We start from the raw sequence: 140196 nt of genomic DNA, 5'->3' as shown, positions 1-140196 counted from the left end.
TTCCTGATGCCAGTTCCCTCAATTATACAATGGGAGTCATATCACTTGCCTCATTGGCTTGTCATGTGGAATGTATGAGTTAATGTGTAAAGGGCGTGACATGGAGTCTGGCCCACAGTATACAGTAAGCGCTCATTCAGTGTCACTTTCTGTCTTTGTCATGAGCACCGGTGTGTTTCAAGAGCTGAGCCTCCAGGGCTCTGCGCACCATCACCCCACCACTCCCGCCTCTGCTCGGCGACCAGCCCGAATTGTAACCGCCACCCCCACTGCTGCAACCCTAGAAACAACCAGAATCAAGATTAGGGAGGGACCCCACCCTCTGGGATCTGGCCAAGCCAGGAGGAGGCAGAGCAGCCTGCAAGGAAACCACAGGGGATTCAGAAGACCCACCACGCGGTTAACCTTTTCCTGCTCTCTGCTATACGGAGGAGCCACCGTGAAAAGTCCTCAGCATCCTTTAACGGCCTCTCTGCTCCCCCCCATCCCCTACCCCATTACAACGCTTTGCTTGTAATGCACTTCATGGGCGGAGGGGGCTGACCAGCCACTTCTAGGTGTAATTTTAACAGTTTTAACAATGCTCCTAAACCCACCTGCTCCCCCCACCGTGCTTCCCATTGACTCCTGACCAAGCTTCCACCAGCAGCAAGTACCCCCAGGGTGAAGGGGAGCCAGAGACTCTTATCGGGCATTTACACTTTAATGACTGAGTTCCTAAAATTTTCTGTAGTAGGTTTTCTTTGAAAGAGGAGGATAGGGACTTCCCTGGTGGCGCAGTGGTTAAGAATCCGCCTGCCAATGCAGGCGAAGCGGGTTTGATCCCCGGTCTGGGAAGATCCCACATGCCGCGGAGCAACTAAGCCCGTGCGCCACAACTACTGAGCCTGCGTGCTGCAACTACTGAAGCCCGTGCGCCTAGAGCCCGTGCTCCGCAACAAGAGAAGCCACCGCAATGAGAAGTCACCACAATGAGAAGCCTGCGCACCGCAACAAAGAGTAGCCTCCGCTTGCCGCAACTAGAGAAAGCCCGCGCACTGCAACGAAGACCCAACGCAGCCAAAAATAAATAAATAAAATAAATTAATTTATTAAAAAAACAAAAAAGAAAGAGGAGGATAGGCCTTTAGTTCCTATTATCAAGATGACGATAACCAGCACAGAATCAGAGTGAAGCCCTGAATCGTAGAGATGCTCCCTGCAGGGGCAGAACTAAGACACATGTCTTCAGACAGCATGTCAAGGTGCCCATCTTGAGACTCTGAACCCTGGGATCTGCTAAAGCAGGAAACAGGGAAGCCTATGTACTTACAGTATTTCAAGAACCCCCTCCCCCACAAAGGATAGAGGTCCCCAGGAGAAAGCTTCAGGATCTGACTGAGCAGGAGGTATGAGGATGATGGGCCTGGGCCTGGGTTCAAATTGGGCTTTACCCTCTGTATGACCTCGGGCAAGTCACTTCATTCCCGTGTGCTTCTATCTCCTCGTCTGTAAAAGAGAGACCTGAGAATAGCACCACCTTCCCCTCCTCATTGTGAGGAGTAACTGAGTTTACATGCAAAGCCCAGTGCTTGGCACACAGCAAGCCATTGTCATTAAGGTAAAGTCCCCCCTACCCTGCGATCCCCCTCTTGCCCATATATTCAAGGCGGGCAGGTCGGGCTCTAAAAGGCTTTTCCTATGTCCTCTTGCCACAGAACCTTTGAGAGTCACTTTTGAAATGTTAAGCCAGGCATGCCCTTCCTGTTGATGTATATTCTATCAGTCGGTCTTTTCCCCCATAAATCCATCAGTTGTGTCTACTTCGAGAATCTTGAAGAAGGTAGCCCTCCCTGAGGATTTTCACAAGTGTAACAGAACTCCTTCAACCAATTCACCGGACAAATATTCCTTGAGCAGCTGCCATGGGCCAGGCAGCGTTCTAGGCCCCTGAGATGCAGCAGGGAACAAAACAGACAATGAGCCCCGGATCTCTTGGAGCTGACCTGTCAATGCCCTGGCAGCTAATGGTGGTGCTGGAGGCCCTGGTTAGAGGAAATGGTCCAAGGAGGAAAGGAGAAAAGGAGGAAAAGGAGACCAGGGAAGAGACTGTTGCCCAGAGTGTGAGAAAGACCCCCATCCCCCTCCATCCAGGCCGGCCTGCCTTCCATGGACTGAGTCTGGCACCAGCCGTAGCAGAGCAGCCTGGCTTTGGGTTTTGATTCTGCCACCTACAAGCTGTGTGACCCTGGGCAAATCCATTCAGCTGAACCTCACTTTCCTGATCTCTAAGATAGTGAGAATAAAACATTTCTATCTGCAAGGACAGTTTGCAGGATAAAGGAGAGAGTGCAGGTAAAATGCCTCCTTGTAGTGCCCGCCACAAAGGAAGCACAGGAGACAGTGCAAAATTCATTTTCCTCATACGCTTTAACCACAACGACACATTACAACAGACTGAATGCAGAAGCAGAGATGAGAATCCAGCTGCCTGACAATAAAGATAACTGCCTCCCCAAATTATTTTCATTAAAAACATGTTATTTCTATTAACATGTAACAGCTTTATTAAATATTGTTTCTAAGTTGTCAGTTTTAGTTTCTACCCAGTAGGTGTTGAAAGATGTAACCTGCAAGGAAAGCCCTTTAGAATCTGGGTAACTTTTGAGATGGTAAAGGGGTGCTGAGCCCACGAAGTCTGAGAACTGCTGCTCCAGGCGTTCTCACTGTTAGCTCTTTTGCAACCTGACAGATCCCTGCACCCAGTCCCCGCCTCTGCCCTGCCCCAGCCCTGCCGCAGCCCTGCCCCAGCCCGCCCCAGTTGTGTGTGGTTAATTGCACAACTCACAAAATGGAAGGACCAAGTTGGGTTTTGAGATCTCACCTGGTGCAGATGGACATTCTGAGAAGGGGACCGTTTTGCCTGAGGTTCCCAGGCATCAGTTCCACCCAAAATTGGAACTGGAATCCAGACTCCTATCTCCTTGGCCCAGGGCTCTCATGATTGCAGGCTGTCGGGTACTGACTTCTTTACCGCAGCCTGGTTAATAATCCATCAGGCTCCCAGGCACGTTCTCACCTTCCTGTTCACTCAGCTCCAGAAATCCTGATTGGAAACAGGATCTTCTCCCTCTGCTCAACCCCTCTCTTCTGCCTTTTGCCTCCCTCCTTGACCACGCCCCTGCCCTCACACCAGCCCAGGGGCATAGCAGACATGGCATTGTCACTCTCATTTATTGCCAACTAACAAAGAACTTGAGAAAGTGAGGAGAGGGACTTCCCTGGCAGTCCAGTGGTTAAGACTCTGCGCTTCCACTGCAGAGGGAGCGGGTTCCATCCCCAGTCAGGGAATCAAGATCCTGCATGCCACATGGCATAGCAAAAAAAAAAAAAAAAGTTTTTGAGGAGAAAGCTACAGTATGTGTACATATTATATATACATATATAATCTGCCACCAGTGGCGGGCTAACTGTGTGCCAGGCACTATACTAAGCATGATGCTATCCCAACTAGTCCTCGTGCTTCACCACCGATGAAATGTGTACTATATGTTATTCCCATTTTACAGATGAGGAAACTGAGGAAAAGAAGTGAATGAAGTAAGTGACTTTATCCAAGGGCACAAAGCTAATACTTGGCTGAGCCAGGACTGGAAATCAGCCTGACTGGCAAATCCATGGGCATTGGGACTTCACCAGGCTGATGGGGGCAGGACTAAAATCTACACCAGCTAATGGTAGCAATGGAGGCATGACTGAGTGAAACTGGTCAGAAGAGGAAAAAGACAAAAAGAGAAAAGAGATGTGATTTGCCCCTGGGACTAAAGACAAAAGATTGCCTGTGTCTGGTGTCACCTGGGCAGGGTCATGCATTAGATCCTGTCCCTTTATCAACTTGACTTTGTCATAACACAAAGGCTCAAGTCCTGGCTTGGCCTGCCACTTGCTGTGAACTGGGGGCAAGTGACTTGCCCTCTCTAAACCTGTTTGCTCAAGGAATACTACCTGCTTCATATAATAGCCATGAGCCCTTCCCTGCTGTGCAAACTGTCAAGTATGATCTGAATGTGGGCCTTATGAGTCTATTCTCTGAAAGGGAAGTTGCTGGAGTATAAGGTAGTTGAAAAGAGGAAGAAGATATTTGAAAAGACTCAACAAAACTGTCCTGTGGGCAGATTTCAGGTTTGTTAATTTACCGTGTAATGGTTTGGAGGAGGTAAAGAATGTAAAGCAATAGGATGGGACCCTGGGTCTTCAGAGGAATGAACAAGAGCACAGGTTCCTCACGCCCCCAGCCAGTCTCTTAGCAACCCTGTAACCCAATTTCCTCATTTATGAAATATTGAAAATAATAAGATCAGGTTTAAATGAGATACTGAAGAGAAAGTGCTAGTGCAATGCCAAGTGCCCATCACCACTATCCTCCAATCTTCTTTTCAGATGGCAGTATGGAGGCAACAGAGAGTAAGTGACTTCTCCATAGAATTTAACCAGTGCCAGAGCCGGGTTCAAACCCTGAGTATCTGCTTCCTAACTTGGGGCGCTTTTCTTTCTACTACATCGCACACACGCTATGTCGTTCAATTAGGCGGCCAAGCTACTGCTTAATTGTTTTAAATAATTATTTCATCTGCACATCAAGAATGCTGGTATTACAGGGAAAATATTTTTTCAACTCAGAAGTAAACTTGCGAACAGTTTAAAAAAAAAAAAAAGAATTCAGGTATTAATTTCCCCAGATACAGATGAAGAAACTGAGGCTCAGAGAGTTTGAGTAACTTGCCCCAAGGTCACACAGCCCATCAGTGGCAGAGCTGGGATTTGAACCCTACAATGCTTCATTCCGAAGATGTGGCATTTAACCTTCGCTACAGTGGAAAGAGGATTCAGGCATCATTTAGCTCAATTCCTCCTGGGAGAGAGGCTGGAGATGATACAGATTAATGAGGAAGGAAGGTCCAGGGAGAACGAGTGTCCAGACAGCAGGTGGTGACCCCACAGAGCCCTGAGCGGGAATGATGAATGGTGAGTAGACAGCAGACTTGGGACAGAATCCTTCAGCCCCACAACGCAGATTCATGGGGACTGGGTTTCTTTGACGACCAATAGACATTTGAGAAAGGAATTGTGGAGGAGACCTCAATGATGATCTTTTGCCCCAATTCTGTAAAATACAAACTCTTTCCTAAAAGGACTGGAGGTGGCCTATGTTATGAATTAGGGCAGTGGAAATAAAAGTGAAGCACTAGAGAGACTTCCCTGGTGGCCCAGTGGCTAAGACTGCATGCTCCCAATGCAGGGGGCCCGTGTTCGATTCCTTGTCAGGGAATTAGATCCCACATGCCGCAACGAGATCCCGAGTGCCAAAACTAAGATCCGAAGCAGCCAAATAAATATAGATATATATATATATTTTTTTTTTAATTAAAAAAAAAAGAAAAAGCAAAACACTAGAAACTACTAAAAGGAGCAATAAATGAATGAGGAACCAACCTTGAATGACCCAGCACTGCTGGCTTGTACTGCATTTAGCTCTGAGCTTCCTGGCAGCTGAGGGAAAAGGAAACACGAAAGTCTGTCTGAAGAAACCTGCTTTTTTTCCTAATAGACATTTGTTCATTTATTCAATAAGTTGATTTGAAGAGATTTAAGAGCCTACTTTTTGCCAGGCCCTGTGCCCAAGGGCTGGAAATCCAGGAGGAAATTACTAGAGAAATCAGTTTGGGAAATAACCCCTTTGGCAGCCCTTTGCATCTCTCCTCTAAGGCAATTTCTATACTCCGCCTCGCATCGATAACCTTCTCCTGCGACTCATATCACTGGAGAAATTTTAAGTTCCTTCTTCCACATGCTGTCCCACCTCCCCTGCCAAATCCATTTTAGGAATGACTATCCTGGTGCTCTGTTTATAAGGTTAAGGAGCCTGGACAGTTGCCAACCTTCTAGTTAACTCTCTGCTTTCGACCTGCTGCTTGTGGGTTCTGCCTCTTTGCGGAAGTCTGGATCTGTGGGCCAGGAACACTATGGTGAGAAGCTCACAGTGAGGCTTAGGGCGCGGGAGGACTGGGACAGATGGACAATGTCTGCCATGACTTGGGAATGGGGAGTGGTGGCTTGGGGGCCATCAAATTGCCTTGCTTATGTGGGCTGAGTTCCATCTCCATAGGGCTGCTTAGCTTAGCTCGGGCCCTTCATCAAAAGATCTCCACCAAGAGTCTACTGTGGGCTCTTTTTGGTGTGAGGGGGAGTAGAATACAAAGATGCCACCACTCCCTGACCAAGATTCTACGCTCAAAATTAGAAGCTCACGGTCCAGGGAGCAATATGAGGAAAACACACAAATAATGGAAGGTAGACAGTGATCCATGCATTAGGACTCAATGAGTTTCATCCTCGTGGACAGGTAAGGAGAAACCAGAGAATGCTTCCTGGAGGAGGTGGCTTTTGATATAGGGCCTGAAAAAATAAATAAGATTTGGGCAAAGGAACATAGCCCACAGCCCAGAACTCCAGAAAAATTTATTGCAACTGCAACCAAGTGCTACCAAGCACGGAGGGGAACTAAGAGAAGAAAGATGGAAGGAAGGCCCCACGACACCCTTCCTATGGCTGAACATAGCACCAAGAGCCCTGCTGGGAAGCAAGTCAAGAGCCTCAACTTGGTCTATTACTAATGGATCATTCATGCAGGTCAAACAGGGTTTTTTTGGTTTTGTTTTTGTTTTTTTAATGTGATGGTCTGGACTTCATGGTAGTAAAGTGTCCACTGAGGATGAGTGAAGAGCTTTCTATATGCCTAAGTTCTCAGACGACAGTTGGACAAGACAAGCACAGAAACCTGTAAGAATCCTATAAACTAATTCTACTGAGTATGTCCTGCCGTTCATTAGACACATACTGTAAGCCACCATACATTTCATAAATTTCTATCACTTGATTGAACAACAGTGTGATATGGGTAGTATTCCTCCTAGTTTACAGATGAATGAAACAGAGGCTCAGATAGGTGAAGTAACTTGCCCAAGATCACACAGCCCACAAGGTACAGAGCTGGATTTGAATCCAGGGCTGGTTGAATCCAAGGAGGTCTGGTTGCCAAGCCTGTGACACTGGGATCCAACATGGTGAGTTTCCCAGAGGAGACCTAAGAAGGGACCCAGGCAACCCACTTGCTTTAAAGATGAGAAAAGAAAGACCCAGACAGGAGAAAGGACCTGCCCAAAGTCACTCAGTGGCAGAACAGGGACCGGAACCCAGGCCTCCCCACTCCCAGTAAGAGATAAATATGATGGCTCCCGGCCTCCAGTCTCAGCTTCTCACTGCACTTGTAGCGGCCACAATCAAAGGGCCAGCTCCTTCTCACTCACACATGGTCCCCAGTGCCTCTGGGCTTTCAACGCAGCAGTACAGAGGAGCCAGCTGGGACCATGGCATGCTTTCACTTCACACTTTCAGTTCGGGTCAGTAAAACCCCCAGGCGCACCTTTTCCTGAGCAGCTTCCCGGCACTCGGTGTGCCCTACGCAGACGCTCAGCAGGAGTCAGGGCTCCAGGTCCTGGACACCCACTGCAGCATGGGCATGCTCTCTGGGGAAAGAGTGTCATGTAGTTTGGGGGTTTGGCATTTTTCTTAGATGGGAAAAGCACTTGGTTGTTTGTTTCTCTTTTAATATTACATTTGTACGATGTCAAGTCACAAAATGTTTTTGCACGCATCAGTGGTTCCTAATATTTGGAACTCCACTGACACACTGATTTAAAAAAAAAATGAAACCTTTCCTCCTAACAAACGCACAGACGTGAAGTCTTACCTATACTTTGAAAGGATTGGTACCCCATCACAGCCTCCCCATGGACCTGGTTAAAGAGCCATGGGGGAGATTGCCAGCCAATTTGGTTTTCCCAAGGAGAATCGGACAGGTCTTGTCATTGTCATTTCGCAATGAGAAGAGGGGCTCAGAAAGCTGAAGGGACTTGCCCAAAGTCACATGACAAGCCACACAGAGGTGGAACTGGAACAGTTGTGCAGCACAGCAAGCACCGAGTCTCTCTCTGCGCCGGGCATTCAGACCAGTCCTTGCCCGGGAGGAAGGCTCATCTAGAAGCCAGAAGCTCTGACTCCAAAAGGGATTTCTATCTGCTCAGAGGGAAGGCAGACAGGGAGCTGGGTTTCCTGTTGCTCTGTGCATCCTGTTGTCGGATGTTTTCTTGTTAGGACCTCCACCCAAATGCCTGCATTTCCTGGCCTTACTTAATTTGGACAATAACCATAGGTTGGTGGCCACGCCAGGCCTGGGTGAGGCGCAAATACCAGCCACCACCACCCTGGCGCCCCTCTTCTCGGCTGGACTCGGCGTGGGGTAAGCCATTCTCTGATGATGGGGGGCTGTTTTCTAAGGGAAATATGGCAAGAGAGTTGGAGGGGGATGGGACTGGGGCTGCAGGGGTGCAGGGAGGAAGCTTCCAGAAGTGGGAGGGTGGATATGGGAGCTGAGAAAGGCTTACACTGTCTCTTATTCACGTCCAGGGCTGAGAACTCGGCTGGCACCATTTCCTGTCTCACTCTCACTCTGGGGTGGCCTTGGCAACATTCAGCAAAGGGCATCCATCTCAGGGAAACACCTCTTTTCAGCTTTTCGAAGAAGGGTCACTTCTATGCTTACAGCACGAGGTTTTTTTTTTTTAATAATTTAAATGTATTTATTTATTTATTTATTTATTTTTGGCTGTGTTGGGTCTTCGTTTCTGTGCGAGGGCTTACTCTAGTTGCGGCGAGCGGGGGCCCCTCTTCATCGCGGTGCGCGGGCCTCTCACTATCGTGGCCTCTCTTGTTGCGGAGCACAGGCTCCAGACGCGCAGGCTCAGTAGTTGTGGCTCACGGGCCTAGTTGCTCCGCGGCATGTGGGATCTTCCCAGACCAGGGCTCGAACCCGTGTCCCCTGCATTGGCAGGCAGATTCTCAACCACTGCGCCACCAGGGAAGCCCAGCACGAGGGTTTTGATTGTGGTTTGGGGGATGTGAAATCTAGTTCCAGCTCTGCTGCTGATTTGTTGGGTGATCTTAGAAAATTACATCCCCACCCTTAGACTGTTTCCTTGATGGTAAAATGACAGAGGTGGATTAGATGAGAAGTTTTCAATCTGTTCTTGGAGCCTGAGGGCTCCACAGAGGAATCTGGGCTGCCTGGAAGAGAGGACATAGGTGACATGAATTCAGATTTTTACCTGATTTATGAATAGGTGTTCCATTGACGGTAAAAAGCATTCTGCTCTCTTAAAATTTAAAAAACACTGGATTATAAGAGCTGACACTTACTAAGCTCTTACAATGCTCCAGGCACATTATTCTCAACAACCTCACCAAGCAGGTTGAATTATCCCATTTGAAGATGCTCCTAATAATAATAACAATAATAAGCACTTCCATATGTTACATTAATTTACTGAAATCCTTACAAAAACCCATTTTACAGATGAGAAATGGAAAAACAGGGGCATTAGGTATCTTGAACAAGGTCACCAGGCTAGGATCTGAACCTACCCTATGTGCACCCTTCCCCCTCGCACTCTTACTTGGGATCTACACTTTGGCAACAGCCCCTTTCCATCCAAATGGGTTTCATTCATTAAGCAGTTTTTGTTTGTTTGTTTGTTTGTTTTGGCCCCCCGCTGCGGCTTGTGGGATCTTAGTTCCCCAACCAGGGATCGAACCTGGGCCCTCAGTAGTGAAAATGCAGAGTCCTAACCACTGGAATTCCCCATTAAGCAGTTTTTTAGCACCGACTAGGTAGCAGGCATTGTGCAAGGCACAGAAGACCCAGAAATAATGAAGGCTCAGTCCCTGACCTTGACAAGCTGTGTGCCTTCCTCCAAGTAGTTTAACGTCTCTGAGCCTCCATTATCTATGAAATAACAATAACCACAATTCTTATATCAGAGATTGTGTGGATTACTTTAGATTGTGGCTGAGAAAAAATATTGTGTAGAAGTTAAATTGCATACAAATGTTGGTTGGTGCAGTTATCAACCTGGTTGGAGAAAAGACTAATCAGAACTGGTTATAATATATACAGAGTAAGTCTAGGAACTTGGTGTGTGACTGCGGGGTTGTGGAAGCTTTCACTGGGCGAAAGACGAGTCCAGAAAAAAGATGAGCCAGGGAGAGGAACCCCTGGGGCAAAGGTGCAAGAAAGCAGAACTGTCTGAGGAATGGTGAGGCAACCAGTTGAGCCCAACTGGGGCTGCCTACAGCAGCGGCAAAGGAATACTTCTGACCTTGCTGTCACCAGACAGTACAGCACGTTGGGGTGGGCTAGCGCTGTCCCATGAGCCCCTTGTCATTTAAAATGTTCCAGTAGCCACAATAAAAAATAAATAAATAGTGGGATAGGGAGGGTTGGAGGGAGACGCAAGAGGGAGGAGATATGGGGATATATGTATATGTATAGCTGATTCACTTTGTTATAAAGTAGAAACTAACACACCATTGTAAAGCAATTATACCCCAATAAAGATGTTAAAATAAATAAATAAATAAATAAAAAGAAACGGGAGAAATAAATGTTTTTATTTAGCCCAATATATCATTTCGACTGGTAATTAATATAAAAACATTACTAATGAGCTATGTTACCTTCTTTTTTCCATACTGTCTTTGAAATCTGGTGTGTATTTTACACTCAAGGCATATCTCCATTCAGACTAACCACATTTATGGTGCAGGTATAGACAGAACTGGAGTTGAACCCCAGTTCTCAACTCTTAAATAACTAGGTCATCCTGAGCGGGTTCCAAATTAAGAACAGTTCAGTGAAGTGTCGAGCTCTCTTCTAAATATATTTTATGTATTAATTCACTTACTCCTTATAACGTGAATTATCTATAATGGTGGGTTACCGTCATTATCCCCATTTTATAGATAAGGAAATTGAGTACAGGGAGCCCAGAGAGCTTATCGTTCCTAAACCTTCTTCCACTCTAAAATGAGCTTAAGCACACCCACCCTGGAAGTTACGGCGAGGGGGAGACTTGAAAATGCCGTGAAGGTCTTCTCACCCAGACACACCAGGAAACCACTGCTCGGGAACCACAGACCTCTCTTGTCCCAATTCCCACTCCCTGATAACCTCTAGCAAGACCAGAAGTAGGGTGAGGAGAGTGAGGCCCTCACCATGGGCACAAAATTTAAATGGGTGCCAAAAAATTATAATAAATTCTGTTTTGAGTGTAAATAAAATATTTAAACCTTATAAAATACTGCTGTGAGTTTTAATGACCTACTTTTCCATTTTTCAATAATAACTACTTTTTAGTGTTTTAATGTTTAATGTTTTGAGGGGGAAAAAAAAAGCCAGTAAAGAATACAGGGAAATGTCTACATAGAGGAACACATTTTTTCCCTTTGCCTCAGGCAAGACGTTGCTTTCTAGTCTAGTCCGGGAAAAAACCTGCACTCCCTCCTGCTTCTCTAGTTCCTCTGCCACTGTCCGCGAGCTCTCTTCTCTTTATCTACTCTATAAATCCTCTACATTCTCCTAAGGGATTGGACTTTTGGCTCAATGGTGTGATGTTAACATTTATCCTTGTTGACACATATAGCTCTAGTTCATTTTTTACTGTTTCATTTATTTCTGTGTATGGATGTACTATAATTTATCTATGCATTTTGCAATTGATGGACTTTTGCTGGTGGTGGTGATGGTGGTTTTCTTTGGCTATTTCAAAAATGCTGATTGTACGTGTCTCCTTGGGCACGTTTTCAGGAGCGGAATTGGTGCCTCTCAGGGCAGCGGCTCATCTTCAACTTCACTAGATTTTGCCAAACTGCTCTCCACAGTGTTTGCCCCAACTTACACCCCCGTCACAGTGCTGACCGTTCGCACTCCACATCCTCTCCAGTACCCGATATTGTCAGATTCATCTTTTTGCTGATCTGATGGGAGTGAAACTTGCCTTTCTGTGGATGCTATTGAGGTTAAACATCTTTTTAAAGGATTATTGACCATTTCTCTTTCATGCCTGATATTTTTCTTATTTGTAGGTTCTCTCCTTCATCTTAAGTAATCTCGCCTGAGGTTTGTCTGTTTTATGATCTTTTCAAAGAACTAGTTTCGGTCTCTGTCAGGGCTTCTTATTCTCTGTTGTTTTACCATGTCATCAATTTCTGCTCTTATTATTTCTGCCTTCTGCCTTCTTTGTATTTTTGCTGTTGCTCTTTTTCTAATTTCATGAGTTGGATGTTTAGCTCATGAGTCTTTTTTCTTTTCTAATATGAGCATGTAGGTCTATAAATTTCCCTTTCAGTACTACTCACATGCATCCCACTCATTTTAATATGTTATAATTCTAAGAATTTTCTAATTTCCTTTATGATTTTTTGGCTCAGGAATTATTCAGGTGCTTCAAACCTGTGAAGTTTGTTAGTTATATTTTTTAAGTTCTTGATTTCTAAATAAATTGCACTGTGGTCAGAGAACATGGTTTGTATGTTACAGATTATTTAAAGTTTGTTGCAATTTACTTTTCACCTAAGACAAGACCAGTTTTGGTAAATGTCCACATTTGCTTGAAAACAATGGGTATTCTCTAATTATTGGGTGCTGAGTTCCGTATATGACTATTAGATCAAACTTGTTAATTGCATGTTCAAATCTTATATATCATATTAATTAGTATATTGTCTGCTTAATTTATTAACTTCTGAGAGAGGAATGCTAAAAATCACTGACTATTCAATTTCACTTCAATTCCACAAATATTTATTGAGTATCTACTATGTACCAAAAACTATTCTAAACCCTTACATCAGTGAACAAAATAGTCAGTTCCTTGACCTTATGGAACTTAAATTCTAGTGGAACAGATAATAAACAATAAAGATTATGTAGGGTAAATTATATGTTAGAAGGTGATTAGTGATATGGAAAAAATAAAATATAGAGCAGAGTAAGGGGGACCAGAAGAGCGGGAGGGTGGGGTGAGCTACAGTTTTAAATAGGATGATAGGGTAGATGTCTTTGAAAAGGCAAAATTTGAGCCACAACTTGAAGGTGAGATTGACCCATGCATAGAAAAGAGTGTTCTGGAAGAGGGAACAACGAATGCAAAGGCCCCGTGGTGGGGCGGGGGGGAGTACCCATTAGTAAGCCAGTGTGGCTAAAGCTAGTTGACCAAGGGAAGCATGGTTAGTAGGGAGGTCAGAGAGTCAATGGGGCCAGAACACACACAGCCTTCTAGGCCACTGTTAGTACTTTAGCTTTTACACTGAATGGAATGGGTGCTGTGTGGGGTTTGGGACAGAGGAGTGACATATTTGAAAAGGATCTGACATTTTTTAAAAGGATCACCTTGGCTGTTATATTGAAATTAGACAGGCCTGGTTAAAAGCAGGGAGTCAGTTAGGAAGCTATTGTAGTAAACCAAGTAAGAGATTATGCCTGATTTTTAAAATCCTAAATTAGATCAATACCTTTACTCACTTCCTAAATAAAGCTTCAACTCTATTCATCTCTCTTGGCTTGTGTTACTGTCATTCACAATTTTACTTCCACTTTGTTTTTATACCCTCCAAATCAGTCTCAGTCATCATTATTATTATTATTGTTGCTTTATACATATTTTTTTATTTACTCATACATTTATCAATTTATTTGTTCACAATTCCTGCTTGCCTTTCTGTTCTTCCCTCTGTGAAGAATTTCCTTCTTCTAATGGCATATGCTTTAGACTTCCTTCAGTGAGAGTTTGTTAGTGGACAATTCTATTTTTATTTCTTTATTTTGAGTGATAGTGTAGCTTTTTTCCCTCTATCTTCTGGCTATTATTACTGCTATTGGAAAATCTGCTTTTAAATTTAATTGTGATTCCTTTGTCTTTTCTCTCTGATTGTTTTAAATTTTTTCTTTGTCTTTGGTATTCTGAAGTTTTATTATGCTATATGTGAATATGGAATTCTTTTTCTGTTTGTTTGGTTTTTGTTGGTTGGTTGGTTTTGTTTTTGGCCCCGCCGTGTGGCTTGTGGGATCTTAGTTCCCCGACCAGGGATCGAACGCCGGCCCTGGCAGTGCAAGTGCCAAGTCCTAACCACTGGACCACCAGGGAATTCCCATTGGTTTGTTTTTAAAATTCTGTTCAACACACGACTATATATAAAATAGATAAATAACAAAGTCCTACTGTATAGCACAGGGAACTATATTCAATATCTTGTAATAACCTATAATGGAAAAGAATCTGAAAAAGTATATATATATATATATATATATATATATATACTGAATCACTTTGCTGTACACCTGAAACTAACACAACATTGTAAATCAACTATATTCAGTTTAAAAACAAAATTCTGCTCGAAGTTCACTGTGATTTCTAAATCTGAGGAGTCATGTCCAGGAGAGAATTCTGGGCAATTCTCCACTAGCATCTCTTTGAATATGGCCTCCCCAATGCCCACCACCAATTCTATTCTTCCCTTCTGAAACTCCAGTTAGATATATTTTAAACCTTCTCTTTCAATCCTTCCTGTCTCTTAACCTCTCTTTCATATTTCCCATCTCTCTATCTCCTTGTGCTGCATTTTGAGAAGTTTCTTCAGATCCACCTTCTAGATCAAAGCTTTTCAGCTAGTCTCTTCTGCCCTTTAACCTACCCTTAAGGGTTTCTGTTTTCAATGACTTCATTTTTCACTTCCAGAAACTCTACTTGATTCTTTTTCAAATCTGCCTAGTCTCTCATTAGGTAATCATGGTTTTGATACCTTACTGTTTAATCATATTAAACATATTCGGACTTCCCTGGAGGTCCAGTGGTTAAGGCTCCGTGCTTCCAATGCAGGGGGCGTGGGTTCAATCCCTGGTCAGAACTAAGATTCCACATGCCGTGCAGCCAAAACAAACAAACAAACAAACGAAAGCATATAAACATATTCTATAACATAAACCCAAGAATTATATGAATTCTTGGAAGTCTAATTCTACTGTCTGACATTTCTGCTAACTCTTGTTCATGTTTCCTTGTGCATTTTGTAATTTTGCATCGTGAGCTCAAATTCCATGGGCCTTTATATGTGGAAATCTTGTGTGACCTGGATATGAGAGTATATCCCTCTAGAGAAACTCAGAGTTTGCTTTCTAATAATGTCCCATACAATATTTGGGTGCCCTGTTTGTTTTTCTCAATATTTAGGACATTCTTATACTAAGAATGATTCATTATCTGACATTCAAATTTATCTGGCCTCCTATAGTTTATCTGGCAAATCTACTGGTGTGAAACCCAAGTCTTGTCTCCCATCCCTAAAGAGTTGTTAAAACTTCAGCATCTTACATACCAAAACTGGCAAACAAAACAAAATAAAACATCAATGCAAAAACCCTCCACCATATCACTCTGGATTCCATTTTTTCTTGGTTTTGATTTCCTCTCGGTTTTTGACCCTTGGAGATTTCCTTACTTTCAAAGGGAAGTCTTAGGTGTAGTTTTCTGGTTTTTTTAAAAAGACCAAAAAAGGCAGGTCACTTTTATTTTATTTCTTATTTTATTTTATTGAGGTATAATTGACATGTAACATTATATTAGTTTCAGGTATACAACATAATGATTTGATATTTGTATATACTGTGAAATGATCACCACAATAAGTCATTAACATTCGTTACCACACATAGCTGCAAATTTATTTTCTTATGATGAGAACTTGTAAGATCTATTCTCTTAGCAACTTTCAAATACAATATTAGTAACTATAGTCACCATGTTGTACGTGCATTCCCAAGACTTATTTGTTTTATAATTGGAAGCTTGTACCTTTGACTACCTTTACCCATTTCACCCCCCGACCCCAACCCCTGCATCTGGCAGCCACCAATCTCTTCTCTGTATCTATGAATTAGATTTTTTTTTTTCAGTTCCACATGTAAGTGAGATCATATGGTTTGCAGGTCACTTCTGCTTCTTGAATTCCCACATGCCTCTCCTAAGGCAACCAGTACAGACCTAGCACCCCACTAGGATGAAGAAAGGGTAAAATAGAGAGAAACCGATATAAATCGCTGTTTCAACATATGATCCATCGCACAGGTAAAGTGTTTGGTTAGAGTCAGTGATGGTATGAGGTCATTATTGCACTGATTGAAAAAGAACTCATTTCTTCTTCTCATTGTACTACAGCAAAGGCTTCTTGGTAAGCCCGGCAGAAGCCGAGGGACCCAACCCATGGAGATATGCTGGAAGATACAGGCAGCCAATGGCTCCATTGATGGCTTGGATTTCAACCCCATGAAGGATTACATGATCCTGAGCAGTTCCCAAAAGATAGCTATCGCGGTGCTGTGCACCCCTCTGGGCCTACTAAGCGCCCTGGAGAATCTGGTGGTGCTCTACCTGATCCTGTCCTCACACCGGCTCCGCAGGAAGCCCTCGTACCTGTTCATTGGCAGCTTGGCTGGGGCTGACTTTCTGGCCAGTGTGGTCTTTGCCTTCAACTTTGTAAATTTCCACGTCTTCCATGGCGTTGATTCCAAAGCTGTCTTCCTGCTGAAGATTGGCAGCGTGACTATGACCTTCACGGCCTCTGTAGGCAGCCTGCTGCTGACGGCCATTGACCGCTACCTCTGTCTGCGCTACCCGCCTACATACAAAGCCCTACTCACCCGTGGGAGGGCACTGGTGACCCTGGGCATCGTGTGGGTCCTCTCAGCATTGGTTTCCTCTCTGCCTCTCATGGGATGGACTTGCTGTCCCAAGCCCTGCTCTGAGCTTTTCCCCCTGATCCCCAATGACTATCTCCTGGGCTGGCTCCTGTTCATTGCTGTCCTCTTCTCTGGCATCATATATACCTATGCGCATGTCCTCTGGAAGGCCCATCAGCATGTAGCCAGCTTGGCTGAGCACCGGGACAGGCAAGTGCTCGGAACGGCCCGGATGAGGCTGGATGTGCTGTTGGCCAAGACCTTGGGGGTGCTGCTGGCTGTGCTCTTCACGTGCTGGGTCCCGGTACTGACCCTCATGGTCTACAGCCTGGCCACCACTCCAAGCAAACAGGTCAAGAAGGTCTTCGCCTTCTGCTCCTTGCTCTGCCTTGTCAACTCCATGGTCAACCCCATCATCTACGCCCTGCGGAGTGGGGAGATCCGCTCCTCCGCGCACCACCGCCTGGCCCACTGGAAGAAGTGCCTGAGGGGCCTCGGGCCTGAAGGAAAAGAAGAGGTCCCGAGGTCCTCAGTCACTGAGACAGAGGCTGATGTGAAAATCACCCTGGGGCCAGATTCCAGAGAGCTGTACTGCTCTGATCACTAATGAGGCCACTTTCACAATTTTAAATAAGCCAAGTCAGAAATCATTTCAATCCCTGGAGGAGAGTGTCTTTGATCCTCTCACCTTACTTGAACCAGCCCCAGAGGCCTGGACACTTACCCCTTTTCACTGAGTGTTGGCACTGACCCCTGGAGGGTAACCTGGCCACGCCTGTCTGCACACAGTCTGTTGGGTAGCCAGGCCCTGTGAAGGGCGGCAAGGTGGGCAGGAGGCAGGAGGCCTGGGACAGGCTCATTGCAGGTCAGGACAACCTTCCCAACAAGACGGCTTAGTGCCTGCATTCTCTAGAGACCACGGGGGCCAAGCGGAGCGTTCAGGCTCAGCAGTAAAGGACCTGGAGGAAATCTGGGAAGAATGGATCACTCTTCTGGGATCTCAGGATGGCTGGCTAGCCCTTCTTCCGTTTAATTGTTGGGTCCACCTTGGTTCTAGAGCTACGAAAGGCCCTACCTGCAGGTCACCCTTTCCCACAGAGGACCAGGAACTGCAACGCAATGAGGACCAAGGACGCTGATCCACCTCTTGCAGAGATAACTGACAAGCCTCCAGTTCAGGGCGTCTTATTGTTATGGCACCGGCCCTCTCTGACACCCTGATAATCCCCACTCACAACCATTGTGCCCTCCTAGGTATGTGGGGAATACAGAGGAGACTGGGATCGCTTGAGATGCAGATTGGTTTTGTGAAGACCTATTTGATGGTACCACTGGAAGCAGGCAGTGTCCCAGTCTAACCCAACTCCAAAAAAAAAGGAAGATATTCACAGAGATTTTATAAATCCCCGAATTGTTCCCGGTCATCCCTCAATTCAGCCCCTTTGTCTCCTCCACCCCCATGCCCTATACTGAATAATAAACAGAGCAAGTGGGAGGAGGGGGAAATTCCCTTACTATGTGCCAGGTATGGTGCTGACATCCCACAGTCCATCATCTCCAGCAAGGATTCAGCCCCATACTTTTGAAAATCCCAGGACACCCATATCTTACATATCAGGGAGGCTAGGTTCCTACCAAAGGGGCTTAAAGCAGTAGGCAAGAGAAACTGTTGATGGTGAGGAGGACTGCAGACGAATCCTAATGCAATTATTTGGAAGTACAGATGGAATAAAAGGAAAGATATTGATTAAACGTGTCTTCATTTAATACTTACAAGACAAGGTGTTCACTATTCATTCATTCATCCACCCATCTCACAAATATGTGCCAGGCTCTGTGCTAGGTCCTGGATGTCCAGCCATAAATGAGACTCTGTCCCTGTCTAATGGGGCTCACATTCTACATTCTGGTGGGAAGAGAGCCAATAAAGAAAGAAAGAAGATGATTACTGGTGGTACAATGAAGGAAATCGTCAGGGTGGTGGGTTAGAGATTAACTGAGGTAACATTAGGTAAGGTAGAACTAATATGTGCTCTGGTCATAAGAGTCAACTGGCTTTTACTGAGGTTTTACTATGTGCCAGGCTCTGGGCTATGTGGGTTTAAATGAGGGATCTCACTTAGCCTTCACAGTAACCTGATGAAGAGGGTTTGGTATCCTCATTTTACAGATGAGGAAATCTCTGAGAGGCAAAATCACTTGCCTGAGGTCACACTGCTAACATGTACCCAAAGCTGGGGTTTTCAACCCCGTTCTGTTTGACTCCTAAGCCTCTTTACCACTAACCTCTTGGCCTAGTTCAGTCAAATTCTGCTCGATTAGGATAGTAATAATAAATAAGTCTATAAATAATAATGACTTCAATAATAATGTCTAACAGTGATAAATATGTATAAAGTATAAGTGATAATATGACTTAATAGGTCCAATAATAATATTAGACTTTTGTAACATCAGATTGCTGCAAACTTATGATAATAACTCATCATTATTTCTCAACATACTTCATTTTATGCCCTGTATTAAACTTCCTGCAACAATTTTCCACAAACTGAGTGGCTTATAACAGCAGAAATTTATTCTTTCACAGGGCTGGACTCTAGAAAATCAAGGTGTCAGCAAGGCCATGCTCTCTCCAAAGTTGCAAGGGGAGGATCCTTCCTTGCTTTTTCCAACTTCTGGCAGCTCCTGGTGTTCCTTGGCTTGTGGCAACATAACTCCTATCTCTGCCTCCATCTTCACATGGCCTTTCCCCACCCTTTATCTCCAGGTGTCTTTTTTTTTTTTTAATTGAGGTATAGCTGATTTACAATGTTATATTAGTTTCAGGTATAAAACATAGTGATTCAACATTTTTATAGATTATACTCCATTTACTTATTATAAATATTGGCTATATTCCCTGTGCTGTACAATATATCCTTGTAGCTTATTTATTTGATGCATAGTAGTTTGTACCTCTTAACACCCACCCGTATCTTGCCCCTCCCCCCTTCTCTCTCCCCACCGGTAACCACTAGTTTGTTCTCTATATCTGTGAGTCTGTTTTTGTTTTGTTATGTTCATTCTTTTGTTTTATTTTTTTAGATTCCACATATAAATGATAACATACACTATTTGTGTTTCTCTGTCTGACTTATTTCACTTAGCATAATACCCTCCAGGTCCATCCATATTGTTGTACATGGCAGGAATTTACTCTTTTTTAATGACTGAGTAGTATTCCATTTCATATATATATATATATATATCTCACATCCTCTTTATCCATTCATCCCTTGATGGGCGCTTACATTGCTTCCGTATCTTGGCTGTTATAAATAATGCTGCTATGAACATTGGGATTCATGTATCTTTTCGAATTAGTGTTTTCATTTTCTTCAGATATATACCCAGGAGTGGAATTGCTGTATCATATGGTAGCTCTATTTTTAGTTTTCTGAGGAACCTCCATACTGTTTTCCATAGTGGTTGCACCAATTTACATTCCCACCATCAGTGTACAAGGGTTCCTTCTCCACATCCTTGCCAACATTTGTTGTTTGTGTTCTTTTTGATGATGGTCATCCTGACTGGTGTGAGGCGATATCTCATTGTGGTTTTGATTTGCATTTCTCTAATAATTAGCAATGTTGAGCATCTTTTCATGTGCCTGATGGCCATGTGTATGTCTTCTTTGGAAAAATGTCTATTCAGGTCTTCTGACCATTTTTAATCAGGTTGTTTTCCTTTTTTTATATTGAGTTGTATGAGCTGTTTATATATTTTGGATATTAACCCCTTATCAGTCATATCATTTGTAAATATTTTCTCCCATTCAGTAGGTTTTCTTTTCATTTTGTTGATGGTTTCCTTTGCTGTGCAAAAGCTTTTAAGTTTAATTAGACCCCATTTATTTTTGCTTTTATTTCCTTTGCCTTAGGAGACAAATTCCAAAAAATATTGCTACGATTTATGTCAGAGAGTGTTCTGCCTATGTTTTCTTCTAGGAGCTTTATGGTTTCCCATCTTACATTTAGGTCTTCTCTCTTGGTGTCTTCTTCTTTTTTTTTTTTTTATAGTTGCCCTTTTACTCCCACAGAAGTTATCCTTTAAGGTGGTCACGAACCCCTAACCATTAGTTGCCCTCTTCTGGGTTTATTCCAGTTTGTCATAATTTCTCTTAAATTTTCTCTTGGCCCCTTACCAAGTGCAGAGCAATGAACAAGGCAGTGCATGAATTTGTCCATTTAAAAGTTTCCAACAGACTTAACATACTCAGGTCTAGAAAGCATTTACTTTGTAGAGTTACTATAATGGACAACTCAGCTCTAGATAGGATAAAAGGGTCGTGTTTTCAACCACACATACCTGTCCAAGCTGTGATGTCTGTCCCTGAAGAGAGATTTGTGAACATGATTCCTTAGATCCTCCTGGCTGTATGATTGAAACTCAAGCTCTCACTTTCATCTGTAGTGATGTGCCCTCCCTTATTTTCAGTTACTATTAGTCTGCCTTAAACTGCCATTCTGAACTTGGCAAAAACAGAGCCTACTCTCCCTTTGATCCCAATTTCCTAATCGCTGCCCTCACTGCCCATATGCTAGTGAAAAGGCGAGAGAAGTTTACACTGCTTTTGTGTACATCTCATGAAATTAGGAATACCTACAACAATAGACATTTGGTAATCTAGCCTTTGTACAGGCCTGGCCTCTCAGTTACACTAATAAAACTTTACAGATTCCTCACGTCCAGTGACTTAAAGCATTTTCTATAGCCAGGCACAGTGTTGGATAATATCATTTGCCTTCCTCTACTCAACTTCCCTCACCCTTCTAAGACCAGCTTAGCTGACACAAATACAAATTTCAGGCAGCAAAGATGTGGCCATTTTAATCTCATTTTAAAAACTACAACAACTAATCTTAAGTAAGGCAGTCGCTGATCAGTTGCAAGCTGATGAAATACTGAGGTCTTCTTCAACCACCCCCTCGGCAACCTGAAAGTAGTTCTCTGCAATACTACTGTCAAATGACCAGAGATGTCTGTCACAGAGGGATATTGAAAATAAAACTTAAACTGTCTTTTCCAATTTTTTTTTCACGAGCTAGAAACACCTACTTCCAAAATACCCACTATTTTAAAATCTTCTGTATTCAAACTTGGTTCACATCTGCTGGCAACGATTTTTAAATCCTTATTTTGTCCTGTACATAGTAAAGGTGTCTGTTAACCAAATGTCTAATCTCTTCCCTAATGAGAATGTTCAATTCTCGAAGTCTAGAAGGCCCTCTCTTCCTTCATGAGTACACAGGACAGATGTACATATAGACTTTAAAACAACTGAATCCCAAATTCTTTCACAAGATGTTAACATGATTATAATCACATAACCCAAACTTTTTCAGGGAACATTTTTCAGAATTAATCTTCCAAATTATCCAAGACCAAGTCCTGGGTTCCATGAATATGTTTATTGAAGTGACGACTTGTAAATTTCAACCATTACACATTTGTGGGAAACAAGCTCACGTTTGTGATGTCTTAAAACTGTGCAAGTGCTTTGACACCTGCCCTTTCCCCCATACCCCATATTTAGTCTCTTTAAAATGACAGGAAAATACCAACCAATCACAGGTTTAATGGGTTTAATAAGTTTACCCCTTCAGTTCCTATTTGCAGCACCCAATATTCCTTTGAAATACCAGACAGACCCAGCAGTGGCCAACAGTAAAGTTCAGACCTCCAGAGTTTAAAAGTTTAGGTTCTCTGAGCATTCTGTGTTGCAGTGGCACTTGTCCAAAATTGGTACCTCCCTATAGCTGGGGGAGCTTTAAATGTACCAGTGAAAAAAGCTTTTTCCCCTTCAAGGGGAAGAAAGAAAACCACTCCTCAAAACCCAGCAGATCTGGCTGTGAGGTCTTTCCTCCTGTCCCATCTCTTCAGGCTTGTTTTTTTTGCAGTGGAGCAAGAGACCAAATCTAGCCTGAGTTACAAGAAACAAGACAGTGATGGCTATAACGGGAGTGACCAGGAGCAGCAGAGTCTCCTTTACTTCCCACGTCCAATATATGTGCTTCACAGAAAAACCAAAACAACAGGTCCACAAAATACAACAACTAGAATTACAAAAATCCATTCATCCAGGGGTGGTGGAAGGCAGGAAGGGGAGGTGGGAGGATAGATGGCACAGGGAGAAGAAGTATTCAAATCAGTCCAGGCACGGGGCTGGCAAATGCTAGAAAAGAGCTGCAGAAAAACCTGTGGTCCTTTCAGACTCACCGGTGTTTAAAATCCATACTGGTGTCAGGACGATTCTGCCTTACGTGCACCAGAGAAAAAAATCCCGATTCATCAGAGAGAAGGGAATATGCACAGGGCCCTTGGCAGAGTGGGTCCTGCCTTCCCTGGTCGGTGAGGTGAACGAGAAAAAGAGCTGACGTGGCATCCTTCCAATCCCACCCAACCCCTCTAGGTGGCAGGCGACTCAGGGGCCCTCAGCAGCCTTCAGTTTGGCAGGAGATGGGTGCGGTGAGGGGAACTTCTCTGCAGAAGCTGAACTACTCAGGGCAGACTGCAGGTAGACCGTCTTGTGGAAGAGTCTGTTGCTTAAGAAAACCACCAAGGAGAAGAGGCGCAATTGGAAAAGGTATGCTTTGCCAGGGGTCTTTGCTTCATTGGCGCTGATAATGAATAAAGGAAAGAGGATAGAGACTAGGCAGCCACTGACAATGTAGGAGGACTGCATTGCTGTGAGGAAAGCCAAGGGCAGACCAAAGGTAGTAAGGGGTTCTATGTTTGACAATCGCTGGTGCATTTCAATTCCTGTAATTCCTTCAATTCCTTTATTGAACCAACGATATTCGAAGCAGTATAGTGAGCAGAGAAGAGACATATGCAGGAGACTAACCAGCTGACCAACAAGGTGGGTGGGAAAGAGACTCACAAACACCCCCTGGAGGAGGAAAAGATCCTGCAGCAAAAGGTTGAAGAGCTTTTCAGCAATTATTTTGCTGACACTGGGGAATGGGTGAGGCTTCCTCCCTGATACCTGGAAGGCCAGGGCAGCTGTATCCTGAAACCAAATTGCATTCACAGCTTTGCTAAGCACAAACAGGCGGAGCACCCACAGAGCACTGAAAACTGACGTGAGGAAAACCTCGAGCCACGACCCAACATCCCCATGTAGTGACGGATCACCAATAATTTGGGCCGTTACTGACTGAAGCACGGGAATAAACACTCGATAAAACAAAAGGAGACTGAACCAGAATACTCCACCATTCCAAGCGCAGCACTGCAAAATTCTACTAACAGTACGTGGTTCACTCTCTTGCTTCCTCTCTATACTCTGGGCTCTCCTCTGAGCCAGGACCCTGCTTGCCCTTCTTCGACGCTGCTCCTCTCTCTTTTGTTGAATTCGAGCATCTAGCTTTGAGATGGTACAAATTCCCCAGATGGAGTCTTTGATTCCCCTGGCAAGGTCCTGCAGAAAGGTTTTGACGCTGTCAGCCATCTCTTCACCGCCCAAACTATCAACTACACAAAGGAGAGAGAGGTGTCCCCAGATGTCTCATCACGAAGCACCTTATTGACCCAACTGGACTACTGCCACCCAGAACAGGAAGAGCAGGGACTACAGCAGAGGGAAGGCAACTTGCACAACACTGTATGTACCATCTTCTCCTTGGGTCAAATCCTACACAGATGCACTCACTTCAGGTAGAGAAGTTTCCGGCAGCTTCCTCCCCCCACCCCCCACGCGGCTCTGGCTCCAGCCCGGCCCCTGGCCCACCGCTGGCCCGCTCGGCTCCTCCACACCCCTCCGCACCCCTCCGCGCCCGGCCACCGGCTCCCGCCCGGGCGCTCCCAGGGCCGGGGCCGCTGCGCCCACACTGGGCATGCCCGGGCCGCACGGGGCTGCCTTGGTGTCTTCTTTTAAGGACACCAATCATTGCATGAAGGCACACTGTAATCCAGTATGACCTCATCTTAATTTAACAGATTACATCTCCAAAGACGCTACTTCCAAAGAAGGTAACATTCACAGGATTCAGGCAGACATGAAGTTTTGGGGGACACGCTTCAACCCAGTACAGCCCCCAAGGACAAATTTCAACCGTCTCTTACAGCCCATATCATGGACTGTGTTAAGTGAGAGTCACTGGCTTGTCTTCCCCCACAAGATGAGCTCCATGTTTATCTCTCAGTTCCCAGTGTTATGTGAAGACCCAGCATAGAGTCTTAAAGGGACTGGTCAATATCTGTGGCACTGAACTGCTTCTGAAAAGCTTTAGATTACATTTTGGGAAATCGAATTTTATTTTAACCCAAATACCTATCTTTTTGTAAGGCAAAGAAATGGGATGATTTTTTAAAGGTGGATATGTGGCTCCTTAAATTTGGGGCATGCCTTTCTTTATTCGTTGGTGGGGTCCTATCTCATTTCAGCAAAGAAAATGCCCAAGTGCCTGGCATAAATTGATACTCAGTAAACATCTGTTTAATGAATAAAACTAGAGTTTTAAACTAGAGTTTAAAAATCATTGAATTAAATGCACTTCCACACTTTCTTCCTCTCTCCTTTCACAATCACACTCTATTTCTGCTTAGAGTTTATGGAGGGGGAGAGCAAGGGAGAAAGGGGACCTCAGGTATCACAGAGAACTGCTCTCATTGTTTAGATAAGGAAATGGGACCAGAGAGTGGATAAGACTTGCCCAAGGAGACCCAACAAGGTGGTGTCCAATGCAAGAAACCTAGGTTTCCCAACTTCCAGTTTTTCCACCCTATTGCAATGCCTCTCACCTGCCCCTGCAGAGTTACATTTTGGTTATGAGGCTAAGGAGAAATGAAGGTCATGGTGTCCTATTTTATCTCCCCCAAGATGAGTTCTGTAACATCAAAGACCATTACTCACCCTGATCACTAGAAGATGTGTACGAATGCTTTTTGTTGTTGTTGTTTTGTTTGTTTGCTTGTGTTAGGTGTCTGGGCTTGCTGTTGTGGACAATATTACAACATAATCTTGCAGAGAAAGTAACGGAAAATAAAGAAAATGGCTGTTCATTCAGCAACAGCCACTGTGTTTCTTTATCACTCCTAGAATGAGGAAGTGCTTGCTTCTGTCGACACAGTCTTTGACAGGTTCTCTTGCACCTCCTGGGGTGCAAGAGAGAAGCAGCGTTTGAGGGACATAGATTCTGCATCTGGAGACCTGGGTTCTGGTCCCACCTCTGATGCAAACTAGTTGCATGATGTTGGGCAACTCCAATCCCCTCTCTGGGTCTCAGTTTCCTCTTCCATAAAATGGTAAGAGTAAAGAAGGGGATAGTGTCGAGGGTCTCCAAAGTTCCTTCCAACTCTTACCTGCAGCAGTTCTCACTGATATGTAGGTACCAGCTGTGCCACGGGTGAGTCATTAGACTTCCCACACCTGACAGCCTCACCGCCTGTTTGCGCAGGCACAGCATCTACCAACTGTAGAGGAATTTGGTGACCTCCCTGCCAGACAAGGTTCACACAGGCACTCCTTGGGCCTGAGGCTCTCAATTTTCTCACGCTGTTACTCTAAAAATATTCCTTCTTGGTAGCCTGTGCATGGGTCTTGTTTTTCCAACTAGATGTTAAGCTCTTTGAATTGCCTCAAAATTCCCAAAGCAAGTTCAAAAAATATTTATTAGACAGGCAAAATGGTCACACCTGTTCTTCCTCTTTCAGCACCCACTTTCCTCCCACCTCTCCCCTTATAGTGCTTCTTCCCATCGTCCTTCTGCCCCGTCATTTCTGCCAGGGCTGTTACAATGCCCTTCCATCTGGTATTCCTGCCTCCTGACTTGTTCTTCCATACTACAGCTCAAAAAGTCCCCCATAGCTGCCAGCGGCAAAATGGACCACTCCCAGTTCTCTGCACACACCATGCCTTCCACACCCCCTCGATTTCACCCCGCAGTGAATTCTAAAGTTTGCAATCATCGGTCACACCACCATCCTCCTTGCACCTTTCTCCCTTTGAGAGCCAGAGTGGTGGTAGGGACCGCCCACCAGGAGGGGAAGACGCTCGGTAGCCAAGCAGCCTGGGTTGCCCCACCCCTTTTTCCTTCCGAGCCAATCATTAGCTAGGGTGGGCGGGGTCACGCGCCCCGCACTTGCGCGTTCAGTGGCGGTGGGGGGGCTCCAAGACGGCTGTGCCAAATCCCGAGATGAAGTCGCGGGTGGTGGGCGCCGAGCTATTGCTGCTGCTGCTACTGCTGCAGCTGCAGCTGCATCTGCTGCTGGTGCTCGGCGCGGTGCGGGCTCCGCGCTGCACCCACCCTGCGCGCTGCACCGACCCTCCGCGCCGCTACACCGCGGACTGGCCGAGTCTGGACTCCCGGCCGCTGCCGGCCTGGTTCGACGAGGCCAAATTCGGAGTGTTTGTGCACTGGGGCGTGTTTTCGGTGCCGGCCTGGGGCAGTGAGTGGTTCTGGTGGCACTGGAAGGGCGAAAAGCTGCCACAGTACGAGAGTTTCATGAATGAGAACTACCCGCCCAATTTCACCTATGGCGACTTCGGGCCAAGATTCACTGCGCGCTTCTTCCACCCGGACAGCTGGGCCAACCTGTTCGAGGCCGCCGGGGCCAAGTGAGTGCCGCCGCGGGGGGCGGGCAGGGCCCCCCTTCCCCGGCTAGGGCCGACCCGAGCGCCAGGAGGGGGCTTAGGCAGGTGAAAACCGAGCTGGGGGGAGGCTAGGCGACTTGCCGGGTCACACAGGTGTCCGTCTGACTTCAGATACCGGGGGTACTCTGTTTTGCCTCCTGAAGGATGCAGTATTGAATATGGCACGCCTGATCCTAAAAAGGTGCGTCTGGTTGAGGATTAGAAGGAAATAAAGGTTTCCGGTTGGTGGTTGACTGCAAAGCCCTCAGTGCCTGCACCTGAATATTGAGAGGACTGAGCTAAGTGATACCTCATGTCCCTTCCGGGTCAACAAGGCAATCAGGATTCCAGGATTTTAAGCCGGTGGTATGGAGTCTGATGCAAGTTCAGCTGCGAACTTGAACAAGGCATTTTACCTCCCTACCGCCTCCTTCCATGGTTGTAGACAGGGATTGTGTTCTTCCTTTCAGCTTTAATGTGTCCCGGAGGGAAGGGAGTTCTGGTGTGCAGTGTATTTGGGCAACAATACAGATTCTCTTTCAGCTGCTCTTCTCAATGCCTTGCACGTAGAGAGTGCTCAAGAAATGTCAGAATTGTTTTGAGAACTGTTGCAACTTGCTTGTGGATGGTTCAGAGAACTGAAAGTGCAGAGCACTGGGGCTGGGAAGAGAGAGGCAAGGACTCACAAGGCTGTTGAAGGCTGGGGCTAGTCCTGAAGGAATCATCCTTGAAGACAGGATGTTGCAGGTATTAAGTCAAGGAATGGTGACCCTGAGGCTGCTGGGCGGGAAGTGGGTTGGAGGAGAGTAAGAATGAAGGCAGGTAGGTTTCCCGGCTCCTGGCTTAGGGCAGTCTTCCACCCTTACTTTGTCTCCTCACCCATCTTCCGGGTTTTAGTTTCTCTTGGACTTTAAGTTCTCTTGTACTAAATAGAAATTACAACTGATATTTAGTGTTTGCAATTAAGTGTGTGGGAATATTAAGCCTTGAATAAACAAAGGAGGAGTTCACTATCTTCCAGAAGCCTTAGAAATCCATAATTTTCAAATGAAGAAGTTAAAATCTGGGAGACATACTTTGTCCAGGACAAGATGCCCTTGCTATGGACAAGATGACTGGCCCAGACAGAAGAAGGGAACTAATGTCCTAGACTCCAAATCCCGTGACTCTAAGGTGAAGGTTCTTTCCACCACACCAGGGGTCTGCAACCATGGCCAGAGGGATTGGTCCTCTGCCTATTTTGGTAAGCTTCTTGAGATGAGAAGGATTTTTACATTTTAAGAGGTTGCTTTAAAAAAGTAGAAGAAGAATATGCCACAGAGAGGACTTTGATCCACAGAGCCTGAAATACTGTCTAGACCTTAAAGTCTTGAGCTCTCCACATCGGCCAGTGATTAAATTGTCACATGTGAGCACCAGCTATTTTTCTGCCATAAAAGTAAATGAAATGGTGAGTGATTTGGTTGTTATTTCAACACTTGCCTTTTCTCCCCTTTTCTTTTGGCCTTTTGTCACCTCTGTGAATGAGAGGCAATTCATATGGGCTTGGTAAAACAGCTTACTTTGTTATCATCCGCTATTTCCAGTAGAGATTTCTTTCTCCTTTAGGGCAGAGGGTTTTTTAAAAGAAACTAATCATCGATACACAGAAGGGTTGAAGAACTGGAAAGCCAAGGTGTACATATTTTCCCTTACCTATTCCTTCCTTCTTTCCAAGTCTCCTGCTTGTTTGGGAACTAAGGACTGTGGCTTCCCTGAGTTTGCTTTCATTCCTGGAGCAATACCCAAGGGGTGTTGTGACTGAAGCAACTCCCTGGGTGTCACTAATATAGTCACTCATACAAGTACAGTTGACCCTTGAGCAACATGGGTTTAAACTGCATGGATCCACTTATATGCGGATTTTTTCCAATAAATATACTGGAAAAATTTTTGGAGATTTGCGACAATTTGAAAAACTCACAGAAATATCGAAAATTAAGAAAAAGTTAGGTATGTCACAAATGCATAAAATATATAGACACTAGTCTATTTTATCATTTACTACCATAAAATATATACAAATCTATTGTAAAAAGTTAAAATTTATCAAAAGTTACACACACACTTTCAGACCGTACATGGTGCCACTCACAGAAATGTAAAGAAACGTAAAGATGCAGTATTAAATCATATTGACATTTTACGCCACAACTACTGAGCCCGTGTGCTACAACTACTGAAGCCCGCGCACCTGGAGCCCGTGCTCTACAACAAGAGAAGCCACCGCGATGAGAAGCCTGTGCGCCACAACGAAGAGTAGCCCCCGCTCGCCGCGACTAGAGAAAGCCTGCGCGCAGCAACAAAGACCCAATGCAGCCAAAAAAAAAAAAAAAAAAAAAGGTGCGGGGTGAAGGGTTTCAAGATTTGGATCTTGGAGAAATTCAGGAACTAATTAACATCACACCTGAGGAATTAACAGAGGACAGCTTGATGGAGATGAGTGCTTCTGAACAAGTGCAGAGGAAGGAGATGTAGAAGAAGCAGTGCCGGAAGACAGATTGACGTTAGACAATCTGGCAGAAGGATTCTGATTACTCAAGACAGCTTTTGACTTCTTTTACCACATGGACCCTTCTATGATATGAGCACTGAAACTAAAGCAAACAGTGAGGACTTCCCTGGTGGTCCCGTGGTTAAGACTCCGCACTTCCAGTGCAGGGAGCACAGGTTTGATCCCTGGTCTGAGAACTAAGATCCCACATGTCAAGCAGTGCAGCCAAAAAATAAAAACAGACAAACAAACAAAGCAAATAGTGGAAGAAGGATTGGTATCATGTAGAAGCATTTTTAGAGAAATGTAAAAGCAGAAAAGGCAGACAGAAATTGCGATGTATTTGCATAATGTTACACTGAATGCCTGCCTCTCCTGCCTCCCTGTCCACCTCTTCTGCCTCTGCCACCCCGAGACAGCAAGACCCACCCCTCCTCTTCCTCTTCTTCTTCAACCTACTCACCATGAAGACCTTTATGATGATCCACTTCCACTTAATGAACAGTGAGTAATCATTATGCCATACAGTTAATAAACGTATCTGCTGTGTATGTGTGTAAGTGTCTTCATGTGAAAACCTAAGAACTGGACGGCAAGAACTGTATGAAACGTTTTTGTGTCATCATCATCGTCATCATTGCCTGAGTATTCAGCACATAGAACATCATATGCAAGATTGGTATGGAAGTGAATAGCCAATCCTTACATAAGCATAAGGTAAGTGACACAATAAAAAATTACTAATGTATCCGTTTTCTTACTGTTTTAAAACTTTGCTTTCAAAGAATTACATTACCATACAGTATGCCCTCCCCTCAACCCCCTCATAATTGGATAAACTGTGTATCAGCCTATCATCACAGGCAAGTAGTTTTTTTTTTTTAATGTGACAATGTTTCCAATACTGTGTTATGAATAGGATTATAATACCATACGCCATAAAAATTTTATAATGATTCATTCATTAGTGTATCGGCTAGGCTACCATGAAGCAACCATATTGATTACACTAGGCTACTGTAAAGCAATCATATTGCTGCTTCTTTATTGTCAATGCACGAATCGTTATACCTGCAAATAAATATGAATTTCTTTTACACATTAGCTTTTCACTTTTTTTTTTTTTTTTTTTTAAACTAGGATCAGTGAGAAGATTTTGAAATTTTATCTGGTAGACCTCCGGCTGTTTGCTGGTACTACAGCCATCTTTTTATTTTTTTTAAGTATTTTTAAAATTTATTTATTTATTTATTTATTTATGGCTGTGTTGGGTCTTCGTTTCTGTGCGAGGGCTTTCTCTAGTTGTGGCAAGCAGGGGCCACTCTTCATTGCGGTGCGCGGGCCTCTGACTATCGCAGCCTCTCTTGTTGCGGAGCACAGGCTCCAGACGCACAGGCTCAGTAATTGTGGCTCACGGGCCCAGTTGCTCCGCAGCATGTGGGATCTTCCCAGATCAGGGCTCGAACCCATGTCCCCTGCATTGGCAGGCAGACTCTCAACCATTGCGCCACCAGGGAAGCCCCAGCTTTTCACTTTTTTTTTTTTTTAAATGGAACTGTCATTTTCAGGTTATCTTTTCTTTTTTTAAAAAAATTTTTATTTATTTATTTATTTATTTATTTATGTATTTATTTATGGCTGTGTTGGGTCTTCGTTTCTGTGCGAGGGCTTTCTCTATTTGCGGCAAGTGGGGGCCACTCTTCATCGCGGTGCGCGGGCCTCTCACTATCGCGGCCCCTCTTGTTGCGGAGCACAGGCTCCAGACGCGCAGGCTCAGTAGTTGTGGAGCACGGGCCTAGTTGCTCCGCGGCATGTGGGATCTTCCCAGACCAGGGCTCGAACCCATGTCCCCTGCATTGGCAGGCAGATTCTCAACCACTGCGCCACCAGGGAAGCCCCCTTTTCACTTTTTATATCTAGTTTTAGTAATAATTATAACATCTGCAGTGTTTTCTATCATGTAAGACAATATTGATGTAGGTACTGACAGGTGGTTCATCTTGTAAACAGACAATGTAAACTTATGGTATCAATAAATACAATACAGTACTATAAATGTATTTTCTCTTATGATTTTCTTAAAAACATTTTCTTTTCTCTAGCTTACATTATTGTATTAATACAGTACATAATACATATAACCTACAAAATGGGTGGGGTTTTTTGTTTGTTTGTTTGTTTTTGTCCACGCTGCATGGCATGCAGGATCTTAGTTCCCCGACCAGGGATCGAACCTGTGCCCCCTGCACTGGAAGCGTAGAGTCTTAACCACCGGACTGCCAGGGAAGTCCCCCAAAATGGGCATTAATCAATCATTTATGTTATTGGTAAGGCTTCCAGTCAAGAGTAGGCTATTAGTAGTTAATTTTTCGGGGAGTCAAGAGTTATACATGGATTTTCTTCTGCACAGGGGGTTGACACCCTTCACCCCCACGTGTTCAAGGGTCAACCATACGTTTCCTGTAGTCAAGTTCTCCCAACCATTTTAAAAGCCTCAGGCATACCAGGTAAGTTTGTGCCGGTGGCCCACTGCCCACTTCCTTTGTTCATATGGTTTCAATGTCCACAGGTATGTAGTCCTGACAACAAAGCATCACGAAGGCTTCACAAACTGGCCAAGTCCTGTGTCTTGGAACTGGAACTCTAAGGATCTGGGGCCCCATCGTGATTTGGTTGGTGAGTTGGGAACAGCCATCCGAAATAGGTGTGTGTCCGCAGATGATTGTTCCATCATCACTTTTGATCTAGCCATCCAATGTGCCGTGCCTTCTCTACTCTTGTGTGTTTTCTAAGTTTGCATTTAACCAGTACCTTGAAGGGCTTCTGGCCTTGAATTAGCAGTGTTTGATGCTTGGCAGTTTTCATATGACCAAAGGTGACACCATCAGAGAAGTTCATAGCCCTGTCTGCTTAGGTGAAGGATACCCAGCGTAGACCCCAATGCTTCATTTGCATTCTGCAAAGGATTTTTTCTGGAAAGCCTACCAACCCCAGGCCTTTTCCAGTATCTGATGGAGGCCAGGGTTGGGCCTCTCATCTTTGTGTCCTCCTTAGCTGTCAACACAGAGCTTTGCAGGCATTCAGGGAAGGTTTAGATGAATAGTAGATCAAGAGAGAACTGAAAAGGGCAGTTAAAGCAGCAAAAAGTGAGATAAGGAGCCACCCTGTTGATTCTAATTAATATTTTCTAATATTTGCCACTTAATAAAAAGTAACTTCCCAAGATCAAAATGCTGGGAAGTGGCAGAGGTGGGATTTGAACCCAGGTATTCTGGTTTTGGATCCTATATTTCTGGGTATGTTTGCCTCTAAGGAGGAAAAGTGGTGTTTGTGTCATGCCCAATCTCAGCTGTATTGTGATTTGGCAAACTTGATGTCCTATTTAAGGGGTAGACCAGCTGCCTGTTTGTATAAGTAAAGTTTGACTGGAACACAGTTGTGCCCATTCATTTATGCATTGTCTCTGGCTGCTTTCAAGCTACAATTGCAGAGTTGGGATAGAGATCGCAAGGCCTGCAAACCCTCAAATATTATCTGGTCCATTGAGAAAGCATTTGCTGACTTATGTCACCGGTTAAATATTCAGTTTCCCAATGCTGTGCTCTGCTAATAGTCCTGCTGGAAGACTCTGAGGTGTTGATTAGATCTGGACTCTAAGATCCTTGATTTTTACCTTCTTTATATTTATTAGTCCCTGAATCACGTGATGAAATACTTAACATCAATTGTTTCTGTCTTATCTGTGCCATTGCAATGTTACATTTACTTCTTACTTGTATTATAGCGTTTCCAAAACACTCACTATTCTTAACTCAAAACAAGCTTTATTGTGTATGAAAATAGGTCACTTTAACCATAGTTCGTTTGGGGAACGTTAAGAACTATTTTTTTTTTTTTAGAATTTTATTTTTTTATATGGCAGGTTCTCATTAGTTATCCATTTTATACATATTAGTGTATATATGTCAATCCCAGTCTCCCAATTCATCACACCATCCCCCCGCCACTTTCCCCCCTTGGTGTCCATACGTTTGTTCTCTACATCTGTGTCTCTATTTCTGCCCTGCAAACCAGTTCATCTGTACCATTTTTCTAGGTTCCACATATATGCGTTAATATACGATATCTGTTTTCTCTTTCTGACATACTTCACTGTGTATGACAGTCTCTAGATCCATCCACGTCTCTACAAATGACCCAATTTCGTTCCTTTTTATGGCTGAGTAATATTCCATTGTATATATGTACCACATCTTCTTTATCCATTCGTCTGTCTATGGGCATTTAGGTTGCTTCCATGACCTGGGTATTGTAAATAGTGCTGCAATGAACATTGGGGTGCATGTGTCTTTTTGAATTATGGTTTTCTCTGGGTATATGCCCAGTAGTGGGATTGCTGGGTCATATGGTAATTCTATTTTTAGTTTTTTAAGGAACCTCCATACTGTTCTCCATAGTGGCTGTATCAATTTACATTCCCACCAAGAGTGCAAGAGGGTTCCCTTTTCTCCACACCCTCTCCAGCATTTATTGTTTCTAGATTTTTTGATGATGGCCATTCTGACTGGTGTGAGGTGATACCTCATTGTAGTTTTGATTTGCATTTCTCTAATAATTAGTGATGTTGAGCAGCTTTTCATGTGCTTCTTGGCCATTTGTATCTCTTCCTTGGAGAAATGTCTATGTAGGTCTTCTGCCCATTTTGGATTGGGTTGTTTGTTTTTTTAATATTGAGCTGCATGAGCTGTTTATATATTTTGGAGATTAATCCTTTGTCTGTTGATTCGTTTGCAAATATTTTCTCCCATTCTGAGGGTTGTCTTTTCGTCTTGTTTATGGTTTCCTTTGCTGTGCAAAAGCTTTTAAGTTTCATTAGGTCCCATTTGTTTATTTTTGTTTTTATTTCCATTACTCTAGGAGGTAGATCAAAAAAGATCTTGCTGTGATATATGTCAAAGAGTGTTCTTCCTATGTTTTCCTCTAAGAGTTTTATAGTGTCCAGTCTTACATTTAGGTCTCTAATCCATTTTGAATTTATTTTTGTGTATGGTGTTAGGGAGTGTTCTAATTTCATTCTTTTACATGTAGCTGTCCAGTTTTCCCAGCACCACTTATTGAAGAGACTGTCTTTTCTCCATTGTATAGCCTTGCCTCCTTTGTCATAGATTAGTTGACCATAGGTGTGTGGGTTTATCTCTGGGCTTTCTCTCCTGTTCCATTGATCTATATTTCTGTTATTGTGCCAGTACCATACTGTCTTGATTACTGTAGCTTTGTAGTATAGTCTGAAGTCAGGGAGTTTGATTCCTCCAGCTCCATTTTTTTCTCTCAAGACTGCTTTGGCTATTCGGGGTCTTTTGTGTCTCCATACAAATTTTAAGATTTTTTGTTCTAGTTCCGTAAAAAATGCCATTGGTAATTTGATAGGGATTGCATTGAATCTGTAGATTGCTTTGGGTAGTATAGTCATTTTCACAATATTGATTCTTCCAGTCCAAGAACATGGTATATCTCTCCATCTGTTGGTATCATCTTTAATTTCTTTCAACAGTGTCTTATAGTTTTCTGCATACAGGTCTTTTGTCTCCCTAGGTAGGTTTATTCCTAGGTATTTTATTCTTTTTGTTGCAATGGTAAATGGGAGTGTTTCCTTAATTTCTCTTTCAGATTTTTCATCATTAGTGATAGGAATGCAAGAGATTTCTGTGCATTAATTTTGTATCCTACAACTTTACCAAGTTCATTGATTAGCTCTAGTAGTTTTCTGGTGGCATCTTTAGGATTCTCTATGTATAGTATCATGTCATCTGCAAACAGTGACAGTTTTACTTCTTCTTTTCCAATTTGTATTCCTTTTATTTCTTTTTCTTCTCTGATTGCTGTGGCTAGGACTTCCAAAACTATGTTGAATAAGAGTGGCGAGAGTGGACATCCTTGTCTTGTTCCTGATCTTAGAGGAAATGCTTTCAGTTTTTCACCATTGAGAATGATGTTTGCTGTGGGTTTGTCATATATGGCCTTTATTATGTTGAGGTAGGTTCCCTCTATGCCCACATTCTTGAGAGTTTTTATCATAAATTGGTGTTGAATTTTGTCAAAAGCTTTTTCTGCATCTACTGAGATGATCATATGGTTTTTATTCTTCAGTTTGTTAATATGGTGTATCACCTTGATTGATTTGCATATATTGAAGAATGCTTGCATCCTTGGGATAAATCCCACTTGATCATGGTGTATGATCCTTTTAATGTGTTGTTGGATTCTGTTTGCTAGTATTTTGTTGAGGATTTTTGCATCTATCTTCATCAGTGATATTGGTCTGTAATTTTCTCTTTTTGTCGTATCTTTGTCTGGTTTTGGTATCAGGGTGATGGTGGCCTCAGAGAATGTGTTTGGGAGTGTTCCTTCCTCTGCAATTTTTTGGAAGAGTTTGAGAAGGATGGGTGTTAGCTCTTCTCTAAATGTTTGATAGAATTCACCTGTGAAGCCATCTGGTCCTGGACTTTTGTTTGTTGGAAGATTTTTTTTAAAAATTTATTTATTTATTTATTTATTTATTTATGGCTGTGTTGGGTCTTCGTTTCTGTGTGAGGGCTTTCTCTAGTTGTGGCAAGCGGGGGCCACTCTTCATTGCAGTGCGCGGGCCTCTCGCTATTGTGGCCTCTCTTGTTGCGGAGCACAGGCTCCCGACGCGCAGGCTCAGTAATTGTGGCTCACGGGCCCAGCTGCTCTGCAGCATGTGGGATCTTCCCAGACCAGGGCTCGAACCCGTGTCCCCTGCATTAGCAGGCAGATTCTCAACCACTACGCACCAGGGAAGCCCTGTTGGAAGATATTTAATCACAGTTTCAATTTCATTACTTGTGATGGGTCTGTTCATATTTTCTATTTCTTCCTGGTTCAGTCTTGGAAGGTTATACCTTTCTAAGAATTTGTCCATTTCTTCCAGGTTGTCCATTTTATTGGCATAGAGTTGCTTGTAGTAGTCTCTTAGGATGCTTTGTATTTCTGTGGTGTCTGTTGTAACTTCTCCTTTTTCGTTTCTAATTTTATTGATTTGAGTCCTCTCCCTCTTTTTCTTAATGAGTCTGGCTAATGGTTTATCAATTTTGTTTATCTTCTCAAAGAACCAGCTTTTAGTTTTATTGATCTTTGCTATTATTTTCTTTGTTTCTATTTCATGTATTTCTTCTCTGATCTTTATGATTTCTTTCCTTCTACTAACTCTGGGTTTTGTTTGTTCTTCTTTCTCTAGGTCCTTTAGGTGTAAGTGTAGATTGTTTATATGAGATTTTTCTTGTTTCTTGAGGTAGGCTTGTATTGCTATAAACTTCCCTCTTAGAACTGCTTTTGCTGTACCCCATAGGTTTTGGATCATCATGTTTTCATTGTTATTTGTCTCTATGTATTTTTTTATTTCCTCTTTGATTTCTTCAGTGATCTCTTGGTTATTTAGTAACGTATTGTTTAGCCTCCAGGTGTTTGTGTTTTTTACGTGTTTTTCCCTGTAATTTATTTCTAATCTCATAGCGTTCTGGTCAGAAAAGATGTTTGATATGATTTCAGTTTTCTTAAATTTACTGAGGCTTGATTTGTGACCCAAGATGTGATTTATCCTGGAGAATGTTCCGTGCGCACTTGAGAAGAAAGTGTAATATGCTGTTTTTGGATGGAATGTCCTATAAATATCAATTAAATCTGTCTGGTCTATTGTGTCATTTAAAGCTTGTGTTTCCTTATTAATTTTCTGTTTGGATGATCTGTCCATTGATGTAAGTGAGGTGTTAAAGTCCCCCACTATTATTGTGTTACTGTCGATTTCCTCTTTTAGAGCTGTTAGCAGTTGCCTTATGTATTGAGGTGCTCCTATGTTGGGTGCATATATAGTTATAATTGTTATATCTTCTCCTTGGATTGATCCCTTGATCATTATGTAGTGTCCTTCCTTGTCTCTTGTAACATTCTTTATTTTAAAGTCTATTTTATCTGATATGAGTATAGCTACTCCAGCTTTCTTTTGATTTCCATTTGCATGGAATATCTTTTTCCATCCCCTCACTTTCAGTCTGTATGTGTCCCTAGGTCTGAAGTGGGTCTCTTGTAGACAGCATATATATGGGTCTTGTTTTTGTATCCATTCAGCAAGCCTGTGTCTTTTGGTTGGAGCATTTAATCCATTCACGTTTAAGGTAATTATCGATATGTATGTATGTATTACCATTTTCTTAATTGTTTTGGGTGTGTTTTTGTAGGTCCTTTTCTTCTCTTGTGTTTCCCAGTTAGAGAAGTTCCTTTAGCATTTGTTGTAGAGCTGGTTTGGTGGTGCTGAATTCTCTCAGCTTTTGCTTGTCTGTAAAGCTTTTGATTTCTCCATAGAATCTGAATGAGATCCTTGCTGGGTAGAGTAATCTTGGTTGTAGGTTCTTCCCTTTCATCACTTTAAATATATCATGTCACTCCCTTCTGGCTTGTAGAGTTTCTACTGAGAAATCAGCTGTTAACCTTATGGGAGTTCCCTTGTATGTTATTTGTCGTTTTTCCCTTGCTGCTTTCAATAATTTTTCTTTGTCTTTAATTTTTGTCAGTTTGATTACTGTGTGTCTCCACGTGTTTCTCCTTGGGTTTATCCTGCCTGGGACTCTCTGCACTTCCTGGACTTGGGTGGCTATTTCCTTTCCCATGTTAGGGAAGTTTTCGACTATAATCTCTTGAAATATTTTCTCAGGTCCTTTCTCTCTCTCTTCTCCTTCTGGGACCCCTATAATGCGAATGTTGTTGCGTTTAATGTTGTCTCAGAGGTCTCTTAGGCTGTCTTCATTTCTTTTCATCCTCTCTTCTTTATTCTGTTCCGCGGCATTGAATTCCACCATTCTGTCTTCCAGGTCACTTATCCGTTCTTCTGCCTCAGTTATTCTGCTATTGATTCCTTCTAGTGTATTTTTCATTTCAGTTATTGTATTGTTCATCTCTGTTTATTTGTTCTTTAATTCTTCTAGGTGTTTATTCTTTAATTCTTCTAGGTCTTTTTTAAACATTTCTTGCATCTTCTCGATCTTTGCCTCCATTCTTTTTCCGAGGTCCTGAATCATCTTCACTGTCATTATTCTGAATTCTTTTTCTGGAAGGTTTCCTATCTCCACTTCATTTAGTTGTTTTTCTGGGGTTTTATCTTGTTCCTTCATCTGGTACATAGCCCTCTGCCTTTTCATCTTGTCTGTCTTTCTGTGAATGTGGTTTTTGTTCCACAGGCTGCAGGATTGTAGTTCTTCTTGCTTCTGCTCACGTTAAGAACTATTAATAAATCTTATATGAAACAATAAACCTATATTAATTAATTGAGCTACACAGAAAATGTTACTAATGATTATTTGAGTGGTAAGATTTTAGATATTTTATTCTTTATACTTGTCTCTATTTTCTAGTATCTCTTCCATATGTATTCTTACGATTGACAGAAAACATTTTTTAATAGGACTACATGTTATTGAGATAATTGACTTAAAAGACAAAAGATGGTTTAAATGACATTTGGTGTTAAGATATTTATGTATAAAAATAATTTGTTATGTGTATTATCAAAAACATAGTAAGCCCAATCATTTTGCTTAAGTGAATGATGATATAATTTAAGGAAATGGTTGTGGATCCTCCCCCTCTGCATGCCCTATGGATAAGTTTCACTGAGATGTAAAAATGCTGCAACTGATTTTTCTTAAAATAAATTATTTTTTCTTTGCTTAATGACAGTTGCTGTCCTGTTTTTCTGTTTAAGGAACATACGCTATGGACTCTATCACTCACTCTTAGAATGGTTCCATCCTCTCTACCTACGTGATAAGAAAAATGGCTTCAAAACACAGCATTTTGTCCATGCAAAAACAATGCCAGAGCTATATGACCTCGTTAGCAGGTACAAAAAAAAATTTTTTTGGCCTTATGACCTTCAGCAATGACACCTGAGCTTCTTATAGGATACTGTTAAGTTGAGGGGAAGGGGAAAAGGGGTAGGACATCAAAATAGTAAAAGTAGTGGTTGTGTTAAGACAAAATATATTTTTTCATCCTACTTTTCAGAACTTTCATAATATGGTCATATTGCCTCTATAAATTGAAACCAGCAAAACTGAGGATGGTAGTAAGTCAAAACTTCAGTTCCCTCCTTACATGCTATTTTCTTTGTCAGGACCTTGAAGAAGGGCAACATGGTCTAACGGACACTGAAGAGGATTTGGCATCTGGCAGATTTGTATTTGAATCCTGGCTCTTGTTACTTACAGGCCTTAAACAGGTCACCCTTCTGAGCCTCAGATTCTTACTCTGTGAAGTGGGGATAATAATGCCTTCTGTATAGGGCTCAGCATAGTATGTGAAAAGTATCTGTCACTATGCCTGGTACAGAATAATGGTGTTGTTTTTACCATTATTCTTAAAATGATGACTTTCACTTTGGCATTTGTCCCTAGTCTTCACCACGTTTTTTTTTTTTTTTTTTTTTTAATTTTTTTATAGACTTTTACTTTTTTTTTTTTTAAGTATTTGTTTATTTATTTATTTATGGCTGTGTTGGGTCTTCGTTTCTGTGCGAGGGCTTTCTCCAGTTGCGGCAAGTGGGGGCCGTTCTTCATCGCAGTGCGCGGGCCTCTCACCGTCGCGGCCTCTCTTGTTGCGGAGCACAGGCTCCAGACGCGCAGGCTCAGTAGTTGTGGATCACGGGCCCAGCTGCTCCGCGGCACGTGGGATCCTCCCAGACCAGGGCTCAAACCCGTGTCCCCTGCATTGGCAGGCAAACTCTCAACCACTGCGCCACCAGGGAAGCCCTTCACCACGTTTTATTCTGAGTTTACCCTTCTTGCTTCTGGGGGCTCCTAGAGGATGGTGGACCTTTAAAGATTAAGAGGCAGCCATCTCTGCCTGGACTCTCATTGTAGACCAGAAGACAAAAAAAACTCCTTGCATCCAGATGACTTCTCTAAGGAAATAGTACAGTTGTAAGAGGTCAGCACAGGCTTTAAGTCAGAAGTCCAGTTCTTTTTTCTTACTGACTGTATAGCCTTGAACAAACTACTTCATCTTCCGAGAACTCAGTTTCTTTATCTGTTTATACATCACAGGGTTGTCGTGAGAATGAATGAGGTAATGAGTATAAAGTGCCTAGTACAGTTTCTCGTACACAGTGGAACACAGACCAACAGTGCTTCTCTCACCTCTCAGACAGGCAGTCATTTTCCTGGAATCAACCTGCTGTTCTAAGTAGTTACGGAGTACAGCACAAGATTAGGCATCAGGCAGATTTGCATGTGGGTTCCAGCTCCTGTTACTTACCAGCTTTGTCACCTAAAACAAAGTACCCTACTGAGCATTAGGTTCTTGCTTTCTAAAGTGAGAACAATAATGCTTACCTTATAGTTATAAATACACACACACACTCACACCTCATAGGGCTCAGAGTACTAATATGTGAAAGATGCAACTGTGGCTCAAGTGAATTCAATAGATTTTTATAGTCAAAGTTTTGGGTAGTTGTCCCCAAAAATGCATTTGGCAGAACAGTTCAAGCTCTTAATACATCTTAAAAGCAGAAACATTAATCCTATAGTTCTGGAGCACCACTCTTTTCATTGGAATTAGTTGCTGGAAGGAAACCAGATAGTATGCACACTGATTACAACTCTACTTTTTAAGTTAAGACATTAAAAAGAAAAAGATTAGGAAATACACCAAAGTGCTGTGTATTAAACAGTGGTTGTGTTAGCTAAGGGGTTTGTGTGTGTGTCTGTGTTGTCGTTTTTGTCTCTTTAGTTTTCCACCTTCTCTGCACTGCGGTAGTTTTTTGGTACTTTCCAAATAGGAGAAAATTAATTTTTAAATATTTGTTGCAAAGATAGATCCATAAGACTTTACTATGAATGGATTCAGATAATAAACATTGTTCTCATTGCTTGTCTCTCAGGTACAAACCTGACCTGATTTGGTCTGATGGAGAGTGGGAATGTCCTGATACTTATTGGAACTCGACAAATTTTCTTGCTTGGCTCTACAATGATAGCCCAGTTAAGGTACATGATTATATGACTTATCTCTTATTTTTCTGTTTTGATAAAAGAAAATGTGAGGAACCAAGATCCGGAGTAATGACAACAGCAACAATAATAAATAGTAATATCAACGTGGGTGTGGTGGGGATCAGGGAACTTAGTGGATGTTAAAGGTTTCTCCGTTAATTCTTTTTTGGCCCCTTACTTGGAGTATAATCTTTCTTCTTCTCCTTTAATTATTGATTTTTACAAGATAGTTTTAAATCTTCTTAAATTTAAGTAGGCTAGAAATAGTATGTAGAAGTCCCAGACCACCATAGAGAAAATAAACTATTAAGTAAACAGACATTATAAATGAGAAAACCACCCCAAAAATTAATATATAAAACATGTAAAATTAAATGATAAGAATAAAATGTGAATATCTATGACTTCACCTACTCTATGTTGATTATGTAGTTTAACTCTTAAGGGGAAATTTCATTTCCCTTATATTCCAAATTCTTTTTTTTTTAATTAATTAACTTATTTTATTTTTTTGGCTGTGTTGGGTCTTCGTTGCTGCACGCCAGCTTTCTCTAATTGAGACAAGCAGGGGCTACTCTTCGTTGTGGTGCACAGGCTTCTCATTGCAGTGGCTTCTGTTGTTGCAGAGCGCAGGCTCTAGGCGCATGGGCTTCAGTAGTTGTGGCACACGGGCTCAGTAGCTGTGGCTCACGGGCTCTAGAACGCAGGCTCTGTAGTTGTGGCGCACGGGCTTAGTTGCCGTGGATGGCATGTGGAATTTTCCCGGACCAGGGCTCGAACCTGTGTCCCCTGCGTTGGCAGGTGGATTCTTTTTTTTTTTTTTTTTTTTTAATTATTTATTTATTTATTTATTTTTGGCTGTGTTGGGTCCTCGTTTCTGTGCGAGGGCTTTCTCCAGTTGCGGCGAGCGGGGGCCACCCTTCATTGCGGTGCGTGGGCCTCTCACCGTCGCAGCCTCTCAGGCAGCGGAACACAAGCTCCAGACGCGCAGGCTCAGTAGTTGTGGCTCACGGGCCTAGTTGCTCCGCGGCATGTGGGATCTTCCCAGACCAGGGCCCGAACCCGTGTCCCCTGCATTGGCAGGCAGACTCTCAACCACTGCGCCACCAGGGAAGCCCTGGCAGGCGGATTCTTAACCACTGTGCCACCAGGGGAGTCCCTCCAAATTCCTGAGGGAACTTTGCCTACCTTGTCCTCTCCCCCATAATCAACACTATTACGCTGCACAATAGCTGCCCATTTAAAGTTTGTATTTCAGTACACTTACAAAGCAGCAGACATCTTAATCTTCACTATAGAAAATTTCAGAAATTTTACATAGTCTAGATTTGTTGTGGATTTTAAAGAAAAATCTAAGTATAAGACCAGTTTGAACTGAGCTTTCTTGGTAGATTCATAAACCTCTAAGGATCTCATTGGGTAAATATTACTAAATTCAGAAAATGGGGAGAAAGAAAAAAGGAAAGATCCTATGTGACAAACTGAAGCAAATTCAGATTGGTTTTCTGGGACTTGCGAGATGTGTGGGGACCTCTAGTGGCGCAGCATTGTAGTTCTTCCCCGATGGTCCTCAGGCTGGGGTGGCTCCGTTGTGGATCCTTGGGTGGGACACCACAGACCCTATTCTACCCACTCTTGTTCTGAATGCTTTCTCACACATTGGGAAAGAGGGTTGTTTTGGAGATATACTCATGTTAGGAAAGTACTTATAGGAGAAATAGTCCCTTCTCCTTATTCTCCATTCTCTCTAGTTCCCACGTGGCTCACTCCTGAGCTCTCCGCAGGTCTTCCCTGGGAGGTCACCTTCCCCGTCACCCTATCTAAAATTGCAGCATGCCCCTGTCACACTGTATGTCTTTCTTTGCTTTATCTTTCTCTTACCACTAAGATATTGATATTGGCCTAACATATTTCAGATATCATTTACCTCATTACTATCTGTCTCCCTCACTAAAGTGTCAGCTTTGTGAGGGCAAGCGTTTGGGTCTGTTCACTGCTATGTCCCCAACCCCACGAACAGTACTTGGCCCAGTTAGGCGCATAGTAAGTATTGGTGCAATGTAAACTAAATCTGGCTCCTGGCCATTTATATTCTTTCCTGGAAGAAGCAAGAAACACTCCTGGATCGGTGTTCCCTGTTTATGTTCATCCCTAACTCTGCTGTGATGTCACATTATAATTTTCCACATATCTGTCTCCTCAGCTAGTCTCTGCTGGATTTCTGAGGGTAAGAACTGTGTTTTATTTACCCTATATAACCCAGTATGAGCCTCATAGTAGTATTTTTTTAAAAACACTTATTTATTTATTTGGCTACGTCAGGTCTTAGTTGCGGTGCGCGGGCTCAGTAGTTGTGGCACACGGGCTCTCTAGTTGTGGCGCACGAGCTCTAGGGCACACGGGCTTAGTTGCCCCACAGCATGTGGGATCTTAGTTCCCCGACCAGGGATCGAACCTGCATCCCCTGCACTGGAAGGTGGCTTGTTAACCACTGGACGGCCAGGGAAGTCCCTTATAGTAGTAGTAAACATTTACATTAAGTTATTCCATGTAAGGATTTCTCAAAGTTCAGCAAAACCTTGAGGGAAGGAAAAGAATGTCTGATTTTTTCTTACCTAAGTAAAGAAAGTCAGGGTTGTATCGTGGAAAGCATCCTGAGCTGGGTTCAAATACCTGATTCACAGGCCCAGCTTTCTGAAACTCTGCCTGGGGATGTGACCTCGGGCAAGTCTCCTCCTCTCCATTTCTCCTCTGATAGAATAAGTGGTTTACTAGACGATTTAAACAGGCCATTCCAGCTCTGACATTACACATTGCTAAGCCAGGGTTTCTCAGCCTCGGTACTATTGACACTCGGGGCTGGGTTTTTCTTTGTTGTGAGGGGACTATCCTGTATGTTGTAAGATGTTTAGAAGCATCCCTGGTCTCCACCCACTAGGTGGCAGTAGCACCATCCCCAGTTGTGACAACCAAAAGAACTGTCTCTAGATTTTGCTAAAAGTCTCGCCCAGGGCAAAATGGCCCACAGTTAAGAAACACTGCTCTCGGGCTTCCCTGGTGGCGCAGTGGTTAAGAATCCGCCTGCCAATGCAGGGGACACGGGTTCAAGCCTTGGTCCGGGAAGATCCCACATGCTGCGGAGCAGCTAAGCCTGTGCGCCACAACCACTGAGCCTGTGCTCTAGAGCCCATGAGCCACAACTACTGAGCCTGCTCACCACAGCTACTGAATCCCGCGCGCCTAGAGCCTGCGCACCACAACGAAGAGTAGCCCCCGCTCTCCGCAACTAGAGAAAGCCCACGCACAGCAATGAAGATCCAACACAGCCAAAAATAAAATAAAATTAAAAAAAAAAGAAACACTGCGCTCGACTAAGTCTGCTTCTTGCTTGCAAGTAGGCACCTAATATATCAAACTGTGTTACGTAAGGAAGCTAAATGATTTTACCCCCGATGACCCCGGTACTCCTTCCTCCTTTAGGATGTTGTTGTAGTAAATGACCGATGGGGTCAGAACTGTTCCTGTCGCCATGGAGGATACTACAACTGTCAAGATAAATTCAAGCCAGAGACCTTGCCAGATCACAAGTGGGAGATGTGCACCTCAATAGACAAGCTGTCCTGGGGCTATCGTCGCGACATGGCAATGGCTGACATCACAAGTGAATCTCGAATCATTTCGGTAAGAGCACCTGTGAGGTAGTGATTTGTTAACTACCTTCTGACTAGAGTGGTGGAAGCACTGTGGATGGAAGTGCAGGCTGATAGATCCCTTTAGGGTTATTGAACAGACTCATAAAACCTGTCCTAAGGAACTAGGTATAATTAAGATGAGTTCTGTACAGAGACGTTTTTCCCAGGATTATTTTCAGTTTGACATTTGGGTTGTTTCAGTTTCTTGCAACCATAAAGGAATAATTACGTAGATTTAGGGATTTTCCTTAACCATTAAAATGTTTCTGAATGTAATATGGATTAATGCTTCGAGGGTTGATGTAGTATCACAACTATATAGAAGTAACTGCATAGGAAAAACACCAAAAGGAAACATCAAAAGTTAATGGTGTGATGTCTTTGGGGTACTATAACAAAACCTCCTTTTTAAAATATTCTGTATGTAGCCTTAATTTTTCTGGGCTGCCTTGAAGTGCTACCGTTTGAGGTCACACTAAACACACACGCATCCCACTCCAAAAATCTTAAAGAATATGTCTCTTTACAGCATGTTTTCCTGAAGGGGCAACATACACATTTATATAGCCCACCACATACAAAGTGTCCTGAAATTCATCAGATCTTTTCTACCTCCCCAGAGTCTCCACAGCACCTGCTCTAAATCTCTCCTCTCTGATCCCTGTATTCTCTCTGGATGGCTCCATGGGATTCCTTCATGGCCAAGTGCTCTGTTTTCAGTTCCCCTGCTCACACTCTGTGCTTCTGAAACACGACCCTTCCCACTGCGTATGGCACCACAGCAGGTGCCGGTTCACGGGGAAGTGCCTGTGATTACTCCCTGGAATTCGAGTTAATATATTTCTCCACCTTGTAGCAGGATTTAAAAATTTCTCATATAAGCCTATCCTGCTTTTATAATGACAAAAATATATAGTATTTTCCAAAGGGTAAAGGATATTCACAAAACAGAGGGAGAATGTAGCCTAGATTCTTTTTCTTCCCTTCATCTGTGTGTTCTAAGCATTTCTCCAGTCTTGGCATTCAGAGCTGGGATTTTCCTTGTTTCTGTTCTCTCCAGGAACTGATTCAGACAGTAAGTTTGGGAGGCAACTATCTTCTCAACATTGGACCAACTAAAGATGGACTGATTGTTCCCATCTTCCAAGAAAGGCTTCTTGCTGTTGGGAAGTGGCTGAGCATCAATGGGGAGGCTATCTATGCCTCCAAACCATGGAGGGTACAATCTGAAAAAAACACGACCTCTGTGTGGTGAGTCTAGTCTTCTGTTACGTGCAGGAATGGGATGTGGCCCATCCTGAGCTGGCATCTCCTTGGGTCCACAATGGCACAAGCCAGGCTGGGAGTCATCTTGAGGAAATGCAGAAGCGGTCCTTTTGCTATTCAATTTGTGCCCAGGTTTATGTTTTAGGCCCCAGGGTATCTTTGACTAGTAAGGGAGGCCGAAGGCTTGGTGAAAAAAGAAAGAGCTACAAAGTATCAGTCAATTTGCTTGACAATGTTACCCCACCTCCTGAAAATACTAACAGCTGATATTTGTACAACATCCACAATATGCAGGCTTCATTCTAAATTCTTTCCCCTCATTTAATCCCCTCAACAATCCCACCAAGTTGATACTATCATTATCAGGTTACAAGCGAGAAAGCAGACTCAGGGCAGTAATATCACTTGCCTAGAATTACAGAGCTACTAAATGGAGAAGTCACGATTCATACTTGGATTGTGGATCTAGTTATTTGATCTTGCGCTTCAGTTTTTTTCAACTGCAAAATGGGGTGATGATATGTAACTTCCTAGAGTGTTTGTGAGGGTTAAATGAGATAACATATGTAAAGTATCAGCAGAGTGCCAGGCACAAACTAACTGCTCAGTGAAAGACCTCTGTAAGTGTTATACCAGAGAGCAGGGGTCTTTGGATCAGGGGAAACACATTCATCCTTCTGTTTCGGATGAGTTTCTATTTAGTGATTTTCACCCTCTTCTCTAAGCATGATGAAATCTCAGAACAACAAACTTGTCTTGGGAATTCCCTGGCGGTCCAGTGGTTAGGACTCTGCGCTTTCACTGCCATGGGCCAGGGTTCGATCCCTGGTCGGGGAACTAAGATTCCGCAAGCTGTGTTGGGTGGCCAAAAATTTAAAAATAAAAAAAAAATTTTTAATTAAAAACAAAAACCCAAATTTGTCTTCATTGCACACCTTGCCCTTGTTATATCCTTGGCTGTTTTCATATGGATTTGGAGTCAAAGAATGATTTGAATAATGAGGCAAATGGCTTCAGTGTGAGATAACTAGTATAAGAGTTAAAAATTTTTTTAAGAAAACTTAGAACCCCATCCAGAGAGAAAATGGAAGATATCACCAGAAAGAATCTTCCAGGGCTGCTTTCTTCCCACGGACCTTAATTGGTATCGAGTTATTAGTGCTTCCTCGTAGCAGTGACAGACTGAAGGTCTTGGAATTGGTAGATAATTGAAAGGGGAACATGTAAGGTCATGTGGCAGGGTAATAAGCCAGGTATCTTTGACACTGATGTTTCTTTTTTCCCAGGTATACCTCAAAAGGATCAGCTGTTTATGCCATTTTCCTGCACTGGCCAGAAGATGGAATCTTAAGCCTTAAATCCCCTATAACTACTTCGACTACAGAGGTAAAGAGCCTCAGTCAGTCTTGTCAGAGATGTAACTTTTTGTAAAGGAATTGGCAAGCCTTCTCTAATTCTTCCTTCCTTCCCCAGGTTTCTCCCGTATTTATTCCCCTTTTGGACTGTCTTCCCTGCCATGGCCCAGCATAGTTGTTTCCCACCATGTTCAGGCCACAGTCTGTGCTCATCAGTGCATTAATGTTTTTTCCATTACCTTTTGCTTTCTACAGGTAACAATGCTGGGAATCGAAAAGCATCTGAAGTGGTCCCCAAATCCAGGTAAAGGTCTCCTCGTGTACCTGCCCCAGTTACCACCCTCTGCTCTTCCGACTGAGTTTGCTTGGACTGTAAAGCTGACAGGAGTGGAGTGATCATTGGAGTTCAACAAGAAAGGGACACTGCCTGCACTTTGATTTTCCTCTTATAGTACCATCACTGTAATAAACTGCTCTTGTCTACTCACACATCTCTTTTCCAACGCATTTTAATAAAAGGAATGAATTACGTTACGCTGATGTCTCACAGGATCAAAGATCTGAGATCGATTGCTAGCATCTCTCTCTCTGATCAGCAGAAGGGATTGAACAGTTAAGCTCATCCTAACTTTGGGAATTATCTACGATGGAAACTTCACTCTATTCTGTGTTTCATAACCTGCTTGTTTACTCAAATGACTTCAGATCAAGAATAAGCCAAGTCATCCCGTTGCCTATGGGAGGAGCTGAAAAGGATTTGGCAAAATCCACCACATGCTATTTATTTAGCATCAAATGTGACCAATTACCCCCACCTACCCCCGGGAGCAGGAGATCCTGGAGGGGAAGGAAAATGCTTCCTAGTCTGCTAATAGTCAGCTTTTTAGAAGTTTCCAAACCAAACTAAGAGCTCTGAAATTCAGTCTATATACAGTGATACTATGAAGAAAATGAATGTGATTCTGCCCTGCTTTCTTGAATACAATCAAATAAATAAATTTGTACATCAAATTATTTTCTACCAAAAAGCATGTTGTAGCTTTCTTCTTCCAGTTTCTATATGGATTGCTTATAGCCTTACGTTTATGTTTTATAAAAAAGTAGAAGGGGGGTAACCTGCCAAGTCTCTTTAATGCAGAGCAAAGAAAGTAATTCCTTTGGTTCTTCTACTCCTCACTTCTAGTACCATTCTTTTGAGGTGACTATCAGTTCACCCTCTTTAATTGTTATAGATCTAATAAAGTTTTCTGTTTCTTTTTTATTTACTACATGTATTTGGAAATCCTTACCCTACATTTACAGAAAATTTGTTTTTCTCAGGCACATATGAAACATTTACAAATGTAAATACCAAAGACGCAATATCATGCAGACTATATAGTATGTCTGCAACATATTTAAAGGACCATAAGAACTTGGAGGAAAAAAACTGTCATGTTTGGAAATTTTAAAACACACGTCTAAATACTTATTGATCAAAGAAAGCACCATATGGGGAGTTAGAAAATACTTAGAATGATAATGAAAACTCTATGCATTGAAACTTGTGAAATGTAGGTTTAAAAAAAAGTCTTTAGAGAGGGTTCTGGGAAGATGGCAGAGAGGAATCACCAAGAATCTGTCTCCTCACCTAGACAACAATTGCACTGGCAGAATCTGATGTAACTGGTGTAACTATTTTAACGTAACTATTTTGAAACTCTGGAGTCTAAGGAAGGCTTGCAACTTCCAGAGGAAGACTTGGATGGTAAAATCTGGTTAATTCTGTTCAATTTCAGCTACCCATCCCTCATCCCTAGTCGTGGAGTAGGCAGCTGTGCATGTGTTCTTGGAGCAACTTAACACACAGCTTGTGAGAGCCAAGCTGGGTAAAAGGACCCTGTCCTCCAAATGTCAGGGATTTGTGCTCTGATTGCTGCTTTTGACCACAGAGTTACAGGCAGAGAGGTGGGCAAGCCACTGTTGTACCTTCCCCATTGTTGCAAGCCCCTCTTCCAACAGCTAAAGTAACTTCCAGAGGATTTAAAAGGCTGGTGCTCTTTTTCCCCCCTTTTGTATTTTCCCCCTTTTGGGAGCTAGACATTAAAGGTTAGGAAATTCAAGAACAACTGCTTATGTGGGGAATATTAGAAAGTGACCATGCATGCCCAGGGAAAGAGTCAGAAAAGGCCTGAGAAGATCTTAAGTTTACACCTCTAGCTTATCCTTGGCACAGAGACAGCCTACAACAATCAAAAAGGAAAAAAAAGCAATGAACAAAAACTACAAAAAACAGCAAACCCTGGGGAAGGGGGAGGGTCTGATTTCCAGAGTTGCCATATTATTAGATTCAAATGTCCAGTTTTCAACAACAAGAACAACAACACAATCACAAGACATACAAAGAAACATGAAAATATGGCCCATTCAAAAGAAAATAGTAAATCAACAGAAACTGTTCCTGGAAAAGAACTGATGGCAGATATACTAGACAAAAACTTTAACTGTTTTTTAAAATGTGCAAATAACTAAAGGAAGATGTGGAGAAATTCAAGAAAATGATGTATGAGTGAAATGAATATATCAATAAAGAGACAAAAAACCTAAAAATAAAAATTCTGGAGTTGAAAAGTATAATAACTGAAATGAAAATTTCACTAAAGGGATTCAAAGGCAGAGTTGAGTAGGCAGAAGAAAGAACAGTGAACTTGATGATAGGACAATGGAAATTATTGAGTCTGAGGAGCAGAAAGAAAAAAGATTGAAGAAAAGATCATATATTTGGCCATGAATTAGTCTCAGTAGATTTTTTTTAAATAGGTATTTTTCATAGTATCTTCTATGACCACAACTAGATGAAGTTAGATATCAATAACAGAGGGAAAACTGGAAAATTCACCAAATTGTGGAAATTAAACAATGCACTCTTAAACAACCAATGTATCAAAAAAGAGATCACAAGGAAAATTAGAAAATACTTAGAGATGAATGAAAACAAAAACACAACACACCAAAGCCAGCAAAAGCAGTGCTAAGGGGGAAATTTATTGGTATAAACACATCCAAAAAAAAAAGAAGGTGAAGAAGAAGAAGGGAAATTTCAAATCAACAACCTAAATCTAGAGCTTAAGGAACTAGAAAAAGAAGAACAAACTATAACTAGCAGAAGGAAGGAAACAATAAAGATTAGAGCAAGATAAACAAAATAATATAAAAACAATAGAGAAAATCAATGGAACCAAAAGTTGATTCTTAAAAAAGTCAACAAAATGGCAAGCCTGTAGATAAATGGGCTAAGAAATAAAGAGAAAAGACTCAAATTACTAAAATTAGAAATGAAGGTGGGGACATTACTACCAATTCCACAGAAATAAAAAGAATTATAAGAAAGAAATATGAACAATTGTATGCCAGCAAAAAGGATAACCTAGATGAAAGTGGACAAATTCCTAGAAACACAAAACCTACCAAGACTAAATCATGAAGAAATAGAAAAATCTGAATAGATCTATAACTAGTAAGGAGATTGAATCAGTAAAAAGAAATCCCCTGACAAAGAAAAGCCCTGGACCTGATGGCTCCTTTGGTGAATTCTACCAACATTTAAAGAGAACTAAAAAGAGCTAACACCAATTCTTCTCAAACTTTTCCCAAAAATTGAAGAGGAGGGAACACTTCTTAACTCATTCTGTACTACCCTGATACCAAAGCCAGACAAAGACACTACAAGAAAACAAAACTACAGGCCAATATCCCTTATGAACATTAGTACAAAAATCCTCAACAAAATACTATCAAACTGAATTCAACAGTATAGTAAAGGGATTATATGTCATGACCAACTGGGATTTATTCCTGGAATGCAAGTATGGTTCAACATACAGAAATCAATCAGTGTAACACACCACATTAACAGGATGAAAAAAAAAAACCACATGAGCATCTCAATTGGTGATGAACAAGCATTTGACAAAATTTAACACCTTTGCATGACAAAAACACTGAACAAACTAGGAACAGAAGAAAACTACCTACTGAATACAAGCCATATATGAAAAAACTACATCAGACATCATACTCAAGGGTGAAAGACTGAAAGCTTTTCTTCCAAGATCAAGAACAGGACAAGAATTCCCACTTTCACCATATTAAACATAGTACTTAGAGTTTTAGCCAGAGCAACTAGACAAGAAAAATAAAAGACATCCAAATTGGAAATGAATTAAAAGTATCTCTGTTTGCAGATGATATGATCTTATATATAGAAAACCCTAAAGATTCCACACAAAAAAATCTGTTAGTTACAACAGTAATCAAAACAACATGGTACTTGCATAAAGCAGACATGTAGACCAATGGAATAAAAGAGAAACCAGAAATAAATTCTCACATATATGGACAAATTATTTTTGACAAGTGTGCCAAGACCACTCAATGGGGAAAGGACAATCTTTTCAAAAAATGATGCTGGGAAAACTGGATATCCATATGCAAAGAATGAAGTTAGACCCTAACCTGACACCATACAAAAGTTAACTCAAAAATCAAATATCTACATGTAAGACCTAAAACAATACAACTCTTCAAAGAAAACATAAGACAAAACCTTCATGATATGGATTTGGCAGTGCTTTATTGGCTATGCCACCAAAGGCACAGACAACAAAAGAAAAAATAGACAAAAAGACTTCATGAAAATTTAAAAATCTTGTGCATTAAAAGGCACTCTCAAGAGAGTTTTAAAAAAAAGCAACCCCCAGAATGACAGATAATATTTGCAAATCATATATCTGATACGGGATTAATATCCAGAATACATAGTGAACTACTAAAATTCAATTAACAACAACAACAACAAAAAAGTAATTCAAAAATGGGCAAAGGGGCTTCCCTGGTGGCGCAGTGGTTGAGAATCTGCCTGCCGATGCAGGGGACATGGGTTCGCGCCCTGGTCTGAGAAGATCCCACATGCCGCGGAGCAGCTGGGCCCGTGAGCCACAACTACTGAGCCTGCGCGTCTGGAGCCTGTGCTCCGCAACAAGGGAGGCCACGATAGTGAGAGGCCCGCGCACTGCGATGAAGAGTGGCCCCTGCTTGCCACAATTGGAAAAAGCCTTCGCACAGAAACGAAGATCCAATACAGCCATAAATAAATAAATAAATAAATAATAATTAAAAAAAAAAGTCAAGCACGGATGGCTTCTTTAAAAAAAAAAAAAAATGGGCAAAGGACTTGAATAGACATTTTTCCGAAGAAGATATACAAATGACCAATAAGACATGAAAGATATTCAAAATTACTAAGCACTAGGGCAATGCAAATTAAAACCGCAGTGAGATACCACTTCATAATCATTAGGATGGCTATTATCAAAAAACAAAAGCCAGAAAATAACAAGTGTTGGCAAAAATATGGAGAAATTGGAACTGTTGTGCATTACTGGTGGGAATGTAAAATGGTGCAGCTGGTTGCAGAAAACAGTATAGCAGTTTCTGAAAAAATTAAACAGAAAACTACCACATGGTCCAGCAATTCCACTTTTTGGATATATACCCCAAAGAACTGAAAACAGAATCTCAAAGAGATTATTTGTAGACCCATGTTCATAGCAGCATTATTCACAATAGCTAAAACATGGAAGCATATATATATGTAGCTGATTCTTAAACAATATGGGTTTGAACTGTGCAAGTCCATTTATATGCAGATTTTTAAAATAAATACTACAGTACTAACCCAATCAAAAATGGGCAGAAGACCTAAGTAGACATTTCTCCAAAGAAGACATACAGATGACCAAAAGGCACATGAAAAGATGCTCATCATTGCTAATTATTAGAAAAATGCAAATCAAAACTACAATGAGGTACCACCTCACACCAGTCAGAATGGCCATCATTAAAGTCTACAAATAACAAACGCTGGAAACGGTGTGGAGAAAAAGGAACCCTCCTACAGTGTTGGTGGGAATGTAAACTGGCACAGCCACTATGGAAGACAGTATGGAGGTTCCTCCGAAAACTAAAACTAGAGCTGCCATATGATCCAGCAATCCTACTCCTTGGCATATATCTGGAAAAAAACTATAATTTAAAAAGATACATGCACCCCTATGTTCATAGCAACACTATTTACAATAGCCAAGACACAGAAACAGCCTGAATGTCCGTCGACAGATGAATGGATAAAGAAGATGTGGTATATATAGTTGGGAATTCCCTGGTGGTCCAGTGGTTAGGACTCTGCCCTGTCACTGCCAAGGGCCGGGGTTCAATCCCTGTTTGAGCCAAAAAAAAAAAAAAAAAGATGTGATATATATATATGTAAAGATACATGTATCTATATCTATATCCACCATGGACTACTACTTAGCCATAAAAAAGAATGAAATAATGCCATTTGCGGCAACATGGATGGACCTAGAGGTTATCATACTAAGTGAAGTAAGTCAGACAGAGAAAGACAAATACCATATGATATCACTTATATGTAGAATCTAAAATATGACACAAATGAACTTATCTACAAAACAGAAACAGACTCACAGACATATAGGACAGACTTGTGCTTGCCAAGAGGGAGGGAGGGTGGGGAGGATGGGGAGGGACGGTCTGGGAGTTTGGGATTAGCAGGTGCAAACTATTATGTATAGAATGGATAAACAACAAGGTCCTACTGTATAGCACAGGGAACTATATTCAATATCCTGTAATAAACCATAATGGAAAAGAATATGGGGAAGAAGGGTGGCCATTGGGGCCGTTGAGGCAGCAGCAGCTCCGGGCACCGTGGCTCCAGATGGAAGCAGTGCCGCGTCCCGGGCCGGGGCTCTGCTGCAAGCCTGGCGGGGGGCCGGACAGGAGCCACAGCTTCGTGCACCACATCCGGCGGAGCCAGCTCGCCCTGTGCTGCACTGCCCCGCGCACCGCCACTGCCCCCAGCCTGGCCTGGCCACCCATGACTCCTGCTCAGCTCCCCGCGGGGATGACTACGACAGGAGGGTGAAGCAGGCGGCCGGGGAGAAGGCGAGGAGGCAGCACAGGCCTGTGCCCACTCGGCCTCGAGAGCCTGACCTGCAGGTGTATCTGCCAGTGCAATGGGGGCGGGCAGGTGCGTAACTGCTGGCAAGTGCCCAGTGGCGCACGACCATTAGCGCGAGACCGTTGTCGTGCAGCAGTTGGAGATCCGCCAGTGGTCACGGCAAAGAGCACAGTGAGAGGTGGATCGGCCTTCCCCCTCCCGGCCTCAGGCTGGCGGGTGAGCTGGGAGGCCCGGGGGGGCTGGCTGAGGGCTGTGTCCTGCAGAGCTCCAGAGCCCTTGCCCCGCCGCCCACTGGCTGCGCCCAGCCCTCGACCTAATGGTGGCCGCAGTCTCCATGGGTCGCAGCCCATGGAGGCCTCAGCAACCGAAATATACGGACACTGCCATTCAGGCGACAGCTTCACCAGCTCCGGTCTCTCCGTTCAAGTATCTGATTGGTATTTGCTAACATTTGTTTTAGTGGAGGTTTATAGGAACATCGTGACCTGACCTCAAGAACAAAGGATCTGACCCCAGAAGTCTGCAACAGCTAACCACGCCCCTCCCTCACCCTTCCCATAAAAGGGCTTTGCTGAAAGCTTTCAGGGAGTTCAGGGTTTTTAAGGCATGAGCCAGCTGTCTCCTTACATGGCCCTGCAATAAACCTTTCTCTGTTCCAAACTCTGATGTTTCGGTATTGTTTGGCCTCGCTGTGCATCCGGCACACGACTTGCTTTTGGTAACACTAACAATCTACAGCAAACATTATACTTAAAGGCATGATGTTTAGAAAAAAGCTCTTCCAACCAGGAGTGAGATGGGGCGCCAGCCATCACTGCTACTATTCAGTGTTGTTTGGGAGGTCCTAACCAATGCAGTAAAACAAGTAAAAAAATCAGGGGCGTAAGAATCAGAAAGGAAGAAACCACGCAGTCATTGTTCTTGGATGATGGGATTGTTCACATAGAAAACTTCAAAGAATATATACAAATAAAGTATTAGAATTAGGGGAATTCCCTGGCGGTCTAGCTGTTAGGACTCGGGACTTTCACTGCCGGGGCCTGGTTCAATCCCTGGTCGGGGAACTGAGATCCAGCAAGCCTCAGAGCATGGCCAAAAAAAAAGTTATTAGAATTAATAAGATACTTCAGCAGGTTTTTGGATCCATCAATAAAAAGCAATTGCATACCTACAGTCCAGAAACTAGAAAACGATGAAAAATTTCCATTTACCTTAACAAAAGATATAAAATACCTAAAACAAAATTAGCAAAAGTTGTGCAAGAGACTCAACAGCCGAAGTTCCAACTTCTCTAAGTTTCCAACCGCCATTTCCCACCGGAAGGAGATGGCGGGGCAACAAGATGGCTCCAGGCAGCATCTCAGACCTTTTGGACGCTTTGGCACCCCAGTCTCCCTGATTGTATGGAAGGTTCCCAGTAAATCCTGTTGGGTGAATCCTCAAATAGATCCAACTCCTGGCAAAATCACGGCCCCAGGTGTGTCCTCAACTTGTAAATTTTCCAGTAGATACTGAATGTCTGGAATGCTTTGGGGTGTGATTCCAGGATGATTCTAATGAGAAGAGTAGATCCAAATCCTTAAAAATTTCATCCCAAAGAATGGTCCCAACTCTGTCTTCAGGATTGCATGCAATGTGTTGAGTAAATCCGCGCTGTTGGGCTTGATTCCAGGATCGTTCCATTGGAGACAGGGAGATCCAACTCCTTACAAACTCAAGTCCCAGACTATGTCTCCAACCCTAAGACTTCTAGATTGCATCTTAAAGTCTGGAGTAAATCCACACTGTAGGACAGGATTCCAGATTCCAGAATGGTTACAATGGAGATTAGTAGATCTGACTTTTCACAAAATCGAGATCTGAGGTGTGTTGTTTCTTTCAGTGGAATAGCTCAGTGGAGGGTTGCAGACCAGGATGGTTTGCTGTGCAACCACGTGGATGGACCCCCTTACAAAATGGAGGCTCAGGGTGTGTCCCCAACTCTTAAACTTTCTAGATTATATCAAATATCCTTAGTAAGTCTACTATGGAGGATCTTTCTCAGTGGAGAGGAGTAAGTTGAACTCCTTGGGTTTGCCTTCAATTCAAATGTCTCAAATAATTCAGTGCCGGGATTACCAGGCCAGGACTGGATAGTTTGCAGTGAAGAGTGGATTGAACCCCTTACAAAACTGTGGCCTAAGGCATGTCTGGACTTTTCAGCTGGGGACTTTGGGAGGCCACATCCTCCCATCTGCCATCAAAATATTTTTTCACTGTGCTTATCTTAGAAAACTGATAAAAGTGACTCCCATAGTCTGTTAATGGGCTGAGAATTTTCTGAAGGTAGGCAATCCTGCCCAGTGGCCACCAGGGGACGTGTGGTGCAGCTGAGGAGAACTTTTCCAGGCCCAGGACACCGCACTTGGGGGGACTTTCTTGGGCCATAGACCCAGCCGGTCAACCTCGAGCTGGTGGAAAGGTGGGACTGGGCCTCTGAGGCCCAATGGACTCTACCGTCAGTCGTCTCAGGGACTTTCCCTCAATTTATTTATTAATTATGTTTTTGCCATGTAAAAAACAGCTTTATTGAGATATAATTCACATTATACAATTCACTCATTTAAAATGTACAATTCAGTGGCTTTTAGTATATTCACAGTGGTGTCAACCATCGACACAATCAATTTTAGAATACTTCTATCATCCCCAAAAGAAACCCCGTACCTTTTAGCAGTCACTCTCATCTCCCCTCAACACCCTCCCAGCCCTAGCTAACCACAAATCTACTTCCTATCTCTGGGAATTTGCCTGTTCTAGGTACCTTACACAAGTGGAGCCATACAATATGTGGTCTTTTGTGTCTGGCTTCTTTCAGTTAGTATAATTTTTTCAAGGTCGATGCATGTCATAACACATATCAGTACTTTATTTCTTTTTTATGGCTGAATAATATTCCATTGTGTGGGCACACCACCACATTTTATTTACTTATTCATCACTTAATGGACATTTGGGTTGCTTCCACTTTCCAGCTAATTGTAAAAAGGCTGCTATGAACATCCGTGTACAAGTTTTTTGTGGACATATGTTTTTATTTCTCTTGAGTATATAGAGTGGGATTACTGGGTCAAATGGATTTTTTAAGGCTAATATTCCATTGTACATATATATCACGTTTTGTTTATCCATTCATAAGCTGATGAACACCTGAATTGTTTACACCTTTGGGATATGAGAAATGCTGCTATGAACATTGATGAATAAGTTATTTCTTTGAGTTCCTCCTTTTCAGCTTTCTTGGGTATATACCTAGGAGTGGAATTGCTGGATCGTATGGTAATTTTAAGTTTAGCTTTTTGAGGAATCACCAAACTGTTTTCCACAGCAGCTGCACCATTTGTATTCACCATTTATATAGTCATGTATAAAGATTCCAATTTCTCCACATCCTCACCAACACTTATTTTCTGTCTTTTTGACTATAGCCATCCTAGTGGATGTGGGGAGATTCTTTTATTTTCAAACCACTTTTTAAAGTTATAATATTCCAGGAAATCCATTTCAACAAAGTTTTCAGATTTATTGTCCATAAATTTGTATATTAAACAGTGCAGTGTCTTTAATTCTGTCCTCTTCTTTTATTCATGGCTTTTTTGTGTGTGATCAATGTGCTTATACAATGTTGTCAATTTTATTAGGCTCAAAAAGCCAGTTTTCTTTTTTTTTTTAATTGGATGATTCCCTCTCTATTGTAACATTTTTCCCTATATCATTTAATTTTCTACCTTTTATTTTGGCCTTCATTATACTTACTTGGAGTTTTCCAGTTGTTCTTTTTCTCACATCTTGAATTAAAATAAGATTCCAACTGCAGGTGACCCTAGGCCGACTCTCATACCTTTGCTAGTATTACTCTTACAGTAAATACTTACTTAGTGCCAGCCATGTACCTGGCTTGTGGGCACCACAGTGAACAGCCAGTTAAAGTCTTTGATCCATTTTGAGTTAACTTTTGTATGTGGCATCGGGTAAGGATCCAACTTCATTCTTTTGCACGTGGATATCCAATTTTCCCAGCACCATTTGTTGAAAAGACTATTCTTTCCCCATTGAATGGTCTTGGCATTCTTATTGAAAATTATTTGATCATATATGCAAGGGCTAATTTCCGGATTTTCTATTCTCTTCCATTGGTCTATATGTCCCCCTTTACGCCAGTACCACACCATTTTAATTAACATAGTAAGTTTTGAAAGCAGGAAGTGTGAGTGCTCCAACTTGGTTCTTTTTTTAAAGAACATGTTGGCTATTCAAGGTCCTTGAGATTCCTTATGAAATGTAGGATTTTTTTTTCTCTATTTCTGCCAAAACCGTCACTGGGATTTAAATAGGGATTGCAGTGAATCTGTGGACCACTTTTGGGTAGTATTAACATCCTAACAACATTAAATCTTCCAATTCATGAACACGGATATCTTTTCATTTACTGACGTCGTCTTTAATTTCAGCAATGGTTTGTACTTTTCAGTGTACAAGTCTCAAATGTCATATTTATTTTAAATGTCATGCTAGTATTTTGGGGTCAAGTTCAGCCCTCTAGCTGCAGGCTTGAGGATTCTGTCAGTAGTGCTCTGTTATGATGGAGAAAATTTTTGGTGCTGTGGAAGCATAACAAAACACTTATCGGGGCTTCCCTGGTGGCGCAGTGGTTGAGAATCTGCCTGCCAATGCAGGGGACACGGGTTCGAGCCCTGGTCTGGGAAGATCCCACATGCCGCGGAGCAACTAGGCCCGTGAGCCACAACTACTGAGCCTGCGCGTCTGGAGCCTGTGCTCCGCAACAAGAGAGGCCACGGTAGTGAGAGGCCCGCGCACCGCGATGAAGAGGGGCCCCCGCTCGCCGCAACTAGAGTAAGCCCTCGCACAGAAACGAAGACCCAACACAGCCAAAAAAAAAAAAAAATTGATTAATTAAAAATAAATATCCCAGTTGTCATATAAAAAAAAAAAAACAAAAAACACTTATCATGTCTTGTTCTCTCCCTAGCTAAAATCTGAGTCCCTTGAAAACAGGGACAGTGCCTTCTCTGCCTCTCCTGAGAATGCCAGTCAGCGCACTTACTAGTTGGATATCCACCCACCCAGTAGCCACAGTGACTACTTACAAAATGCAAATTTGATCGTATCTTCCTGCTTAAAATCCTTCAAAAGCATTGCTATTAGGATAGCTGTTGTTAACGTGTTCTCCAAAGCCCTGTGGTACAGTCCCTGCCAATCTCTCCCATCTTAGTAGGAAGACTCCTTCTAACTCCCTGCTGGCTCTCCAGTCATGTGGCCTTCTTTTCATCTTTCTAAAACAATGTTTTCAAACATTTCTAATTGCAGCCTACAGAAAGGATTTTATTTTATAGTGCAACCTAGTTTGTTATGCATTAACAAAAAAAAGTTTTGTAAAGCAGTACAGTACTTAGCTTTACTACTTATACAATGCACTCTGATAGTTTCTATTCTATTTCTTTGAAAAAGTACCCACTAAATTGATATTATTACCAATGAGGTACAACACACATTTCGAAAACCACTGCTCTGAGCATTCAATTTCTTTGCCTCGGGGCCTCTGCATATGCTATGCTCTGTCTGGAAAGCTTTTCTTGTATCCTCTTTACCTGGGTAAATTTTACTCATTCTTCGATCAAAGGATGCTTCTCTCTCCGGAGTCGACTGCCTGCGTTTAAGTCCTGAAGATCGTGATGAATGAGTTAATACATGCAAATAACTCAGAACAGTGCGTGGCAAATAGTAATGCTTCATCTTATTAATGCGGAAGGTAATTCTACAACTATTCGTGTGACTGTTAATATCTGTCTTCCCACACCTCCCAGACTACACACTCATTAAGTCAGAGACTTTGGTTAATTTTTGTTCATCTTTATAGTCCTAGCGCCTCACTTCGCCTGGCACACAAAGGGCGCGCATAAACAACGGCTAAGAAAACACTGCCCAGAAGAAATAAAAACGTAGACAGACTGGGTACGGAGCCAGCGTAGGGCGTCACCACGGCGCTCCAGAGGCCCCGCCCCACAGGCGGGGCCCTGCCCACCTGGCTGTCGGTGGTCACGTGGGGCTCCGCTGGGTTGCCGCCGGCGAAGCTGGGCCAAGATGGCGACAGTGAAGAAGGCGTTTCTGCGGAGACTGGTGGGCTCGGCGTCCCTCCGGGCTGTAAGTGCCCCGGCCCGCCCAGGGGCGCTCCTGAAGGCACCGTGATGGTCAGGGTCGGGGACGTGGCCTACAGCGGCTGCTCTCTGAGAGGCGAAGCCGGAGAGCTCATCAGGCCAGGGTTGGGAGGGCTTTGGTATCTTGGACCCTCTCTGACCCGTCCAAATCCCTTGAGGGGCATGGGGAAACGGAGGCCCAGAGATGGGGAGCGACTCGCCCGGGTCGTGGAGACCTGGGTCGCCATCCCAGGCGTCCTAATTCCCTGGCCAAGGCTCTTTCTGGTGACCCTGGCATCTGTCTCCTTCTAATTGAGCTTCAGACTTCTTCAAGTCCCTCATTAAGGAAAATCATGATTACCCTGCCAGTTCGAGAGGAAAAAGCCAGTCATCCCCCTCCGTCCGTCTCCATTTCCAGCTCTTGTCGCGTTTGGGGACGCTTGGCGAGCTATCCCGGCGTGCCGAGCAGGACTTGGATCGCGTGCGGCCAGTTGTGATTCCCTTGGAATTGTACTTTGGGCCAGTTTGATCCTGGTGTTTCCACCTCTCGCCCATGTTCAGTGAGTGGAAGGAAAGTGTAGGAGACCTAATTGTATAAAGGGTTGAGTACATTGTGTTGGGAAAAGCTCGAGCTGAGATGTCCCAGTGGTTCTGAAGCCACTTTTTCGGTTGAGTGACAGGTCTCTAAACCCCGGTTTTCTTGATCTATGACATGAAAAAACATTACCTCAAGGTTGGTTTGGAGATTAAGGAAAACGTAAGTAAAGCACTTAACATTGTTCTAGCTCTTAGGACGTGATTGCTCAGTTGTTGCCTTAGAGTTTAGGAGGAGTTTAAACTGGTAAAAATTACACTGTCTTGGCAGTAGGGGCCCCTCTCAGAAAACCACTTCAATGTCTACTAGACCACCTTCCCCCACCGATTGCTCATTGCAGATAAATCCAGTAAGTCCAACTTGAAAAAAGTTAAGAATATTAAATGAGATGGTGGATGTAAATGTGATTTGAAAAAATTCCTGGTGTAATGATATGCTGGTAGTAGGCCTTCCCTCCATGGGGTAACTTGCACAGACTTGATGTCGGAACCAGATGGTTAAATCCGAACTTCCTCACTTCCTACCTGTGTGATTTGGGGTCTTTCTGAGGCAGTTTCCTCCTCTATGGAATTGGAATAGTGATAGTTCCTGTCATGTAGGGACTAAATGAGGTGCTGATGTCTGGAAGTTAGCACTGGGCTTTAGTCAGTTTTAGCTGTTGATATAGGTACCACAGCTCAGGAGGCTGTGGCCCAGGATTTGTGTGGTTAGAGGGGATTATTTCCATGCGGAACTTTACAGAGGGAATGAACTGGGTGTTTAACCAAGGCGAGAGAAGACCGGGGCGGGGGGGGGGGGCGGGGACCGAAGGGTGACAGAGGCAACATGGCCTAGGGGTTAAGAGCATAGGCTCTAGATCCACACTGCTGAGTTCAGATGTGAGCTCAGTGACTAGCTAACCATGTGACCTTGGGAAAATTACTTAATCTCCTTGGACTTCAGATTTCTCACCGTAAAATGGGGATTATAATAGTTCCTACCTAATAAGGTTGTTGAGAGGATGATATGGGTTAATATGTAAAAGGCTCTTCTAAGTGCCTGGCAAATAGTAAATGCTTCAATAATAGTAAATGCTTGTTTTGTTGTTAGTACATGAAGAGTTGTTATGGGGAAGGAAGTAGAATTGAGTTTATTCTGTTCTCATAAAAGGAACTTGGAAACAGGTTTTACATTCTTTCAACAACATTCACCGGTTATTTATCGAGCCCATGTTAGGTAGCAGGGCCTTGGAAACATAACAATGAATGAAACAAAGTCCCTGCCTCATGGAGCTTACATTCCAGTGCGATCCTTTTAGGGTAATGTACCAGCAGAGGCTGAACATCCCTTTTGGAGGGAGATTCAACTTGCAGGGACCTTCCAGTCTAGCCTGTTGACTTCCTGAAGTTCAGTGGCTCATCACCTTAGTCTCTAGGAAGCTTTGCTGGCTAAAACCAAGGCCAATTCAGGTGAGTTGTTTAAGTTCCAGCTGATTCATAGCTGGGAATATTTCCTTCCTTAAGGGTTGCAGGAATTTGGGATCCTTGTCAGATTCCCAGTACCCCTCGCCCCTTGCCCCATTGCAATATGTTTATCCAGAGCAAATCTGGTAAAATGTAATTAATTTAAACAGTATTAAGTAGTACTAAGGAGAATAGAGGAAAGAGGGGAGAAAAACCTTGTATTAGTCGGTGGTGGGGGGGAGGGGGAGATTTCCTATAGAGGACTTTATATAGGACAGACTTTATACAGAGGAGACTCGGGGCCTTTTTTTTAATGTCTTCAACTGCTGAAGGTTTTATCTCCTCTCAGACTCACTCTCCTTGTCATCACCCAGCCTATGATTATAAGAGAACAGAGCCCCGTCCATCCCCACAGTCCCACAAAGTCCAAGACTGCTTCTCACCACACTCAGTAATTGCCCTCCTCTGGGGCAGGTATGCCCTTCATGCATTTATTTGTTGTTTTAATAACTATTTAATGAGTGCCTCCTTTGTGCCAAGCACAATGTCAAACGTGAGAGGAAGTGGAGGTTACGACAAACTCACTCATAGAGCATACATTCTACTGGAGGAATCATTGAGCAGGCATTATTTGCAGTGCTCTCAAGGAAGTAATTATAGTCCTGAAATAGAAAATAATGAAGGTGAGGGGATGGGCAACTTTACAAAGGGTAGTCAGAGGGGCCTATCTATGACTGAAAGATGAGAGGGAGCCAGATGTGGGAAGGGCCAGGTGAAGAGCATCCTGGGCAGAGGAACTGTAAGCTCAGGCCCTGCTGTGGGAGAAAGGCTGGTGGGTCTGGAGTATAGTGACCCATCTGAGGGGTGGGTGCAGAACAGAAGGAACCAGTAATGAGTTCACGGAGATTGGCAGGAGTCAGGTGATAAGAATCTTATAGGCCATGGTGAATGGGGAAGGAATGAGTCAGGTTTCTGGCTTAGGCAACAGGGTGTATGGGATGCTTCTTACTGAGATAGGAAGACTCAAGTCAGACTGGGCTTTAGGAGAAATTAAAGTTCTGTTTGGGGACATCTGTGAGAGCGCAAATAGGTTTGTTTAAAAAAACAACCTAGGGGGACTTCCCTGGTGGCGCAGTGGTTAAGACTCCGCGCTCCCAATGCAGGGGGCCCGGGTTCGATCCTTGGTCAGGGAACTAGATCCCACATGCATGCTGCAACTAAGGAGCCTGCGAGCCACAACTAAGGAGCCCACATGCCGCATCTAAGGAGCTGGCGAGCCACAACTAAGACCCAGCGCAACCAACTAAATAAATATTTTTTAAAAATAATTTAAAATATAAAAACCTAAATGCTCAACTGTCAGGTGGTTGGAAATGGGTCTGGACTAAAGGAGAGTTGGAAATGGCCCTGTACTGGGAGCATGAATCACTTACTCCAGAGGTCCCCAACCCCCGGGCCATGGACCAGCATCGGTCTGTGGCCTGTTAGGAACCGGGCCACACAGCAGGAGGTGAGCGGTGGGCAAGTGAGCGAAGCTTCATCTGCCGCTCCGAATCACTCCCATTACCGCCTGAGCTCCGCCTCCTGTCAGATCAGCAGTGGCATTAGATTCTCATAGGAGCGCAAACCCTACTGTGAACTGCACACGCGAGGGATCTAGGTTGCTCGCTCCTTGTGAGAATCTAATGCCTGATGATCTGAGGTGGAGCTGAGGCGGTGATGCTAGCGCTGGGGAGCGGCTGCAAATACAGGTTATCATTAGCAGAGAGGTTTGACTGCACAGAGACCATAATAAATCGGTTGCTTGCAGACGCGTATCAAAACCCTATCAGTGAGTGGCAAGTGACAAGCTGCATCTTACGGAGTAGACTGGACATAAGCAACACACTTCAAGTGTCACTGTCTCCCATCACCCCCAGATGGGACCATCTAGTTGCAGGAAAACAAGCTCAGGGATCCCACTGATTCTGCATTATGTTGAGTTGCATAATTATTTCATCATATGTTACAATGTAAAGATAATAGAAATAAAATGCACAATAAATGTAATGTGCTTGAATCGTCCCGAAACCATCCCCTCCCCCCACACGCAGTCCGTGGAAAAATTGTCTTCCACGAAACCAGTCCCTGGTGCCAACAAGGTTGGGGACTGCTGTCTTACTCTATTCCTGTTTCTAAGTGAAATTTTTTTTTTTGTTCTTGATTCTGAAACAGAGCAAATGTGAATTAAAGGGTGAGAAATACTGCTTCTTGTCTCAGTATTACTGAAGATGGATACATTCTTTCAGATTTGCCCCGCTGGAGAATTGTGACAATTTCCTCCTGTTACTTTTTGTTTCCTCTTTTAAACCAAAGGTTAGCACCTCATCTGTGGGTACTTTCCCAAAGCGAGTGAAAATTGTGGAAGTTGGTCCCCGAGACGGACTACAAAATGAAAAGGTAAGGATGGAAATCAACCAAAAAAGTTTTTGCAGGCATTGAGCGTTCCATGTGGTGGGTGCAGAACTATACCCAACTTAGGGCCGGGTCGGGGAGGCCAGGCAGGCACCTGTGACAGTTCAGGCACAAGTGTTGTGACCCCAGGTCCACCTTAAGGCCCTGTGGGGGGGTGGGGTGGATGGTAAGTGCTGCAGGAGTGCAGAGGGAAGGTGAGGGCGTGCCTTTGATCCAGCAATTGCACGTAAGGGGATTTGTCCAAAGGAAGTCATGAAAGTCACATGCAAAGACTTAGCCTTGCGGATGTTCCTTAAAACCCTGTTGTAACAGCAGAACAGTTGGAAACGACCTAAATGTTCAGTAGGGGAAAGATAACTCAAATACATTAATGACTTCATAAAATGGAATATTGTGAAGCCGTTAATAATATAGGAGTATATTAAGATGTAATCAGATTATAAGATAGTGTCTATATATATATTTAATCTTATACTTTTGTGTAAGAAACAAAAAAGTTTGTATATGTGTGGGAGCATCTGCCTAGAAAAGGATCATAGAACAGTGCTGTCCAATAGAACTTCCTGTGAAGACACAAGTGTTCTAGGCTTGAGCTGTCCCAGACAGTAGCCACTAGACACTTGGGGCTGTTGAGCACTTGAAATGTGACTAGTGTGGCTGGGGAATTGAATTTTTTAATGTAATTTTAATTAATTTAAATTTAAATAACCACGTATGGCTCATGTCTAATGTACTGGACTGCACAGATCTAGAAAGTTACCTATCAGGGTATTGAGAGTGTTATCTCTGGGAGGTTTTAAGGGTGGTTTTCTTTTGTTTTTGCCATGTTTTTCTGAAATAATCATGTATTAATTATTTTATTTCAATAAGAAAACCTCTTTAAAAAAGTTTTTTTTAAAAGCATGATCAGCCTACCTTTAATAGTGAGTGTTGGTTGGAAGCAATAAGCTGTAAGCTCTCTGAGGACAGGATCATGTCTGTTCTGCTCACCGCGCTGTATCTGTAGCTCCCAGCACAATCCTTGGAACATAGAAGGCTCTCAAAAATTACTTGTGGAATAGATTAAATTAAAGCAGTGGGAGAGAAATTGGGGGTGGAAGCGCCTGGCGAGAAGGACTTGGAGTTTTTAGGATTTTTGACCTAATCCTGTAAGTACTAGGGAGCCATGGAAGGCTTTTGAGCAGGAGAGTGAGATAATGGAGACTGTGCTTTAGAAGGATTCCTGTGTGGGATGAATTGGTAGAGTGACTGTGACCATGCCGTAACATACATGGGATAATGATGGTAGATTTGGAGATAGGAGTCCACAGAGTCTGGTGAGCAGCTAGACATGGTGAGGGAGGGAAAGAGAGAAGCAGTAGGCTGATCATGGGAGGGTGAGATCCTGTGCCAGCTGAGAGACGGAAGGGGGAGAGTGTGACCCTTTGGAGGCCACATTCATAGGACCCAGAAGGTTAGTCATCTCTGCCCTTTCAGGCCATGGCAATTTGTTTATGGTGGGGTCATAAAGTAATAAAAATTTAGTTTAAAAGCCTGTATGACAGGAAAATATTGTTTCCATGTCAGTGTTAACTCATTTTCAAGTGAGAAACTGCTTCCACTGCAAAATGCTATCTGTAGAACTCGAAGACAAGCCTTGTTCTGCACCTGTTGGCCAGGATTACATGTGAATTCATGTTAGTGTTTGAAAGTTGAGATAGTGAAGTGCTTGCTGTAGTAAAAGCTTTGAACTAACAGACTGCATTCTGAGACCATTTTATTACTGACTTTGCCAACCTGTCTTTTCTGGTTTTTCTCTGCATTACAGAATATTATACCTACTCCAATGAAAATCAAACTGATAGACATGCTTTCCGAAGCAGGACTCCCTGTTATAGAAGCCACCAGCTTTGTGTCTCCCAAATGGGTTCCCCAGGTGAGCCCCAGCCCTCAGGCATGTCTCAGATGAGAGGGATATAAAGTTTTGCACTTGCCCTGGAAGTCAGTAGAAGTCAGGAACGTAGGTTTCCAGGTCTCTGGCTTTGAGAGCTCTCTGTGCTTCATAGTAGCATGTGCAGCAAAAGAGCATGCCCCGGGAGGCAGGTGGCTTGGATTCAGTCTTGGCTCTGCCCCGACTTTCGTGGTGAGCTTGGTGAGGCCTTCCCCTCACCAGCTTCAAGAGGACCTCTCAGGTCTCTTCTGGCTCTAAGAAGTCTAGAATCTCTAGGTCTGTCTAGAGGTGTGGCTTCTGCGTTTGTGAAGGGGAAAGACTGGCGACTCCTGCTTCACAGAGATAGTCAAGTGGGAAGAAAGATCCTGTTCCAACTGAGATGACAGCTGAGCACAGTGCCGGGCTCGGAGCACATTCTCAGCAAATGGCTACAAGTACCATTGCTGCTCTTAACTCCTTATGTAGAGTTGACAGTGTTAGCCATATGGAGAAACTGGGGATCTCACCCATGCCAAGGAGCCTTCTCGCTCATCAGCAGTCAAACAGATAGTAAAAGCATTGGGGAGACTCAGCTCTGCAAAAGGACTCATTCTCCAAGGGTCCTGGAGAACAGAGATTTTGTGCTAAAACGGTTTTCTCTACCTGAACTCTCTGCCTGCCCTTGGTGGTGACTTGGCAGTGTCTCCTTTGGCTCTCAGATGGCTGACCATGCTGAAGTCATGAAGGGCATCCAGAAATTTCCTGGCATCAGCTACCCAGTGCTGACCCCAAATTTCAAAGGCTTCCAGGCAGCGGTAAGAGACTTGTTTTTGGTGGGGGCCCCTGAAATGAGATTGATGGCATTGGCCTCTGTCTTGTCCCTGGGCTCAGTCCCTGTCCCAAGATGTCTGTTTGAATGACTTGTCTCCAGCTGTGATGGGCACCGTCAGACAGACCTGGGGGCAGTCCTGGCCCTGCCACTCGCAGCTCTCTGATCTTGACAAGCTGCTAAACGTCTTTGAGCCTCGGGTTCTGCCTATAAAATAAGGTTAATGATGGTACCTAACATTGTGAGGATTTCAGAAGGTAGGATGCACATGAGTTGCTTAGTAAGAGCCTGGTAGAAGATGAGTGCTTAATGAACGTTAGCTCTTGTTGTTATTGCCCACGTCCTCTTTAAAGAAAGGTGATTGAGCTCCTCACAAGAGTTAAAGGTAGTTGCTAATATCTGTCAACTTTCTTATAATTTTACATGAGAACGTCATTGGACATGCTGATTCCGAATTTAGGCAAAAAGCTTCTTTTAAGAGTGACTTCCAGGCTGGGTCGCGGCTCCCTAGTTCCCGCCATCTCCCGCCGTCTTTCGCTTAAGGTGCTACTGGGTTTCCGCCTGGCTGCTCTTCGGGTGACTCCGTCCTCGCTGGGCTGCCTGGAGCTGCGGCCTGTGTGGACTTCCGCCCCCAACCCCTGCGTGGGCTGAGCCGGGCCGGAACGTGGCCGCGTGGGGGCTGTATCATCTCAAAAATGACTATAGTAGAAGATTTTGCCGACCTTCCAGGGCACCTGACATTAATATGGAGCAAGGCAGGAATATACTGGGAATCCTACTAGATTGTTTTGAAGAAAAAAGTCTTGCCAGTGATTTTAGCACAAATTCCACAAAATCAGTGCTTTATTCAACACCTAAAATAAAAGACATTTGTGTTCAGTCACCAGGTAGAGAGGGGACACGAGTTTGATCCCTGGTCCGGGAAGATCCCACATGCCGTGGAGCAACTAAGCCTGTGTGCCACAGCTACTGAACCTGCACTCTAGATCCCGCGAGCTGCAACTACTGAGCCCATGTGCCACAACTACTGAAGCCTGTGCGCCTAGAGCCCGTGCTCCACAACAGGAGAACCACTTCAATGAGAAGCCTGCACACTGCAACGAAGAGTAGCCCCAGCTCACCACAACTAGAGAAAGCCTGCGCACAGCAACAGAGACCCAATGCAGACAAAAATAAATAAATAAATAAATAAATAAAATTAAAAAAAAAAAAAGAATGCATTAAAAAAATCCTTGGTGAGGTTTCAAGAGGGAGTAGAATATAATGAAAACTTGCTTTTGTTACTTTACGTAATTGAGTTCCATAGTGTATCCGCTGAACTAGCAATGTAGTGGCTCCATTATTTACGTATCTCCCTATTGGTAGATTTTTAGATTTTTTCCCCTCTATTCATTATAACAGTGATGTAGTGAACACCTTTGTTTATGCCTCCTTGTTTGCATTTGTAAATTGAATTTCTCTAAGATATGTACTTTTGAAACGAAATTGTTAAGTATTGTCAGTTTTTTCTGCAGAATGGTCTGTTAGTTTACTTTCCCACCTGTGATGTGTGAATGGGATTTCTCTTTTCTAGAATTAAAAAATTTACGACTTGAAAAAAAAAAAGAGTGACTTCCAGGGTGGCGACGGCAGCAGCAGTGTTGGTCCTTGGGGGAGGCCAAGGCTTCTTTTTTATTGAGATATAATTCACTGTATTAATTTCCTAGGGCTGCCATTATAAAATATGAAAAAACTAGGTGGCTTAAAACAATAGAAATGTATTCTCTCACAGTTCTGGAGGCTAGAAGTCCTAAATCAAGGTGTCAGTAGGGTTGGTTCCTTCTTCTTTTTTTTTTTTGAATTTATTTATGTATTTATTTTTGGTTACGTTGGGTCTTTGTTGCTGTGCGTGGGCTTTCTCTAGTTGCTGCAAGCAGGGGCTACTCTCTGTTGCGGTGCACGGGCTTCTCATTGCGGTGGCTTCTCTTGTTGCAGACCATGGGCTGTAGGCACGTGGGCTCAGTGGTTGTGGCGCACGGGCTCAGTAGTTGTGGCTCGTGGGCTCTAGAGCGCATGCTCAGTGGTTGTGGCTCACGGGCTTAGTTGCTCCGTGGCATGTGGGATCTTCCCGGACCAGGGCTCGAACCTGTGTCCCCTGCACTGGCAGCTGGATTCTTAACCACTGCGCCACCAGGGAAGTCCAGGTTGGTTCCTCTGAGGGCTCTGAGAGAGAATCTTTCCACGCCTCTTTCCTAGTTTCTGGTGATGATTGGCAATCCTCAGTGTTCCTCCGCTTGTAGGTGCGTTTCTCCAGTATCTGCCTCCACCTTCGCTGGCCTTTCCTCTGTGTCTGTCTTCACATGGGCGCAATCGTATAAGGGAAGAGGGACTAATATGACTTCATCTTAACTAATTACACCTACGATGACCCTATTGCCAAACAAGGTCACGTTCTGAGGTACTGGGGGTCAGCATTTCAACATGTCTCTTTGGGAAGGACACAATTCAACTTATAATATTCATATATCATAAAACTCACCATTAGACAAAGGTTTTTGCCACTCTGTGTGGGTGTTCCTTGAAGAGAAAAGTGCTGAAAGGAATTCACCTGGCTGTTGGCAGGTTGCTTCCGGAGCCAAGGAAGTGGCTGTCTTTGGAGCTGCCTCCGAGCTCTTCAGCAAGAGGAACATCAACTGCTCCATAGATGAGAGCGTGCGGCGGTTTGACGAAATCCTGAAGGCAGCTCGGGCGGCCAGTATCCCTGTGCGGGGGTGAGTCTGACCACATTGCTGCTGCCTCTCTCTATTTCCTCAGTACCATTCTGGGATAGGGCCAGGCTCTAACTCCAGCGACCATCCCTCACAGACTCCTTATCCTGGGTGCAGGCAGCCCGAGCTCCACACCCAGACATCTTTTCCCAAGTAAATTTGCTCAGAAGAAATCCTGGCAAGTGCTTTCCTCAAACCTGATTTTTGGGTCAGTTCACCAGAGGAATCTAGCAGGACAGACACTAAGCAGGTTTTCTGGAGGTCAGTTTAATCCTGGCTCCACCACCAACTCTTCACACCTCCCTGAGGAATCCCCTAGGCCTCTAAGATGTCTCCGACATCTCATCTTTAATAGCAGTAGTGCCAGGCGTTGTCCATGTATTATCTAATTGTAGCCTCACAGTCGCCCAGCAAGGAGGCCTCTGTCCCCACTTCTAGATGACAAAACTGCAGCTCGGGAAGGATGAAGAGTCTGCTGTGAGGCCACACAACAAACTGCAGTCAGAACGCTGTTTCAGAAGTGCACATCTGATCCCATCACTCCCTGGTTAAAAACCTGTCAGTGACTCACCGACTCCAGCCTTTTCAACATGGTTTACAAGCCCCTGCGTTTTTCAGCCCCTGTCACTCTCTGCAGCCTCGTTGCTCACGTCCTTCTTCTGGCCCTGCTTCCTCAGCACACTGCATTCCAGCCAACTGGAATTTCTTTCCGTTTGTCACATGGCCCAGTTCTCTCCTGCCTCTGAGCCTTTGCACGTGCTTTCTGTAGACTCAGAACACTCTTCCTTCTACATCCTACTTGTCACAGCTAACTCCTGCTCATCTTCAGGTCCTCTCATGGATGCCAGTTTCTCCAAGAAGCTTTCTCTTCCCTTAGGCGGAGTTGATGTCCCTCCTCTGGGCTCCCAGAGTCCCCTGAACATCCTCTAACAAAGCACTTACCTGCTTGTTAAATTCTCCTCTGCCTCCCATCCCCCACTAGACTGTGCTCTCCGTGAGGGCAGAGCCCACCTCAGTCCCTGCTGTACTCCCTCTCCCAGCTCTGGGCCTAGCACATAGTAGGTGCTCAGGAACCGACGGGCGGATAGATGGATGGGGAAGCAAGGGCATGTCAGGTCTTCCTGACTCCCAAGCCTGTGCTCTTTCCTCAGTATTTCTTTAGCTTTTCTGTGCTCAGCAATGATTGGAGAGTAAGAAGAAGGATTAAGATGGAAAAATACACTGAGATGTTTGAGTCTGAAATTTATTTATCCAGGAGACATTTATTATGCCTCATAATATGCAGAGTACTTTGTAAGACTCTAAAAGGTTTTCATGGAGCCTCAGCCTGAATGGGGTGGGTGGACATAGAAGCTGGCTACACACAAGATCCGGACTCCTCACCGTAACTCGCAAGACCCCATGATCAGGCCGGTGGCCTCCTCTCCAACCTCATGTTGTACTTCTTTGCCCCTTGCTGCCCATACCTCAGCTGTTTTGTCCTTTGTTCTGTGTCTTGAACACACCTACTCTTCGGTCTCAGGGACTCTACGCTGGTTCTTCTCTCTGCCTGGAGCACGGCTCTCCCCCATCTCAGCTCCAGCTTCGCGTCCTCACAGAGGTCTTCCTGGGCCATCCTACTGTTGTTGGCCTCCTCTGGTTGCTCCTGTCACACGTCCCTTGTCTTTCCTTCATAGCACATCACTTTTTGAGATTATCTCCTTCCCTCATTAGATCACTTTTTTACCGGCTGTCTCCCTAACTTGAAACCTTAAGCTCCGTGGCGGTGGGGATCTTTTCAGTCTTGCTCACTGCGCTTCCCCAGTGCCTGGCACGCTGTGGGCAGCTCGGTATATATCAGTTGAATAAATGAGTGTTGGAACCCTCTGGCCACTCAACCGGAGCAGCCGATCCCTTGGCCCTTGGCTGGCCCAGCTTTTTTGTTCCCGCTTTGGTTTCATCCGTCCTTGGTCCTCTCCCGAGCGTGGCCCCACTCTGTGCGGCTCAGCTGGCTGCCCATATTGCCCTCTTCAGCTTCTCCTCCTCCTTGGTTGATCTCTGGCTGCCTCTCTGTGTGTCGCCTGCTTCCTGAACTACAGGCCCGTTAGTTTCTTCCCTTCCCTGCTGTGGCGCTGCGCTGGCCCCTCCTGGCACTGAGCAGCAGTGCCTTCGTCCGGCTCACCAGCATTGAATTAGCCTTTCACCCAGCCCTTGGCCTCCTGCCCGGCTGCAGGTTTGGGTGCAGGCTAACCAGGGATGATGTGTCAAGCAGCCACCCTGCCCCAGCTCTGCTGGCCAGAGCGCCCGGGGGCATTGACACCAGTCCTCCCTGTTTTCCCACAGGTACGTCTCCTGTGTGCTTGGATGCCCCTACGAAGGGAAGATCTCCCCGGCTAAAGTAGCTGAGGTGCGTGTGGAGGGGGGGGCGGGATTTCCTGAGGGTTGGCTCCCGTGCCTGCCCCTGAGTGCATAGGTTGCTCTCCCCACACTTTCATGGTGAGTCACGGATTTCATTTGTTTGCCCAGCTCCTTCATTAAGCCCCTCTGAGAGCACAGCCCTGCACTCACCCCTGGAGGGCCACCTCCTGGCCTGGCATGGAGTCTCTGAAGCCCCTGCCCTCTACCCCAGGGTGAAAGCCCCTGACTCAGTTTCCAGTCTGGTCAGTGGACTGGTGATGTGAGGTGAGAATCCTCTGCAGAGGGGTTCCTTGTAGTGGCTGGAGAGGCCATTGACATCCTCTGAGAAGAACACAGGGCGGGAAATGACCAACCCAAGAACTTATGTCATTTTGTCCTCAAAGCCACCCAGCAAATTTGGCGTTATTGTTATTCCATTTTACAGTTGAGGAAACTGAGACTAACTTGCCATGCAGGTTGCAAATGGTGAAACCAGGTCTCAACCCCCATCTGCTTACCTCTAAAGCCCTCTTGCTCTTCCCACACACCAGGCAGCACCCAGAAGTGAGCATTGGTGACAGTAGCAACTGCTTATTGGGAGTGGCTGCTCTCGTCCAGAATCTCAGCCTCCTGTGGCCGCCAGTCCTGCCTGTATCCCTGCAAAGGCTCGTCATTGTTTTTCAGAAGCAGAAATTGAAGCTCAGGGAGGTTAGGTCCGTGGCCAAGGCCCCGTAGCTAGTGAGCAGCAGAAGTGGTCATGTCCAGCGTCACATCACTCCCAAGCCTGCCCCTTTGGCTCCACCCTCTGCCGCCCGCTGGCTGCCATGGCTCCTGGTCTTTCTGCCCACATGGGCGGCCGCGGAGGGGGCGCACCGGTTTCTTTATCCAGCGGACCGCCGTTGAGCACCACCACGTCCCTGACCCCACCTCCCCCTCCCTCCCGCTTCTCCAGCGGAACAGTGTGCAGCAGCACCTCCCCGGGTGGGGCGGATACTCTCTGGTTCTGCAGTGATTTTAGGGGTGGACAGGTGCGCTTCTAAAAATTTTAGTAGTTATGTACTTCCCTTAAAAATATATAACTAGCACCTCAGACCCATGTTTCACACATCTTCCTACCAAGGATAGAGCTACGCGAAAGGAATCAATTCTACTGATTCTGGTCCTTGGGTCTGACACAGTGTGTGAAGGTGGTAAGTCAAGGAGTGGATGGAGTCTGAGACACGCGCGGGAGGAAAGCACAGGGGTTGGGGCCCCAGGGCCTGCACCCAGTGGCCAGCTCTGCTCCTTACGTCCCAGCCTCCTGATGAGTAGAAGGAGGATTATCATTCCCACTCATGAAGTTGTAAGGAGTCTGTGGTCTGATAGGAATTTAGTGTCTCAGACGTGGAGGTGTTCTGCGTAGGCCAAGGACCCCTGGCTTGAGGAATCGGGGGTCCTCCAAGCGCCTGCTTGTTTCCCCAGGTCGCCAAGAAGATGTACTCAGTGGGCTGCTATGAGATCTCTCTGGGGGACACCATTGGCGTGGGCACTCCCGGGACCATGAAGGATATGCTGTCCGCTGTCATGCATGAGGTGCCAGTGGCTGCCCTGGCTGTCCACTGCCATGACACCTATGGCCAGGCCCTGGCCAACACCTTGATGGCCCTGCAGGTAATCAGGGCATGTCCCAGAATAGAGGCACATGTCCATTCTCCCAAAGGGTATGGTGGCAGGACAGCTATGTTTCATTTATTCTTTCAGCAAGCGTTCACTGTGCTGAAGGCCCACACCTGTGTGCCAGGCCGCAGGCTGGCCATGGCGGACACAAACATGTGACCCTGCCCTGAAAGTGCCTGCATCTGTCTGTTAGGAGAGACAGTCGAGAATCAGGTGATAATCCTAATGCATTGTGACAGATGCCACGCAGGGAGGAAGCATGGGGCTCGGGAAGGCCCCAGTCCCAGCTGGGGAGGTCAGGGAGGATTCGCCAGGGGAGGCCTGAAGGACACGAAGAAGTTAAGCAGTTGAAAAAGGGAAGCGGAAAGGTGACCAGGCAGCACTGCATTTTTATAAATTTATTTATTTATTTATTTTTGGCTGTGTTGGGTCCTCGTTTCTGTGCGAGGGCTTTCTGCAGTTGAGGCGAGCGGGGGCCACTCTTCATCGCGGTGCGCGGGCCTCTCACCGCCACGGCCTCTCCCGCTGCGGAGCACAGGCTCCAGACGCGCAGGCTCAGCAGTTGTGGCCCACGGGCCCAGCCGCTCCGCGGCACGCGGGATCCTCCCAGACCAGGGCCCGAACCCGTGCCCCCTGCATTGGCAGGCAGACTCCCAACCGCTGCGCCACCAGGGAAGCCCAGCACTGCATTTTAAGACTAAGGTGGGGTCAGGGAGGACTCAGGTGCCCTGGCCCCGCCCTGGCACACAGGGCTGTGAGTGCAAGTGCATGTGCCTGTGTGTAGCGAGAGCAGGCAGGAAGGAGGGAGGGAGGAAGGGAGGGAGGCAGAGGTCACGCAGAGGGAGAACCTTTAATGCTGTTCCCCAAAGATTGGACTCAGACCTCAGATTGGGTTTCTTTTGAGGCTTGCTTCTTGCGGGCTGGCCCAGAATGAGGGTCCCATGGCCCAGCAGCCCCTTAGATGGAAAATTCCGAGTGTCTGACCACAGGCTGCCTTGCTGTAGTGATAGTCTAAGTCTAGCCGGTTGTCTTTAGGTTAGCTAGAGCAATCCTGGGCCACCTTATTTTTTCCCCTCTTTTTAGTTCTCACATTACCTCCTTGAGGCTCATGTCTTTAAGCCAGATGATTCTATTACCTTCTGGGTCTGTTTTCTCAGAGTTGAGGTTTAAGGAGAGAGGAGAAAGTGAAACAGTCATCTTAGGAAAGTGGGAGCGACTGACCTAGGGAAATGGGATAGGCCCCCGTGGGGTTAGAGGCTTGACGTGGGGTGAGGGAGCGGGGGTGGGTGAGTGAACACAGGAAGCAACAGGGGTCTGAAACCTCAACAGTGGGAGAGGGTTAGTTTAGGTCGGTGATCGGGAAGGGCCCCTCTGAGGAGGTGGCTTTTAGGCTGAGAAGGAGAAGGTGAGGAGTCACCCATGAAAGGAAGGAGGATAGATATTCCTGGCAGAGGAAACAGTGTAGCATAAAAGACTCACACTGTTTTAGGAACTAAAAAGAGGAACAGTTTCTTTCAGTGGGATTTTCACGTCGACAGAATCATAAGCCAAAGAATTTCAGGCAGCAGATGGTAGGTTTACAAGAACCGGCTTTGTAGGCTCTGGTCCCCACAGTGACAGCCGTGTTTCACCATCCTTGTTTGCAGATGGGAGTGAGCGTCGTGGACTCTTCTGTGGCGGGACTTGGAGGCTGTCCCTATGCACACGGAGCATCGGGAAACTTGGCCACCGAGGACCTGGTCTACATGCTGGCCGGCTTGGGCGTTCACACGGTAATGCCACCTGCCTCCTGGTGGCGACAGCCCTGAACTGACCAGAGCTCTGCCTGAAGCCGGAGGACAGAAGCTGCTGGGTTTGTTCAGGGTTTTTGTGGTGGTGCTGGTGCAGTTAAGAGAAGGGTGCCAAGAGATTAGGGCCGTTCTGTCATATATTTTGGGATAACAGAGCGTGGCAGATGGAGGCCACGAGAAGGCAGGCCCTCAGTGTGAGTCTGACGGTTCAGTCTGAGTAGGCACCGGGGTGTAGGGAAAGAGCCCTGAAAGAGTAAAGCCATGACCTGAAACGAGTCAGTTTCCTCTGGACCTTTGTTTTGTTCTCTGAAAAATGAGGGCAGTAGAATTAGCCCCGCAGGGCTCTGCCGGAGTCAGTAAGGGCCCTCAGTGTGGGTTGGAAGCAGTGTAGCATCTGTGCTTTTGGACGAGACAGAACTGGGTTTAAAACCTAGTCCTGTCACTCACAGGCTGTGTGAGCTGACAGATTACTTCACCGCTCTGGGCCTAAGAAATGGGAATAATAACAGCACCTATCTCACAGAGTTATTATGAGCATAAGAAAATGTGGAATGCTTGGCCCAGAGCTAAGCAGATAGTACGCATCAGTAAATAGGAGCTATTGTTATCAAGGTTTTCAGTGTGGCCCTTTTAGTTGGTGTTTTTACTCCTGTTTCTCTCTGCCTCACGGTCCTTACTTCAGTATTCAGTGTCTGACCACTGTGGGCCAGGCCTGGGCTAGACCCTGGAGTTGGAGAACCACACAGGACTACTGAGCTCCCTCCCCTGGTGGCGGCGCTACAAACCATTTCACACATTGAGGGCAGTCAGAGGGGAACCCCACATGCCACGAGGACACCACCTCACAGGCAGCGAGTATCCCGTCGTCAGAGGAACGAGAGCCTGGTTGTCTTCACCCTCACACAGTTTTCTGTCCAGTCTGATGTTTCCCTGGGTGTTGAGGGCATGTCGTGACTCACTGCATCCTCTAACTTGTTTCTCAAAGGGTGTGAACCTCCAGAAGCTCCTGGAAGCTGGGGCCTTTATCTGTCAAGCCTTGAACAGAAGAACCAGCTCCAAAGTGGCTCAGGCTACCTGTAAACTGTGAGCCCCTTGCCCCCCGAAGCCCTGGGGACTGTGTGGGAATAGGGACATTTGTGGATGACTCACAGATGGGCATGTGGAAATGGGAATGAAATCAACAGGAGTAGGCACCTCACTGCCAGCTCTTCACCTAGGTCTCTCCTGGCGGAAAGGAGGTGGACTGGAGTTGCCCGGCCTCAGGCCCTCCCTGCCTGACCTGAGGATGAGTGAGAGGCTTGGGCAGCTGGAGGTCTCCCTTCACCATGGACCCAAAGGCCCAGGAGTTGGATGCCTGAGGGCACTTGGGAACCCAATTCTCTGACTTGGGTTGATCCTCAAGTCTCATCTCTGGGTGAAACCTGCCAGTTGGCCACTCCACACAGCTTGATGCTGCCATATCCTTGGGGCCATCGCTCGCTGACTTTGTAGGGCAAAGGGGCAGGGAGGAGTTTTTTCCTCAGCTGGCAGAGGGCATTTGGTGAAGGGGTGAGGGCTGAGCTGTGGTGGCCACCTGCCAACTCCAGCACCTCTGGAAAATCTCCACTTTGAACATGATTGTTGAAAACAGCTTACGTAATTAAAGGTTTAATGACATAACCATTCCAGTGTTCTGTTGTGCAGATGTGTGTACATAGGGGAGAGGGAATAAAGCATCTTTACAACATTTCCTCTAAGAGGAAAACATAGACTTCAGTTTATTAATCTCTGAATTTTCTCCCTCTTTCCCCTCTTGAGAATTGGGGAGGTCGGTGGTAATGACAGCGCTGACCAGAGCACCCTGGGGAGGTTGTTTCTGAGGCTCGTGGCTCTGTGACCTGGGCTGTTGCACAAAGTCCTCTGGGCCTGGGCGGGTGCAGCTCTGGGCGCACTCAGCTCTCAGGACCTCAGCCTCTCCTTCCTGTCAGCGTCCTTGCAGGACTCGGGCAGGCCCAGGGCACTCAGGCTGTGGCACACACGTGTGCATTTCTTCCTTTGCTCGGGTTTCATCATTCAGTATGTCATGCCTTTATACACATCATTCCTTAACCCTCCCTTTATTTTATAAATTTATTTATTTATTTATTTTTGGCTGTGTTGGGTCTTCGTTTCTGTGCGAGGGCTTTCTCCAGTTGCGGAGAGCGGAGGCCACTCTTCATCGCGGTGCGCGGGCCTCTCACTATCGCGGCCTCTCGTGTTGCAGAGCACAGGCTCCAGTCGCGCAGGCTCAGTAGTTGTGGCTCACGGGCTTAGTTGCTCTGCGGCATGTGGGATCTTCCCAGACCAGGGCTCGAACCCGTGTCCCCTGCATTGGCAGGCGGACTCTTAACCACTGCGCCACCAGGGAAGCCCCCTCCCTTTATTTTAAACAAAATCAGAACACCATTTTCTAACGTACTATTATGGTAGGCAGGGTGCAAACCGTTCCAGGCTGACCGCAATTGGCGCTGTAATTCCTGTTTTAGTTTCAGGGCTCCCTTAGCGGTATTTTTTTTTTAAGTATCTATCTCATCTATCTTATCTATCTATCTAATCTAATCTATCTATGCCGGGTCTTCGTTGCTGTGTTCGGGATCTTTAGGTGCGGCATCGGACTTCTTAGTTGCAGCATGCATGCGGGATCTAGTTCCCCGACCAGGGATCGAACGCCGGGCCCCCTGCATTGGAAGCGCGGAGTGTTACCCACAGGACCGACAGGGAAGTTCCCTTTTGGCGGGTTTTTGAACTAGACTTTACAGAACGGCAGCCTCTGGGCGACCCCTACCCGTTCCCGTCCTTCGGCGCCGTCCCTCTTGCCTCTGTTCCAGGCAGCCATGTGCTTCATGCCAGGGTTACTAAAAAGAAAGGGTTTGGCAGCTACGAAAACAGTGAAAAACCTGCGGGCGAGCGTGGAGCCGCGGTTTTCGGCCCCGCGCCTGGCTGTGGCTCCCGCCGCGGGACGGCTGCCGGGCGCCCCTGAGAAGCCCCATCTCCCGGGGCGCGGCGCCCGTTTCCCGTGGTCGGGACAAGCGCTGGCGCCTGGGTTCGCGGGGCCGGCTGCGGGCCGTGCCCTCCTCTGCCCACCGCCCAGGCACGGGTCGGTACCTCCCTCTGCGGGATGTGCCGCGCAGGCGTCCTGAAGACGCAGCTTCCGTGGTCCTCCCGGCGCCCCGTACTGCGGTCTCTCCGCTGACACGTCTCTTGGGGGCGTGGAGGAGGCGGGGCCAGGGCGGGCCGTCGGTTCTTAAAGGGACTGGGCGCGGAGCTCGGGAGGCGGCGCCGTTCGAGGCAGCGCGGGGTCCGTGGTGCGGAGCAGGTTCGGGAGGCGAATGGGGGGCCTGGGCGGGTTTGCGAGGGACCGGGTGGTCCACCGGGCGCGAGGGAGAGTCTCGGGGGTCTGGGCTGCGTTCTGGGCAGAGTCCCGCCAGGGCGGACCCACCCTCGCTGCTCGCAGCTCCCGCTGCCTTGGCTGGGGTGGCCAAGGTTCATTCATTCCCGGCCGAGGCACCGCCCGAATCCCAGCCTGAGGCTCAAGTGCACTTGATAGCTCACGGCCCTGGGCCCCCTCCCCTCCATTTTACGGACTGGGAAAACTGAGGAGGCGACAGCTGACCGAGGCCACTCTGCGAGTCGGAGGAAGGCCGGCCTCACCAGCCTTCCTGCCTCCCATGGCTCCTCCGCCGCCACTTTCCGGGGGCCCGCACAGTGCGTGGAGCTCGGTGGGACGGGGTCGGGGGCGGCTTCAGCGTCAGGAGCAGAGTCCAGCGGGAAACAGTGGGGGCAGGGGGCGAACTGCTTGGGGCGAGGGGCGGGACTTTGAGCCTGGAGATCCAGATTCTAGCCCGGCCAGCACTAGCTTTGTGACTTAAGGCAATTACTTCACCTCTCTGACCTTAGTATCCTTTTTTGTAAAGTGCCAGTAGTAACACCTGCCTCATCAGGATGTTGGGAGAATTCAGGAAAATAATGCAAAAGTGCCCAATACAGAGCCTGGCACGCAGCGGGCGTTCAGTCAGGTGGGTCGGAGCTGGGTGAGCCCAGAAGAGGATTGACGCAGCTCGGAGGAAGGCGGCTGCGGGCCAGGCCGCCCGGAATGAAAGACCTCAGTGTCTTGAGTTTCCTCCCCCGCCCCCCTCCTCCGCTCCACCGTCTCTGCCCGTAGAGTTTGCTCAGGGCGGTGGTGCACACCTGGCAGTGGAGCCTGGAGCCAAGGCCACGTCTACACTACCCTGTTCAGTGCCCCCTAGAATTAGGCGAGATCCTTAGCTCCAAGCGGGGAGTGGCATCCGCACAGGCGGAACCAGCCTGGCTGACCTGGGGTGGGGCCCACTCCAGGAGTGCAGTGCTGTAACCCCAGAGCTGGGCTCAGCCTGCCTGGCAAAAGACCCCACCTTGAGGCCATCTGCTATATTTCCTGCCTCCTCCCAGTTGACCTTTGTGGGAGGGAGTCAGGGGGCTGCTTACCCCAGGAGGTATTAGTCACTGAACCAAGGAGCCAGTTTATACCTAGTGATGGCAGAGGGACTGGGAAGGTCTGAGTCTGAGCAGACAGAACCCCTTCCTGGGCTCTTGGAGTCCCAATGCTGCTGCCTTGTTTCCTTCTGTCCAGAACTGTCCAGTCCCCAGACACCTCGGGGAAGGCAGCGTGGAGCCTAGGGTTCCATCTTCCCAACTCCCGGTCAGCTATGGCGCTTGTGCCTCAGTCGTCTCCCCACCTGTACCATGTGGCAGGCCTTTAAAATCACCTCATCTGACCCTCACACTACCACGTGATAGTTGTACAGTTATAAACTCCATGGTATAGAGTTGGAAACTAAGGCCAAGAGAGAAGTGGTCTCCAAGGCCTAAGGCCAGAAAGTGATGGTATCCAGTCTTGGACCAGGGCTGACTCCAGACCCACCCAATTACCTAGGACGCACCACTGCCTCCCTGACGCCAGAGTCCAGATCGAAGGAGGCCCTGAGCAGGCAGCCTTGGCCACCTCTGAGTCTCTGTCCTGGGCCAGGCGCGATGGCAGAGAAGGTGCTGGTAACGGGTGGGGCTGGCTACATCGGCAGCCACACCGTGCTGGAGCTGCTGGAGGCGGGCTATGCGCCCGTGGTCGTCGACAACTTCCATAACGCCATTCGTGGTGAGCAGGTGGAGGGGTGCTGGTGCTCCCAGGGGGATGGAAGGGAAACCCTGCGTTCTACCCCCGCCTCCAAGAGATGTGTGTCCGGCCAGTCCCTTGGGAACCCAGCACCCCATCTCCTCTGACTTTGATGGCCTCTATGTGCCCAACCAGGAGGGGGCTCCATGCCTGAGAGCTTGCGGCGGGTTCAGGAGCTGACAGGCCACTCTGTGGAGTTTGAGGAGATGGACATCTTGGACCAGGCAGCCCTACAGCGTCTTTTTAAGAAGGTGGGTGCTTGGCAGGCAGACAGGGGGCATAGCCAAGGGCCAGGCCTGTAAGCAACCTCTGACCCCAGCTTTGCAACCCTGCAGCACAGCTTCACAGCGGTCATCCACTTTGCTGGGCTCAAGGCTGTGGGCGAGTCGGTGCAGAAGCCTCTGGATTATTACAGAGTTAACCTGACAGGAACCATCCAGCTCCTGGAGGTGAGGCATGAGGCGAGGACACAGACACTGTGAGGGCCCCTAGCCGGGTACGCACTGCCAAACACAGTGGCAGAGCCCAAGCTGTGTCATCTTCGACAGGTCTTTGCCTCTCAGCCTCAGTCTCCCCTTCTGTACATGGGAGCCCATAGCTCAGCCCCACCCACCTGGGAGGTGTAAGGGGGCGGGAATAACGTGTGAGGCAGAGGCCACTGACGCCTCCCCTCCATGGGCAGGTCATGAGGGCCCACGGGGTGAAGAACCTGGTGTTCAGCAGCTCGGCCACCGTGTACGGGAACCCCCGGTACCTGCCCCTGGATGAGGCTCACCCCACAGGTGGCTGTACCAACCCCTACGGCAAGTCCAAGTTCTTCATCGAGGAAATGATCCGGGACCTGTGCCAGGCAGACAAGGTGAGGGCCCCCTTTGACTCAGCCGTGGCTCCGCTCACGGACCCCTCACAGCCCACGCCCGCGAGCCTGAGGGTGGGATCCGGATCAGCCTCCACCGAGGAGGAGGCTGGGGTTCAGGAAGCAGCAGTGACTCGCACAAGGTCACACAGCACTTGCAGGGAGGGCCCGATACCCTGCTCCTTTCTAGGGATAGAGAACCGGCAGGGTGGGCTCTGGATTCAGCTGGGACACACAGCCTGCACCCCCAACTCCCATCGTCTGACCTGCGTCCCACAGGCCTGGAATGCAGTGCTGCTGCGATATTTCAACCCCATAGGCGCCCACGCCTCGGGCTGCATCGGCGAGGATCCCCAGGGCATCCCCAATAACCTCATGCCCTATGTCTCCCAGGTAAAGGAGAAGGGAAAGGAAGGGGGTGGCCCTAGGCTTGAGGGCTACAGCTGGTGCCAAGGTCCTGGGAAAAGCTAACCTGACCTCCACCCCAGGTGGCGATTGGACGACGGGAGGCACTGAATGTCTTTGGCAATGACTATGACACAGAGGATGGCACAGGTGAGCCCAGGACCAGGAGGAGCCAGGAGTGGGAGCCGGGAGGGAGACTGAGGCGAGGCAGGGCAGAGACTGTACTGAACCCAACACCCAACCACCTCCTCCTCTGCAGGCGTCCGGGATTACATCCACGTCGTGGATCTGGCCAAGGGCCACATCGCGGCTTTGAGGAAGCTGAAGGAGCAGTGTGGCTGCCGGGTAGGAGGAGAAGGGAGGGAGGGGAAGGAGACGGAGGCCTGGACCAATGGGGCCCAGAGGGTAGTAAGTCCAGCCCCCGGCACAGTCCCTGTTCTCCTCTCCGGACAGATCTACAACCTGGGCACAGGCACGGGCTATTCGGTGTTACAGATGGTCATGGCCATGGAGAAGGCCTCGGGGAAGAAGGTAAGCTGGCAGCCCACCCTGACCCACCCCCAGCCCCTCCCACTAACCTACGTGACGGGCATCCCAGCACCGCCCTGTCTCCTCAAGCCTGCCTTAGGACTTGATGCCTGAGAGCGAGACCCTGCTCTGGACCTCCATTTCTTGAGGGCCTGGTCAGCAACTTGGCGGGTAAGGCCAGGGCCAGCTCAGCTAAGCTACAACCGTCCGCTCTCTTGCAGATCCCGTACAAGGTGGTGGCCCGGCGGGAAGGCGATGTGGCTGCCTGTTATGCCAACCCCAGCCTGGCCCTCAAGGAGCTGGGCTGGTCAGCAGCCTTAGGGCTGGACAGGATGTGTGAGTGCTAGCCCAACCCCTGACCCTGGGTGCTGGCCTGGCCCCTGGGAGAGAGTCAGGGGCTAGGAAAAGGGCACCAGGGGTCTGGGCCTGCCCACTCCAGGCTGTCCGAGGTGCTGCGGGCCCTGCACTCCAGTGTGGACCCTGAGCACAGACCTTGCCCCATCACAGGCGAAGATCTATGGCGCTGGCAGAAGCAGAATCCTTCAGGCTTTGGCGCGCAGGCCTGAGACCCTCACCTACCAGGGACCAGGAAAGGAAGAGAAACAACTGCCTGCTCTCCAGCCTCTGGCAGGAACCCAGGGGCCTCAGAGCCTCCCCTACCTCAGACCCCAACTGTGCCCACTCAGCCCACCAGGCATGAGGCCAAGGGCACCACTGACCAGGTATCAGGGGTCTCTATTCCACAGGGTCCAGGAACCCAGGAGGACCACCAAGAAAGAGCAAGTGGGGCGAAGCAGGGCCCTGAGACACACAGAACGCCCTCCCTCCCAGGCACTAATTTATACTGCTACGAAGGAGCTTCCCAAAGTATTTAAAATAAAGTTTTCTTACACTGGAGCAGATTCTTGCACATGATCACACTCTACCCCTTGGATAGAATCATCCAGGCCTAAGAGTTGAAGCAATTTCTTTAATTTTATCGGAATCCAGACACAACAAGAAAAACACCCAAAACTACATGGAGACAGAAGACGAGACATGACTCCTCCCCACCTCCCCCCGGCCCTAGAGTGGGGACAACGTGGGGTGAGGCAGCTGGGGGAGACCTTGAGCCTCAGTCCAGCCCTGCAGGCTCCAGGCCCGCGGGGGCGGAGGGTAATGGGGAGGCAGGGCCCAGCCCCCAAGTCAGAATGGCTGAGGGGAGGCCCCCCCGAAGGACTCCGCCCCGTCACCCACACTCCTGCGCAGGGGCAGGGAGCCCACAGCAGCAAGGGGGCCCGGGCCACGGACACATTCATGATTGAGAAGCAGCTGGAGTGGAGGCAGGAGAGACACGATTATCTGGGCAGAATCAGCTGGCGGGAGAGGGTGGGAGGTGGGGCCTGGGAGGGCCCCAGGGGCCAAACCCTGAGGTCACAGGAGGGGCCCAAAGTGGGGCTAGTGAGTGAGGTCCTGAGTGAGTGGGTCAGCGGCTGGGCCCCTTTCTCCCGCTGCCTACAGCCCCTCCAATACTGCTGCCAGGGGGGCCCCCCCTCCAGGGAAATGGGATAAGAAAGCAGCCCACCCCGTGCGGCAGACAGCCAGGTGGCTGAAGCCAGGAAGGGAGGCCCGGCCAGGCCTTGGCCTGCCTGCCCCAGAGGCCTGTGGGAAGAGGAAGGGTCCAGGAGGGTGAGAAAGGGGCTCGACCGGCTCAGATCCAAGATGGTGCCGCGCGTGCCAAGTCCCCCATGAGCTGGGGGACCGCGCTGGGGGCCAGGAACTGTAGTTACACAGGAGGCAGCAGCTTCTCAAGAAACTCCTTCACAGCTGCCATCTCCTGGGGGGGAGGGGGGGGCATTGTGAGAGGCTCCTGGCCGGAGGGAGGAAGGAGAAGGGCGGGAGTGGGAAGCAGCCCCTCAGCACTGACCTGAGGACAGGAGCTGTGCATGACACCGGGATAAGTCTTGAACTGGACCCTGGCGGGTGTAACAACAGACCGGAGCTTCTCGGCTGTCAGGGCCCCAAACCGTACGGGAACCATGGGGTCCAGCTCCCCGTGACACTGAAGGATGGTCAGGTCCTTGGCACTGCCGTTGGCTGCCTGTGGGCCAGACGGGACTCAGAGAGCAAAGCCAGTGCTTGGGCACAATCCCCCAGCCTCAAGGAGACAGAGGGCAGGAGCGGGGTCGTGGAGACACTCACCTGGGGGAAGGCCCGGTGCAGAGGCAGCCAACAGCTCAATGCCACAATGCCAGCCAGAGGGTGGGGGCAGGTGAGGGCTGTGTAGAGGGACAGGGCTCCACCCTGGAGGAAGGAGAGAATGAGGGGTCATGAGGGCACAGCTCAGCTCCCACCACCCACCCGCCTCTCTCTCCCCTCACCTGTGAAAAGCCTCCCAGGACGATCCGATTGGCAGGGATCCCATTCTTCATCTCATGCTCAATCAAGGCCTTGACTGGGGGGAGGGGGCATGACTGGGTGGAGGGAAAGCTGCCAGAGGGACCCAAGGAAGGGAGCCAAACAGAGGTATTGCCAGGCACTTTCCTGGGCGGGCAGAGGGGGAGAGGGAGGATGCCGAGGAGGGGCTGGGGCCTTACTGTTCTCTGCTGCCTTCTTAATGCCAGCCTCGTCCTCTGGGGCATCTGGACTCAGCCCCATCAGGTCAAACCTGGAGAAGCAGAGGCATTGGCAGCTACTGGGAGACCTGGGCTGGCCCCAGGCAGCTCCCTCAAGCTCCTATTCCCCCTCCCCAAACTCACCAGGAGGGCATCACCATCTTCATGTTGAGTGTCACAGGGATCCGAGGCCTGGGGAGGGACAGCAAGAAGGGCCGTCCTACTCAGGAGGGATGAGGAAGCCACAGCAGAGAGCCCAGGTGGGGGCAGGGCAACCCCCTGGGGAACCCTCCCAGCAGGCAGGGCCTGTGTTTAAGGTGTTGCCAGGCAACCTGCCACGTGGGGCTGGAGGCTGTGGTTGGGGCATCAGCAGTAGCGATGGAGAAGCACAGCCCAGCACTCGGTGTGACGGGGTTCCAGCTCAGTCGGTGAGTACTTGGGGAAGGGGTACAGGGGGTCCTGGTTCTAGGAGTCTCAGGTCTAGGAGGCCTTGGGGCTGGGGCTGGACCCTATTCCTGAGGGTTCCACAGGAATGATGAAGGCTGAAAATGGCACTTGTGACTGCTCTGGGCCCCAGGCCCCAGGATGCAGCCGGCAGGAGAGAACAGGCCTGGGACCACAGGACCACCCCCCATCCTCAGCCCCTCCCTTGCTGGGGTGGCACTCACGCATGGGGACAGATGTACTTGACGTGAGGGAGCCGGATAGTGGAGAGGGCGTCAGCCCAGCTGTGCCTGTAGGAGGGAAGAGAGAAAAGGCACCAATGTGGAGAGGGAGGAAGGGAGGGCGCAGGCCTCTCCAGTCCTGCCCGCTGGGCCCTCCCCCACTTCCCCAGGAACACCCCCTCCCCAGCTCACTCACCCTGTGTCTCCAAGGCCATGTAAAAAAATAACCTGGAAAAGGATCAGAGATGGGGAAGAGGGCAGTCACCGTCCAGCTATCACTCTCGCTCTGTCCAACTTCTGGCCACCCCTCCCTCACCCCCAAGGACCTGGAGGGGAACTGAGGTGGCAGTCAGGCGATTAAGCCCCTGCCTCCCGGCTGCAGGCTGCTCGCCCTCTTCTCACTGCCACCTCTGTTTTCCCCACGCCCCCTCCAGCCAGTTCCCCAGCCGGCCCCCTGGGGGCTGCGTGGGTAGCAGAAGACCCTTACCGCAGCTGTTTCCCGCTCAGCTCCAGACACAGTGGCAGCATCGGTGAGCAGGGGCACAGACATGGTGTTACCACACATGCACTGCAGGGCTCCACGGCTGGGGCCTGTGCACATTCGGGGCAGCGGTCAAGAGCAAGGCCAGGAAGGGGAGAGAATCCTGACACAGGAGCAGAGCCTCAAACCCAGGGCGTAACCGGGCCATCAGCCCTCCGCCACACCCCAGGTTCTATCCTGGGCACAAAGAAAAGCCAGGCAAGAAGTCCTGGGCCCGATCAAGTGGGCAGGAAGTTTGCCTTCACTCCAGGGCTGAAAAGCAGGGGCAGCCATCCTAGTGGCCCTGCTTCTGGCCCCCACACAGCCTGAGGTTGCTGGCGGTGGGCAGAGGCAGGGCTTTGGGGCCGTGGGGCAGGGGAGCCAGGGCATCCCCTGCTGCCTTCTCCCCACCTAACACTCGTTGGCAGGTAACTGCCTCCTCTCCCTGCTCTCCAATCATCCCCCTTCTCTAGAGCCCTTGTGTCCCCTCCTCCCCACAACTCCCGGCCCTACTGGGAAATGAAGGGAAGGAAAACTGCCGGGAAATATGCTTCCAGCCCCTACCCTCAACCCCACACACATTTTCTCCAACTTCCCTCCCATCCAGCCCCCGTCAGCCTTCTGGCTCAGCCCTTCTCAGAGCCCCTGGGAGCTGCCCATGTCCCCAGAAGGCACACAAACTCCGATCCACCACCCACCTCCTAAACAGTGCCCCCCGCCCCCTTGTATGAGGCCACCTGCGGCTGCCCACTGACTCCAAATAGGTCCCTCAGCTCGACCATGCTCTCTCTGGGACTCCCAAACACACAAAAGAATGTCAAGCTGGCTGGCTCCTCCCGTCCTTAGCAACCTCCAAACTCCCCGGCAGCTTCTGCTACCCGCCCCTAAGTGCCGACCCTTCCGAGCAGCGCCCACCCCTCCCACCCCACCAACTGGCTTCCCCCTCCCCTCTCCCCCGAGCGCCCCTCCGCACAGTGGGATCCCTCACCTCTGACCCTGGGGTTCCTCTTCCCACACAGGAATGCACCTTTTGTCCTAAGCTGAGATTCCCTTCCTTCCCCACTGAGCGACTTCCACCCCTCACCCCAGGCCCCTCCTCTCAAGAGTGGTGCCTTCCCCCCTGACCTGGGGTCTTCCTCGCCACAGTAAAAACTCCCACCCTGACCCATGGTCTCCCACTCCCCACAATGGGAACTTCTGTTCTGACCGAGGGTCGCCCTCCCCACGGTGACAATTTCTATCCTGACGCCGGACCCGCTTCTGCCCACAAAGGGGCGTTCTACCTTTGACCCTGGAGAGCCCCCGCCCCACAATGGGATCCTCCACTTCCGACCCTGAAGTCCCTCTCATCACACCGGGACCCCACCTTCCTCCCCCTCTCTACCCCCAAAGTCCCCCAGACCGGCCAGCGCCTCCTCGCACCTCACTCCCCACCCCCATCCCTCACAACTGCGGTTGCCCCTCCCCACTCGCCAGGACCCTCGCGGTGGGCCGATGCCCCGCCAGTGCCCTCCCCGGGCCTGCTGGCCCCGGACCACGGTACCTCCACTCCTGGGGGTTTCGAGACCTCTCGGGCGATTCTCCTCTCTCTCCCGCACAGACACTCACTCTTCCCCCTCTACCGCCCCCGCCGGAACTTCCGTTCGAGTCCCGGGAACCCAGCCATCGCGCTGCCGGAAGTAGCCTGGCCAGCGGTACGGAACCCGGAAGTGGGCGTCGGGGTTTCTTCAGATAGGAGCTGCCATGTTGGGTACGGTGGGGCCCACTCCCCATAACCAAGCCACGGAATCTCCGGCCGCATCTAGACAGTGCGTCCGTGGCTCCCACTTGCTACCACCACCCGTGCGCCTCCTGGAGGAAACCTGTCCTGAAGGAGAGGCATTCCTCACACTAGCAGAGTTTCCCACCTTCCCATCCATTACGGTCTTGGGTATCCACCACTGGCCCTCACGTCCTGTGCCAGGGTCATGGATAAAGTCATACACTCAGCTGAAAAGACACTTTGAGACCATCTAGTCTTCCAATCTTATTTTAAAGATGAGGAAACTGAGGCTCAGGGGAGGGAAGTAAACAGCAACCTCAGGATTACACTGTAATGCTGCCTCTGCACCTGCTTCCTGAGCTGAAAAACGGTGACCATAACCACCCAGCTTACTTCACAGCTTTGCTGTTAGGCTCAAATGAGGCCGTGTGGAAATGCTCTGTACGGTGTAAAATCACAGTGTGAGGACATAATGACTCTGAAAAGGACCCTGGGAGAAAAGAACACTGGCATCAGCAGTGTCCGAGACAACTGGTCAGGAATCGGAAGTGTTGTCTTAGCTCTGCGCACAGCAAGCAATACCACACAGACAGTGCACAAAATACCGCCATCAGCGCGCTCCAGTTGTTAACAAAGAGGGTTTCATTTGGTCACCGAGTCACCCTTTGCTCCTTGTGGCATCGGTAAAGTGGAATGGGGCTCAGGGTCCACATAAAGGCCGGAAGGGGAGGCAAACTGGGTTGCAGGACCATGTCCCTGACAGAACCTGTGGGCATCTGCACACAGGAAATGAGTCATCCCTCAGCAGCTTAGGACTCGTTTGCCCAGCTTAATGTACACTGGTTTTTTTTGAACTGAAAGAAAACAGTATACCTGGAAGCTCAACAAAGCACTTTTTCCCAGGCTAAGAGGCAGTTTGGTCTTAAGTGCTCAGCAGGTCACAGAACAGGAAAACTTTCCGTCCAGAGGACCACAGCAGGCCAAGGATCCAGGGGTGGAAAGGGGGTGAATGGATGAGGACAACACAGTTGCTCCCACTCCCAGAATCCCTGCTGGGTCTGCTTGTGGAAGAATACACAATTCCTCCTGCACCCCAATCACCTAAGACACTGTGGCACTTTGAGCAAATTCTTCAGAGTGAAGCTCAAATTCAGAGGCCTTGTCTCAGAGGCTACCTGTGATTAGTGCTAGTGGGATTAGTGGTTAGTCTGCTCTAACACTTCTAACTTTATTTTCCCCCTACTCCAAATTAAAACATAGCCCTTCTTTATCTCCAAATGACCCAAATGAAATAAAGAGGCTGTGGCGGAGGAGTGAGTAGGACCCTCAGTGCATCGAGAATTGTATTTGCATTCTGGTTGATTTCAGGCTGCATTTTTAGAAATTCTGAGGCTCGGGCAAGGCTTGGTGGTGGCAAGCTTTCCCCAGGATAAGCTGGAGAAACAGGCTAGCAACGGTGTGGGCCAATCCCTCAGAGGCATTCTCTCAAGAGGATTAAATTCAACAGTAATTTCCATTATCAAGTGTTTCTATTTTCTGCAAAGGAGAGAATAGTGACCACTTCAAATCCCCTCTTTTAGGATACTTAAATTCTGTCCAATTGCCGTACTGACTTTCAAAACTTAAGTCCAAATTCTTGGGTCTACCTTCAGACCTTACGTGCTGCTCACTTCACTTTCCTCACCATCATTTCTTCCGAGGAGCTCCAGAATCTGTTCTCCCTTGTTTTTGTAAACATCACCTCACCACTTACTTCCTTACCTGAGAAATGGAATATAAGGTTTTTAACCTCACCTTCTTCTTTACAAAATGTGGGTGGGTGGGTGTAGGAGCATTTTTAGCCTACTGTACAGAATTAAACCTGACCTTTCCTGGAGATACTGATCTACTGTCGATTTAATTGTGGCACTTATCATCTACCTAGTCCAAAACAACAACAACAGATTTCAAAGTTTCATACAGTTCTCAGTAAAGGTTTCATAAGTACTACCAAGAACTCAGAAGAATATACAAACATTAAGTCTGGCAAGGATTTATTAGGAAGCTTATTAGTCACAGTGAATAAAAAGCCATGAACAGAAGAACTGAGATCTCCAAATTCTGCCACTGGGCTTACAACACTAGTTAGAAGCTAATAAATATTAAGGATGTCCCAAGAGGAATCTTATCTAAGTCCCAATCTTACCCCGACCAGGATACCCACAAACACAGAAACGATGGCCATGCTCTCCTCAGACTGCTTACCTGGTTAGCAGGAAAAAAGAACTTCTTCTCAAGCTATTAAGCATTATCAGGAGATTCTTGTTCTTCTAACTATAACCATGGGACACTAGTGCACGACAGACAACTCCAAGCTGGGCAACTTGACAAGAATGTTGAAAGATGACAGGGAGAAGGAGCAAGCAGGGACAAGTATTTCTAGTTGGAGACCCTCCTGATGGTTAACACGAACACAATGCTGAGGCTTCAGAAAGTTTACTGCAGCCCAGGAAGAGTCTCCATTTAAAAAAAAACAAGTCACACAAAAATCCTGCCACAAAGCAACAAGACACTTGGGATCCCATGGCCACATTAACTGGGAAGGCAGGCATTATCCATGACTGCCAGGTGCTGACCACCCCAAGACCCAACTTCTGCAGGGCCCCATAGAACCATGATTGTCCCTCGGCACCCACACGACCCTTCCCGGGGGTGTGGTGTCTTCCGTAGGTCAGGTTTCTGCAGCAAGCCCCAAAGACAAAGCTTGGCAGAGGCTGTGGCAGCCAACTCTCTCTGGAGCCCCATCTCTCTGTGTCTTTCCCAACAGTAGGTCGTACATCTTCACTGACACAACGCCTCTGTGGGAGCCTTGGCCAGCCCTTAGGAAATAAAGTGTGTCTGTGGGGTAACCTGATGGACCCTGTGGTCAGCTGGGTTGGCCGATGCTTCATAATTGCAGATGGTCACCTCATGTCGGCGAAGCTGCAAGAAAATTGAGAGGCTGGGTCAGCTGGCCATTGCCCAGACCACACAACGGAGTGGTCCTTATTCAGGTTCATTTCTAGAAGTCATCATCTAATCTCTTCCCCGTTCTGATACTTTTTATCCTGAGAAGCCTGGGTAGGAGCGAATCAATGATTCACCCCATCACTTAGAAGAGTCATTCCTCCACTATAATGGAGGCACCATGTGAAGAAGACCTTGTCTATCTTGTTTATCACCCTATCTCTGGTGCCCAGAACAAGAAAGGTTACCAACAATGTTAAATGAAGGAAAGAATTTTAAGGTGAAAAACTGCATTGATATCAACTGTATTATTTCAACCCCCTTAAAATTCCTATAGCCTGTCAAATGAGATGGACAGTTGACAGTGATGAAACCAAGAAAAACTAGACTGGGAGAAACCAATGTCTCACTTGCTCTTTTTCCTTTCCTTCAAGCTCCTACTACCACAGCATGCAGATATACAAACATATGTACACATATTAGAGGGGCAATAATACTTCCAACCCCATCTTACCTCAGTCCATTCTCCTCTCAGGCCAATATAAAAGACCTTTGTGGTATCGGCTCCAAAGTTTTTTGAAATATGAATTGAGAGATGATAGACATTTGAAAAACGAGAAATTCTAGAGGATGAAGGAGTAGAGAGAGAAGACAACAATAAGAGTTCAGTGAGAAGCTCACTACCATGTCAAAAAAGTCAATTCCAGCTCCATCTTGCGGTAAAACCCAGGCAAATGTCAGAGAACAATCCTGGGGTCTTACGTCTCATCCTTCTCCTTTGGGCAAGCAATGAATACAGTGAACATTTACTGAACATCTGCCAGATCTTGTCCAAGGCAATAGGGACAGAAAAATGAATCAACACTGCCCCTGCCCGCAAGGAACAGGAATGAGAAATGCTGTGCGACCACGCAGGGATCTGAAAGCAAGCTCAGTAGGAAAATGAGAGAGGTAAGGTGGTCACATGTAACTTGGCTGCTGTAAGCCCACTATGCAAAGAGGAATTCTGAAAACATCTTTCCTAAGACCATACTAGGAGCTCATTCAAATCTGTCAATTGCTTCCAGGTTAACAAGTCTGTGGCTTGCACTGAACCTCTGCCAAAATTTGACCAAGCCTAGGATCAGGCCTCTCCACTGTTCTAACTTGTTTCTGATGCTAAGGAAGCAGGAGATGGGCCAAAAACAACTGCAAGCCCACTAAATGCTAATGCACAGATGCTCACTGCAAATGAGGGAGCGCCTGCTATTCTCAGAAGCCAAAGAGTGGAAGAGAGGCCCAGTGCTTACTTTGTAGCATACTCTAGTTCTCCCGTAAGATCCCGGTTCAGACTAAAGGTCTGATCTGGCTCCCTGTCTGTATCATCAAAGCTCATCTGTGGAATGTTCTTGTACCTGAGAAAGGAAAGGGGAGAAAAATCAAGAAATGTGCATTATCACATTTTTCAGGTTCTCAGAACTTCCTACTGACTCCTCAACTGCCCTCGGTTCTATCAACAGGAGATCAAATTTTGGAAATGGCATTTTACTGGCATTTATACACAAACATCTTTAATCCAACAAGAGCTGAGAACTGCAACATAAGCCAATGGCAGCTCTGAGTGGGTTAAGAGCGCATGAGAAGCAATACACAAAGCGATAGCTCAAACTGGGTCACATGCAGCAAATGCATGGAGAAAATAAGCAACTCAGCACATTCAGACCAAGCTGGGGATGTTAAATAAAACAGCTTACTCACGGGGAAAAAATACTTTGGCAGAAACATCTTAAACACAGTTAAGAGATAAGATCAGGTAACCCAATGCTCAAGCATTTTTCTGTGTTCAAAATTACCCTATAGTATACAGAGTCATCTTACAAGTCTTAAAAAAATACAACTTGGGGATTTCCATTTTGAAGAAAGCACAAAAGGCCGCCGGCTCACAATGGGCTTTGGAAAGTTAAGTAAAACTGCTAGTGAAGAAACAAATTTTCAAAGACGTATCTTAGAAACAGCAGTCTCCTCCGTAACTCACAAATTCTAAAGGACTGGGCCACACACACCTCCAATCTCTAGAGTGTCTTATTACCACACCCACATGGGAGGGGCCTAGATATTAGCTGCAGCAAAATGCAGGTAACACAGGAAAGCAAATGTTTGCTTCAAAGTGTTTCTAAGAATGATGCACAGAATAATAATAATAATAGTGAACATTTATAAGCAGCATTATGAGAGGCAGTATAGCACTGTGGTTAAAAGCAGTGTCTCTGGAGCCAGACTTCCTAGGTTTAAAGCCTGGTTCTGTCACTGACCAGCTGTGTAATTTTGGGCAAGTGATTTAATCTGTCTCTTAGTTCATCATCTGTAAAATGGGGATAGTGATAGTACATATCCCATACAGTTGATGTGGATATTAAATTGAATCAATTCTAAGAGACACACTTGTTAAAAAATTTTACTATGGAAAATTTCAAACATACATAAGAGTAAAGAGAAAAATATAATGAATCTCCATATACTTATTACTGAGCTTCAATAATCAAGATCATGCCAATTCTGCCTATCAACCCCATTTTGTTTGTGTTTGATATTCTGAAGCAATCTCAAACGTATCATTTCATTCACAAATATGTCCGTATATATCTCTACAAAGTAAGGTCTTCGTAAAAAAAAAATATGATACCATTTTACAATGAACAACTTAACCATTAGCAATAATTCTTTAATATCATCTAACACCTAGTTTGCGTTCAAATTTCACTGATTTAAGGTCTCAAGTTAACTTTTCTGAATGTATCAGTGACATGTCATAGTTGAACAGATACTGCTTTTTTCTTTATCAATGGTACATAAAATAATGGTGCATTTTATAATCAATGACATCTTAGATTTGCTAAAGTGCAAAGTGCTTAGAACTGAGGGCTCTGTAAGTATTTGCACCTGCCTTTCCAAAACCAGGCATATACTATGGAATTCCCTGGCGGTCCAGTGGTTAGGACTCGGCTCTTTCACTGTTGAGGGCCCAGGTTCAATCCCTGTTCGGGGAACTAAGATTCCACAAGCTGCGCAGCGCAGCCAAACTCCCCCGCAAAACCAAAAAACAAACAAACAAAACGGGACACATCCTACGTTCCAGATTTATTCTAAGCTCTTTACATGTTATAGCTCATTTCTTTCCACAGTCTTAAGAGGTTCAGACTATTATTGCCATTTTACATATGAAAACGTTGGGATATAGAGAAGTAACGCCCAAAGTCATGCAGCTAGCAAGCGGTACAGCCAGAATTTGAACCCGAGTATTTACCCCAGAGCCCCCTCTTCACTACAACGCAACATGGATGTCTAGTCTTGTCCAGTCAATCCATCTCGCAAGTAAACAAGTCCCAGAAAGAATCAACTCAAACATACTTTGTTTCCTTACAATGATTAAATATGTGGATTTGCTTTCAAATTCATGTTTCTAACATTCAAATAGTGTCCATTTCTTAAATCTCTCATTTAAATTGATCAATTTTTCAGAAGAACTTTTTATGTAAAGTTCTTCTCATATTTGCTTCTCCAACCCTCAGAAAGCAGTGTCCCCTCCTTCTAGAAAGGCTACGCTGGAATAAGGCAACTTGTCAGAAAGGGAGTACTAGCTCTAGTATCAACAGATTCCATGTTACAAGAGGTATATAGAACTTTGCTAACTAAAGGCCGTGTAAACTCAGATGGAGTGCTTCCATCTCAACAAAACACACAGAAAGATTGTAATTGTCTGAAACAGCAAGGGAAGATGTTGAAGCTAACCCCAAGGGTAGACTCCTTAAAGATCATTTGAGATCTGCAGCTGGGTTATTACGAAAACTGCAAAGTCATCAACAGTTGGCATTTATAGGATGCTCTCTGAATGGTGCCACAGCAAATACTTTGAAGAGAGACAAGCTGGTGGCCCTAAAGATCCTTAATCTAAAAATGCCGTTAATTCAGGAAGAGATAAGTGTATTCCGATGCAGAACAAACATGAGGCTTTTTTTTAAGAGAGGGAGGGGATATTTAACCCAGTAAAAAGAAAAAGTTAGACTATTCTGGAATAAAGTGCTACCAGAGAAAAGAGAAAAAGGGATAGGAGCTTCTTGAGGGCCTAGACCCTTGCCACTTACAGTCTCATCTCAGAGGGGTGTGAGTCATCATCTTCTCCCATTATAATGATACCTTTGAGCTTGACATTGCCTGTAAATCTGCCAGAATGCAAAAAAGAGGGTTGTCAACCTGGGGTTCAATCTCTGCTGAGCTGTGTGACCCTGGGCAAGGCCCTTCCCCTTACTGGGCTTCAGTTTACTCATGTGTCAGACCTGTGCTAGATAATTTCTAAGATCCTGTCTGCCTCTGGCATTCTTTGGTTCTAAAAAATTTACCTTGACTTCTCAGTTATCTTTTAACAAATACATCTTTTTTGCACCAAGAAAGCTACTCACACCCACCTCAGTAATTTACCCCATTTCCAGAAACAGAGGTGTCCTCTTGACACAACCATGGAATGAATCCTGATAAGGCAAGTGGGTACAGCCTCTTTAGCCTGAGGCAAGCACCAAAGAAATACTTACGGAATATTAAACAGAAGCTCTTCATCTGCATCACTTTCAACAAACTGGAGGAGAGAGGGAGGAGAGAGGGGAAAGCAACAAATATTTGCTGAGCGCCTACGATTTTAGGCATCTTCCACCCTGCTTTACAGCTGGAGTGCAATGCTGATAGTCAACCGCCCTCAGTTTTCCAGCACTTATTAACTTCCAGGACCGACTAGCCTCCTGAAATTGTGTGCAGAGATCTGTGCCTATGCGGTCCACAGCTTTCAAATGGCTCTACGCCCCACAATGGTAAATACTCTAGATAGGATAACGTGCTTCATCTCCCGAGGCTGGTCTTCGGTCTTCATCAGGTGATAAGTGAAATCAGGCAGCCACTGGGACCAGTGGTCAAACGGTAGGGAAAACGCCCTGATGGCTCATCCTCCCTCACTACCCCCCGCAGCCCTGGAACTGAACGTTGGCCGTGTAAAGCAAAGAGCCCCTTCCCGTCTCTGGGCCTCAGCTCGTCTACCTACAAAACGGGGAGATTCGACTCTGTTCGCCTCTCACAGGGCTGGCAGGAGACGGGCACGGGAAAGCGCTTGGCAATCGGGCCGTGGTTATTTTTAACTTCAGAGATGAGGCTGACAGAGCAGACGGGCGGCCTGAGGCCCCGCGCGGGTCCCCGCCCGCCCGCCCAGGCCCCGGAAGGCCCACCTTGGAGCGGTCGGTCCGCTCCTCCCACGGCTTGAAGACGCCGCGGCCGCTGCCCTCGCGGCTCTCGTTGAGACACTGCAGCCGCTCTAAGTCGATGCGCAGGTACAGGCCGTAGGCCAGGCCGCGCTGCTCGGGCGGCTCCTCACGTTCGGCGGCGCAGCGGCAGCCGCCCCCGCCGTGACTGTGGCCATGCGACATGGCGACGCCGCCTCCCGCGCGTTCCCGTGCCCTGCCGCCGCCGCCGCCGCCCGCGACTCGCTCGTTTCGCTCCGGCCGCCAAGCGCGCCGCGACCGCCGCGTCGTAAAAGGCGCCCCTGTGCGGCGCAAGCGCGTGAGGAGAAGAGGGCGGGGCTCGGAGAGAGTCGACGTTTGCTAAGGCGCTTCCAGGGGCCGGGAAATTAAGGTTGACTCTTTCAGTCCCGGAGACGGTTGCTATTGCAGTCCCAGCTTCACAGATGTGGAAACTGAAAAGCAGAGATCAAGCTGGTGTTCCGAGTAAATGGTGGGGCTGGGTTTCGAATCCTCCTCCTCCTTAGGCTAAAGTCTGTTTTCTTTTCGTTTACCACCAACGTTTTTTGGGAGCTGGTGGCGCAGTGATAAGGCCCTGAAGAGTAGGGAGCACAACGTTATCACTGCCGCACATGTGCATGCTTAGGCGCTTAGAGCTCACAAACCCACGTTCATAACCACTTTCTTCACAGTGGGCTTAGTGGTCGAGACCACAGGCTTTATGGACAGCTGAAGCTGGAGACAAGTCCTGGGTCTGTTATTGACTGTGTGACACCCTGAATAAGTCATGTTCCCCATCCTGAGACTTTTTGTTCCTCGTCTGTAAAGTGGGAATGGTAATATCTGTTTCATAGGATCTCAGTGAGTATTAAATGAAATAATGCTCTTCAAAAACTCAGCATAGTGGCTGACACATGGTAAGAATTCAATAGTTGAGTCAGATCTTGGTTGAAATCCAAGCACTGCCACTTACTAGCTTTGTGGCCTTGGGCAAGTGATTTAACCTCTCTGAGTCTCAGTTTACCCCCTGTAAAATAAAAGGATTGGACTAGATGACCTTTAAGTGCCCTCCCCATGTGATGTTTCAGAGCAGTTTTTTCAAACGGCTGGTTGTGACCCATTGATATGTCTTAAAATCCATTTAGAGGACTGTGACCAGCATTAAAAAATTAAATAGAATAAAATAGAAAATTCAGAATGTATTACACATTTTAGTCTCCACTTACAGAACTTTTGTTTCAGCTTCTTGTATACTCAGGTGCAATTTAAAATGTTTTTCATCTTTTGGGTTGAGATCAAGAGTGGAAGGCCGCTATTTAGAGTTGAAATGATTCTGGTTTCGGGGTAGTATGCGTTCTTACTTCTTGGTGGAGACGGGGAGAGATAGGAAGTTGAGAGAGTTAAGAGATACTTTGGATAGCCCCTACCCTTCACTCTGGCTCTGAAGTATCCAGACCAGACTCGGGGCTGGAAACCAAAATAAACATCCGCTCAAGTTCCATTCAGAAATATTTTGATGTCCTAGTTCAATTCTTTGTGAAGCAGACAAGCTTGGTTCTGGTTCAGATAGCTCAATGTTATGACTTATTCCTGCTTTCACATTACAGTTTCAGGGAAGGGGCCTGGCACGTGCTAAACTAAACACTTAGCAAATATTTGTTTAATAGAGTGATACACTCAGTAGCCTTTCTTTGGGAAGACTGTATCCCACTGCAGGACTAACCCAGGCCTTCTACTCACTTTTGGCTTCTTTCCTATCATTTGCATCATTGTCATCCTTTAGTGATTTATCGAGCAGTGTGTGCCAGACATGGTGCTAAGCACATTATGTAGTTCATGTAGTTCATCTCAGTTATTTGTCACATGATCTTTAAGAGATAGGGAGTGTTACCCAATATTATCCCCAATTTGAAGGTGAGGAAAATTGAGGCTGAAAGAGGTAAATTAACTTGCCCAAGATCAGATAAGTTTGGGAAATAACTAGGTTTTGAGCCTAGTTTGTTTTCCTGAAACAAAAAGGTATACATCAAGTAAATATGTTGTATCGATTAGCTTATACCATGTAACAAATCACCCCAAAACTTAAAATATTTAAACAACAGCATTTATTATTTCTCATGCTTCTGTAGATCACCTGGTCAGTTCTTTTCTGGGCAAGTTGGGTGGGCTGATTAGTTAGGAATAGCCTCACTCACAAGTCTTGTTGATGTGGACGGTCTGCTGAGGTGATGGCCACAAGTCTCCAGCAGACTACCGGAACTCAGACACATTGTTGCAGTTGCTGAGTTCCAGAAGCACAGGAGGGAAGACCCAATTGCACAAGCACCTGTTAACCATCAACCTCTATCATTTTTGTGAATGTCCCGTCAGCCAAAACAAGTTTCATTGGCCAAATCCAAATTCAAGGGTGGAGAGATAGACTTCACCTTTTAATTGGAAGAACTACAAAATACTGTGGCTCCCTGCTCTTCCGCCCCCAATAGACCCATACTGGTTATCTTTTGTTGTGTAACAAATTACTCCCAAATTTAACCGCTTAAAACAACAGTCGGCATTCATCTCACAATTTCTGCAAGTCAAGAGTTTGGGAGCGGCTTTGCTGGGGGGCTGGGGGGTTCTGTCTTGGCTCTCTCACAAACCTCAAGTCTTCTGAAGGCTTGATGGAGCTGGACAATCCAGTTCCAAGATGGTGCTCTCGTATGGCTGGCAAGTTGGTGCAGGCTGTTGGCACGAGGCTTCACCATATAGACTGCTCCGTAGGACTGCTTGAGTGTCCTAGTGACATGGTGGCTGGCTTTCGCCAGAGCAAGTGATCAAAGAGAGAGCAAAGTAGAAACCACAGTGTCTTTTATGGCCTAGCCGTAGAAATCACATATTGTTGATTCTAAAATATTCCACGGTTCCATAGGTCAGCCATATTCAGTGTGAGAGGGAACAACATAGGGTGTGAATACCAAGAGGTAGAAATCATTAGAGGCCCCCTTGGAGGTGGCTACCACACTACCATACATGTTAAGTAACCACTGAAAATGTCTTTAAATTTCTCTTACATTTAATTGGTAATTTGGATGAGGATAGAATCTCTCAGAATTTTGAAGCTGTTGCTCTGTTGTTTTCTAGCTTTGAGAAATACAGTGCCATTCTGATGCCTGATTCTTTGTGTGGGTTTCCCTCATTCCATTTCTGGAAGCTTTTAAGATCTTCTTTTGGTCCCTAGTATTCTGAAATGTAATGCTGTGGCTCTTTTGTCATTCACTGTGCTGGATACCTGGCAGACCTTTTCAATTTAGAGACCCTAGAACAGAATGTGAGCATACAGGTTAAGACACCTGCATGCCTGTGCACAAGGCCCCTTGCAGGGACACATTTTAGGGTAAGAGAAGAGGGGTGGGGCTATGGCCCTGTTCTCTCCCTTTCCACCACCTTCTAGTGCAGAGCTCCAAAGGCTCAGAAATCTGAAGGTGGCCTCCAGGTCACTGCGAAGGTTCATTTGTCAAGGTAGCAGAAAAGCTGTATTTTTTGTTTGTTTGTTTTTGGCCAGGCTGTGCAGCTTACAGGATCTTAGTTCCCCCACCAGGGATCAAACCCCGGGCCCACAGCAGTGAAAGCACAGAGTCCTAACCACTGGACCACCAGGGAATTGCCTAGGCTGTATTTTATTTAACTGTTCGTTAGCTCCATTTATAACTTTTTAAGTACACCACCATTTATTTGTACTCTTGCCTCAATCCCGCAAATATTGAGTATGGCCTGCTGGGCAAGTCACTTAGCCTCTCTAAGCCTCAGATTTGTCATATATAAAATGGGAATAATAAGAGTACCTACTCTGTAGGGTTTTATTATGAGGGCGATATGAATAATGTATGAGAAAGGTTTGGAACAACATCTGGTGGGTTGGAAAAGTGTAGATAGTGTCCATTACTTATTGTTAACCAGGCTTTCAGCTCAGCACCCCCGTCTGGTTCAGTGGGAAATTGCAATTGCTAAGGGGGTTGGATTTGGAAGAAACCAGCTCTTGCAAGGTAGCCTGGCTCTGATTTGCGGATAATGCCTTTTGCCTCTCCTTACTCTGTCTGCCTCTTCTCTTGCACTCCTGTGTTGCAGGGATGTCTGAGGACAAATGGGAATTCTCACCGACTTCTAAGACTACCCTGGGGCAGGTAGGAAAAGCTTCCGATTTTTTCTTTCTCCTACTCCCAGGTTCATCTGCAAACATTTCTGTAGCAAAAGGACTGCTGAATTTGTATCCACCTTCCCTTCTCTCCTGTCTCAATTAAGCTGGGAGAAATGAACTATTTTTCTGTCACTTTCGAATGCTTCCTTGTGGCAAACCGAGAGTATTGTACTAATAATAGCTAATAACCATATGGCACTAATAATGTGCCACGCACTGTCCCAAGAGCTTTACTTATATTGTTTTTTAATCTTCATAATTATAGGTGTCCTATTATTTTTATTTTATAGGTGAGAAAACTGGGGCACAGAGAAGCTAAGTAACTTGCCCATGGACACACAGCTGGTTAGTAGTGGAACCAGGATTTGAACCCAGGCAGTGGGGCCTCCAGAGGCTGTGCTGAGGCTAACCACACTGAACCACCTCCAAATATTAGTTAACATTTATTAAGTACTTACTCTGGTGCAAAGCTGAGACCCCAGAGCTCAGGCTCTTAACCACCATGTTATGCTGCATGTACCAGCTAGGTTACATTGGACGAGTCATTTTCCTCAGAGCTTCAGTTATAACAAAAAATCCTTTACTAAATGCCCATTCCATGTTGGGTACTTCACCTAATTCATCACTGACATCCTGGCTGACATGTCTTGAGCTCTTTTTATGTTCCAGGCACGATTTTAAGCACTTTACATGTTTTAACTCATTAAATCATTATATGATAGCTCCACAAGGTTGGTGTATTTTCCTCATTTGGGGAGGAAAACATTGAGACACAGAGAGGTTAAGTGACCTGCTGAAGCTTGGAAGTGTGGAATTCAAAGCTGGGTGGCCTTGTGGAGTACCTGAGAGTCCAGGCTACTGTGATTGCCTTTGGAGTTAGCAAATATTTCCAGTTCTCTGCATCAAGGTGCATGGATGGATTGTACTTCCCTGTCCCCTTGAATTTAGGTGCAGCCAATGAAATATGATGGAAATGATGGATGTCACCTCTGGATGTAGCTTAGGGTCCAGTGCAGTATTCTTAACTTGCCTTGAAAATCTTAGAAGGCCTCCCTCAGCCTGGGTCCCTGCGTGAGGATGACATAAAGCAGAGCTCCAACAGACCCTCAGTGGACATGTAGTGTGAGTGAGAAACAAATCTTCGTTGTGTTGAGCCACTGAGATTTGGGAGTTGTTGCCACACCCGAACCAAGTCCAGGGTTCCTTAACCTCTTCTCTTTCTTTGCTTTGGAATAATTTAAGTGGCACTGGTATTATCTAATCTTTAAGGTTGAGAGAATTCTCCTATGAAATCTTAGGCCTGGAGCTTTTTTATAGGGCAAGCTCTACAACTACTTTCTCATTTTTTCTATGGTAATTAGTCTGTTTAAATTTGCCATTTCTATACGGGTCAATTTTGGTAAGTTGTATTTTTCTGGAAAATTATCCACTTTATATAGATTTTCTGGGTTTTAAATACTGGGAAATTTTACATAGAAGTCTAGATTTCAGTCTTTTCTTTAAAACTCGATGACGTGGCAACACTGGGCCCTGCCTTCTGCCTGGAAACAATCAGGTGGAGCTGTGTAAATAGCCCTTTTTCCTTCTGTTCCCACCACTTCCCACTGTCTTACACCAAGCTTCTGGTATTTGTGGCCCCTGAGATAACAAGAAATTAGGTAGTGTCTGCCTTTTTGGTGGTTGTTAGGGGCTATGGTTTAAGGGACCTGAAATAGATAGGAGTCCAAAACCAGAAAAGCTGAACTAATCCTATCTGGGGCAGCAGGGGCTAAGATTTCAATTATCAGGAAGGACTCACTGACCTCAGAATAGTCCTTATCTTGTGATCCTAAAGCTTGAATTCCTGTCAAGAGAAAACAAAACTTTGCCTTTCATTCTGCATTTAGAGGGAATGAAGGAAGGACAGTAAAATTTATTGAGCTCCACTTCTCTCATTGAATCCTTACAAGAATTCCTGTGAGGTGTCATTATTCCCATTTCATAGATGAGGAAACTGAGGCTCAGAGAGGTGTCACAAAGCTGAAGAGTGGTGGAGCCAGGATTTGAACCTGAATCTCTTATCCCAAAGCTCATGCGCTGTTTTCCCACTGCACGAGGCATTCCCAAACCAGGCTGCTCATCAAACTCATTGGGGGAGGCCCATAAAAAAAGTACCTACTTCCAGATCCTACCTCTGACCAATTCAGATTTCTGCAGTGGGGCCAGAAATATGTAAACAATGATTCTGGGAATTCCCTGGCAGTCCAGTGGTTGGAACTCCGCACTTTCACTGCTGAGGGGCCGGGTTCGATTCCTAGTTGGGGAACTGGGATCCCACAAGCCACGTGGTGTGGCCAAAAAAACCAAAAGAAAACAATGACTTGTGTAGTTATTTGATTACTGTCTCCCCTACTAGATGAAAGCTCCATGAAGGCAGAGGCCATGTCTGTCTTATGCAGTGACACAGAGTGGGGACAGCACAGTATTTGTTGTGTGACTGAATATGCAGGCTTCCCAGCCCTGACACACAGGCCAGCTGTGAAAAGCTTTTACACTGTTTGTGGAAAATTCTCTGGAGCAGTTCTCAAACTTTAAGGAGAATTGCTTGGATTCTTTTTTTTTTTTTTTTTTAATGCACATTCTGGGGCCCCAACCCCAGAGATTCTCTGCTTGCGAAACATGGGTATAGCTATATAAAACTTTGATGGCTTGAACTTTCCTCAGAAGTTTCTGAAAAGAGTTGAGACGGTAGGCATCACAGAAAGAGAAATCTGGGGGCCTGTGAGGACAAACTGCCTATTTCACCAAATAACCAGATTAGCCAAATCACCAGGGAGACACTCAAGTGGATGTGGAACCTTAGTGGAGAAACCCTGTGAGAGGGGCATCTGTTAAGGGGATGAGCCAGGAAGAGGATTCTTCTGGACATCAGTTACACGAAGCACAGCGAAGTCATTCCTAGAAATGATTAGGGTCTTGGCCTGGGCATCTTTCTGCATTGGAGGTTGGCTTTGTTCCAGAAGCCTAACATTGGGTATGTGTTTGCATGTGAGATGGGAAATGTGACTGAGAACATGTGCTTGGAAGTCAGACCAACAGCACACAGCACCACTGGTCACCACTGTGTGACCTTGGGCAAGTTCTTAATTTCCCTGTGCTTCAGCTTTCTCAGTTTTTAAATGGGGGCCGTGACAACCTACCTTATAGTACCATTGTGATAATCGAGATATGTATGTATATGAGACCGTGGTTCCTGGAACATGGTAGGTATATAACCAGTGAGCTCAGTTACTCTTACCTGACCATGAGCGCCAGACTTGACTGCATGTTACTCTGTATCCCAGGGTCTAATACAGGTCCCTGGCTCAGCAAATGTTGAATTAATGAATAATGGACAAAGGGCTAACTTATAGACAGCGGGTAAAATCATCCATCGGATACCACATTCCATCATTAACTTCAATGCATAGTAATTTGTAACAGTGAGCATTAGATCCAGTAAAGAATTGGGAAAAATAAGTCCAGACCATACACCAAGAATACCCTCTTTAGGAGAGAAGGGATCATAAAACCGTGTTGCCGTGAGATGTTGAGGTTTGATGTGAGAACCAAGGCTCTTGATGTATGTAGGGGCTGAAACCAAGCCCTTGGCTCCACGCACGAATGCTGAAACTCTCGCAGCTCAGCCAGGGCCAGCACAGCAGGTTCTTATTAAGCCCTTGCTGCCACGACCTTTCTGCCTGTGTGCTCGTTGTGCTCTCATTAGAAAGCCAGTGTAAGACTGAGGAGACCTATCTGGGTCCTCCACACCCGCTGGAAGTGACTGAAAGGTAGAGTGGCACACACTTTGCAGTCAGAGAATCTGGGTTTGAAATCCTTTCCTTTGCCACTTACTAGCTTAATGGCTTTGGCTGTCATTTCACCCCTCAGAGCCTCAGCTTCTAACTGTAAAACGGGGTAACAGGTCAGTCCCAGGGTTCCAAGTGCAGTAAGGGACAGTGCATGGTCCCCACCAAGTGCTCATTTTTATCTGAGTTTCCTTGCTTTGCTCATAGGGTTTCCTCCCTTTTGAGTCTCCTTTTCCCAGACCTGCTGTGCTACAGTACAGACAGAAATCCAGCATCCTTCATGGCCCAGCCCAGGGATTAAGATCTCTGCCTCACAGCCCAGAAACCAGACATTGTGACCGACTTCCATTCTCTGACACGATAAGGGAGAAAGGAAGAAAGACAACAGTATATGGTGTTTTGTTTTGTTTTTTTAATTTAGACATGGAATTTTTCCTTCCTTTTCATATAACTTATCTAATTAAAATATTCATCTTGGTAGTTACCACAAAAAAGTAACATAGAAAATTGTATTTACATTTTGGGACCAAAATACAAATGAAGAGCAAGGTAATACCTTGCTCCTTTCCCTCCCACTTCCCGGAAAGAAAGAAAAAGCCCCAAAGAAACTGCTCATTACACCAAGGATCACAAAGGGGTTAATTTGCAATTCAGTGATTTGTATGTAGTGTAGCACAGAAAAAAAAAAATTGCACAAGTTTTCACAAATGAGACCAAAGGTTCAACATCATCCTGTGTCTGCTCTGCAGGCATTTCAATAACCCAGGAGAGGCGGTAGTTTAGAAACTCAGTTTTTCCTCTTCCCTCTTCTCACCAGGTCACATCCCTGATGCAGACAGTCTTGGAGGGGGACAGGGAAAGATCTGGCTCTATGCAAACAGGGGTGATCCAAAGATGGATAGTGATGTTGGGATGTGTCTTTTCTTCCCTCCCTGCCCAAAGACTCCTAATAAAGGAAATTAAATCATACACAACTGTATCAAATATGAAAAACTGGTTTCAATGGTAAAGACTTGAACACACAGGTAAGAGACAAATTCAAGGCGTGGACACCTAGAGGAAGCTATTCTAGGCAACAGGTGTCTGGCACCTGACCCAGACGCTCATTTGGTTTTAGATAAGAGGCTTTCTAATACCACCTTGGGGGAGCAGGCTGGGGGACTGGTGGAATGGTAATACAAACAATCAAGAGAAAGAATGCTTTACCCAATTCAAAAATACAGCAAATTAAAACACAGCAATACTTGTGTCCCTCAGGTACCCTGCATAGCAACGCACACTGAACAATGCTTCTGCTGCACAGACTTCTTGCTGCGTCGCTCTGCAATCTTCAGAGTTAGCCTAACTGAGGTCTCCAGGATGGTTAAAAACAGTGGGCTCCATATTCTGGGCTTTGAGTGAGCTTGTCAAAGGGACTGGTAACTGCCAAGCTCCATGGGCTATCACACTAACCACGCCCTCAATCTGCTTCTCAGGTTTCTTAAGGATGAGCTTCTCAAATTTATAGTATCTCCTTCTATCTGGGTCACAACCAAGTGGGTTCCTACTAGATTAGTGCCCTTCAACAGCCAAGAAGGACACTGACACTGTCCTCCAAGCTCTGATTTTTCCCCCTATGTCAACTCGAAAGTGAGATCCTCCCTTCCCAAGACTGGTGGATGCCCTTGTGGCTCCCCCATCCTGATGCTACAGCTCAGACCCTTTCCTTAAACTGGCCCTTACCTCCAAATTCTGGTTTAAAGATTCAAAAAGTAGAGAGAGTTTCAAGCTGCTAAGTTCTCTACAAAACATAGCAAATTGTTGTGCTCTTTCAATCACATGATCTTACCTTTTAAAGAAAGGCAAAAACAAAACCAATTTCCAACACAGCATTACCTTTTAAAACCATTCACTTCTAGTAGCAATTCACAGGGACTAAGAGATTACAATGCTGGCTTTTAAAACTCTAAAGTTGTATTTGGGGGCCTACAGAAAGCCCTGCCATGTGTTTGTGTCTTGCCCCATGCCAGTGGGGAGAAGGAAAAATAGGGGAGGAAAAAAACCCTAAAGTTTTGAATTAGAAACTGGAAATTGTAAAAATACTGGAGTTCTGTGCTCTCTAGTGAGCCTCAAAAACAGTGGGACCTGGCAAAAAGGATGGGGGGAAAGACTCTAGAACTTCCCTTAATAAATAATTCCCTGAATGAGTAGGAAAGAGATGCACCTGCACAGGACCTCAAAGCAACTGAGGGTCTCAGAGGTGGGGTGGGGGGGGGGGGGGAGGGTCTGACCTGAACACTTCCTGTAACCACGCCAGGGCTCCCCCTCCAGGACAGGCAGCCCAGGACCCATTCCTCGCTCTACGTGCAGCACGTGCCACACAGGCTCTGGGGACACCCAGTCCTCTCTCTGGGCCAAAGTCTACTCAGGAGAGATGAACTGGGACAGGGGAAAGGCTTTCAATAGGCTTTTGTCTAACAAAGAACCCTAAAAATAAAAGGCTAAGTGTGTGGTAGAGGACCGGAAAAAAACAAAAAAAAACCCAAAAAACAAAAAGAAACCTGGGGGTAATATAAATACAATCTGGGGGCAATATTTATTAATTAAAACTATGTCTTATAGTTTACAAAGAAGGTAATTAACAACAAAGGTACAATTGACCTTAAAATCCTCAGTGAGCGTGAGGCTTCACATCTTCTTCAGAACTCGGAAGTGCTCGCCAGGCAGGGAGGCGGCAGCTGCGGACACAGGCACAGGCACGACGCCTGCCGACTGTGCAGGACTCGGAGACCAAAAGCCTCCACGAAGCGAAAGATCCTGGTCTCCTCTGGAAGTTCCATTCCCCAACCCCCACTGTCCTCATATTCCTCTCCGCAAATTTCATTTCCAAGGTAAGTCCTCAGTTTATCGTCGGGAGAATCTGTTCTTGAAAGCTTTAATCGTCTTGGCCATCATTGGGGCAATTTCTGTGAAAAGAGAAGTAAGGCAGTTGTTTCAGATCCATGGCAGTGTGGACACCAGTGGTTTACAATCAAACAAAGCCTTGTTACTCTTGGCTCTACACAGCCAGACAAATGGATACAAGCAGCAGTTATCTGCCAACCCCATAGAAAAGCAGCAGCCCAAAGGTAACACTTCCCCAGCACCTGCCAGGCCCCTGACAATCATTCCCTCTAATTCTCACAACTTCACCAAGACTCAGGCTGGACCCTGTACGGTAAGCGGCAGAACTGGAGTTCAAGCCTTGCCAGACTCTAAAGGCCATTCTGAGCCATAATTTAACTCTGCCTCACCAATATCCAAACCAGCCAAAAGCACCCCCTCCCATACCTGTCTGTCCAGTGTAGCAACAGGTCTGAGATGAGCTAAATGCACATACCACCTAAGAACGACTAGCCTGCCCTCTAGCCTGGTTAACCTGAACCGAGCCAAAGTGCAAGTCAGGACTCCCACCCTCCTGTGGGCCCTGACGTAAATACAGAATAATGCTTTTCTTAAGTTAGGACACCGCTGTAGAATATTGGGGATAGTCTACAGTAGTTAAGTTAGTAAAATATGAAATAGACCCAACTACATATAAAAAAATACATGGAAGGTGGGGTTATAAGGTTATAAAACTTCAATAAAATTATTTAGCTGTTAATAATAACAGTTGGAAACTCCATGTTATTGCCTGGGGAAACAGGTTTACATTTAGGTTGAAAAAAATCAAAGAAAAAAAAAAGCAGAGTACCAAAATGAATATTCACTACGATCATAATTTAAATGACACACGAAAATATGCACTACGAACAAAGCAGGGGAAGGAGGCCCTGACATTTAGACCAGCTGTGTGCAAGGCATCACATACGCTACATCTAACACACAAAGTGTGATGAAGCAGTAATAACATTAGAGGGGTTCAAATACTAGTTTTGAAATATCTGAGCAGGAGCTCCAAGTTACCTACTCTTCACAGTCGGTTTCCTAGGATCACAGGAAACAGCGCTGCTGACCACAGGTGCCGAGTGGGCACTGCTGGTACTCGGGCCGTCGTAGGCCGGCTCCTCGGGGCTGGCGTTAAAGCTGTTGCTGCCGCCACTGCCCAAGCGGCTGCTTCCTGAGAGGTACGGCGCTGGCTTGATCCTGGGACACAGAGCAAAGCTGCTAGCCAAGAGCAGGAGAAATCTGCCCTCAGCACCAACAGCCTGAAGCTGGCTGGTCTGAGGACTCAGTTCTGCGGCTTTGACCAGCGGACCTAGTACCCTAGATTCTGGTGATGGCTCGGAAGTGACTGTGGTAGGCCTTCAGAATGAATGATAATCTCGACTAACTTTTCACTGTTTAGGTGTAAATCTGTATTTTGACAATGCTAACGTACTTAGATAATTTAGTCATCACAGTAATATGTTTTTTGTTTAAATGCGGAAAGGGAAAAAAGCCTTAGGGGATGTGTCCCAGAAGCCAGGCCCTGTTCTCCATTTAATCTTGACCACCCCCCCGCCCTGACCCCACCTAGGGGCAGGAATCATTAATCGGCCCACAGTGCAGTCAAGGACGCTGAGGCTCAGGGAGGTCAGGTGCCCAGATGGTCAAGGTCAGCCTGCAGAACCCACTCTGCATTGCCACGCTTTCACCCCCAAAATCAATCGCTTCTTGCCCCTGGGCTGCCTCTCAGGGCTGAAAGATAAGCTCTTGGGCTCTCTCTCTCCCTGAGCAGGCAGAAACCACAGAGGAGCAGAGATCTTACCTGATTTTCTCAGGCACAGCTGCTCCTCCTGTTCCAAACTTCTCCTGCCTCCTTCGAACATCACGAGGCGGCTTGGCCACAGAGTTGACAAAGGCCATTTTTGCTTGTCGGCCTGCGGAGAAATGGAGATTAATACCCGCCTTCTTGAGCTGAGGTGCTAAAGGTAGGGGATTATCAACCCTGGAAACCCCTCTGTAGGGTAGCATGCACAGTGGCAGAAGAAACACCTCACCCTTTGCCCTCTTCTGCAAATGCAGGAGAGATTTGGGGGCCAGAGGTGATACCTTAGCTGAGCCCACCACGGCCCTGCTGTTGACCAGAGCACAGGGCTCACTATTCTGCCAGACCCACGCTGCCCCCTTACCTTTGGGCTTATTGGCGTGCGCAGATCGGATATTCTTTGTGAGGACTCGCAGCCGCTGCTCTCGGGCATCCTGAAGCCGCAGGTACATCTCCCGCCACGACTCATACTCTTCTGGCCTTTCATCCTTAAAGTCTCGGTGACAATGAACTTTCCATAATTGATCCGTATCTTCAATTAATACCTAAAATCAGAACCAGGACATCATTTACATGCAAGTACTCTTACACATCTCTTTTCCATCCTTAATCACCCAGGGGGACCAGCTTCCTAATGATATTTTGGTCCTCTTAGTAGTAGCAGTAGTATATTAAAATACCACAGTTCTAGGAAAGAAACCCAAATCACTGAATTAAAAAATGTTAAGTGTGAGGCACTATACTAGCTGCTTTTGGGGGTTGTGGGGCTAGGAGAGAAGGCAACACAAAAATTAGTTTAAGATCAGTCTTTTCCTTTAGAAAATCAGTCCAGGGTAGGAACTGGGATGAAGTCAAATCCAGGCATTTCCCCATCACTACACTGAACTGCAATGGCCAGGGGCCACTTAAGAAGGATATGTCATAGATCCTTTGAATTAGAGACAGCTAATGCAATCAGATGAGCATCTCCAGCATTAGGAGGATTTGGGGATAGATCTGTTTGTCTCTAGGAGACACCCAGCCAATTATATTCACCAGACACCTGAGTGTCAACACATAGCTCTGTCCCTGCCCTGGATCCCAAGGGCTGTGCTGCTAGAATTCTCCCTTGACCTCTGTAACTAGGCAAGCTCAAGGGAGGTGTGGGAAATGGTCCCCCTCTCCCACCTTTCAATCCCATCTTGATTCTAGCCCAAGAGGCCTACTTAAGTCTTAAATGCCAGGAGCAGGTGCTAAAAACCTGCCTGTTTAAAGGCCCACAGACAAACCCAGAACAGTGATCCGACCACCACCTGCCCATCACCGTGGCAGATTCGGAGACAAAGCTGCTTCTGGAGACGCAAGCCAGCACACTGCCCTCTTCCCATCCAAACAGGATACTCACGTGATTGTATTCCTCTATGCGATACAACTGATCAGGTGTACACCTCTCCAAAACAGGTTCAAGAACAGAATATGGGACGCCTCCCACTTCAAAGATTGCTGCAGAGAATCAAAGGGGAAACGCACTGAGTAGCGGCCAAGTCACCCGGTGTCCCAGTGCCACAACGTGCTGAAGAGCGAAAGAGAAGCATGTGACTTACAGTCAATGTTGTTTTTAAGCACCCGGATGCACTGCTCGTGCAAGGTCATCATTTTGGGGAGATAGGCACACTTGGAACCAGAATAGACCTGCATCTTGGAATTCATTCTTCGTCCGGTAAATCCAGCTTCTTCCTCTTCCTGGGGTGAGGAGAGTGCTGTAGGGCAAGAAAAACAGGAGTGTAAGTGATAAAAGGCACTGAGCAATACAGTGAAAACTCTCCTTCCACCCCATTCCCCAGCCTCCCAGTTTCCTTTCTCAAAGGCAACCAATGCTACCAGTTTCTTGTGTCCTTCCAGAGAGTCTATGCAAATATAAACTAATATTTATTTTATTCCTTTTTAACCAATCAATAACATACTATAACCATTCTGTCATTTACATTTTAGAAATCACATCAGTACATAGATTTTCTACTTTTTTTTTTTTAAACGGCTGCATAAGATGCCACTATGTGGATGAACCATGATCCATCTGTTAGTCTCTTGCTAAGGGACACCTATGTAGCATCTAATTCTTTTGCGATTAAAACTAGCCTTTATTTATTTATTTATTTATTGGCTGCGTTTGGGCCTTTGTTGCTGCACGCGGGCTTTCTCTAGCTGCAGCAAGCGGGGGCTACTCTTCGTTGTGGTGCACGGGCTTCTCATTGCAGTGGCTTCTCGTGTTGCGGAGCATGGGCTCTAGGCACATGGGCTTCAGTAGTTGTGGCACACGGGCTTAGCTGCTCTGCGGCACGTGGCATCTTCCCGAACCAGGGATCGAACCTGTGACCCCTGCATTGGCAGGCAGATTCTTAACCACTGCACCACCAGGGAAGTCCCTAAACTAGCCTTTTTTTTAAGCCCCTATGGAATGTACAGAGTAAAAGGCTGCTGGTAATAGCAGCAGCTAAGATTTAGCAAACACTATGTGTAAAAACCCAGAGCTCAGAGCTTTACCAGCATTATCACTTTCAATCCACCTCATAGGCAGATACCATTATTACTCCCATTTACAGAATATGAAACTGAAGTCCAAGGAAATTAAGTTGTTACCCAAGTTCATGTAACTTGTAGTAGAAGCCAGAGCTGGGATTCAAACCCAAGCCATCGAACTCCAGAGCCTGTGCTCTTAGGAAATGCACCAAAATCTGATGACAGATCATGAATGAATTTTTAAAATCATTTTTTCCATTAAAAAAAGAAAAAGAGACAAAGAAAATTACCTTTTCGCTTTGGTTGGAAGGCAGACATCAATTCAAGGGAAGGAAGTGGGCGGTAATTGGCCTGTATCACAGGTAATGGAAGGTCTGGTAACACTGGCAGCACATCGCTGGGGACCTGCAGAGAAGAGACCAGTGACTGGAGAGCCTCTTTCTACAAGCACAGCTCTTTCCCACAGTCGATGCCCAGCAGTGTTGACGTGGCAGATAACTTCACAGGCATATCCAGCCTGAAGGAGGGGCGGCAGCCGTGCCCGACACCACCTAAGTCAGGAGATACGGAGAGATGGGCCCAGCACAATGGGATGCCTCAGAAAATACTTTTCTTGGGTTCTGCTGACCCTGGTGGCCAGAGAGAGGTGGCCAGAGAGGCCAGGAGGAAATTACTTCAAACTGACATTCAACAGGCCACGGGAAAGCCAGCCCAGACAAACAGCGGTGGGGTCATCCCTGGGGTCGTCCCGGGAGCTCTGCAGGCCCAGGTGCTCTGGCTGGGAAGGGGCCACAGGGGTTACCTTTTTCAGCTTGGCTGAATGGGATCCAGCTGGCGGAAGCTTCTCTGACTTGTTTTCATTCACCTTAGGTAATTTCTGAACTGAGTCCAAGTTTTTACTAGTGCTTTTTGAATCATGTTTTTTAAATCCTTTTTCTCCAGGAGTCGTGGTTGAAGTTTTCACAATCTTTTTCTTTTTCTTCCGGGGCTGGTCATAGCTGAGGTATGACTCAAAAGACATGGTGGGCTGCTCGAATTCATCATCCATATCTGCCTCCTCAGCTTTAAGAAAGGAGCCCACTGACTTTCTATCTGAATGAGAAGGTTTTACTTTTCCTTCTTGAGTCTTTAGGTTGTTAGAAACCTTCTCTTTTGCCTTGGGCAACAGGTCTCCTGCCCTCTTGCCTATGTCTAAGCTTTCTAGACTCTGCTTGTTTTTGTCTGATTTGGTTTTCTCTGGGTCTCTATATTTTGGCTTTTTAAGGTGGTTGTCTGATGCCACCTCCAAGGGGGGTAAAACCTTCTTGGTGCTGCCCTCTTTTTCCTTCTCTTTCTTGACACCACTAGAGGGCAGTTTCTCCTTTGTACTGTCCCCTGAGGGTGGCCTCCGCCGGTTTTCCTCTTTGGAGATGGCCTTGTGTGATTTTTCTCTGCTCAAAGAAGACTTCTCATCTCCTTTGGCATTCACCGGACGTTTTTCTTTATGGGAAGATCTGTGCTCCTTGCTCTGACTCACGGCCTCTTTCCCTTGGGCTTCACCCAGGTGTCGTTCTTGACTGACCCCCAGTCTGTCCTGAAAGGCATTACTGTGGCCTTTGCCAGGCTTCTGGTGTGAAACAAAGGGCTCGTGGTCCTCCTCCAGGGATCTGTAATGGTCCACAGACATCTGATGAGGGCTGGCGGATGACAGTGGGGACTGAACATGGCCGTAATCGGAAGATTCGTGGTCTGAAGAGTAAACTGGAGAAACTCTGTGGTACCTCTTTCTCTCGTCTCTCCTCTCATGACTGTGAGATACTTTGGGAGGGCGCTCAAGCTCTGAGAGTTTTCTGTGTTTTTTCTGTCTGTTATCAGGACTAAACGACTGGCTACCGGAGGCTTTCCAGCTTTCTGGGTAGTCCCCCTCTACCTCCTCCTCCTCCTTAAGGGCATCCCTGGGGCGCTTTCGAGAATTGCTCTTCTCAAAGTCCTGTTCATCAGGCTCAGTATTTCTAAAATAAAAGAAAAAGAAGATGCAGCAGATATAAATCTCAGGGTAATCCTTGTTCAGAGGACAACGTCACAGGACCTGAACTCACGAAAGAGATGAAGAGTTTACAGAGTTAGAAACAAGGTCTTGGGAAGAAGGTCAATGGGTTCTGCTCAAAGACACTCAGCTAAGTTTTAAAACTGGGAAAGCTGAAATATTCAATAAATGGAAAATGATGAGTTTAACTACAGGACACAAAGAAGATCAAACATCTTGTGGACGTGAAAATACTTTAAAAGCTTTTCAACACAGCGAAATATTTAACTTGTTACATTAAAAAAGGGCTGTAATTTACATCAGTTTATTCACAACTATATAAAAATGCCTTTTAAGAACAGGTTAGAGGGCTTCCCTGGTGGCGCAGTGGTTGAGAATCTGCCTACCAATGCAGGGGACACGGGTTCGAGCCCTGGTCTGGGAAGATCCCACATGCCACGGAGCAACTAGGCCCGTGAGCCACAACTACTGAGCCTGCGCGTCTGGAGCTTGTGCGCCGCAACAAGAGAGGCCGCGACAGTGAGAGGCCCGCGCACCGCGATGAAGAGTGGCCCCCGCTCGCCGCAACCAGAGAAAGCCCTCGCACAGAAACGAAGACCCAACACAGCCAAAAATAAATAAATAAATAAATAAAAATTAAAAAAAAAAAAAGAACAGGTTAGAAAGAAACATTCCAAAACGTCAATAATGCTTATCTTTGGATGGTAGAATTAAGAAATTTTTATTCTTATTTCTATTTTTAAATGTTTTCTAGTATTCTATAATGATCATGGATTATTGCTTATAATTGAGGCAGAACTGAGGAACTTTTCTTACCGTTCCACAGGAACCAGCTTCTTCCACTGGGCCACTAGGTCCTTGGCAAAGCTTCCGACATGCTCATGTTTTCGCAAGCTATTTACCGTTTTCCCAACCCCGGTCTCCTACAAAGTTGACAGAGGAATTGTTAGAGGGTTGTAGAACTAGGCTCACAATTTTCTAAAGAAATAAGACCTCCTACTTTTCAACAAACCAATACTTCCTTCCAAAAACATACCTTGCAAGTCTCAGTACAAACTTACTTTGTGTCTGTGCCCCAAAACGCTAATAAGACACGCAGTAGCAAAGCGCACCAGATTCAGAAGAGGAAAACACTAAATTAAAACACTTCTAGAACTTTAGCAATAATAACAAGAGTGATCATGGCAGGTGTTAGGCACTGAGCTAAGAGCACTGCATACAGTGTCTGAATTAATACTTATTTGATAACTCTATGAGGTTAGGACCTGCCCCATTTTACAAAGAAGGAACAGCCTAAAAGTCACAAACTTGGATTTGAATCCAGGACTAAATGCCAATGTTCTTTTAATTTTTAGAAAAAAAAACTGAGATAAAATTCACTATTTTAACCATTTTAAAGTGTACAGTTCAGTGGTTTCCAGAATACTCACAACACTACACAACCATCGCCACTAATTCCAGAACATTTTCATCACCCTAAAAAGAAACCCTGTTCCTCCCAATTCCCCCCACCCCTGGCAATCACTAATCTAACTTTCTATCTATGGATTTGCCTATTCTGGACATTTCATATAAACAAAACCATACAATATGTGGCCTTGTGTCTGGTTTCTTTCACTTCTAAAGCCCATGCTCTTACTGTACAATCTCTCTGGTCGGGAAGGGGAGGGGACATAGCTATATAACATCTAAAATTACACAGTTCTTACCGCAAGAATGTCTACTGTAATAGGCAAGGTGGAGAGTTTCTTCAAATATTTCAATAGCTGCAGAGAATAAAATGAACATTAATTTCTATAAAATCATAATCATTCACTGGAACAAATAAGAATAATATCCAATGGTTAAGTACTTACACTGTTCTGTAGTATACAGTATGATTGTTATCCTTATTTTACAAGTGTGAAAACAGACTCGAAAAAGTTAAGGTACTTGCCCCAGGATGCAAGTAGGGCAGGATTCACTCAGATCTGCGGCTTTAGATTGTGTGCTTTCAGCCACTATGCTACACCAAGGGGAGATAAAACTTAGAGAAGAGAATCAAACCTATCAGCTTTAGGAAAAGTAATCAACAACTATCTTTCTGCCCAGTTTTGAGAGAGACTTTCTGAGAAAGGAGCCAATTTTAGGAAATTACTCATGCACCCGGCATAGAGGAAAGTAAAAAGGAGAAGAGGTCTCTACAGAAAAAGGGTATCATGTTTCCAGAAAAAGTGTGTTTAACAGAACTGGGTTTTTTCGATGTAAGTGGGAAACCAAGACCAATTTCAAGTTGCTAGAATCAGAGCTTTGCCATTGCAAATGGTGAACTCAAAATGTCTGGGTAGATTAGAGAAGCAATCTGGGTTTCGTCACATTTCCTTTCTGTATCCTCTTGAGCTAGCTCAAAATCAGATAGCAGAGCTGTTACGACAGAGTTCCAGAGTCAGAGACAGGCTTCAGTTTGGCCCTGCCACTTCCTTGTGGGGTGATCTTGTGCAAGTCACTAACCTCTCTGAACCTCAGTTACTTCATCTGCAAAACAGGAACTGGATCCTGTCTGTACTTCACAAGCTGTGAGGATTCAGAGAGACAAACCATGTGCAGTCTTTAGCCATAGTGCCTGGAATGCTATACAAGCTCAATAAATGCTTCTTATTAATCATTTCATTCATCAACTGACCATTCTCTAAACGGCTACCCTTGATCCTCTACCAGATATTCCCCAGCCAATTCCTCCTTGCTCCACTTCTACCCAAAGTCATGACTGCTATGCCGTTCTCTAGGAAATATTTATGTATATATAAATATACCTACCATTCGAGGAGTGCTGAAAAGTACAAGTAGTTCAAAATAGATTAACTGTGACTACCTTTATATTTAAATATCTGATAACAAGATCTGTTCTTTTTCTATGTGTAGCCCAGGCTACAATTAGTACGCTATATTGCTACTAGGTGGAGTAGCAAGTATGTTTTTCTGGTCATTCTACTTCAGTAATTACCGAACCTGGTTGCTAGGCAGAGCAACTGGATCACATGTGATAATCTTGTTTTGACTGGGAACATATGAGAAGCCAAGTGGTGTATCTAAGGAGTTTCACCTTCATAGTTGAGTGAAAATTATCCTCCACTTCGAATTCGATCACCACCACCATCCAACTCAGGACAAAGTATATGTGTATTTCTTGTCATCAAAGCTATGGGTGCAAAGATGAATGCCAATTCCTTTTCTTAAAGGAAAATTCAGAATCATTGAAAAGGTTAAAGACAGGTTGTCTCCTCTAATGCCATTCCCTGGAAGGCATTTATATACTATTTACTGTGCACTGGCTACTATGCTAAGTCCTTACATGTGTTACCTCATTTCATCCTCATTAACCAACTCTATAAAATGGATATTATGTTCCCCATTTTACAGATGTTAAAACTGAGCTCAGTGAGGTTAGGTAACTTGCCTAACAAGCGAGTAGGTCAAGTGTGTTTACCACAGCATGTACTACAAAGCCAGGAGAAATATCCAACATAAAGACACTGTCCTTAGAAGACCGGAAAAGTAAATGGAGCAGTAGTTCATGTGCCTCTTCGCACACTCGACACAAAGCAGAAGAACCCCTCCTTAGTGTTACGTTGTCAGACAGTTTAGAGTCCACAGAGGAAAGAAGGTCACCACCAGGACAGAGTCCCAGGACCTCTACAAAGGCCACATATAAGAATGGGGCCAGAAGTCATTGAAGGTGTGTTCATCTCAAAGCCTAGCACTAATTGGAAGTGTAAATGCTGCCTTTCTGCTTCGTTTTGGGTTAGGAGGGACGACTTAAAAGCAGATGAAACTAAAACCCTAGAGATATTCAAACCAATCTAGCCCAACATAAGAGAAAAAGGGCTTCAGAGCCCCTCTATTTTCAATGAGGTTCAAAAAAGAACAAAGCATTAAAAAGATAAAGCACTTTGGGTATCCTCAGGTAGGTGGAAACTTGCTGTTATCAAACCAGTTGTAGTTTGCAAGAACTGATAACAAGTCATTGAGAAATGTCAAACATTTGCACAGTCCATGCTTAGGAATCTCAGTTGTCCTCTGCACACTACTTCAACACAAAGAGCTAAAGATATTCATAATGTTGACCCCTCGTTCTCCACTTGCCTTCAAACGGTGTTCTTCGTAGTTTCCACGTTCAAACTGTAACGCAGGACAGGTAACTTTACCAGCCATGAAAATTGCTTCCACTTAAATAGTAGGAACCAAGTGACCCTGGTTTGCCTGATACCTTTTTCCCCAAGTAAGCCTAGATCACAGATGAGCTTAAAGTGAAAAGAGAGTTACAGTTAAACACCTATGTTTAATACGAGGAAATCTATGAATATAGGTGTGGAATCAACCCTTTGGCTAATAATGGTTTGAAATCAAGATTTAGTTGTAAGTTCAGTACTGCTATATAATCATCTTACAATTTCAAGAACAACCTGTGGGAGCTTGTTGGGTTAACAGAAGGTTGAGAGGCCAGTGTGCCAGCTTGCAGTTTTCCCTCTGCATTAGCTCATTTGTAAATGCCACCTATTGTGCCCTTTGCAAAAATGATCTTCATAATGCAAAGTCAGAAGCTCAGGGTGAGTTTCTATCTGGGAAGAGAAAGCCCAGATACTCACAATCACTAATAGTTCAAGGAGGACGTGAAGTCAAACAAACCTTTTCTTAATTTTAAATTTCATGCACATCAACTACTGGAAAAGCTACTTCAAAATTTAAATTCTAGTGGGAAAATGTAGACACTACACGGTGCATTTTTTTTAACCCGATGGAAGGCCAAATTGGGGAGATGGGGGCGATTTACATCATATTGCTCTAGGGTTTTAAAAAAATCAGTCACAAACCTACAGTGTTTGGGAAAACAAGCTAGTACTCGGAAATAATGACCATTTATTAGATGCCCACAAAGGGTTATTGTAAAAAGAAACTTGTAAATATGTCTGTCCACTAGGTACTGAAGCCGTTATAGAAAATATAACACAAAACAAGTGAAAGCATTTCAGTTTTCACAGACTTAAAGCTAAAATGTCGTCCTGAAGAAGCGGATCTTTGAGCTAGGTATGCACGAGAAGAGTTAAACAGTGGTCTGATAGTGAGATGCGTTGAGCAGCCTTTAGAAACGGAGGGAAAAAAACCTCACCTATGACAGGCCAAGAACAGGTGAAGAGAAAGCGGCCCTTCAAGAAAAATTGTAAAGAGTGGAGATTAACATCTACTGAGCTCTTCTGCCTTTTGGTTCTGTCCTGGGAAGAAGCAGGTGAGGAAACTGGCTTAGCAAGGAACATCCCTAATGTCCATGGCTGGCAAATGAATTAGAACTCAAATCTCCTCACCACTTTATTTCCACTGCCTCCCTGGATTATTTCCTCTTCAAAAGCCACTCTGGGGTTCAGAGATCCAACTCTTACACACTGTACACTCCAGCTATAATGCTGACAGAGAATGTCAAACACCTTGAGTGTTTTCATCAATATATTTCAATTAAAAAAAAAAAATTCTAACATCCACGGGACACTCTCCCAGACACCAAGAAGCTGGATGGAAGAAAAGTCGCAGAGAGAGAAGAATGCATTTAACTTAAGAAAACAGTTAAGGGGGAAAAAAACTAGCTGAGTGCAATTAAAAATGGTTGCCCATCACTCGCAGCAGCCAGAAACGGTAGCTCTTACCTTTCTATCAAGGCCAGAAGGAAATCTAGCTGCAACTTCTAAGCCTTATTTTTTTTCTTTCCTTTCCATTTACAACCTAAGTTTTTAGTTAGGGTGACGTGAGGTTTATTTTGTTTTGAAAGAGATTTACTGAGAAAGCGAAAAGGTCCACGCTCTAATAATCAAGCCAAAGCAATAAAAACGTCTTAAAGACGCAGGACCACACACCGAGCCTAGACTCCATCAAGCACAGGCAGAACCACCTCCTTCTCCCAACAAACATCAAAAGACTAAGAAATCAGAAACATTTCGCAGGGCGAGGAATGAAGCGGGCAGGAGTTAACTCTGGGCGAGCTCTCCCGACAGGAAACAGCTGGCCCGGGACGCCGGGGGAGGGCTCCGGGAGCCCCGCCGGCACGCGGGCTCCGGGCGGACACCGCGGGCACCCGGCCCGGGAGGCAGGGAGGCCGGGCCCGCCGAGGCGCGCCGCTCGCCGTGCGGGGTCCCACCGCGTGGGCAGCGGCCAAGGGCCACTAACTTCCCGACCGCAGGCCGCAGACCGGCGGGGCCGCGCTCCGGGTCCGAGCCCCCACGGCCCCGGCCGCTCGGGAAGGAGCCGCGCCCGGGCCCGCGACCGTTACGGGGCCGCGCCGCGCCCAACGCCCGCCCCGCTCCGCGCTGCCCGCTCGCTCACCTTCTTCGGGTCCGGGTTCGCGGCCAGGCGCGCCTGCAGCTTCTCCACAACTTGGAGCGCCGACTCCGCCGCCATCGCTGTCACTGGCGCGGCCTCCTCGCCGGAACTGGGCTCGCGTCGCGTCCTCTGGCTGCAGCTCCGCCCTCCGTGCCTCCCCGGCGGAGACGGAAGCGCGACTGGTCCCTTCCGGGCCTCGGCGAAGTGGGGTGGAGGGGCCGCGGGGCGTGGGGGGGAGGGGGGAGGCCGGCCGGCTGCAGGCCCCGCCCCCACGGCCTGTGGTTGTCGGGGGTCCGGTCCTCTGCGCCCTCCCGGAGCCGCGTGCGCCGGGAGCTGGAGCCGCTTGGTCCGGGGGCGTGGGCTCCGCACTGGTCGCCGCTGGGCAGCCTCGCTTCTGGTCCTCGTAGTGCGGAGCCACGGCCTGGAAAACCACTCCGGTGTCCAGCCAAGGCAGGATGAGATCACGGCGCCGGACCCTGCCTTTATAAATCCTAGCCCCCCCCACCCCTTGCGCTGTGAGCCACGCCCCAAATAACACCTGTGTGTGGTTCCAGGGTGGGTTTGCGGCTCAGGAAATCAGGGATTAACGCTAGTGACCACCCTTGATTGGGGGTACTAAGCCCAGTGGTTGAGCTAAGTTTCACTCTCAGTACAACCCAATGAAACGAGGTATATTATCCCCATGTTACAGATGAGAAAACTGAAGCTCAGGGAGACTAAATTAACTTGCATGTGGTCATGTAACAGGAAAGAAGTGAAGCTGGAATGTGAATCTGAACAGTCCAGGTCCACTGTGACCGCACATCTCTGAACAGGTCAAGGATTTGAGACCCAGAGAGTGAAAGTGATTTGTCAAAAGTCAAACAGTTTAGCTACAAGAGGTAATAGCCCGTGTCTCACTTTCTGCCAAAAACAGTGTCTGGTACAGAGGTACCAAATAAATACTTCTTGAATGAATAAATGAATGAATGGCTGTTTCCTCTAAATCAGTAGGGCCTCAATCAGACAAGCCCAAGACACCATCCTTGAGGGCCCTTACCCTCATCCTAGAAGCACTAAATTTTACTATTAATAAAGTATTATTACTACTAAAAACAAAAAACAGCTACTAAACCGTTGAAAATTGGTTTAAAATACCAGCATTGATTACATCTTGTTTGATTAGATCATATCGGATTACACACTAATCTGATCACCATCAACAATTTGGCAGTGTACTGAGCCTGACCTCTCACCCAATGTGGGAAAGCCCAGTGGCTCTTCGGGTCTCGCTCTGGGAAAGGTAAAAGAAACAATATAAATTGTTTCTTCAAATGAGCTTTCATTCACTCAGTAAATTGAGAAGCCCCCCTCCCCCCCCCCGTGTTCCCCCCCCCCCCGTGTTCCCCCCCCCCCCCCCCCCCGCTCTGCTTGGTGCCCTTTCCTCTGCAACTAACACTTTTCAGGGTGTAAATTGTCAATTTATTCTTCTGTCTTCTCACTGAGCTGTTTATTTATCAAGTGCAGTGACTGACCTGTCCAACTTTATTTTATTTTTTGGCTGCACCGTGTGGCTTGTGGAATCTTAGTTCCCTGACCAGGGATCGAACCCAGGCCCCCGCAGTGAAAGCGCTGAGCCTTAACCACTGGACTGCCAGGGAATTCCCTGACCTGTCCAACTTTAAATCTCTGTTGCCCAGCACAGTCCAGTCCATATAATCAGCATTGGATAAAAAGTCCATAAAGATTAATAATCACCCATTCAGTGCTCTAAGACTCAATCATGGGATGTAATGGAAAACACATCAAACTGGTGTGAGGAGACTTGGATTCTAGTCCTGGCCCTAGAATCTCCCTCTCCTGCACAGCAAATGCTTTTAAGTTTACATTTTCAATGCCTTCCATTTTGAAAATGTAACATTGGTGTAATGGAAAAATGGGCCCATTCCTGACACAGAATTGCTGACTAACTGACCTGGCATATACTTAGGACACATGGAACACTTTGTGCACGTTACCCAGGGAGATCTCAACAACCGGAATGAAAAGAAACAATGTTTGCTGCTGGGGGGTATGCACCCCATCCCTACCTCATTTATGCCAGCCTGAGGCAGGGTTACCTGAAAAGTAAAGAACTCTTACACTTGAATATTTGTCTACGTCTCAGATCAGTTAATTATGTCATATGTGTCATTCTGATTAAAAAGAAAGTTTTTAACCAGTTCTGAAAGTGATACTCTGTATATGTTCACTGGGGGATTACCATCTATCTAATCCTTGGTTTATGCAAGGATTTTCAACAACAGAATGAGTTCCCTAAAGTCAGAGGCTGTTTTGTCCACCTTGGATCAGCAACACCTAGCACACAGGTGACATTCCATGAAGGTTTCTTGAAAACTGAACTAATTATTATTCAACATAAGGCCAGCCCAGAGTGTCATCTGAAAACCTGAGGGGGTTAGCACTATACAGCCCCTTGTGAGAGGACTTAAAGGACCCATCTTTTAAAACAACAACAAAACATGTTCAGAAGGCATGTTTAAGGCTATCCTGGGAGACAAAAATGGGCAGGGAGGCTCGCTCTCTTCTGCTATGCACACTTTTTGCAACAAATATGTTCCACTTTTATAATGAAAACAACTTAAAGGCATTTTAATTTTGGAAAAGAGCAATCCCAGGCTGGTTAGCACTAGAGTCATTTAAAACACTGAAAGACAAGAGGGGGGAAAAAACCAAACAAAAACAAAATGAAACAAAACAAACCAACCACTTTGTCTTTGATAGCAGAAAGGGGCCCTTGCCTTTCATGGAATGGTCAAGTGGGATTCTGTGGGCTGGACAGTGTGCTGGGTGAGGAATACTGGTGGGTGAAAGGCTTCCCCCTTGGACCTCTCCTGGCCCGGGCTCTGCCACTCCTCTCTCTAACCAAGTGGGCGGCATCTGAGGTTTGTTTGGTGGTGGATGTAAAGGACACAGGATTGGAGCTCAGTGACAACCTGAGCTCCAATCCCCACCTCTACCAATGTTGGCTGTGGTCAAGTTACTTAAACTGGCTAAAATTGTTTCTTTATAGATTTCTTGTGAGGTTTATTAATATGTTATATTAAGTAACTGACATACAGAGGTTTTTTTTTTTTTTTTAAAGAACAAGTTATTAGAGAAAATTCATTGCCTTGGTAAAGAGAATATTATGTTCTGCTGTAAAGGAGGATGTAAAACCTTCTGGGCAGCTTTGTTCTGCACAGCTGCAGCCACTGTTCTCTTCCCCAATGGGCTCATTTTTCTGAATTGACTACATTCATCTTTGTTTCACATACTTCAAACATGTTCAGTTGGTGGTTATTTTACTTAGGGACGGCATCTTTCTGAGTTTCACAGGCTGGATTTGCCCTCCTCAAATGTGGTAATGCAAGCAGAGACTGCCAGCTCCAAGGAATGGTGTCTGAGATTCAAAGTCCACACCTTTCATAGACTTGCCTTGAAGTTCAGTTAAACTCTCTACTAACTAGTTAGGGATATCAGACCTAGAAACCTCCTGAGGCCCTTTGTCTTAAGAGGGCAGACTGAAGCATTCTGTAATGCCCATGGAAAGCAGTCCACTGAGAATCTGTATTTATGGGGCCGGGGCAGGGACGGGGGTGGGGGTGGGGGCTACTATAAAAATAAAGAAGTATCAATGATATACTTTGATACTTTTATACTATGAATTTATATAAACTGTATCCAGGTAGTAACCTAACCACCGGTCCCTTAGCTCTTTACCTTGTTTCATTTTTGTTATAACATCTATTACAATTTGAAACTGCTTTATTTAGTGGTTCATGTTTTTATAGTCTCTTCCCCCTCTGTGAGCTCCATGAGGCATCACTGTGGCTAAAACTACCTAGAACATAGTAGGCACTCAATATTGACTGAGTTGAATGAAAGGTCTACCTCACAGAATTATTGTTTGGATTTAATGAGATTACGTGTGAACATACCTGGCAAAGTGCTATCAACCAACAATGTTATCTTCATTAATCCTCACCATCCATTTTACAGATAAGGAAATTGATGCTTTGGAAACTTAAGGGACACCATGCCCTCAGCTCCAGAAACTGAGAGTGTGGTTGTGGTCTGTGCTGAGAATGCCCTTAGAGGTAAGTTGTTAGAAAAAGTGTGAGCTAAATAAAAGCAGCTTGCCTGGCACACATAGGGCCGGACAGTAAAGAGAAAGAACAGAGAGGACGGAGGGAGAAGAAGGAGAGATTGATTGATTGGATTAAGTCTGAATCTATTAAATTTTCACCCCCACTATCAGCAAAGGTTTAGGAACCCTCTGAGTTTGGGTGTTCACAGGTTACAAATTCTCAAAGGGGTCCGTGTCTCCCTTATCTCTTTGGGAAAACCAACCAACCAACCACTGGGTTAAGTAGAGAAGATTAAGAAGGCAGCACCACCACTGAGGTGGGAAGAACTGCTGCTTGTTGAGTGCCTTATAGGTGGCCCAGCTCTGTGTTACCTTTATATGTTATTTCTCCACCTTCCAACAATCTCATGAGGCATTTTAAGGATGGAGAGCCCAAGGCTCAGAGAGGTAAAGCAACTAGCTCAAACGTGGTAAATGACAAACCCAAAACATGAACCAAGGTCTGCTCAGCTCGGAAGCCCACACTGGCTTGCACTCCATAACTGAACACCTGGGTGCTGGTCACCTCTCCTAGTTCCCTGACTCATTGCTTGACGCTGGCGAGGCCTGCTTCCTCACCTGTTAGCTGAGGAGGCCTGATGTATCAAAGCAATGATAACAATAACAATGGTGGTAACACTACCACCAATTCTTGGCACTTACAATGTGCCACACATTATGCTAAGCAATTTGCATTAACTATCAACTGTACCTAAAAACAATCTTGCAATATAGATATCATATAATCTCCATTTCACAGATGAGGAAACTGAGGATTTGTGACCTACCTAAAGTCACAGAACTTGTAAGCAGCACAGCCAGGAGTCAAAGCCAGGTTTGTCCAGCACCAAAGCTCAAGCTCTTTGACCTTAAGCTGCCTTGTTTCCCCTTGCCAGAGAGGCCACTTGGGAAGACACCATCCAACTGACACACTTCATTCATTCGTTCCTTCATTCCTTCATTCACTCACTCCAGCTTTGGTGCTGGAGTGGACTGAGAAAGGGGAAGGGCAGTACCAGATGAATTGGTGAGGAAGGCAGGGGGCAGATTATGGAGGGTTTTAGAGACCGTGGTAAGGACTTTGTATTTTATTGTGAAGTTTTATGGATCCCAGGTAGGGGAGTGGTAAAACCTATAAACTAATTATTTTAACACTGTAGACGGGGTATCAAGAATTAAAGACTACAATTAATTTGATACTGTGCTTTAAAACAAACTCAACAATCCCTTATAACAGTCATCTGATCAGAGAGACTTGACCTAATCACCTTATATGAAGTAGTGCACATATGCACACACACCCACACACCTCTGTCACTATATTTTTCTTCAAAGCACTTATCATCACCTGATATACAGCTGATCCTTGAACAACACTGGGGGGTTAGGGGCGCCGACACCCCTCGAGAATCCCCATATAACTTTACAGTCAGCCCTCTGTATCCGTGGTTTCCCCATCTGTGTATTCAACCAACCTTGCATAGTAAACATAGTAGTATATATATGTATGGGAAAAAAATCCGTCTGTAAGTGGACCCATGCATTTCACACCCATGATGTTCAAGGGTCAACTGTATTTCATATAGTGTCTGTCTCTCCATTCCTAGAATATAAATTCCATTTTTTGTTCGCTGCTTTATTCACCACCACCTAGGATAGTGCCTGGCACACAGTAGGCAGTCAATAGATACTTATTTCATGAACAAATAACAAAGGTATGTTATATGCCCCTGCAAAGAACAGTCTACATTTGCTATCTATGCTTGCTCATTGCCTCAATCAATATGAATGTTGGTTTCTATTCTCACCACTCTACTGAAAATAACTTTTCAAGGTCACCAGTAAAATCCCAACTGCAATATCTGAAGGTGTTCTTACTGTGGTGGATCTCTCTGCTGTATCTGACACTGGTGATTTCTCCTCTCTGGGAAACTCCATTTGTTGGCTTCCATGACACTTCCTCTCCTGATTAACTTTGAAAGTTTCCGACTGTTCCTTTTCTGTCTCCTTCATGGTCTCCTTTCCCACCACTTCTCTCCCCTTAAATGCTGTAGTTCCTCTGAGTTTAGTCCTGGGCCCGCTACTATTATGATACTACATTGTCTTTGGGCATTCTCATCTATTCTCATGGCTTCTACCACCATCTATAGGCTGGTGATTCCCAAATCTATAGGCCTAGTCCCAAACTTTAGATTGCCTGGATGGAGAGCAGAATCTATCTGGATGGATATTCCTCCTCGATGTCCCCCATGGCCCTATGGCTCAGCAGGTTCAAAGTGGAACTTGCCATCTTCTCCTTAAACCTCCTTTCCTCTAGTGAGCTAGGAGCTGCTGAGACGGAGATGACTGAGAACACTGCTGCCCCAGGACTTCCATCTACTCCTTCACAGCGGAGGGCAAAGATTGGTTTTTAGCCTGAGAGGAAATGCAAGGAAGCACTCACACCAAAACGGCTGCCCCCATAGCTGGTCTATTAGAGGCTCACACCCTCAGCCTCGAGGACTGCCTGTGTCCAGTAGTTCTGCTCCGAACCCTCATCCTGGCTGTTTGTTGGGCATCTCAAATGCGAGATGTGCACACTTGACCTCACCATCCTCCCTTCCTAAATCACTGTTCCCCACATCTATAGCTGGCGCCATCATCTACCCGCATTCCTCCAGGCTTGAAACCTGAAAGTCATTCTTGATCCCTCTTTTCTCTCCTGTGACACTGAATTAATCCTGGTGATTTTCATTCTCAAACATTTCTTGATTCCATCTTCTCCTCGAAATTCCTACTGCCATGAACCCTCCTGGGCTCTTAAGATATGTTTGTTCTCTCAAACTCTCTCTCTCTGCACACTTCTCTAACAATTGCTTAGACTCCTTTTATTTGTGGAAGGGGACATTTTTAGGCAGAGCAAGGCAGGCAACAGGATCTATCTAGCAAGAGTTTTATTTTCACTGAGTTTCTTTTTACAATTAACTTCTTTTTATGTTGAGTAATAACGATTTTTTTCATTTGGACATAAAATTTCCTTTTAAAATAAATTTATTTAAGTTAAAAATAAAGAGTGAGTCTCTTCACATAAAAATTAAGTGGATACTCAGTAGTGAAAATCATGAAGGTGGTTCAAGAATGACAGAAGTGTGAGAAACACTAAGATAAGATCCAAAACCCTTAGGAGAACATATTAGCTTGAACCATATGAAACTGATGATATCTGACTATTTTTGTTTTGACCTACAAAAATGGCAATTTCATATGGTTCAACCTACAAAGTCCTAAGTTTTCTAGCCCTTGCCTATGTTCCAACACAACCAACTGCTTGCCGCTGTCCTGCACACACCACATTATTTCTCTACTCTGTATCTTTGCCCAAGCCAGTCCTTCCACCTGGATACCCACACATTCTTAGGACTCAGGTGTTCCCACCTTCAGGAACCTTCCCTGTCACTTGTCCCCAGATGCAGGTGAGGTGCTCCCCCTCAGTGCTTCCCTAAAGCAGTTAGCATGTCTGTCTGCATGTTTGGGTCTGTCTCTCCACCTAGACTATGCACTCCTTTAGGGCAAAGACTCTTTTCAAAATGAATCTCCGTAGCCTCTGCCTGGCACACAGTAGCCCCTCAATCAATCTGTAGCTAATCAAGTGAGTGAGTAAATGGAGATCTATAAAGAAGGGAGGCCTCAATCTGCCTAGAGGGCCAAAGGAAGCTTCAGAGAGGAATCATTTGACCTAGATCTTGAAGGCTGAGAAGGAAGGAATTTGCCAGGTGAAAAGTAAGTGGAAGGACACTCCAGGTGAGGCAACAAAAGGGACTGCAGGTCTGAGAGAGTCTGCAGTGCTGGAGGAAATGGAAGTATGGCTTGAGTGGAGGGTAAAGGAAGGGGAGATGAGGAAAAAGGCAATGCTTACAGTGTACCCCCCACCCAGTCTTCGTCAAGATACCCCAAACCAATAAATACATCCACAAATAATTCCAGTGGGTGTTGACTGAAGGGGTGTGAGGCTGGCGTATTTTTCTACCTTGAAAACAAAAAGCTGGTAATCTGAGCACAGATGCAAAACCAGCCGTGCAGAACCACACTGTTCAAACCGCGTGACCTCCCTGCAGCCCTCAAGGAACTTACTCTCTAGGATAGCCGCTGTGTAACCAAGAATCAGAGAAACTGCCACCACAAAGACCAGGCTTGATCGGCAAATCCATAGGAAGACCGCTCCTGGGAACAGAGTTGCCTAAGACAGGAAGATTGATTCAGAGACAAACATGGGTTAGACCCCTCCCCACCAGATGAGAGATCCCTCTGACCTAGTAGGAAGGCAGACTAGTTATGGTAAAAACAACAAAAATCATATGGAAGACTTAGTATTGTTAGGAGAAATGGATGTTTTAAATATTTTCTCATTTAAGGGACAGCCTTTTTTATTACTGTCCCCACTTTATAGAAAAAGAAACTGAGGCTTGGTGAGGTAATGGGAACCACTGGGACTGAAATTCAGGTCTATGGCTGTGAAAACAATGCTCTTCCCACTTCAACACAAAAGAGGCTTCACTTCGCAATTGACCAATGAAGGAGGGAGGACCCTCTGTATCACGGGGAAAAGGGCACATTCAATTCCACATATTAATATGATGTGCACACACTATCAAGGGGGCACTCATACCTCAGGCGTGTCATCCTCAGCCTCATGTCAGGATAATTTCTAAGCAGTTGGCTATCAGAGTTCCAACCTCTCCCTCTCTCAAGCTCCAGTACCTCTTTCAGTAAACACTTCCCTAATCACCTACAAGAATCACTGTTCCCTTAAGGCAAGCCAGTTCCTCTTTTTACTTCCTGGTTTTAACGGGTCAAGACACAGACAAATCTCTCTCAGTCTGTCTTCTCATCAAAGTGGGGGAGTTGTGCTTGTCAAATAAGCCGATAGCTAAATCAATACTACTTGTGCTGAGAACTGCAAAATAAAGAAATATCGTACTCTTGAAACAGGACTTGATTCGTTCAAATATCTCCTGAGCTTCCTACTGTGTAGCAGGCACTGTGCTTGGTGCTGGGCCCCCTAAGATGTGCAGATAGCACCAAAGCTGTAAGGAGTCCAGTCTAGTGGGTGTGATGTTATTCAAAAGAAAAATTCCATTAGGGAAGCCCTAAAACTATCAGCAACTAGAGCACGATCCAAAGACTTGAAACAAAAATTCTACTGAGGAAGAAAATACTTCTATAGATACATGAAAGGATGTTCAGTCTCTCTAGTAATCAGGGAAATGCAAATTAAAACCACAGTGAAATACCCACCAGACTGAATTAGTACCCGATAGCAATACTGGGCCAGCAGACCTGAGGTTGCAGAACGGTAAACATGATCAGGAGCTGAGGAGCACAGGTACAGCAGGCACTTGTTAAATCTTTTGCTAATCCACGAATAGAAAGGCTAGAGCAGAGACAGCAAACTGGCAGCTCGTGGGTTAAATATGGCCTGCTGCCATGTTTTGTTTGCCCTCAAAGTGTTTACAAAATTGATCTAATTGCCAAGAGTTAAAAATCAGGAGATTTCACAACTTCTCTCGAAAAACAGTTAAGATCTAGCAGTTCTTGACCAGTCTACATGTGGCTGGAGCTGAGTAGCAGCTGAACCCCTCCTTCCACCACATGCCCCCACTCTTCCACCCTCTGGCACTGGGGCTGCTGCACTGACTTCCATTACCTCTAGCCCTGAAGTGTGCTCCCCCTCAACTGAAGACTGAATGAGATCCACTCCCAGGGATAAGATCCAGAAACTGGTATTACCACCTCTGCAACAGGGCCAGGAACTACAGCGGGAGACAATTTCTTCAGCAAGATATTTTACACACCATTAACCCAGATCCTTACAACTCTGCAGGAAACCAGGGCTCAGAGAAGTTAAGAAATTTGCCCAAAGTGTGGCAAAGCTGGAATGCAAACTCAGGAATCTCTGATTTAGCTAATATTGATTAAGCACATTCATATACTTAAGCACTTTTAAGGGTCGTACATGAACTAAAAATGTAATTCTCACTTCAACCCTATGAGATAGGAATGATTATTATCTCCGTTTTACTCATGAGAAAACGAAGGCACAAAAGGTTAATGACCTGTCAAAGTTCACACAGGCAGTAAGAGGCAGAACAGGGATTTGAACCCAGTCATCTCATTGGAGAGCCTGACTCTCAGGGCAATGCTGACAGGCCTCTGGAGCATTCACAGAACAAGTCCCCACCTCCCAGATCTTGGACCTCGCCAGTATACAGTTCAGTGGCTCCCTTCCAAGACATTTTGTGTTAGCCTTTAATACCGAAATGGGATACCACATACCATCCTGCAAAGTATTCCACCCCACTTATCCAGATCAGCATGGTCTCCCATTTCTATGGACACACTACAATTTGTTTAACTTATCTCCCTATAAACATCTGTCTCCTGTTTTTCCTTACTTTTTTTTTTTTTTAAACTGATGTTCCCCCCACACCTGCCAAGAGGCCAAGGTTGGGAGAGCCCAGAGCTTATTCAGGGGTGCAGGTCCAAAAGAAAAAAAAAAAAAAATTGAGGCAGCAAACATTCTCTTTCACCTAAATTTGTGCACTTGAACATATCCTCTATAGGATAATTCTAAGTAGAATTATGGGGTACAGGTCATGCACGTATGAGATTTTGATAGATATTAAGTTGCCCTCCACAGAGGCTCTACTAATGCACATTCCCACCAACACCCTACCACGGGCCTGTTTTCCACACCCTTGCCTCTACTGGGTATATTTTTTCTATTGCTATCTATGCACCACTCTCAAGCTGTCCCCCTTAAGCTGCTTCGTTATTTTTATAAATCAGTTCTGTTTCACCAGTATGATTACAACTGTAAAAAGAACATAACAAAATAATCTATGTCTAGTTTAAAAAGAGGAGGGGGGCAGAAAACACACCAAAATGATGGCAGTGACTGGATTTATGTGGGCATGATATAAATGATTAAAATTTTTCCCCCAGTATTCTCCGAATGTTCTGAAGAGTGTTACTTTGATAACAGTAAGGGAAACCTTCTCCCTGCTGCCCCCTATTCCTATACCATGCCCCCACTTTGATTTTTTTTTTTGAAGAACACAGGCCCAGAGTGTGTTTTGGGGGCAGCAGGGAGGAGAGGAACTAAAGAGACGTGCCATCAGCCAGATTTTGTGGAAGAAGTGCCCACCACCCCCATCCCGCCCTCAAGTGGATAGTGAAGGTGGTAAAGAAGGAAAGAAAGGAGCTGGAACTACTCAGGGAGGGCCGGAGGCAAGATGGAAAAGATTAGGGAAACTCTGGGGCTTAACAGTCAGAAGGCCAGCAAAAGAGTAGACGGCTGTTTACAGAGGATTACAGGGCCACGAAACGCTTCCTAAACCTGCGTCTGCACAATATGTCAGATTCCAGGAAACAGCCCCATCACTCACCTAAGTTTTCCAAACCTGAAGTCAGGAGCATCTTAGATTCTCACCTGTCCACCCCAGCCATCAGATCCTATTGACTGTGTCTTCCTAACTCTCTCAAAATCCATTTGCTTGCCACATCGCCTTAGTTGGGGCTCTCATTCTCTCTCGCCTGGATCACCAAACCGTCAACACCACCACCTCTGTACCCAGCCCCCCTCATTTCCCGCAGAGCTGTCAATTCAGAGCGTATCTGACCCGCCAATCTGATCTGGGTAGGACATTTCCATGGTGTGGGGCCTGCGGGCCTGATCTCAGCCCTGGCTGCACGCTGGAATCACCCAGGGAATCTTAAAGGTGATCCTAATGCACCAAGTCCCCAGATCCAGAGATTCAGAGAAAGCATCTACGGTGGCCCTTTTACATTTTGTTTCCCCTCCTCCTCCAGACAATATATTGAACCCTACTGTGAGCCACGCACTTGCTGGGCACTGAGTAATTTCAAGAGAAATGAGATACAACCCTTGCCCTCAAGGAGCTAATAAGTTAGTAAGAGAAATGGTTTAGGGTAGGGCCCAGATTTTTAGTTTTTAAAGCTCCCCCAGGTGATTCTAATGTGCAGCCGGGCTGAGAAATGCTGCCTCCAGGGATCCTTTGTATGGTGTTCAGGAACTCCACATCATTCAGTCTTTCAGCAGATATTTATTGAGCACCTGCTGTGTACCAGACACCTCGCCAGCACGGAGGCTAAGCGAAGAGTAACATGAGGGCCCTCATGAAGCCTGTGGTCTAGCAGGGTCAGTCTGGGGCTCTTCGTATTTTAAGCCTTAGTTCTGCCTCCTCCCACCTCCCACTCCTTGTTCTAGTAATCCTTACCGATTTGGGATTCCCCAAACTTGCCCCACTGTAGCTTCAGGGCCTATAAACATGCCAGTCTCTCAACCCAAAAATCTAGCCCTCAGCCTCCTGGCCTAGTTGAGACTCAGCTTGAGAACCACTTCCTCTGAAAAGCCTCTACCAAACCCCACCCCCAGATCTGCCCGGATTAGCAATGCACCCATCTCTGTACCTAGGGTTATCATTGTGCATTTCATTGTCTGGCACCCTTACTAGACTGTGAATTCCATGAGGGCAGGGATAGTGACTAAACCATCTCTGTATCCCCAGTGGAGGCACTAATTAATTGTTTGGTGAATCCATAAATGAGAGAACTTGAATGACCAAGAGGGGGGTCTGTGTAAGAGGTATCCACCTAGGACAATGTATGGTATGAGCAAGTTATGAGCAGATTGGAAACTAGTTAGAGGAGGTTTACAGCTTCAGAAGCTTCCGCTTCAGGGAGCTAGGCTCTGGATAGGAGGTTCAAAAATAGACAGCTTTATAACCACCAGGGAGGCAGATAGATAGATTACATAGCATCAAAACTGAGTAAGACAGTGGTAGCCTTACTTCTCTTTGAAGAAGTGCCCTGTGTGATGGAAATAACAGAAGATTTGTTCTAATTTGTGTTCTAATTTGGACATTTGCTTGTTATGTGACTTTGGGTTAGGTCTACCCCTAATATTTGTAGGGCCAGTGGCAGGAGTGCGAATGGAGGCCCACATACCACATGTCTCAATATCTAAAAGTTATCAAATAAACTAATAAACCATTTAAATACAGTTTCTATTCTATTTTCCTACTTTGATAAACATACCTTCATAATGACCTGGAAGTCTAGGTTTGAATTTCAGATTCTTAGAGTTCTTGGGAATATGGTGGAACAAGGAAAACTAGCTCAACCTACCTGCTTCTCTTCCCACCAGTGGTAGGTAGAATAATGCCCCTCTTTCCCAAAATGTCCACAGCCTAATCCCTGGAGCCTGTGAACGTGGTACCTTACGTGGCAAAGGGGAATTAAGACTGCTAATCACCCAACCTCGCCTCCAGATGGGGAGACTATCCTGGATTATCCTGGTGGGCCCATCATAATCACAAGGATCCTGAGAAGTGAAAGGGAGAGAAGAGTCAGAGTCAGAGAAGATGTGACGACAGAAGCAGAGTTTGGAGTGATGGGATTGCTGGCTTTGAAGACAGACGGAGGGCGCCACCAGCCCAGAAACATGCGTGGGCTCTAGAAGTTGGAAAAGGCAAGTCAACGGATTCTCCTCTAAAGCCTCAAGAAAGGAGTGTAGCCCTGCTGACACCTGGATTATAGCTCACTGAGACCCGTTTCTGACTTCTGGCCTCTAGAAATGTAAGAAGATACATTTGTGATAATTTTTAACAGCAGCAACAGGAAACTAGTGAACCGCCCAGGCTCTACCCTGAACCAGGAAGCCTCGTGTTTACCTGCTGGGCCACGCCAGTCACAAGTCCTAAGTGGCCCTCCCACCAACAGCTGCCCCGTGGCCACCCCAACATACACCAGTGTTCTCGAGAGGAGGGACCCAGGAAGGAGGCTCTAGAAGAGAGCTGGGGCCATTTGAGCAAGGAAATGTGGGTTTTCTGTACCTGTGGTTGGTCTGGAAGGGGGTATGGGCTCTAGGTTGGCACAGTTCCTGGGTCATGTGGGGAGGCACACAGCTCCAGGGCATCCAGGGAAGGACCCTTTAAAGCACAGAGGCCAGGATCCCACAGGCCGTACTGCCTTGAGTCAAATGGCTTCACCTCCCTGAGCCTCATCTGGAACATCAACCATTTGGATCATTACTGAGCATCTTGTCTGTGCCAAGTGTTATGCTTAGAGACAGCTGAATGGTAAGGAGCTAGTTGGCACTGAGCAATCCCTCAATAAACTTTAATTTCCTTCCCTTTCTACTTAATCTCAACGAAACCAATAGGCTTGCAAATTAAAAATAAATATCCCTTAAGGGTGGCTTCCATTTGCTTTTCGAGGAGCCTGAAATCCTCCGCAAGGCCCCGCAAGCCCGACCTTCCCTCCCCACTCTGCCTCCTCCTCTGCTCCACACACAGGCTTGTTCTTCCTCGACTGAAGCAAGGGCCTTTGCTGCTCCTGGTCTTCCCCCTGTTGTCCCTTCTGTCTGCAGTGTTCTGTCCTCCACACACACCCACCCCCCTTTCACCAAGCTGACTCTTTCAGGGCTTGGTTTAAATGCCATTCTCTTGAGGAAGCCCTGCCCAGTTCCCAAACCCCACCAACCAGAGCAGGTTCACCTGCTCTCTTCTCTCCCAACTCCAGGGAGCACTTCTCTGTAGCACTTAACATCATGGCCATCATAGAACTATTTGTATTACCTTATTTTGGTTAAATATAAGATGAATCTATTTTCATAATTTTTCATTTCATTTTCTTCAAGACAAAGTCCAAAATGTGTTACTTTTTTTTATTATGGTAAAATAAACATAACATAAAATTTACCATTCTAACCATTTTAAAGTGTATGGTTCAGTGGCATTAAGTACACTCGTTGCCATGCAACCAGTACCACTGACCATCTCTAGAACTTTTCATCATCTCAAACTGAAACTCAATACCCATTAAACAATAACTCCTCATTTTCCTCTCTCCCCAGCCCCTGGTAACTACTGTTCTTTCTGTCTCTGTGAATTCGACTACTCCAGGTACCTCATATAAGTGGAAATCATACAATATTTGTCCTTTTGTGTCTGGCTTATTTCACTAAGCATAAGGTCCTCAAGGTTCCTCCACATTGTTGCATGCGTCAGAATTTCACTCCTTTTTATGGCTGAATAATATTCCACTGCTTGGATGGATGTACCATATTTTGTTCATCCATTCATCCATTTATGGACATCTGAGTTGCTTCCACCTTTTGGCTATTGTGAATAATGCTGCTATGAACATTGGTGTATAAATATCAGTTGCCCTGCTTTCCAATCTTTTGTGTGTATACCCAGAAGTGGAACTGCCAGATCAAATGGTAATTCTATGTTTAATATATATTGCTTGGGCTTCCCTGGTGGCACAGTGGTTAAGAATCCACCCGCTAATGCAGGGGACACAGGTTCTATCCCTGGTCCGGGAAGATCCCACATGCCGCAGAGCAACTAAGCCCGTGTGCCACAACTACTGAGCCTGCGCTCTAGAGCCTGTGAGCCACAACTACTGAGCCTGCGTGCCACAACTACTGAAGCCCACGCGCCTAGAGCCCATGCTCCGCAACAAGAGAAGCTACTGCAATGAGAAGCCCACGCGTCGCAATAAAGAGTAGCCCCCGCTCACCGCAACTAGAGAAAGCCCGCGCGCAGCAACGAAGACCCAACGCAGCCAAAAATAAAATAAATAAATTTATTTTTAAAAATATATATATATTGCTTTTCTCCATTCTTTAATACTCTCCCTGCCCCCTTGCTTCAACACTGCCTTTAGCGCCATGAAGATAGGAACCATGTCTGTCTTACTCCTGGGACCAGCACAAGCTGGTGTTTCAATCAACGTTTGTTAAATGAATGAACGAATGGCAGTTTAGCTGACTTGGGTGAAGGGTGGAAGCCTGGAGCAGATAGAAACAGAAGAAAAGTGGCAGCAGTTCCTGACAGGGATTTTTACTCCCAGAAGTCCCAAGGAGGGTGCCCACAAGTTTGTCTTGTTTTCCCCAGTTTTTTTTTTTTTAAGATTGATTGATTGATTGATTGATTGATTGATTGATTGCTATGTTGGGTCTTCGTTTCTGTGCTAGGGCTTTCTCTAGTTGTGGCAAGCGGGGGTCACTCTTCATCGCGGTGCGCGGGCCTCTCACTATCGCGGCCTCTCTTGTTGCGGAGCACAGGCTCCAGACGCACAGGCTCAGTGGTTGTGGCTCACGGGCCTAATTGCTCCGCGGCATGTGGGATCTTCCCATACCAGGGCGCGAACCCGTGTCCCCTGCATTAGCAGGCAGATTCTTAACCACTGCACCACCAGGGAAGCCCCCCCAGTTTTTTTTTTTTGTTTTTTTGTTTTTTTAAGCTTTCATGCCTTTCTATGGGGCTCATCCTGTCTACGGCCTTACACTTGAAGCTCTTAGGTAGAAGTATATAAAACTACATCCAAGTATCCATGGTTCACTCTCATGAGGCAACAGGAGCACACTGTGAATTGCTGCTTTGAGTCAGAAGGAAAAGGGTTAGAAATCAAGCTCCACCACCTCCTGGTAGTGACTCTGAGCCTCTCTCTCTCCTTATCTGTAAAATGGGAATATTATATAATTCATAGGGCAACTACAAAGATTATCTCAAATATGTAAAGAGCCTGGAACCAAGGGGATGCTGTCAATAAATGTTCTCCTCTTCACCTCCTCTAATCCCCTCCCCCCGGCACCCCCCCCACAACACACACAGATTATGTGTGCTCAACTGATAGGCATGATCATCTGTTTTGGAAAGCCTTGATGGTTTTGATCACCATGGGGGCAATTTGTAAAACAAAGACCAAAGGAACGTATTCTAGGGCACAGAGGAATTCATTATACACCACACATTCTCTCCACAGAGGCTCAATCCACAATTAGAGCTGAGAGAGTTCTTACTACTCCCAGATCAGAAATGTTAGGCGCATTGACAAACACTTGACCACATCTGAAATGATGATGATGGAAACGCCTCACGAGGATAGACAAACTATGTTGGACTTTGCATGACACTTTCACATATATTATCTTTTTTGAGCCAGGCAGGAAACTGATGGAGAGCTGAAACACTGGTCTAAGGTTACACAGCCTGCATACGGCAGTAGGGCATAATGCAAACCATTCAGGAGATTTGGGTTCAAATTCTGACTCTGCCATTCACTCATGCTGTGATTTTAGGCATGATAAAGTAAATGAGACTCAGGCAATCTGTTTAAATAAATAATAATGATTACTTGAGGCATATGACTTTTAGACACTTGTCCTCCAGAGTATGATATTTTGCCTTCTTAGAGAGAGGAAGGAAAAAATCAAATACATGGGGGAAAGGCCAGCATCAAGTTCTACTCAGAGTACGCTTGGAAGACCGGCAGCAACAGCATCACCTGCTACACTGTTAGAAATGCGAAGTCTCAGCTCTACCGCAGATCTACTAAACCTGCATCCCTGGGAGGCCCAGGAATACGTATTTTATTTAATAAACTCTCTAGGAGATTTGTAAACCCGCTAAAGTTTGAGAAGCACTTTGCTACACACAATGCATAAACTGATTCATCCTGTATCCTGCTAACTCCCAAGTTTATATCAGTTTCCCCCACTTATCCAACTGCTTCTGTGACTTCTCCATTTAGATGACTAAAAGGCATTGCAGACGTAATGTGTTTAAAACCAAACTCTTGATTTTCTCTCTCTGAACCTGCCCCATTTGCAGTCTTTGCCCACTGGGAACTAGCACAGCCATTGACCCAGCTCTTCAAGCCAAGAACCTAGGTGGCAATCTTGATGCCATTCTCTCTCAGGCCCCGTATCCAATGCAGTCCATCAACAGATCCTGTCAAACCAATCTTCAAACATCCAGAATCGCACCCGGCTCACCATGTCTTCACCACTACCAACCTAGTCCAAGCCCTCTCATTGCAAGTGCCTCGACATCCAATCCTTGACCCTACAGCCTTCTCTCCTCACAACTAATCTTTTAAAACATACATCACGATGTCAGTATGTCTTACTACTTACTGGTGATGTTAATCTTGATTGCTTGGTTAAGGTGGTGTTACTGAGGTGTCACTTTTTCTAGACCTTCTCAGCAGAAAGAGCTAGAAAATATGTGTTTATACTAACTCATGTACCTACACACATTTATCTCTTTCGAGTTCCAACCAATACCATCAACTTCAATCCAGCACCACAGGGTTCATTCTAGCATTTCCCCTTTGCTTACTGGTAATTCTTCTGGTCACTTCTTTTTCAACACTGAGAAACCTGATTCTCATTATCTACAATATATTTACTTATTGTTCAGTCCTAGAATAAACATCAAGTAATTTCAGAATTGCAAACTCACATTCCTCCTCCTCTCTCCTCCCCTCCCCAGTGTGATGAACAAATTTACCAACTAGAATACAGTGTTTGTGTACAGTTTTTTTGTCTTTAGCCTTACAGTTTCCAATCAAACACTATTTTCCAAAGTTACTTAGCTCAGATCCTTTCTTCTTCTACCTCTTTAGTAAAATATCAATATCATATACCCGCTAAGAGCAATGCACTGAGGAGG

General features: G+C 45.8%; 7 protein-coding genes and 1 pseudogene across 16 annotated transcripts; 4 read left to right on the top strand and 4 right to left on the bottom strand.

The window, feature by feature from the left end:
- Positions 1-8259: 8259 nt before the first annotated feature.
- Positions 8260-18392, top strand: CNR2 (cannabinoid receptor 2). The gene is made up of 2 exons (XM_068537786.1): positions 8260-8338; positions 16149-18392. Exon 2 carries the CDS (start codon positions 16194-16196, stop codon positions 17274-17276), a length of 1083 nt encoding a protein of 360 aa, XP_068393887.1. The 5' UTR covers positions 8260-8338; positions 16149-16193; the 3' UTR covers positions 17277-18392.
- A 4784-nt stretch (positions 18393-23176) lies between these two features.
- On the bottom strand, positions 23177-24387 carry LOC137760887 (etoposide-induced protein 2.4 homolog; annotated as a pseudogene).
- A 2419-nt stretch (positions 24388-26806) lies between these two features.
- FUCA1 (alpha-L-fucosidase 1) lies at positions 26807-49209 on the top strand. The gene is made up of 8 exons (XM_068539157.1): positions 26807-27272; positions 32390-32524; positions 39593-39730; positions 41771-41876; positions 45363-45563; positions 46635-46825; positions 48127-48226; positions 48451-49209. Exons 1-8 carry the CDS (start codon positions 26851-26853, stop codon positions 48589-48591), a joined length of 1434 nt encoding a protein of 477 aa, XP_068395258.1. The 5' UTR covers positions 26807-26850; the 3' UTR covers positions 48592-49209.
- A 12121-nt stretch (positions 49210-61330) lies between these two features.
- On the top strand, positions 61331-78867 carry HMGCL (3-hydroxy-3-methylglutaryl-CoA lyase). 3 transcript variants are annotated; one of them, XM_068539154.1, is made up of 10 exons: positions 61331-61417; positions 65803-65886; positions 67709-67816; positions 68530-68625; positions 71241-71389; positions 73709-73772; positions 75224-75412; positions 77065-77190; positions 78194-78291; positions 78426-78867. In XM_068539154.1, exons 1-10 carry the CDS (start codon positions 61358-61360, stop codon positions 78484-78486), a joined length of 1035 nt encoding a protein of 344 aa, XP_068395255.1. In that variant the 5' UTR covers positions 61331-61357; the 3' UTR covers positions 78487-78867. The 3 variants fall into 3 exon arrangements, with proteins under 3 accessions (XP_068395255.1, XP_068395256.1, XP_068395257.1); XM_068539156.1 differs by lacking the exon at positions 61331-61417 and adding an exon at positions 62845-63453; XM_068539155.1 differs by having other exon boundaries at positions 77065-77270; positions 78194-78867.
- Positions 78868-80482: 1615 nt separating this feature from the next.
- Positions 80483-85064, top strand: GALE (UDP-galactose-4-epimerase). Of its 5 annotated transcripts, XM_068537782.1 has the most exons (12): positions 80515-80542; positions 81141-81242; positions 82139-82357; positions 82511-82626; positions 82711-82824; positions 83058-83234; positions 83511-83624; positions 83720-83786; positions 83896-83981; positions 84090-84167; positions 84386-84500; positions 84672-85064. In XM_068537782.1, exons 3-12 carry the CDS (start codon positions 82237-82239, stop codon positions 84728-84730), a joined length of 1047 nt encoding a protein of 348 aa, XP_068393883.1. In that variant the 5' UTR covers positions 80515-80542; positions 81141-81242; positions 82139-82236; the 3' UTR covers positions 84731-85064. The 5 variants fall into 5 exon arrangements, with proteins under 5 accessions (XP_068393884.1, XP_068393882.1, XP_068393886.1 ...); XM_068537783.1 differs by lacking the exon at positions 81141-81242 and having other exon boundaries at positions 80483-80531; XM_068537781.1 differs by lacking the exon at positions 81141-81242 and having other exon boundaries at positions 80487-80542.
- A 56-nt stretch (positions 85065-85120) lies between these two features.
- On the bottom strand, positions 85121-90562 carry LYPLA2 (lysophospholipase 2). 3 transcript variants are annotated; one of them, XM_068539150.1, is made up of 10 exons: positions 89487-90562; positions 87911-88067; positions 87620-87651; positions 87427-87492; positions 86903-86950; positions 86741-86811; positions 86525-86598; positions 86346-86447; positions 86071-86244; positions 85121-85980 (listed from the first exon to the last, which is right to left on the bottom strand). In XM_068539150.1, the coding sequence occupies exons 2-10, from the start codon at positions 88022-88024 to the stop codon at positions 85930-85932; spliced, it is 732 nt and encodes a 243-aa protein (XP_068395251.1). In that variant the 5' UTR covers positions 88025-88067; positions 89487-90562; the 3' UTR covers positions 85121-85929. The 3 variants fall into 3 exon arrangements, with proteins under 3 accessions (XP_068395251.1, XP_068395252.1, XP_068395253.1); XM_068539151.1 differs by having other exon boundaries at positions 87911-88014; positions 89487-90543; XM_068539152.1 differs by lacking the exon at positions 87911-88067 and having other exon boundaries at positions 89487-89559.
- Positions 90563-91721: 1159 nt separating this feature from the next.
- On the bottom strand, positions 91722-98237 carry PITHD1 (PITH domain containing 1). The gene is made up of 6 exons (XM_068539153.1): positions 97937-98237; positions 97256-97299; positions 96812-96889; positions 93980-94084; positions 93205-93313; positions 91722-92666 (listed from the first exon to the last, which is right to left on the bottom strand). The coding sequence occupies exons 1-6, from the start codon at positions 98132-98134 to the stop codon at positions 92565-92567; spliced, it is 636 nt and encodes a 211-aa protein (XP_068395254.1). The 5' UTR covers positions 98135-98237; the 3' UTR covers positions 91722-92564.
- A 10265-nt stretch (positions 98238-108502) lies between these two features.
- Positions 108503-121734, bottom strand: ELOA (elongin A). 2 transcript variants are annotated; one of them, XM_068539149.1, is made up of 11 exons: positions 121528-121734; positions 116889-116945; positions 115996-116102; positions 113956-115144; positions 113444-113558; positions 112238-112393; positions 112039-112136; positions 111019-111199; positions 110655-110766; positions 109875-110050; positions 108503-108891 (listed from the first exon to the last, which is right to left on the bottom strand). In XM_068539149.1, exons 1-11 carry the CDS (start codon positions 121600-121602, stop codon positions 108830-108832), a joined length of 2328 nt encoding a protein of 775 aa, XP_068395250.1. In that variant the 5' UTR covers positions 121603-121734; the 3' UTR covers positions 108503-108829. The 2 variants fall into 2 exon arrangements, with proteins under 2 accessions (XP_068395250.1, XP_068395249.1); XM_068539148.1 differs by having other exon boundaries at positions 109871-110050; positions 121528-121711.
- Between the last annotated feature and the right edge of the window lie 18462 nt (positions 121735-140196).

Source organism: Eschrichtius robustus, chromosome 3 (genome assembly GCF_028021215.1).
Source record: "Eschrichtius robustus isolate mEscRob2 chromosome 3, mEscRob2.pri, whole genome shotgun sequence".
NCBI classification, from domain to species: Eukaryota; Metazoa; Chordata; class Mammalia; order Artiodactyla; family Eschrichtiidae; genus Eschrichtius; species Eschrichtius robustus.
Note: the sequence above shows the minus strand (reverse complement) of the source record. Positions and strands in the feature narration are given on the sequence as shown.

What these genes read in the sequence shown, in the direction of transcription:
- CNR2 (XM_068537786.1), top strand. Translation starts at nt 16,194, where the DNA reads ATGGAGATATGCTGGAAGATACAGGCAGCCAATGGCTCCATTGATGGC.
- FUCA1 (XM_068539157.1), top strand. Translation starts at nt 26,851, where the DNA reads ATGAAGTCGCGGGTGGTGGGCGCCGAGCTATTGCTGCTGCTGCTACTG. An exon ending in GGAACAGCCATCCGAAATAG is followed by an intron (nt 32,525 to 39,592) that starts GTGTGTGTCCGC and finishes TTTCTGTTTAAG; the next exon opens with GAACATACGCTATGGACTCT. An exon ending in AAAAACACGACCTCTGTGTG is followed by an intron (nt 46,826 to 48,126) that starts GTGAGTCTAGTC and finishes CTTTTTTCCCAG; the next exon opens with GTATACCTCAAAAGGATCAG.
- HMGCL (XM_068539154.1), top strand. Translation starts at nt 61,358, where the DNA reads ATGGCGACAGTGAAGAAGGCGTTTCTGCGGAGACTGGTGGGCTCGGCG. An exon ending in GCCAGTATCCCTGTGCGGGG is followed by an intron (nt 71,390 to 73,708) that starts GTGAGTCTGACC and finishes GTTTTCCCACAG; the next exon opens with GTACGTCTCCTGTGTGCTTG. An exon ending in CCCCGGCTAAAGTAGCTGAG is followed by an intron (nt 73,773 to 75,223) that starts GTGCGTGTGGAG and finishes TTGTTTCCCCAG; the next exon opens with GTCGCCAAGAAGATGTACTC.
- GALE (XM_068537783.1), top strand. Translation starts at nt 82,237, where the DNA reads ATGGCAGAGAAGGTGCTGGTAACGGGTGGGGCTGGCTACATCGGCAGC. An exon ending in CTTCCATAACGCCATTCGTG is followed by an intron (nt 82,358 to 82,510) that starts GTGAGCAGGTGG and finishes GTGCCCAACCAG; the next exon opens with GAGGGGGCTCCATGCCTGAG. An exon ending in TGACACAGAGGATGGCACAG is followed by an intron (nt 83,787 to 83,895) that starts GTGAGCCCAGGA and finishes CCTCCTCTGCAG; the next exon opens with GCGTCCGGGATTACATCCAC.
- LYPLA2 (XM_068539150.1), bottom strand. Translation starts at nt 88,024, where the DNA reads ATGTGCACAGGCCCCAGCCGTGGAGCCCTGCAGTGCATGTGTGGTAAC. An exon ending in AAGATGGTGATGCCCTCCTG is followed by an intron (nt 86,812 to 86,902) that starts GTGAGTTTGGGG and finishes CTGCTTCTCCAG; the next exon opens with GTTTGACCTGATGGGGCTGA. An exon ending in TGCACAGCTCCTGTCCTCAG is followed by an intron (nt 85,981 to 86,070) that starts GTCAGTGCTGAG and finishes CCTCCCCCCCAG; the next exon opens with GAGATGGCAGCTGTGAAGGA.
- PITHD1 (XM_068539153.1), bottom strand. Translation starts at nt 98,134, where the DNA reads ATGTCGCATGGCCACAGTCACGGCGGGGGCGGCTGCCGCTGCGCCGCC. An exon ending in CACCCCTCTGAGATGAGACT is followed by an intron (nt 94,085 to 96,811) that starts GTAAGTGGCAAG and finishes TTCCTTTCTCAG; the next exon opens with GTACAAGAACATTCCACAGA. An exon ending in TGAGAGGAGAATGGACTGAG is followed by an intron (nt 92,667 to 93,204) that starts GTAAGATGGGGT and finishes ATTTTCTTGCAG; the next exon opens with CTTCGCCGACATGAGGTGAC.
- ELOA (XM_068539149.1), bottom strand. Translation starts at nt 121,602, where the DNA reads ATGGCGGCGGAGTCGGCGCTCCAAGTTGTGGAGAAGCTGCAGGCGCGC. An exon ending in TTACAGTAGACATTCTTGCG is followed by an intron (nt 116,103 to 116,888) that starts GTAAGAACTGTG and finishes TCAACTTTGTAG; the next exon opens with GAGACCGGGGTTGGGAAAAC. An exon ending in AAGCTGGTTCCTGTGGAACG is followed by an intron (nt 115,145 to 115,995) that starts GTAAGAAAAGTT and finishes CTTTTATTTTAG; the next exon opens with AAATACTGAGCCTGATGAAC.